General features: G+C 42.4%; 2 protein-coding genes across 4 annotated transcripts; one reads left to right on the top strand and one right to left on the bottom strand.

Moving 5' to 3' along the window:
* The first annotated feature begins 13,927 nt into the window (after positions 1 to 13,927).
* LOC139763131 (glucose dehydrogenase [FAD, quinone]-like) lies at positions 13,928 to 78,170 on the top strand. Of its 3 annotated transcripts, none has more exons than XM_071688826.1 (14): positions 13,928 to 14,060; positions 39,496 to 40,307; positions 44,528 to 44,736; positions 47,746 to 47,935; positions 49,641 to 49,775; positions 53,880 to 54,001; positions 57,343 to 57,399; positions 60,669 to 60,782; positions 61,852 to 62,002; positions 62,843 to 63,003; positions 69,513 to 69,690; positions 71,012 to 71,085; positions 73,124 to 73,275; positions 77,058 to 78,170. In XM_071688826.1, exons 2-14 carry the CDS (start codon positions 40,142 to 40,144, stop codon positions 77,224 to 77,226), a joined length of 1,878 nt encoding a protein of 625 aa, XP_071544927.1. In that variant the 5' UTR covers positions 13,928 to 14,060; positions 39,496 to 40,141; the 3' UTR covers positions 77,227 to 78,170. The 3 variants fall into 3 exon arrangements, with proteins under 3 accessions (XP_071544927.1, XP_071544925.1, XP_071544926.1); XM_071688824.1 differs by having other exon boundaries at positions 49,638 to 49,775; positions 77,058 to 78,167; XM_071688825.1 differs by lacking the exon at positions 13,928 to 14,060 and adding an exon at positions 33,316 to 33,795 and having other exon boundaries at positions 49,638 to 49,775; positions 77,058 to 78,167.
* Positions 78,171 to 88,336: 10,166 nt separating this feature from the next.
* Positions 88,337 to 137,546, bottom strand: LOC139763133 (uncharacterized). The gene is made up of 5 exons (XM_071688827.1): positions 137,519 to 137,546; positions 137,167 to 137,282; positions 108,274 to 108,357; positions 104,028 to 104,159; positions 88,337 to 91,909 (listed from the first exon to the last, which is right to left on the bottom strand). The coding sequence occupies exons 1-5, from the start codon at positions 137,529 to 137,531 to the stop codon at positions 91,874 to 91,876; spliced, it is 381 nt and encodes a 126-aa protein (XP_071544928.1). The 5' UTR covers positions 137,532 to 137,546; the 3' UTR covers positions 88,337 to 91,873.
* Between the last annotated feature and the right edge of the window lie 6,633 nt (positions 137,547 to 144,179).

The following is a 144,179-nucleotide window of genomic DNA, read 5'->3' on the forward strand; positions in this document are numbered from 1 at the left end:
TCCAGCTGTCATGCTGGCATGGGCTAAGCACAGACACCACAGCTCCCCATCCACACCCAGGTTCTACAGACCTTTCTATGGTTTACCCCAGACGTTTCACATGCCCTGGTTCACTTCACCGACAGCACATGGACCAATGTATACCACATCGTTCCAATTCACTCTATCCCGTGCACATCTTTCACCCTCCTACATGTTAAGGCCCCAGTTACTTAAAATCTATTTCATTCCTTTTTCATTTCCAATTTGGTCTCCTGCTTCTTGTTCCCTCCACCTCTGACACATATATTCTCTTTATCAACCTTTCCTCGTTCGTTCTTTCCATATGTCCAAACCATTTCAACACACCCTCTTCTGCTCTCTCAACCACACTCTTTTTTATTATCACACATCTCTCTTACCCTTTCATTACTTACTCGATCAAACCACCTCACACCACATACTGTCCTCAAGTATTTCATTTCCAACACATCCACACTCCGCAGTCTTATATATTGCCCATGTCTCGCATCCATGTAATATTGCTTGAAACTACTATACATTCACACATACCCATTTTCTGCCCTCCCAGATAAGGATCTCTCCACATCCTTCAGCGCTCCCAGAACATTTGACCACTTACCCACCCTATGATTCACTCTCGTTTCCATGGTTCTATTTGCTGCCATGTCCACTCCCAGATATTCAAAACACTCCACTCCCAGATATTCAAAACACTTCTTCACTTCACTCCCTAACCCAGCTAAGCTGTCGCTCAACCTTGGTAAACCTAATAACCTTGCATTTATACAATTTACTCTTAACTTCCTCCCTCCATACACTCTTCCAAGCTCATTCACCAACTTCTGGAGTAACTCACTCGAATCAGCCACCAGTGCTGTATAATCGGCGAACAATAACGGACTCACTTCCCAGGCCCTCTCATCCCCTACTTACTTCATATTCGCCCATCTCTTCAAGACTCTTGCATATACTTCCCTAACCACCATATCCATAAACAAATTAACAACCATGAGGACACCTCACCCCTGTTGCAGACCGACCTTCACTTGGAACCATTCACTCTCCTCTCTTCCTACTCGTACAAACCTATGCGTTCAACCGTAGGCGGCCCGTGAATGCGTCACGATCAGGAACGCTAAGTTACACCACAGGATGCGAGGCCCGCGTCTGGCTGCTGCTTCCCATGCTTTCCGTGAGGAGACAAACCACACGAGGACTGGCTGTAATGATACCTCCTTCATGCCTCGAGCAAGGAACCTGGCATGTCTTATCTGTGCCACATCAGTCCCCATGTAGGAAAAAAAATATATAACAACATCGACTTTGAGAAGTATAGCGGACTCATTGATTCATAATTTCGTATGCACGAAGATGGAAACACTTTAATCGACATTTACATATATTCATACCGTGATAAACTGAGGAATTTCATCATTTTGAGAACTATTCTCATATTCTGCGCGTCAACTCATAAATCTACGACCTAATCTGAAATTTCACGACGTCTCAATTACCAGCACTCCCCCCCCCCAACCCATCAGACCAGGGTGGGTCTAGCCCGCTCTATATTTAAGAGGCGCCATCACCTCGTCCGTCACCTGCAGAGGAAAATATGGAGAAACACTTGGCCGTTGTGTGGGGGCGGCACACGGGTGGGGTGTGGTCCGTGTGTGTGTGTGTGTGTCTATATATAGACAGGTATACAAGGGCAGCGAAGTCTGGCGGGAGTAGCCAGGAAGATGGACGACTACTGCTTCCCACAATCGTTCAGTACGACACTGTGTGTACGAGAGAGAGAGAGAGAGAGAGAGTACCTACTTACGAGTCCTCACGACCAGACCAGTGCAGACAGAGATCTACACTAATACCAACTGTTTACTGTAAAACAAATTTTCGACACATGGAATACGAGCAACTGACACATATGAATCCCTGACACTGAAGCATATAGTCACGGAACCGACTTCGTCGCTGGTCGAGCTCCATCATCATACGAAGGTATACAAAGAAACTGAAACACCCTCGAATAGACCACTTGGTCTGTTCGAGGCTGTTTGTGATCGTGGAAGAGACATGACCATCATAGACCACTGTGGTACGAGCAGAAATACGTTCATATTAGCGATAAAAAGCATTATAAACCTTTCATGTAGCTAAGGTGTAGCGGTTAGCGTTGCTGATTGTGATGTATTTACGGGCCGCCCATGGTCGAGGGAATAGGTTCGAATCCTGGTTGAGGCAGTCGGTCCATAGTCAACCCAGCTGTTCATCCAACCTTAGGGGCTAGTGTGTATATATATATATATATATATATATATATATATATATATATATATATATATAAGATGTTCTGGAAGGAGGTAAATAAAGTGCGTAAGACAAGGGAGCAAATGGGAACTTCAGTGAAGGGCGCAAATGGGGAGGTGATAACAAGTAGTGGTGATGTGAGAAGGAGATGGAGTGAGTATTTTGAAGGTTTGTTGAATGTGTTTGATGATAGAGTGGCAGATATAGGGTGTTTTGGTCGAGGTGGTGTGCAAAGTGAGAGGGTTAGGGAAAATGATTTGGTAAACAGAGAAGAGGTAGTGAAAGCTTTGCGGAAGATGAAAGCCGGCAAGGCAGCAGGTTTGGATGGTATTGCAGTGGAATTTATTAAAAAAGGGGGTGACTGTATTGTTGACTGGTTGGTAAGGTTATTTAATGTATGTATGACTCATGGTGAGGTGCCTGAGGATTGGCGGAATGCGTGCATAGTGCCATTGTACAAAGGCAAAGGGGATAAGAGTAACTGCTCAAATTACAGAGGTATAAGTTTGTTGAGTATTCCTGGTAAATTATATGGGAGGGTATTGATTGAGAGGGTGAAGGCATGTACAGAGCATCAGATTGGGGAAGAGCAGTGTGGTTTCAGAAGTGGTAGAGGATGTGTGGATCAGGTGTTTGCTTTGAAGAATGTATTTGAGAAATACTTAGAAAAGCAAATGGATTTGTATGTAGCATTTATGGATCTGGAGGAGGCATATGATAGAGTTAATAGAGATGCTCTGTGGAAGGTATTAAGAATATATGGTGTGGGAGGAAAGTTGTTAGAAGCAGTGAAAAGTTTTTATCGAGGATGTAAGGCATGTGTACGTGTAGGAAGAGAGGAAAGTGATTGGTTCTCAGTGAATGTAGGTTTGCGGCAGGGGTGTGTGATGTCTCCATGGTTGTTTAATTTGTTTATGGATGGGGTTGTTAGGGAGGTAAATGCAAGAGTTTTGGAAAGAGGGGCAAGTATGAAGTCTGTTGGGGATGAGAAAGCTTGGGAAGTGAGTCAGTTGTTGTTCGCTGATGATACAGCGCTGGTGGCTGATTCATGTGAGAAACTGCAGAAGCTGGTGACTGAGTTTGGAAAAGTGTGTGGAAGAAGAAAGTTAAGAGTAAATGTGAATAAGAGCAAGGTTATTAGGTACAGTAGGGTTGAGGGTCAAGTCAATTGGGAGGTGAGTTTGAATGGAGAAAAACTGGAGGAAGTGAAGTGTTTTAGATATCTGGGAGTGGATCTGGCAGCGGATGGAACCATGGAAGCGGAAGTGGATCATAGGGTGGGGGAGGGGGCGAAAATCCTGGGGGCCTTGAAGAATGTGTGGAAGTCGAGAACATTATCTCGGAAAGCAAAAATGGGTATGTTTGAAGGAATAGTGGTTCCAACAATGTTGTATGGTTGCGAGGCGTGGGCTATGGATAGAGTTGTGCGCAGGAGGATGGATGTGCTGGAAATGAGATGTTTGAGGACAATGTGTGGTGTGAGGTGGTTTGATCGAGTGAGTAACGTAAGGGTAAGAGAGATGTGTGGAAATAAAAAGAGCGTGGTTGAGAGAGCAGAAGAGGGTGTTTTGAAGTGGTTTGGGCACATGGAGAGGATGAGTGAGGAAAGATTGACCAAGAGGATATATGTGTCGGAGGTGGAGGGAACAAGGAGAAGAGGGAGACCAAATTAGAGGTGGAAAGATGGAGTGAAAAAGATTTTGTGTGATCGGGGCCTGAACATGCAGGAGGGTGAAAGGAGGGCAAGAAATAGAGTGAATTGGAGCGATGTGGTATACCGGGGTTGACGTGCTGTCAGTGGATTGAAGCAAGGCATGTGAAGCGTCTGGGGTAAACCATGGAAAGCTGTGTAGGTATGTATATTTGCGTGTGTGGACGTATGTATATACATGTGTATGGGGGGGGGGGTGGGCATTTCTTTCGTCTGTTTCCTTGCGCTACCTCGCAAACGCGGGAGACAGCGACAAAGTATAATAAAAAAAAAAAAATAAAAATATATATATATATATTATCCCTGGGGATAGGGGAGAAAGAATACTTCCCACATACTCCCTGCGTGTCGTAGGAGGCGACTAAAAGGGAAGGGGGCGGGGGGCTGGAAATCCTCCCCCTCCTTTTTTGTTTTCAATTTTCCAAGAGAAGGAACAGAGAAGGGGGCCAGGTGAGGATATTCCCTCAAAGGTCCAGTCCTCTGTTCTTAACGCTACCTTACTAACGCGGGAGATGGCGAATAGTATGAAAGAAAGAAAGAAAGGAATATATATATATATATATATATATTTTTTTTTTTTTTTTTTTTTTTTTTTCATACTATTCGCTATTTCCCGCGATAGCGAGGTAGCGTTAAGGACAGAGGACTGGGCCTTTGAGGGAATATCCTCACCTGGACCTCTCCTCTGTTCCTTCTTTTGGAGAAAAAAAAAAAAAAAAAAAAAAAAAAAATATGTATATATATTATATGTAGCATTTATGGATCTGGAGAAGGCATATGATAGAGTTGATAGAGATGCTCTGTGGAAGGTATTAAGAATATATGGTGTGGGAGGCAAGTTGTTAGAAGCAGTGAAAAGTTTTTATCGAGGATGTAAGGCATGTGTACGTGTAGGAAGAGAGGAAAGTGATTGGTTCTCAGTGAATGTAGGTTTGCGGCAAGGGTGTGTGATGTCTCCATGGTTGTTTAATTTGTTTATGGATGGGGTTGTTAGGGAGGTGAATGCAAGAGTTTTGGAAAGAGGGGCAAGTATGAAGTCTGTTGTGGATGAGAGAGCTTGAGAAGTGAGTCAGTTGTTGTTCGCTGATGATACAGCGCTGGTGGCTGGTTCATGTGAGAAACTGCAGAAGCTGGTGACTGAGTTTGGTAAAGTGTGTGAAAGAAGAAAGTTAAGAGTAAATGTGAATAAGAGCAAGGTTATTAGGTACAGTAGGGTTGAGGGTCAAGTCAATTGGGAGGTAAGTTTGAATGGAGAAAAACTGGAGGAAGTAAAGTGTTTTAGATATCTGGGAGTGGATCTAGCAGCGGATGGAACCATGGAAGCGGAAGTGGATCATAGGGTGGGGGAGGGGGCGAAAATCCTCGGAGCCTTGAAGAACGTGTGGAAGTTGAGAACATTATCTCGGAAAGCAAAAATGGGTATGTTTGAAGGAATAGTGGTTCTAACAATGTTGTATGGTTGCGAGGCGTGGGCTATGGATAGAGTTGTGCGCAGGAGGGTGGATGTGCTGGAAATGAGATGTTTGAGGACAATGTGTGGTGTGAGGTGGTTTGATCGAGTAAGTAACGTAAGGGTAAGAGAGACGTGTGGAAATAAAAAGAGCGTGGTTGAGAGAGCAGAAGAGGGTGTTTTGAAATGGTTTGGTCACATGGAGAGAATGAGTGAGGAAAGATTGACCAAGAGGATATATGTGTCGGAGGTGGAGGGAACGAGGAGAAGTGGGAGACCAAATTGGAGGTGGAAAGATGGAGTGAAAAAGATTTTGAGTGATCGGGGCCTGAACATGCAGGAGGGTGAAAGGAGGGCAAGGAATAGAGTGAATTGGATCGATGTGGTATACCGGGGTTGACGTGCTGTCAGTGGATTGAATCAGAGCATGTGAAGCGTCTGGGGTAAACCATGGAAAGCTGTGTAGGTATGTATATTTGCGTGTGTGGACGTGTATGTATATACATGTGTATGGGGGTGGGTTGGGCTAGATCTTTCGTCTGTTTCCTTGTGCTACCTCGCAAACGCGGGAGACAGCGGCAAATATATATATATATATATATATATATATATATATATATATATATATATATATATATATATATATATATATATATCGTTAATGAGATGGCTTTATTAGGGCCCCGTGCCGTCTCAGTAACAAAAAAAATATATATCAATCGTGGATCTGAAGAATAAACTCCCTCGTAACTCTAGCAAGAATAATGCATCAACATTGATGTTTTCGCTCCTTAGATTTGATATCTGTATGATACTCGATGTCTTAAAAACATTTTCTTCAGTATAAAAAAAAAAGACTGAATCCAGGAATGAGGTCGATAAACAGAAAAATAAATCAATCACGAAAATAACTTACACCCATCGGTACCGACTAGTTGGCAAAATAACTTACACCCATCGGTACCGACTAGTTGGCAAAATAACTTACACCCATCGGTACCGACTAGTCGGTAAAATAACTTACACCCATCGGTACCGACTAGTCGGCAAAATAACTTACACCCATCGGTACCGACTAGTCGGTAAAATAACTTACACATATCGGTACCGACTAGTCGGCAAAATAACTTACACCCACCGGTACCGACCAGTCGGCAAAATAACCAGTGTGTTCCCTTACCTCGTCCTAATACAGAGTGAGCTGAGCGCCTCCACCCCGGCCGTAACCGACCATCTTACCTGCACTACTGCAGGCAGTTCCTCTCCTTACCGACAGCGCTTGCCTGGAGCACCCTGGCCTCCAGGACCACTGGTGCTGCTGCTGCTCTGGAGGACCTAACTGTGCAGGACCTGAGGAGGAGGAGGAGGGAGGAGGAGAGGAGGATCAGTACTACAGGTGCCCCTGACAACCTCTTCTTCCTCCTCCTCCTCCTCCTCTTGGGTTTATGGTTACGGGATGAATCTACTTCATGAGGCCCTCCTCACCATACAGAAGCAACACACACACACACACACACACACACACACACACACACACACACACACACACACACACTACAGCTACACATTACAGCGTGCCTGTAACACCTGGAGTTTTGACTCCACCATTGGGAATGAAGCTATAAGCCATACTATCATATCCAAAGGGTCGTACCGTCGTGCTCAAGGGTCATAACGTCGTGGTCTGCGGTCGTATCGTCGTGTTCAGGGGTCGTACCGTCGTGGTCTGCGGTCGTATTGTCGTGTTCAAGGGTCGTACCGTCGTGGTGTGCGGTCGTATCGTCGTGTTCAAGGGTCGTACCGTCGTGGTCTGCGGTCGTGTCGTCGTGTTCAAGGGTCGTACCGTCGTGGTCTGCGGTCGTATCGTCGTGCTCAAGGGTCGTAACGTCGTGGTCTGCGGTTGTACCATCATCACAATCGCCTTGCACCAATTAAGAGCCAATAAGAACAGTCCTACACTTACCATTGTGGACGTCATAGACAATACATAAACAACTTCAGCATAGCTAAGCATGTAAATAACTCATGATCAACCTACGTACATGATGTATGAACCGTAGTATTTACTCTGTAAACATTCCTGTAAATCTGCCACCCTGACTATCCAGATGTACCTCACTCACGTTCATATCCAAAGCGAAGAAATATCCAACCTCACCTTGATCCTAAGCTCTTTTATGATAACATAGTCAGCTATGATACAAGCTCAGTTATAATTAGTTAACTAATCAACTATGAAAAAAAAATTCTCATGTTTTTGCTATGAGTGAAACCTAGATATGACTTCATTGTTATGTCCAAATCAATACAATTCCTCTTTACAAACTGTGTTTCAGTTCTTACTTTCTCTCCCCCACAGATCAAGAGTAAACACTTCAAAGTGGATCGACTCTACGGAGGAATGCGTTCCACTTTCAAGCTGAGGCCTGAAAATAACTCCCCCCCCCCCCCCCACACACACACACACACACACACACACACACACAATGCCGCTCCCTCGCAGACAAAGAAAACGAGGCGATAAAATCCCCACAGGCATATGCTCAAGAGTTCTGCGCAGGCAACGGCCCAGCACTAGCGCCACGGTGCTCCTCCATCCTCTGTAGTTGACCATACCTGTGGGTGGGTGTGTGTGTGTGTGTGTGTGTGTGTGTGTGTGTGTCACACGGACCTCTGCACGTTCCCTCTGACGTCTCCTGACCCAGAGAATGCATCCTCCCCTGATGTAGTCCAAGGTAGTGAGCGAAGCATCACTGTATCTGGTACTCGTTCACTAAAGCACTAGTTGCACAGGCTTGCTTCCCCATCGAGAGGTGACCACCGCAGGAGAACTCGACCTGGCCTTTGTGTGACCGGCGCTATTTGTCAGTCCCTGCTGTTCCACCGGAACAACTTTCTTGTGTATATGTTTTCGTGTGGCAAGAGGTTTTCCACCGCTGGTAGTGGGGCCTCGCCCTGCTACCATGGAGCGCCCTACACCATCTAGGTGATGGTGATCACCGACCTCCGCTCATCACAAGACTCGCTAACACCCAAAATGTGAGCCTACACGTTACAGGGTCAACACCTTTGGTATCCCTCAACCCATCCTTTATGATACGTAAAGTGATTGACAGAAGCTCTGGGGAGGCTGAGAATGTTAGAAAACTGGCGAGGGGTGACTTTCTTGTAAAGGTCGACGAACGTTGCTCTACAAGACCTTACATTCCAACTCCTCTGCGCTGTTTAAAGAGCCAGAGGTATGGACGTGGGGAGACAACCTGCCGTACTCCTCTTCCCAGGTGTGGTCAATGCGCGGGAAAGCGTTACAAGGCGGAGGAATGCACTCATCAAGGACCGTCAAGTGCGTTACATGTGAGGAATATCATCCTAGTTCTTCACGCAACTGCTCTCACAGGTTGAAGGCAAAGGAGAGCTGCACAGTTAAGGTAAACGAATATATTTCCTGTGCAGCAGCAAGGAAGGGATTTGGGCGTCCCACATGACACCACAACCCAACACATACTGTGGTGATGTACTGGATAAGAAAAACCCTCAGATGTGTGACCATGAATGCCACACCTACTTTGATCATGTAGCAGACACCACCGACACTCCTAATGATGATGATGATGATGATGATAATGATAATGATGATGATAATGATGATGATGATGATAATGATGATGATGATGATGATGATGATAATGATGATGATGGCGATGATGATAATAATGATGATGATGATGATGATGATGATGATGATGATGATGATGATGATGATGACGATGATGATGATGATGATGAAGACGACGATGATGAAGACGATGGTGATGATGATGATGATGATGATGATAATGATGATGATAATGATGATGATGATGATGAAAATGTCAGTGACGATTCCTAACCTGACCCTGAGCTATCAACATGACCTCTCACCACGTTACTGGGTAAAAAGGGGGAAAAGGAAGACAAATGGAAGTAAATTTGAAGAAAACAGGAACGAAAATAATGAACAAAATAACACCAAAGGCCGTAGTCAGTGGCATGGGGTGGTGCCTCCATCATATCATACACACAGAAGCAGTGAGATGGAATCTGAGCCATCCACAAATGGTGCCACAGCCACAGTCCGGAAAAGCGTCCCTGGACGTCCCGCTTCCCTTAACGGTCACAGCACACAGGCCACTCCAGCACCAGTAGCGCACCCACTGTAACACAATGGTACTGCAGACGTCTTGGGAATACACACGCTCAACCATCTGTGCTTCTCGCACAGTACAGGCCATCCGTTGTTTGTCTACGGAAGACGAACCATGCTAGACATATCCAGGAATGGGTGATACTAGAAGACTACCATGAGTATAGAAGAGATGAAGATCACTGTAGTTTAGCCCAAACAGAAGTGATGTGAATGATACACTAGAAGCGGTCGCATGTCGAGTAAAATTTGAGTAAAATTCAATAACACAAAACTGTCTATTTCCTCTGTCTACTGTCCTGTCGTCAGTGCACTAGATAGTGATGAGACTCACTTGTCGATCAATTACGACACAAAATGTTAATCTTAAGAGACTTTTACGTTCATGACCATCAGTAGCGCAGTCTACGGGTCGATGGTTGAGGATGCCACACGAATGATGGAAGTTCGACTCGGGTAGAGGATCAGACAGACAGACAGTGCGTCGGCGATAGATGTGTCTGTATGTTCTCCTCATATACCAAGTGACACCGACTGAGGTACATTTGACGACGTATTAGAAGACGACCATCTACCCATCTGTGACCACATTTCGAAACCTTCTCCTCCAAGATTTAATTTTACGAGAGGAGGTCGGGCGTTATCCGCAAGGAACGCCAACCTAGATATAACGGGAGAGGATACTGATTGCAAAAGTCAGAATATACAAAAGTCAGTTTTATAAGGCCGCCGACGCCCAATACCTTTCCAAACAGCGCAAGGCATAGAGTCCAGGGGTAGACACCAGACTGTCGCAAAGCGCTGAGTGAACACAACAGCAGGTGAAGGATTTTTGATAAGGAGACTCAAAACAACTTCGCTTCGTACATAGGATCGAGAGCTCAGGCAAGGGAGAGCTATAATCAAAGCTAAAAAGAGAATCTTGGTAAAGTGATGTATGTATCTACCATCAACCACTCCACGCCCAGTAGCCTAGGTTTGATCCACAATCAACAGAATTAGCAAAAAATATAAACCAAGACACATTCCAATCTGATCATAGATGATCATCACACCACATACAACCCAGGGAAGATGACTAATGCCATCGGCAAACAACTCTTATGTCACCAGTTCAGATATCTATGACCATCGCCTTTTACACCATGAGCAGTTGGCTGAAGACAACAACGCTAAATTTGCCACAGAAGAACCAGTGTAAAATATAATTGAAATATATCAGCATAGAAGAACTTCTGGCCCTAAACCTCTGTACAGGCGCGTCCTCCGGACCATCAAAGATAACCTCTTCCGTGATCCAATTCATTCAAGTTACCGCAAGTTACTAACAACATCTGGGCCAATCAAAATTTCCCGAAGGCATTTGGACCAATCAGAACTTCCCGAAGGCATCTGGACCAATCAAAACTTCCGGAGGGCATGGCGCTCCGCCCATGTCGTCCACATACCTTAGGGAGGAAGGACGCCTCACGACCCCAGAGTCGCATCGACCTATTGTGTTGACCAGCTGCTTAAGCTGAGTCATGGAGAGAATGGTAAACAAAAGGCTCGTTTTCCTCATTGAGTTACAAGAAATTTACTAAATGTTCAGCAATGTGGCTTCCATACATACCGAAGCACATTAGACCATTTAGTAGATTTAGAAGATAGTATCTTAAAGGCAATTTGGATAAACAAGGAAATTGTAATTCTAGTGTTTCTTGATACTGAAAAAGCTTATGGCATGTCTTGGCGAACTGACTAATGAAACTATTACTTTATGTTTAAGAAGTAATTTGCCAACACTTATCCAAAACGTACGAAATGACAGAAGTTTTGTTGTCAATTTTACTTCCCAAAACGTTGCATCCGGCACTTTTGTGCAGGAAAATGGAGTGCCACAAGGAAGTGTTCTGAGTCCAACTCTTTTTATGATCATGTTCAATGATATTCAGCCGCCAGCATCCGTCCCCAGATACCGTAAATACTCACCGTTGGCCGACGACTGTGGTGTGTGGCACTCGTCCACACACCACAGTGTTCACATGGCAGGATTCAAGACATCCTTGGACCCCTCCAACAACAGGCCTTACAGCGGGGTTTTATGTTTACATCTGCTGAGAATTTCTGTACACTTTTTACCAGAAATAAAAATCTCAAAATCGCAAATAGCTTAAAAAATATAGAAATTGAAAATTCAACAAATTTTCGGGGTTTGCACTTTGATAAAACACTTAACTGGGGAAACACTTACTGACCACTTAGTGATATACTGTTCAAGAAAACTAGATATCCCAAAATTACTAACATCAAGTGGGCTGCCGACAGAAAGTCTTTATCAATGGTGTATGTGAGTCCCTCAATAGGTCAAAATTATATCAGGCTCACGTATATTCTCCGGCAAGCGACTACACTTGTAGGAGGGTGGATGTAATTCAGAACAAATGCCTTAGAATGTGTCTCGGAGCTGCAGCATGCACGAAAATCGCTAGAATGGAAGTGGAAGCAACTGTACTTTCCCTCCGATTTTGCCGAGAGCAGCTAAGTTAGATGTACGGTGTTGTGACGGCCAGGAAAAAGACCATGACCCACCCTGCTTGGCGCTCAGCCTTCCAGTATGAGTCATTCCTTGGGAGAGGCGCAGGGCAGGATCATAATGCAGGCAGCGTCGCCCATAACCTCCGAGTTATCAGGGGCGCTGCACCCTTGGCCGTCAGACTTCTATGTGTACGGGTACGGGTAGGTAAGGCTGTAGATATAAGGTAAGTGGATCAGCTGATGATGACTAAGACAGCGTCTTGGGAGCCTCTGAACATTCATATCAACACAGGTTGGTTCCCCTCCAACACACGTAAAGCACCGCAGGTGGAGGTACACAGGTGATTTAAGGAATTAACTGAGAGACATTGTACTCATATCTACACCGACGGCTCCAAGATGGATGAATATGTGGCTGCAAGTGTGTGTGGATGACTGATCCTTCCCCCAGGTTCTGCCTGGTCGGTCATACATCTGTTTTCTGCACAGAATTGGTTGCTGTTGATGAAGCCATAGATCACTACTTTAACTCTAGATACGACAAATCTGCTATCTTATCAGACTCTCTATCAGCAGCTAAGTCTATATATTCAGGTTCATCAGATACACATGAGACATGGGCCGCATTATCAACAAATTGCCACACGGCCATTATCTTGCTCTGGGTGCCTGGTCAAGGCTATGAACAAGCGGACAAACTTGCTAAGTCGAATGCACGACTTTGAGGAGACACACGAAGCTCCTCGGGAGCTGCGGTCCTCTGTCTCTCTGGAGAAAACAATCACACTATCTTCTATGGCAAAGTCAGTGGACCATCCTGGGATTACCAAGTAATTCCAAACTAGAAATAAGCGACTGGTCGACCATCCTCCTGCCGTGCCAACAGCAGGGAGGAGGTGGTGCTAGCCCGCCTCCGTGTTAACACATCTGACTCACTTTCTGCCTTACGCCATCAAGTTTCTCTCTCTCTCTCTCTCTCTCTCTCTCTCTCTCTCTCTCTCTCTCTCTCTCTCTCTCTCTCTCTCTCTCTCTCTCTCTCCACAATGTACAGACTGCAACATAATCCTAACTATACAACACATATGAATTAGATGCCCCAAATAGAACATAGAACATAGGAAGAATCTATTGGAATTTTGTATCAACAAAGGAAAACAAATGACATAACAACTGTGTTAGATGATTCTAATCCAGACTTAGATGATAAGGTGATTACTTTCATCAAAGAGATGGAGCTGATCGGGATGATGTGATCTATATACACAAAATCCAGTTCATATATAATGTACCACCTGCAACAATGTGTTATTATCTTGTTAAGACAACTCTTTGCCTCTTCAGTTAAAATTCCCGACTCAACAGCTTTATCATAAATCATTTAGATTTAGGTCAATAACTTATTTCATGATTGGACAAGTGGGTATTGCAAACGGCAACATGGGCTGCCGCCCTAATGACCTTCCTCATTGGCAGCTGGCCGTCGAACCCAACAAACAAACAAACAACAACAACAACAACAACAACAACAACAACAACGGGCCAGGTCGGTCCCCAGACGCAGGCCTCACGGACGGTCACGGTCGGCGGCCGGACGTACGCGCAAGGGGTGAAAACTTCTCGCTTTACAATGACAACAATAGCAGTCCCGCACATCATAATCTTATAAACACAAACTGCAGGAGAGATATACTGGGGTGAGGGGTGAGGGAGGGTGAAGGCCAACACAGACCTGCCAAGGTGAGGGCTCCAGGAGAGTGAAAGGCGAGGTCGAGTGTGTGTACACTCAGTGAACAGTTGGGGTAAGTCGGATGGACGGAATGGTTGTGCGTTGTGTCTCCCAAGTGGCGCCCTCTTCTTAGCTGGACCGCGCGCCTGGCGGCGTGCTTCAGGTCTGTAGCCTGAGTCTCTTGTCTCTTGTACTGTGCTCTGGTCCCATGACGTGTGCTGACCACCCATGGCCCCTTCTTGACGAAGCTATGCCATAATAACATCCACACTGCATGGTCATATCTACTTACGTACGGTAACTCAAAATTAAGTGAAACCCATGTTGTAGTCCCAGTCAGATTAAACCCATGTTGTATTCCCAGTCAGATTAAACCCATGTTGTGGTACCAGTCAGATTAAACCCATGTTGTGGTCCCAGTCAGACTAAACCCATGTTGTAGTCCCAGTCAAATTAAACCCATGTTGTAGTCCCAGTCAGACTAAACCCATGTTGTAGTCCCAGTCAGACTAAACCCATGTTGTAGTCCCAGTCAGACTAAACCCATGTTGTAGTCCCAGTCAGATAAAACCCATGTTGTAGTCCCAGTCAGATTACACCCATGTTGTAGTCCCAGTCAATTCAGCTATTTTTCTAACAGTATACATTTCTTGCATGGTGGGAGTCGATTTATGTGTTCTGGAAAATACGAAATAGTATGTAATAAAAATACAGTAAACAATATGTTATACGCAAGTGGTTGAAGCAAATACAGTAGCATAACTATCATGAAAAAGGAAAATCGATTCTGCATCAAGTAAACACACATATATAAGTGTAGATTACCGGTAACAATATCAAGTAAACACACATATATAAGTGTAGATTACTGGTAACAATATCAAGTAAACACACATATATAAGTGTAGATTACTGGTAACAATATCAAGTAAACACACATATATAAGTGTAGATTACTGGTAACAATATCAAGTAAACACACATATATAAGTGTAGATTACCGGTAACAATATCAAGTAAACACACATATATAAGTGTAGATTACTGGTAACAATATCAAGTAAACACACATATATAAGTGTAGATTACTGGTAACAATATCAAGTAAACACACATATATAAGTGTAGATTACTGGTAACAATATCAAGTAAACACACATATATAAGTGTAGATTACTGGTAACAATATCAAGTAAACACACATATATAAGTGTAGATTACCGGTAACAATATCAAGTAAACACATATATAAGTGTAGATTACCGGTAACAATATCAAGTAAACACACATATATAAGTGTAGATTACCGGTAACAATATCAAGTAAACACACATATATAAGTGTAGATTACCGGTAACAATATCAAGTAAACACACATATATAAGTGTAGATTACTGGTAACAATATCAAGTAAACACACATATATAAGTGTAGATTACTGGTAACAATAAACTAAAAAAAAAAAATTCAACCAGAAGGAATATATCTACTCAGAAAATGAGTAAATTCTGTCTGAGCGGTACAACAACACTGTTATAACGCCTTCAGTAGATCCCAGGTTACTCGTTCAGGGAATATCATGAAATCGTGTTAAGATGCCTCCGTACTCTCGGCCACGGCTGATGAGCGACAAAAATATCATCCAGGTCAGTACACTTGTAAGAAAAATATTTTTTTTTTCTCCCAGGAGGGATAATGGTGGACATTATTCTGCGATGAATGCAATGCATCTGGTGTTTCCCGCGCGCAGACGATGACATTAAGCGGGAGTATCCGGTGCGTTTAGAATACGGACACCGCGTCGAAATGTACATTTATCTGACGTATTACACCTTAGGTTGGGTGTAAAGTGATGAGAAAATACCTCGCTCTCAAGCACACTTACCTAACCTGACGTAAATTAGATATACTGTGCACAGCATTAAGGTAGCGGGGAAGGTATGAATATTCATCTAGCCTAATATGGGTTGGATGCGAGCTGCTGTGCATGGACGGATAGCCTAGCCGCAGACTCGTCTACCTAACATAAATATGGTTCATTATTACGCGGTGAACGTATGAATGTTTGTATCAAACAGGAAATTCTGTCCTGAGGCCACTGTCTTCGTGCGCAGGAGATGCCTGCAAATTACAAGGGTTAATTTCTAGCTTTGTCCAGTTTTGAGATTTATTGCCTAGTTGACTGCACCACTGTATTGGCTGTTAAAACTGTGATTCAAGTTACATGCCAGTTACATTTACTCTATCGTAAATTTACATTTACTCTATCGTAAATCGACTTCAAATGCTCTCTCTGCTATGGAATGTGGCGCATACTGTAAATAATGATACGAAAACATCTTTGTACTTGAAAATTCCCTACTGGTATTTTTTTTAAAGATATCATTAATTCCTCAGACCATATTAACGCTTAAATGAAAACGCAGAGTTTGCATTACCATGCCAAGCAACACCCACAGAACTCAATATATGTGCATAGTTGGATTAATTACTATCAACAGCTGAGGGTCATTACTTGTTAGAATCATTACCGTACGTCATAAAATATAACTGATTACACTGGTGATTTAACGGGAAAATCATTCATTTAATAACTCTATAAAGCTCTATTGTATCATGTTTGGTGTTAAAGTTCCCAGCTATATCGGAAAACCTAGAGTATCTTGCTCAATATAGCTTTTTCTAAACACAATTATTTCACCTGCTTCAGCGAGGCAGCGTAAGGAATATACAAAAAAAAAAAAAAAAAAAATGGCGTCATTCGCACACGTCTCTAGCGGTCATAGTTTCATGCAATGAAGCCAGAGCCAATCATCCATTAGACTACACTGTGGTTTACTTTGTGCGTTTCATATGACCTACTTCAGCCAGCTTGACAGGACATCGCTCCCGAGACAGAACATTTCCTCTCGCTCTCCTGAATGTTCGGGGTCTCAGTAAACCAACGCCTTCCTCACTCTTGTCCTTTCATCTTCTCAGTCTCCACATCCAGCACACAGCCTCGTGGTCAAGTTTTCCTCGATCATCACCTCCATATGTCCGGACTTCTCCAGCACTTCCAAGTCAGCTCCTCTCTCTTGCACTCCTCCACTCTGACATTGTCTTTCTTGACACTATAAACTCGTCTCCCAACAAACGTCCACAAGCAATCATTTCCAGCTCCAACACACCCGCTCTCTTCCTTTCTCGTGCGTTCACAGCCCGCTAACTAAATCCACACAGCACTTTTGGAATGACTGTACCTTCAAACATATTCACTTTTCCCCTTTACAAACAATGTTGTCACCTTCCGCACGCTCCTTAATGTAGCCAAGACACCTCAGACCTCATGGTACCATCAGCAGCCACGTCCATTCCCACGTACCTGAAGCAATCCACTTCTTCCAAGTTCTCCATTTAAACTTATGCAATCCCGTCTCAGTTCCCTGCTGCATCTTACCGCCTAACATTTGTTCTCATTTAATTTCAGCTTACTCTCCTCACACACATTCCCAAACTCAGACGCCACTTCTGTCATCTGCAAACATTAATTGACTCGCATCCTATAACCACCTACCCTTTGTGTGCTGTAGGCCAGCCCCTCAATCCATATCTCTCGCATTTGCCTCCCTTACCAATAGGGCAGTGAACAGATCAAACAACTATAGTGACATCACACAGACCCTCCTTCACTGGGAACAACCCACCCTCCCTCCTCCTCGCACACGTGCTTATCCCGGTACAAAATCTTTACTGCTTGTGGCAACTTCCCACCGCCACATATTTACGCAGCACCTTCCTTACGGCATCTCTGTCAACCCTACCATCCGCTATCTCCTGATCAATGCCACATTGAGGTCATTCTCTTCACCCTAAGCGTTTCCTAAGTCCACTTCTGCTCCCCAGTCTGCTCCCCTGTGCTTGCCACCACCTTCTCAAGCCTCACTCTCCTGTACAGCTCACCACATACACTCAAAAGACTTAGACCTTTGTAATTCGAACATTCATTTTTGTCTTCTTCAGTGTATCATACTTGAATGAAACTCGTAGGCAGTGGAGAAAAAATGTATGGAAATATCCATCGAAGGATAAAACAATGAAAATGTATAATGATATAACAATATATATATATATATATATATATATATATATATATATATATATATATATATATATATATATATATATATATATATATATATAATTTTCCAGAAGAAGGAACAGAGAGGGGGGCCTAGTGAGGATATTCCCTCAAAGGATCAGTCCTCTGTTCTTAACGCTACCTCGCTAACGCGGGAAATGGCGAATAGTATGAAGAAGAAGAAGATATATATATATATATATATATATATATATATATATATATATATATATATATATATTAACCTCCAACAGCAAGGATCGATCACAATTGAGCGAGTGATTAAGTATATTCCTATGAGTCCACCTTGGAAATGAAATTCGATAAGTTCCCATGTGCCCTTTAGTGCAATAATCACATCATCAGGGGTGATACAAGAAATGAATATAACAGTCAATTGATAAACAACGAAGAGACGTAGCTAGGACCTTAGCAGACGTGACTAGGAAACCTAACCAACTAGTTACTCACACTAACAACTTGGGTTACAAGTTACTTCATCTCCGGGTAACTGGTTTCCAGTGTTGTACGTTTGGTGTATCGTGTCTCACCCTCGCACGACCACTGGGCCAGCATTAACAAAGACCTTGGGAAGATTGCTGGTCTATCACTGCTAACCCCACTGACACGACCACTGGTCCACTGTTATCAGCTACCTTGGCAAGACCACTGGTCCACTGTTATTAACCACCTTGAAACGACCACTGACCCATCAATATCAGACTTCTGGGAACGACCAGTGATCTAGCATTATAAACGTTACAATAACAACTTCTACATTTAACCAGACCCGTTAGCCCAACGCTTACCCACACAAATACACACACACACACAACTTAATCCTATCCAGTTTTTGCCCACTTCCACTACGTCGTCGTTGGATATTTATAGCGAACAAAGCTGGTGTATAAGGAAGTACAGCTGAACGCTGTTGGTGTTCTGTTATCATGTGATTAAAGTGAAAGGTATGAAATGCAGGCCAGTCTCATATTATCTAATATATGACAGAAATTGTATTTGACAATGGAAGACAGTTTCAAGGATTTTCTGCGGGATATATATATATATATATATATATATATATATATATATATATATATATATATATATATATATGAGTAGAGGATTTCCAGCCCCCCGCTAACTTCCCTTTTAGTCGCCTTCTACGACACGCAGGGAATACGTGGGAAGTATTCTTTCTCCCCTAGTCTTTTTTTTTTCAATTTTTAATTTTCCAAAAGAAGGAACAGAGAAGGGGCCAGGTGAGGATATTCCCTCAAAGACCCAGTCCTCTGTTCTTAACGCTACCTCGCTAACGCGGGAAATGACGAATAGTATGAAAAAAAAAAAAAAAAAAAAAAAAAAATATATATATATATATATATATATATATATATATATATATATATATATATATATATATATATATATATATATATATATATATAACTTGGTTTTGGGATGTAGATGATGTTCTTTGTGTTTGACCAACAAACGAAACTCTACGAGCATTTCTCCCTTTACTAAACAATTTAGTACCTTCTATCAACTTTAACGTAGACGTGGAAAATAAGTGTACGTTACCATTTTCAGATTGCATGATCCATAGGGATGGAAACATGTTTAAGTTTAACATATACAGAAAACCCACTAATGTGTGTTCATTTATTCGTAATTACTCAGCTCAACATGACAGAGTTAAATCATCATTCCAGTCCATGTATGCATACTGCACACGTATATGCAGTATGCAATCTATTGATGACGAGTTTGAGAAGATATATTCTATTGTTTCCAAGTTAAAGTATCGTATATCTTTCATTGATAAATCCCTTAAACTAGCAATCATTTTATAGAATTAAACGCAAGAATCTTTTAGTTCTCCCTTATAGCGATAATTCTACATCACTTCTCAGGTTGCTTAAATCCTTTAATGTTAATGTAGCCTTCAGTTATAACAATACTATAAAGAATATCTTATTCAAAAACTAACAAGAAAATTCTGCGGGCTGTGTTTCTACATCACCTTGTAAAAATCTTAATATGTTTTATGTTTGACTTAAGCAACATGAATATAGTATGAGAACAGAACAAGAATCAAATGCTTTGTTTAATCAAGTTAAAGACTATAACCATTGTATTGACTGAAGTAATGCCAATTCAATTATTAACTGTAACTCCTTTACCACAAGAAATATCGTTGAATCTTCAATAAAAAAAAGTACAGAAAGAATTGTAACATTACAATTAGTGAAGGTCTATACAAATCTGATAACTTTGTTGTAGCCAAAAATTGTAAACAGTAACCTTTCCTGTCCACACACACACACAAAAAAATGACAGGTATGATGCCAGACCCAAACACCACCATCCGGTAACGCTTGTTTACCGATGGGTCTATCTCATTCTTGTTAATCCCCTGACGATGTGATCATTACACGAAAAAGCACTTGGGAACATATCGTGTTTCATTTTTTGTGTATTTTTGCATGTATATATATATATATATATATATATATATATATATATATATATATATATATATATATATATATATATACATATTCCTTTTTTGTCGCTGTTTCCCGGCGTTAGCGAGGTAGCGCAAGGAAACAGACGAAAGAATGGCCCAACCCACCCACATACACATGTATATACATACACGTCCACACACGCACATTCACATACCTATACATTTCAACGTATACATATACATACATAAAAGACATATACACAAGTACATAATTCATACTTGCTGCCTTTATTCATTCCTGAAGCCATCCCGCCACACATGTAATGACAACCCCCTCCCCCCGCACGCGCACGAGGTAACGCTAGGAAAAGACAACAAAGGCCCCATTCGTTCACATTCAGTCTCTAGCTGTCATGTATAATGCACCGAAACCACAGCTCCCTTTCCACATCCAGGCCCCACAAAACTTTCCATGGTTTACCCCAGACGCTTCACATGCCCTGCTTCAATCCACTGACAGCAAGTCGACCACGGTATACGACATCGTTCCAATCCACTATTCCTTGCACGCTTTTCACCCTCCTGCATGTTCAGGCCCCTATCACTCAAAATCTTTTTCATTCCATTCTTCCACCTCCAATTTGGTCTCCCACTTCTCCTCGTTCCCTCCACCTCTGTCTGACACATATATCCTCTTTGTCAAGCTTTCCTCACTCATTCTCTCCATGTGACCAAACCATTTCAATACACCCTCTTCTACTTTCTCAACCACACTCTTTTTATTACCACACATCTCTCTTACCGTATTATTACTTACTCAATCAAACCACCTCACACCACATGTCCTCAAATACCTCATTTCCAACACATCCACCCTCCTCCGCACAACCCTATCCATAGCCCACGCCTCGCATCCATATAACATTGTTGGAACCACTATTCCTTCAAACATACCCATTTTTGCTTTCCGAGATAATGTTCTCGCCTTCCACACATTCTTCAACGCTCCCAGAACTTTCGCCCCCTCCCCACCCTGTGACTCAGTTCCGCTTCCATGGTTCCATCTACTGCTAAATCCACTCCCAGATATCTAAAATACTTCACATCCTCCGGTTTTTCTCCATTCAAACTTACCTCCCAAATGACTCGTCCCTCAACCCTACTGTACCTAATAACCTTGCTCTTATTCACATTTACTCTCAGCTTTCTTCTTTCACACACTTTACCAAACTCAGTCACCAGCTTCTACAGTTTCTCACCCTGCCTGCCTGCCTGCCGTGACCCGTCAAGCCTCCGACGTGCGTGATCATCAAACCAAGTAGCAATAGGCTTTATTTTGTATCTATCTATCGTTTGTGGACTAGGCTGTACGTTGTAATCACTGACGTTTGTCTGACTTTAAATGAAGGACCACTGCCAGCTTTCATAAGGACGCACATCTGATCCCAGTGGAACTTTGACATAAATAACACAGGCCATGAGAACTAGTGATAGCAGCACAGATGTGTGTATACCACGCGAGCGAAGGTTTGAACCCGAATATGGCAGAAGGAAAGTGAAGTAGTCTAGTTCTTGTACTCAACAGGAACTTGATATTCAGGAAGTTAATATTATGTGGTTAAGGACCGTTAACTGAATGAATTAATCTTGAATATTCTATGATTCACTAGAGTTGAAGGACTAATTCATGAAGTTAATGAACTGAAGGTCTACTGAATAAATGAACCTTGATGCCTTAGAGTTGAAGGACTAATTTATGAAGTTAATGAACTAAAGGTCTACTGAATAAATGAATAAATGAGCTTTGGTGCCTAAGAGTTGAAGGACTAATTCATGAAGTTAATGAACTGAAGGTCTACTGAATAAATGAACCTTGATGCCTTAGAGTTGAAGGACTAATTTATGAAGTTAATGAACTAAAGGTCTACTGAATAAATGAATAAATGAGCTTTGGTGCCTAAGAGTTGAAGGTCTAATTTATGAAGTTAATGAACTAAGGGTCTACTGAATAAATGAACCTTGATGCCTTATAGTTGAAGATCTAATTTAAATATCAATGCAAGACAGCAATTTCATGATCTACTTTTCCCGCAGGCAAGAATTACATTCATAAGTTCGTCACATTTCGACTTTAGTCTCATAAAATTATGGAAATGGAAATCCTCCCCTCTCGTTTTTTTTTTTTTTCTTTTCCAAAAGAAGGAACAGAGAAGGGGGCCAGGTGAGGATATTCCCTAAAAAGGTCCAGTCCTCTGTTCTTAACGCTACCTCGCTAACGCAGGAAATGGCGAATAGTATGAAAGAAAGAAATATATATATATATATATATATATATATATATATATATATATATATATATATATATATATATATATATATACGATGGTACTTAGGTCGACCTTGGGGTTGGCCACACAAAGGCCACACTGGGAGAGCCGGAACCGGTAAGTGAAAGTTTATCTCCAGCGACCTCTAGGATAAATACGTCCTCTTGACGTTATATTTAGATACTTATCTACTGATTGAACTTATAGGACTCATAGGACTATATATATATATATATATATATATATATATATATATATATATATATATATATATATATATATATATATATATTTTTTTTTTTTTTTTTTTTTTTTTTTTTTTTTTATACTTTGTCGCTGTCTCCCGCGTTTGCGAGGTAGCGCAAGGAAACAGACGAAAGAAATGGCCCAACCCCCCCCATACACATGTACATACACACGTCCACACACGCAAATATACATACCTACACAGCCTTCCATGGTTTACCCCAGACGCTTCACATGCCTTGATTCAATCCACTGACATCACGTCAACCCCTGTATACCACATCGCTCCAATTCACTCTATTCCTTGCCCTCCTTTCACCCTCCTGCATGTTCAGGCCCCGATCACACAAAATCCTTTTCACTCCATCTTTCCACCTCCAATTTGGTCTCCCTCTTCTCCTCGTTCCCTCCACCTCCGACACATATATCCTCTTGGTCAATCTTTCCTCACTCATTCTCTCCATGTGCCCAAACCATTTCAAAACACCCTCTTCTGCTCTCTCAACCACGCTCTTTTTATTTCCACACATCTCTCTTACCCTTACGTTACTTACTCGATCAAACCACCTCACACCACACATTGTCCTCAAACATCTCATTTCCAGCACATCCATCCTCCTGCGCACAACTCTATCCATAGCCCACGCCTCGCAACCATACAACATTGTTGGAACTACTATTCCTTCAAACATACCCATTTTTGCTTTCCGGGATAATGTTCTCGACTTCCACACATTTTTCAAGGCTCCCAAAATTTTCGCCCCCTCCCCCACCCTATGATCCACTTCCGCTTCCATGGTTCCATCCGCTGACAGATCCACTCCCAGATATCTAAAACACTTCACTTCCTCCAGCCTCTCACCATTCAAACTCACCTCCCAAATATATATATATATATATATATATATATATATATATATGTGTGTGTGTGTGTGTGTGTGTGTGCCATTCTTCTTATGTTTCCTGGCGCTACCTTGTTGATGAGTGAAACGGTGATCAAGTATAATACAAAAATGATAAATAATAAATTCTGTCTTGCGAATATATAAATAAATCAGTTAACTAATCATTTACAAGAACAGGTCTACGAGTGGACAGCTGTAGTAGAGAAAAACGTAACTTTTGAGGGCAGACTCTCGTATTTCTAAATGTTATTATTTTATCTAGCTATCCAGATCTTTGACGCTCATTCCCTGTGGAAACTCCCACCAAGGAGATGGTTACGACAAAATTGGCTCCACCTAACCTTGTCCTTACATGCCTCCCTCACTCGCACCATTCCACGCTTTCTTCCACCATTCCTCTCCCTCTAGCGCTCTTCCACTCTATTTCCCAATGTCACAAGGTCATCCCCTCACACCAATCCTTTTAATGGTACATTTTCCTTTTAAACTCCCCGTTTACATTTAAATTCCAATTAACAAAGTAAAATTGCACAAATGATGGACAGAAATAAATCATGATACAACAGGTTATTGATTCACCGATACAATCATACAATACGACATGAATTTGATGATATTATATAACAGGTTCGAACTCTGGTTGCGGCAGTTGGCCCATAGTCAACCCATCTGTTCATCCACCCCTAGAGGATGGTCGATATATATATATATATATATATATATATATATATATATATATATATATATATATATATATATATATTTTTTTTTTTTTCTTTTGCTTTGTCGCTGTCTCCCGCGTTTGCGAGGTAGCGCAAGGAAACAGACGAAAGAAATGGCCCAACCCACCCCCATACACATGTATATACATACGTCCACACACACAAATATACACACCTACACAGCTTTCCATGGTTTACCCCAGACGCTTCACATGCCCTGATTCAATTCACTGACAGCACGTCAACCCCGGTATACCACATCGATCCAATTCACTCTATTCCTTGCCCGCCTTTCACCCTCCTGCATGTCCAGGCCTCGATCACACAAAATCTTTTTCACTCCATCTTTCCACCTCCAATTTGGTCTCCCACTTCTCCTCGTTCCCTCCACCTCCGACACATATATCCTCTTGGTCAATCTTTCCTCACTCATTCTCTTCATGTGCCCAAACCATTTCAAAACACCCTCTTCTGCTCTCTCTCAACCACGCTCTTTTTATTTCCACACATCTCTCTTACCCTTACGTTACTTACTCGATCAAACCACCTCACACCACACATTGTCCTCAAACATCTCATTTCCAGCAAATCCATCCTCCTGCGCACAACTCTATCCATAGCCCACGCCTCGCAACCATACAACATTGTTGGAACCACTATTCCTTCAAACATACCCATTTTTGCTTTCCGAGATAATGTTCTCGACTTCCACACATTCTTCAAGGCTCCCAGGATTTTCGCCCCCTCCCCCACCCTATGATCCATTTCCGCTTCCATGGTTCCATCCGCTGCCAGATCCACTCCCAGATATCTAAAACACTTTACTTCCTCCAGTTTTTCTCCATATATATATATACTGGAAAGGATCCCAATTTTGCGCGATCAAGATATTCCTATGAGTCCACAGGGAAAATGAAACACGAAAAGTTCCCAAGTGCATCATCAGGGGAGACACAAGAGAGAAATATAACAGTCAGTTGATATACATCGAAGAGACGAAGCTAGGACGCCATTTGGTAAACATGTTTACCAAATGGCGTCCTAGATCCCAAATGACTTTACCCTCAACCCTACTGTACCTAATAACCTTGCTCTTATTCACATTTACTCTTAACTTTCTTCTTTCACACACTTTACCAAACTCAGTCACCAGCTTCTGCAGTTTCTCACATGAATCAGCCACCAGCGCTGTATCATCAGCGAACAACAACTGACTCACTTCCCAAGCTCTCTCATCCACAACAGACTGCATATTTGCCCCTCTTTCCAAAACTCTTGCATTCACCTCCCTAACAACCTCATCCATAAACAAATTAAACAACCATGGAGACATCACACACCACTGCCGCAAACATACATTCACTGAGAACCAATCACTTTCCTCTCTTCCTACACGTACACATGCCTTACATCCTCGATAAAAACTTTTCACTGCTTCTAACAACTTGCCTCCCACACCATATATTCTTAATACCTTCCACAGAGCATCTCTATCAACTCTATCATATGCCTTCTCCAGATCCATAAATGCTACATACAAATCCATTTGCTTTTCTAAGTATTTCTCACATACATTCTTCAAAGCAAACACCTGATCCAAACATCCTCCACCACTTCTGAAACCACTCTGCTCTTCCCCAATCTGATGCTCTGTACATGCCTTCACCCCCTCAATCAATACCTTCCAATATAATTTCCCAGGAATACTCAATAAACTTATACCTCTGTAATTTGAGCACTCACCTTTGTCCCCTTTGCATTTGTACAATGGCACTATGCAAGCATTCCGCCAATCCTAAGGCACCTCACCATGAATCATACATACATTAAATAACCTTACCAACCAGTCAACAATACAGTCACCCCCTTTTTTTTTTTTATAAATTCCACTGCAATACCATCCAAACCCGCTGCGTTGCCGGCTTTCATCTTCCGTAAAGCTTTTACTACCTCTTCTCTGTTTACCAAATCATTTTCCCTAACCCTCTCACTTTGCACACCACCTCGACCAAAACACCCTATATCTGCCACTCTATCATCAAACACATTCAACAAACCTCCAAAATACTCACTCCACCTCCTTCTCACATCACCACTACTTGTTATCACCTCCCCATTACTGCCCTTCACTGAAGTTCCCATTTGTTCCCTTGTCTTACGCACTTTATTTACCTCCTTCCAAAACATCTTTTTATTCTCCCTAAAATTTGATGATACTCTCACACCCCAACTCTCATTTGCCTTCTTTTTCACCTCTTGCACCTTTCTCTTGACTTCCTGTCTCTTTCTTTTATACATCTCCCACTCATTTGCATTATTTCCCTGCAAAAGTCGTCCAAATGCCTCTTTCTTCTCTTTCACTAATACTCTTACTTCTTCATCCCACCACTCACTACCCTTTCTAATCTGCCCACCTCCCACGCTTCTCATGCCACAAGCATCTTTTGCGCAAGCCATCACTGCTTCCCTAAATGCATCCCATTCCTCCCCCACTCCCCTTACCTCCTTTGTTCTCACCTTTTTCCATTCTGTACTCAGTCTCTCCCGGTACTTCCTCACACACATCTTCCCAAGCTCACTTACTCTCACCACTCTTTTCACCCCAACATTCTCTCTTCTTTTCTGAAAACCTCTACAAATCTTCACCTTCGCCTCCACAAGATAATGATCAGACATCCCTCCAGTTGCACCTCTCAGCACATTAACATCCAAAAGTCTCTCTTTTGCGCGCCTATCAATCAACACGTAATCCAATAACGCTCTCTGGCAATCTCTCCTACTTACATACGTATACTTATGTATATCTCGCTTTTTAAACCAGGTATTCCCAATCACCAGTCCTTTTTCAGCACATAAATCTACAAGCTCTTCATATATATATATATATATATATATATATATATATATATATATATATATATATATATATATATATATATATATATGATATATGATATTCAATCGCCGTCTCCCACGTCAGCGACGTAGCGCAAGGAAACATGAGGAATGGCCCAACCCACCCATATGCACACGTATATACATAAACGCCCATACACGCACATATACATACATATACATTTCAACGTATACATACATATACATACAGACATATACATATATACACATGTACATATTCATATTTGCTGCCTTCATCGATTCTCGCCACACACGAAAAAACCTTTCCCCCTCACATCTCTCTCTCTCTCTCTCTCTCTCTCTCTCTCTCTCTCTCTCTCTCTCTCTCTCTCTCTCTCTCTCTCTCTCTCTCTCTCACTATATGTATATATATAGAGAGAGAGAGAGAGAGAGAGAGAGAGAGAGAGAGAGAGAGAGAGAGAGAGAGAGAGAGAGAGAGAGAGAGAGAGAGAGAGCGTTAATGAGATGCCCTAGATTTGAGCCTCAGTTGCCCGTGTCGTGTTAGCTAACAAAAAAACAAAACAATGTTTATAGCTCCCATCTGCAAGATCTATGGAGAGAAGTTTGAGTCACTGAACAATTCTCGACCGCTGTACCGGTTTTCATGAGCTTCTTACATAGTGAGAGCTCACTATGTCTTGGAATGATCTATATATCCCGTGGTGTACCGGTTAGCGTTCAGGACCGTGATGCATTCGCGGGCCGCCCGAGATAGAGCGCATAGGTTCGAATCCTGGTCGCGGCAGTCGGTCCACAGTCGATCCAGCTGTTCATCCACCCCTACGGATTGGTCGATAAAATGGGTACCTGGCTCAGGATATATATATATATATATATATATAAGGAGGTAAAGGGGGTGGGGGAGGAATGGGATGTATTTAGGGAAGCAGTGATGGCTTGCGCAAAAGATGCTTGTGGCATGAGAAGAGTGGGAGGTGGGTTGATTAGAAAGGGTAGTGAGTGGTGGGATGAAGAAGTAAGATTATTAGTGAAAGAGAAGAGAGAGGCATTTGGACGATTTTTGCAGGGAAATAATGCAAATGAGTGGGAGATGTATAAAAGAAAGAGACAGGAGGTCAAGAGAAAGGTGCAAGAGGTGAAAAAGAGGGCAAATGAGAGTTGGGGTGAGAGAGTATCATAAAATTTTAGGGAGAATAAAAAGATGTTTTGGAAGGAGGTAAATAAAGTGCGTAAGACAAGGGTACAAATGGGAACTTCAGTGAAGGGGGCTAATGGGGAGGTGATAACAAGTAGTGGTGATGTGAGAAGGAGGTGGAGTGAGTATTTTGAAGGTTTGTTGAATGTGTTTGATGATAGAGTGGCAGATATTGGGTGTTTTGGTCGAGGTGGTGTGCAAAGTGAGAGGGTTAGGGAAAATGATTTGGTAAACAGAGAAGAGGTAGTAAAAGCTTTGTGGAAGATGAAAGCCGGCAAGGCAGCAGGTTTGGATGGTATTGCAGTGGAATTTATCAAAAAAAAGGGGGTGACTGTATTGTTGACTGGTTGGTAAGGTTATTTAATGTATGTATGATTCATGGTGAGGTGCCTGAGGATTGGCGGAATGCTTGCATAGTGCCATTGTACAAATGCAAAGGGGATAAGAGTGAGTGTTCAAATTACAGAGGTATAAGTTTGTTGAGTATTCCTGGTAAATTATATGAGAGGGTATTGACTGAGAGGGTGAAGGCATGTACAGAGCATCAGATTGGGGAAGAGCAGTGTGGTTTCAGAAGTGGTAGAGGATGTGTGGATCAGGTGTTTGCTTTGAAGAATGTATGAGAGAAATACTTAGAAAAGCAAATGGATTTGTATGTAGCATTTATGGATCTGGAGAAGGCATATGATAGAGATGATAGAGATGCTCTTTGGAAGGTACTAAGAGTATATGGTGTGGGAGGCAAGTTGTTAGAAGCAGTGAAAAGTTTTTATCGAGGATGTAAGGCATGTGTACGTGTAGGAAGAGAGGAACGTGATTGGTTCTCAGTGAATGTAGGTTTGCGGCAGGGGTGTGTGATGTCTCCATGGTTGTTTAATTTGGTTATGGATGGGGTTGTTAGGGAGGTGAATGCAAGAGTTTTGGAAAGAGGGGCAAGTATGCAGTCTGTTGGGGATGAGAGAGCTTGGGAAGTGAGTCAGTTGTTGTTCGCTGATGATACAGCGCTGGTGGCTGATTCATGTGAGAAACTGCAGAAGCTGGTGACTGAGTTTGGTAAAGTGTGTGAAAGAAGAAAGTTAAGAGTAAATGTGAATAAGAGCAAGGGTATTAGGTACAGTAGGGTTGAGGGTCAAGTCAACTGGGAGGTAAGTTTGGAGAAAAACTGGAGGAAGTAAAGTGTTTTAGATATCTGGGAGTAGATCTGGCAGCGGATGGAACCATGGAAGCGGAAGTAAATCATAGGGTGGGGGAGGGGGCGAAAATCCTGGGAGCCTTGAAGAATGTGTGGAAGTCGAGAACATTATCTCCGAAAGCAAAGAAGGCTATGTTAGAAGGAATAGTGGTTCCAACAATGTTGTATGGTTGTGAGGCGTGGGCTATGGATAGAGTTGTGCGCAGGAGGGTGGATGTGCTGGAAATGAGATGTTTGAGGACAATATGTGGTGTGAGGTGGTTTGATCGAGTAAAAATGTAAGGGTAAGAGAGATGTGTGGAAATAAAAAGAGCGTGGTTGAGAGAGCAGAAGGGGGTGTTTTGAAATAGTTTTGGCACATGGAGAGAATGAGAGAGGAAAGATTGACCAAGAGGATATATGTGTCGGAGGTGGAGGGAACGAGAAGTGGGAGACCAAATTGGAGGTGGAAAGATTGAGTGAAAAAGATTTTGAGTGATCGGGGCCTGAACATGCAGGAGGGTGAAAGGCGGGCAAGGAATAGAGTGAATTGGATCGATGTGGTATACCGGGGTTGACGTGCTGTCAATGGATTGAATCAGGGCATGTGAAGCGTCTGGGGTAAACCATGGAATGTTGTGTGAGGCCTGGATGTGGAAAGGGAGCTGTGGTTTCGGGCATTATTGCATGACAGTTGGAGACTGAGTGTGAGCGAATGGGGCCTTTGTTGTCTTTTCCTGGCGCTGCCTCGCGCACATGAGGGGGGAGGGGGATGTTATTCCGTGTGTGGCGGGGTGGCGATGGGGGTGAGTAGGGGCAGACAGTGTGAATTATGTGCATGTGTGTATATGTGTGTCTGTGTGTGTATATATGTGTGTACGTTGGGATGTGTGGGTGTGTATGTTTGGGCCATTTCTTTCGTCTGTTTCCTTGCGCTACCTCGCAGGCGCGGGAGACAGCGACAAAGCAAAAAAATAAAATAAATAAATATATGTATATATATATATATATATATATATATATATATATATATATATATATATATATATATATATATATATATATATATACGAAGAGAGTGCATATGAACGCGCACCTTCATAGAACATACAAACTTCCAACAGCCAGGATCGAACCCGGAACCCCTGTGCCACAGGCGGGAATGCTACCGCTAGGCGTTGTACAGTTAGGTTCGGTAAAAAGCTATCTGCTGGCTAGGTGCGCCTGATGGGAAATAACCGGTGTAGACCCCGTTGCTCACCAATGTGAGACGAAGGGTATTCGAGTACATAGTATTCGAATAGTTATTTCCTATTAGCCAGGCCCATAGCCTAGCGGTAGCATTCCCGCCTGTGGCACAGGGGTCCCGGGTTCGATCCTGGCTGTTGGAAGTTTGTATGTTATATATATATTTATATATATATATATATATATATATATATATATATATATATATATATATATATATATATATATGACGTGGAACGTCATCAATCATTCTAGTCGTTTTCTTTCGAACTTTCTGCACAACCCATTTTCTTCTTAACTTCTCGTTGTTGTTTTTTTTCGGAAAACAGATTTCTCATGTCTGTTAACATCTGACCACGAAGTGTGTGATTTAGCCTCTCTTCTATGTAAAGCTGGTATCACCTGTTACCTTCAGATGAACGCTTAACACGAGTGAATGTATCACACTGTTACATTTGGCACTAGCTGAGCCAGCTTACGTAACCTGGTTTGTTGATGAGTTCTCAAGACGTGACCTGATCCTGCTATATGGCTAACGGCGGAGACCATGATGTGGCTTGGCTTGTTGGAGTACTGAGGCCGCTCTGGGTTACGAGGTAACCAGGGTTCGTGAACTGAGAGAAAACTGGACCTAGGTGTGGAAACAGACACACAAGTGGCCCGATTTTTACCCGTCAGATTTACAAACAGAAAGGAAGACGTGTGTTATACATGATGGTGTGTGTGTGTGTGTGTGTGTGTGTGTGTGTGTGTGTGTGTGTGTGTGTGTGTGTGTGCGTATTTGTCTGTGCTTCTGTGCGTTTTGTTTATGAATGCTTTTGTTTGTCCGTGTGTGTGTGTGTGTGTGTGTGTGTGTGTGTGTGTGTGTGTGTGTGTGTGTGTGTGTGTGTGTGTGTGTGTGTGTCTAAAAGCTAAATGAGAGCCATCTTGGAAAACGAACATCTTGACTGAAAGTGATAATGATTTAAAGATGAGTAAATGACGCCACTCCAATAATGGTGGGATAGTGAGTCTGGGAGCGTATCCCGGGAGGCTCGGCCAGTGGGACATAGCCTAGAGGATGTGTCTATGTGTGCCTGATGGTTGCTGGATGTGTCCATGTGTGCATGATGGTTGCTGGATGTGTCCATGTGTGCATGATGGTTGCTGGATGTGTCCATGTGTGCCTGATGGTTGCTGGATGTGTCCATGTGTGCATGATGGTTGCTGGATGTGTCCATGTGTGCATGATGGTTGCTGGATGTGTTCATGTGTGCATGATGGTTGCTGGATGTGTTCATGTGTGCATGATGGTTGCTGGATGTGTCCATGTGTGCCTGATGGTTGCTGGATGTGTTCATGTGTGCATGATGGTTGCTGGATGTGTCCATGTGTGCCTGATGGTTGCTGGATGTGTTCATGTGTGCATGATGGTTGCTGGATGTGTTCATGTGTGCATGATGGTTGCTGGATGTGTCCATGTGAGCCTGATGGTTGCTGGATGTGTCCATGTGTGCCTGATGGTTGCTGGATGTGTTCATGTGAGCCTGATGGTTGCTGGATGTGTCCATGTGAGCCTGATGGTTGCTGGATGTGTCCATGTGTGCATGATGGTTGCTGGATGTGTCCATGTGTGCCTGATGGTTGCTGGATGTGTCCATGTGAGCCTGATGGTTGCTGGATGTGTCCATGTGTGCCTGATGGTTGCTGGATGTGTCCATGTGTGCCTGATGGTTGCTGGATGTGTCCATGTGTGCATGATGGTTGCTGGATGTGTCCATGTGTGCATGATGGTTGCTGGATGTGTCCATGTGTGCATGATGGTTGCTGGATGTGTCCATGTGAGCCTGATGGTTGCTGGATGTGTCCATGTGTGCATGATGGTTGCTGGATGTGTCCATGTGTGCATGATGGTTGCTGGATGTGTCCATGTGTGCATGATGGTTGCTGGATGTGTCCATGTGTGCCTGATGGTTGCTGGATGTGTCCATGTGTGCATGATGGTTGCTGGATGTGTCCATGTGTGCCTGATGGTTGCTGGATGTGTCCATGTGTGCATGATGGTTGCTGGATGTGTCCATGTGAGCATGATGGTTGCTGGATGTGTCCATGTGTGCATGATGGTTGCTGGATGACCTCCACCCTCTCACTCTTCCTGACACGACCTCCTGCCGATGCCGGACCCTGGAATTGCTCCTGGACGCACCGGGCGTCACCCACGGTGTCGTCAGCGACGCAGTCCGGGCCACGACGCGCACCAGCGGGAGTCGCTCCGCTCCGCCCACTGAGTCTGACCGTTACGCCTTGCCCGCTCACAGGCTACGGTGTCGCGTTCGATCCCCCTCTGACCACGAGTCGACTCTGTGCTCAGAACACGTGCAGAACATCTCAGCTACGCTCGTTACCAGAGGGTCTCCTCAGTATCAGGGATCAGTGATGTGCGGTCGTACCGAGAGAGAGCGGGGCGGCGGGCGGCTTGCCTTGGTCAACGCAGTGCGATAAGACCAGCGATAAGACCAGCTTGCACTGAGTTACACCCTCACACGTGCATCCTTTGATGAGCAACAGTGTCCACCCTAAACTGTCGTGTGACGGCCCTAAACTGCCGTGTGACGGCCCTAAACTGCCGTGTGACGTGAGTATACTTACTACCTTACGCATATATTGAATGTCTACGCAGATGGCGTCCTAGCTACGTCTCTTCGTTGTATATCAACTGACTGTTATATTTCTCTCTTGTGTCTCCCCTGATGATGTGATTATTACACAAAAGTGCACTTGGGGACTTAACGTGTTTCATTTCTTTGTGGTAAGAAAGGAATTTGGTTGATCCTAAGCTCAACTGTGATCTCTTCCAATATATATATATATATATATATATATATATATATATATATATATATATATATATATATATATATATATATATATATATATATATACGAACAAAGTGCATACGAACGCGCACCTTCATAGAACATATAAACTTCCAACAACCAGGATCGAGCAAGACGGTACGACCCCTGAGTACGATGGGACTGCCCTTGAACACGACGGAACGACCCTTAAACACGACGGTACGGCCCTTGAGCACCACGGTACGACCCTTGAGCACAATGGCTCCGAAGGGTCGTGCCAACAGCTAAAGAGTGGCATCGACTCGTTGAATGGTCGTACCATCGTGCTGAAGGGTCGAACCGTCGTGGTCAGGGGTCGTACCGTCGTGTTGAAGGGTCGTACCGTCGTGCTCAAGGGTCGTACCGTCGTGCTCAAGGGTAGTACCGACATCTTTTAGGGTGTCAAGAAGCACTATAGTACGGCTGCGGTAAGGGTGAGAAAGCATCAGTATGCAGACATGTGTCTTCCGTTTTTGCCGCGATCGGTGTATTAATTACATTCACACGCACGCATGCACGTACACACACACACACACACACACACACACACACACACACACACACACACACACACACACACCTCCACTTTCTCTTTCTTGTGTGTGTGTGTGTGTGTGTGTAATTACCTATTCATACTGGACGGGGAGGGAGTTCTACACCCGTGGGGCCCCTATCTCTTAAACATTCTCTACTGTCATACAGCTTCTTAAACCTCTGCATGTTATCCACATTTATCATGTTCTCATTCACTTCATACCATTCATCAACCACCCTTATACTATAAAGTATTTCTATCCATCTTGTTTTACAATATATTTTTCGCTTAAGTTCATGTTATGTTCTCCGGTTGTTCTAACCCTACATCTCTCGATGAACTGTTCACTGTCTACGTCATCTATCTGGTTTAAAATCTTAAAAGATTGTGATCAGGTCACCTCCCCACTCTTCTCTCTTCCATGGTGGGCCAATATAAGGCCTCTAAGCCTTTCCCCGTAAGACAGCTCTCAAACCCAGTACCATCTCTATTACCCTTCTATAACAGTTCTCAATTAGCTGTTTGTGCTTCGTAAGGGGCGTCGACCAAACCTCAAAAGCATATTCGAGTTTTGAAGTCATGAGGGAAATAACCAGAAGCCTAAGTTTAGCTTTATCCACACACTGAAATGTAGTTCTAAATATTTGCCAGCAGACAGTATGTCTCCTTAACTATTCCTCTAATGTGGGACGCAGGCGACAGTTAGGGACAATATCGTTTCCCAAGTCTTTCCCAGACACAAATTCCTGCAGCTTCTTTCCACTCTGATGGCATTAACATTGAGACCTTTCGTTATGTCCCATCTCCAATACTGTTACATTCACTCGGGTTGAGTTTGATCAGCCAATCATCAGACCAACACAAGATTCTGTTTAGGTTCCCTTGTAAATTAATGCAATCCTCCGAGCGATTCACTTCGCTTGTGATCTTTTTTGTCATCTGGAAACATTAAACATTTTCAGTTACGCGTCCATACCTTCAGGCAAGTAATTCAAATAAATCAAGAGAGGCAACTGCTTTAGAATCGAACCCTAGCGCACTCCACTGGTGACCTCTATCCATTCTGAGAAAGCTTCTCTGACGTATCCTTTGTTCCCTTCCACCAAGATAACCTTCTATCCATCAATGAAGTCTTGCACTTATTCTTCCTTGGTGATCCAGCTTCTTAATCAGCCTTCCGTGTGGAACGGTGTCAAACGCTTTGTAGCAGTCCTGATACAAGCAATTCACTCAGCCTTCCATTTGGTCCTAGACAGAGCTCAGTTTCTCAGAAAAAACTGATAAGTTTGTGGGACATGGTCTGCCCCTGAAACCGTGTTGTCATTACTCCGCTGTCTGAAGTCGTCCACTTACTTTCTGATGACTTTTTCGTACCATGTCGACCACATTGGCCAGTGAGACCGGTCTGTAGTTCAGCGCCTCTTCCCGTTGTCCTCTCATGTTGAGAGGTATGACGTCTGTCCTTTTCCCCTCCCATGGCACTCTGGCTTCCCCAGCCGCATCTTATAAACAGTACTTCAAGTGGTTTATCACGTGTAACTGCACATATCCTCAACACACTGGTGCATTTTCATCACGACATGAGCTTAAGTATTCAGTTAATACTTTTTTTTCCTATTGTGTCAATACTTTTTCTAGATATTTCAATGCTTTCAAAGATCTCATCCCAATTCCGTCCCGGTGATGATGGGGCTATGGTGTCTCCCACAGTCAGACTACTCTTTAAAAAGTGTGTCATTCGTCTTTACGCCATCTTGTACAACAACGCTTCCCTTTGAATCCTTGAGCCTGATGATGAGCTGCTCTTTCGCAGATGACTGACTCCTGATGACTTGATGGAAAAGTCTTGTATTATCTCCTGCCTGAAACACAATATTCCCCTCGGTGTTTCTCTGGTCATGCTTTCTCATCCTGCTACACTCGTTCCTTGCAGTCTTACACCTTACAAATGCTGATAAGCTGCAATCTATTCGCCACAGCACATCTCGAAGCTCCTTCGCTTTTTGACATCTTTTGTTGAATTACTCTTACCGCTTCTGTAAACATCCCTCCATATTAGAGGCCAGATGTATGTACCCACGTCCCTACTCCATCACTGTAAATCTCACGGAAACTCTTATCACACAGCCCTGGCTACTGAACTCCATTTTCCAGTCTATGTGATCGGAGAAATGTGTTAAGTTTCGCGAGATTTCTATGAGTATATTTCCTCTTTAAATCTATTTCGATTTTTGCTCTTGTAACATCTATCTTTACCACAGAGACAAACTGAAGCATCACATAATCACAAGTTCCAACTGGCGTATCGTATACGATATTCTCAATATCCACACGAATATGTGCGTATCCTATACGATATTCTCAATATCCACGCGATTATGTGTGAAGATAAGAAATACCAATGATGACGTATCAAATCCTTTCATCTTAAAGTGTTGATTTACATGTTGGTATATAAAAAAAAAAATCCAAGAGACATTCTAAGTTATGCCTCCTTGACTCTGTCTGAATATGAGAGTCTTAATTCCCTCAATCTATCTCTTTATAACTGAGATCCTCCGTGATCATCAGCACTTAACTTTCTATGAGTAGTGCGTGTTATACTGCATCATGAAGCAACCTGATGGCTCATTTGTATTCGCAATCGTCCTTTCTCCCTTCACTGGCGTCCCTCAGACGACGACCACCTGTGGTGTGGTGAAAGGGCGTCCCTCCTCCCGTCACCAGCGTCTCTCAGACGACGACCTCTTGTGGTGCGGTGAAAGGGCGTCCCTCCTCCCGTCATCAGCGTCCCTCAGACGACGACCACCAGTGGTGTGGTGAAAGGGCGTCCCTCCTCCCGTCACCAGCGTCCCTCAGACGACGACCACCAGTGGTGTGGTGAAAGGGCGTCCCTCCACCCGTCACCAGCGTCCCTCAGACGACGACCACCTGTGGTGTGGTGAAAGGGCGTCCCTCCACCCGTCACCAGCGTCCCTCAGACGACGACCACCAGTGGTGTGGTGAAAGGGCGTCCCTCCACCCGTCACCAGCGTCCCTCAGACGACGACCTCTTGTGGCGTGGTGAAAGGGCGTCTCTCCTCCCGTCATCAGCGTCCCTCAGACGACGACCACCAGTGGTGTGGTGAAAGGGCGTCCCTCCACCCGTCACCAGCGTCCCTCAGACGACGACCTCTTGTGGCGTGGTGAAAGGGCGTCTCTCCTCCCGTCATCAGCGTCCCTCAGACGACGACCACCAGTGGTGTGGTGGAAGGGCGTCCCTCCTCCCGTCACCAGCGGGCCTCCGTAGCCTACACAGGAGGCACCGTGATCTACCTCCCCTATGAGTACCCGAAGGTGTCCCAGATACGGCTGTCAACATCCCTCTCCGCCGACCGATGCTGAGGGTCAGCCACTTCATCTCACGAAAGACATGACGCATTCATCATGGGGATAGTCTGTGCCACTTCTGGGCTAACCAGACACGTATCCAGAATCCGTCTGAGGGGAAGTGTTTGCAGGGCTTAACGACCACTGACCCATGATGAGGTCACTAGGCCTGACCTGAGGAGGTGTGGGTGTAGGTAAAATTAAGAACTCGCCAACATAATGAAGAAAATCTCGAAACTGGAGAGGTAGATAATACCACATTGTGCCTCAGTAGAACTTAATCCTTTCTGTGTTATTTGAAAGTTAAATTATATCAGTCAAGGTCTCATGGAGTTGAATACAGCTGCTAGACGGAGGTAAGTCGATTTTAAAATCGGTGACCATTTCGGAACAGATGTGAAGTGATGACATTTGACGACACCACACACACACACACACACACACACACACACACACACACACACACACACAGGTGATAGCAATAATCAAGAGCGTATCGCTCGATGGCACTAAATATCCTTTCGAAGTCTGGGAAAATTACTTTATTGTAAACCTACGTCTGTGGCTCAGGAAGATTGGTTCTACTGACGCTGTCGTTCCCTCGGCCACGTAGGTAAATCTCTGACGCAATTGATTGGTGATTACTACACATTGATGTCTCCTTCAGAGGGACTGAATGGGTTAGAGTGACTACGAAAGAATATATAAATCGTCATAATTATTCAGCCATGAAAGGAGGAGGTAGTCGACCCTGACCCTCCCTTCCCCCGTGAGGCGCCCCATGCGTCTACCACCACAAGAACCTAATCCAATGCCTTAAAGTTCTTACAAGCAACATGGCTTTCACCTGGAGACAATCCTACATGTGATACCGAGGCAAGGGTCGAGGACTCACCATCTCCGACCTTGCCCTCAACCACCTGCCTCTGAAACAGACAATAGTGGCAGGGAACACTCGAGGGGTCGTCCACAGAATGGGTTCCCTACGTGGCCAAGATTGTGACGTCAGACGCATCCTAGTGATCAGACCCAACACACACACACACACACACACACACACACACACCCTCTCTCCACCCTTGACTGTAAATCCGTTAAGGTGATACAGAGATTACCACAAGTAATCCTCTCATTAACTTTTGGGGTGAAGATGGGCTTCACTGAGATAGTATTTCGCCAGACTAACACCTTAAGCTGTGATCAGGATCAAGCAAAAGGGAATAGCATTGTACTGACCCCAAACGTTGACATGATCATTATATGGCAATTCGTAACCTGATATTTTTTTTTTTTTTTGACGTATGGCTTACCAGCTGACCATGGCAACTTTGTCATTATCAATGAATGAGTTTTGTGTCCAAATGTAAAGTGTTGGTTGTAGATTATAATCTTAGATGTAATTATTTTTGTGGATTCATGTTGTATGTTGTAATTATCATCAGGTATGGTCAGGTGAAGCGGTTGTAATTCATGATATATAACACTGTTGTCTTCCTCATGTATAATAACCACAAGATGTATACCACACCTCCAGGTTACACCCGAGTCACCCAGCGGCTAGCACCAGCCCTCTCCAGCACCCAGCCCTCACCAACGTAGCACCAAGCCCCCACCAACCGCAGCATCCAGCCCCACCAACCGCAGCACCCAGCCCTCAGCACCCAGACCAAGGCCCCACCAACCGCAGCATCCAGCCCCACCAACCGCAGCACCCAGCCCTTAGCACCCAGACCAAGGCCCCACCAACCGCAGCATCCAGCCCCACCAACCGCAGCACCCAGCCCTCAGCACCCAGACCCTGCCCTCACCAACCGCAGCATCCAGCCCCCATCAACCGCAGCAACCAGCCCTTACCAACAGCAGCATTTAGACCCCACCAACCGCAACACCCAGCCCCTACTAACGGCAGCACCTAGCCCTCACCAACCCCAGCACCCAGCCCCAAACAATCCCAGCACCCAGCAATTACCGACTGCAACATTCATAACCTAACAACCACAGCACCCAGCCCTCAGCACCCAGATCCTGCCCTTACCCAGATCCTGCAGCACCCAGCCCCCACCAACCACAGCAACCAGTCCTCGCCAACTGCAGCACCCAGCCCCCACTAACCGCAACACCCAACCCCCACCAGCCCCCACCATCCCAGCGCCCAGACCCAGGCGGCCTGACAGGTGAGCATGATGGCCCACATGAGCCAGGTGGTGGAGGTGTTGGTGAGCCTGCTGAGTGTGGGTCTGGTCTTACCTGGGCTGCGGGTGCTGCTGGTGACCCTGGTGCCAGACACCGGCCGGACTCTCTACCACCCAACCCTCCACCCTCACCACCACTACGACTTCATCATAGGTAAGCAGCACCACCTGTGTATACCACGTTCCTCCCTCACTGTACCCCAGGGTGAGGTAACCACCTGTATCTCTTTCCCTACCCACTGTACCCCAGGATGAGGTGCCTACCTGTACCTCTCTCCCTACCCACTGTACCCCAGGATGAGGTGCCTACCTGTACCTCTCTCCCTACTCACTGTACCCCAGGGTGAGGTACCCACCTGTACCTCTCTCCCTACCCACTGTACCCCAGGGTAAGGTACCCCACCTGTATGTCTACCTACCCACTGTACCCCAGGGTGAGGTACCCACCTGTACCCCTCACCATTTTGTAACACAGTTACGACCACTTTGCATTTCAAACCGTCCGTCGTTTTCGTCCACATATCATACCTCTGCACCCAGACCACGTCGAATGATTTCAGAAGTAAATCATACGAGTCCTGACCGAGAATGGTGCCCCATTCACACGCGCCTGCTGGGGATGGTTCAGGAGAGGAAGTCCTAGAGCACTGTGCTGAGAGGTGGACGGGTTGTTTACAAGTGGATCGCTCACGACTCAGCCAACCTCCCGCAGCAGCCTCGCCCTTCCTTCCTCAGCGTCAGCAGGTGGCAAAGGAGGCAAGGGTCACTGACCTGCAGGACAGCAATATGCAGAACTCATTACCTCTGTCTTGTGGTAGTTAGCGTTACTGACCATAGGTCACCACGGGGTAGCCTGGGGTCAGACCCGCGTGGGTTCGAATCCTGGGCATGGCAGTTGGCCTACACCCAACCCAAATGTTCATCCTCCTCTCGGGGCTGTTCGATAAATGAGTAACTCACGCGGGAGTGTGTGTGTGTGTGTGTGTGTGTGTGTGTGTGTGTGTGTGTGTGTGTGTGTGTGTGTGTGTGTGTGTGTGTCCCAGTTTAAACCAGGTAGCCATTTCAGCGACCAGGCCGATAAATGAGGATAAACAGCTGGGTGAACTGTGGACTGACTGCCACGACCAGAATACTAACCAATGTGGCCTTGACCCCGGGCGTCCCAGGCATGCGTCATGGTCAGTGGCTCCTGAGCTTATGTCTCCAGCGTCACCAAACAACGTACAGAGAACCGGACGAGGCGCTGGCACGGGTTAATAGACAACAGAAGCAGGGATTACGACGGTGATCGCCTGACCGTTCCGACAGTTGTGACAGTTGTGATACACACACACAACACGTCGCCAGTCAGGGGCATCCCCCACAGCAGACATCAGCTGGTCACCATGTGGTCAGTACAACAGTTATTGCCGAGTCGAAGGTATTCCTTGCCATCAGTAAAACATAAGGCCTCCTAACACACTTCACGGCAGACACACTCATGAAGGTAAAGACATCAAGGGTTTCACTGGCGTTCACGGTGCTTCCCGGGGTCGAGCGAATACGCTCCAATCCTGGTGGCCGAGGAAGGTCCACAGTCAGCCTATCTGTTCATTCTCCTCTGAGGGTTGGTTGATAAAACGGGTACCTGGCTTAGGATTATCATATATATATATATATATATATATATATATATATATATATATATATATATATATATATATATATATATATATATATATATTAAAAGGAGGAACAGAGAAGGGGGCCAGGTGAGGATATTTCCTCAAAGGCCCAGTCCTCTGTACTTAACGCTACCTCGCTAACGCGGGAAATGGCGACTAGTATGAAAGAAAATGAAATATATATATATATATATATATATATATATATATATATATATATATATATATATATATATATATATATATATATATATATATATATATATATATATATATATATATATATTATCCCTGGGGATAGGGGATTAAGAATACTTCCCACGTATTCACTGCGTGTCGTAGAAGGCGACTAAAAGGGGAGGGAGCGGGGGGGGGGGGGGGGGGCTGGAAATCCTCCCCTCTCGTTTTTTTTTTCCAAAAGAAGGAACAGAGGGGGGCCAGGTGAGGATATTCCAAAAAAGGCCCAGTCCTCTGTTCCTAACGCTACCTCGCTAACGCGGGAAATGGCGATTAGTTTAAAAGAAAAAGAAATATATATATATATATATATATATATATATATATATATATATATATATATATATATATATATATATATATATATATATATATATATGTGTGTGTGTGTGTGTGTGTGTGTGTGTGTGTGTGTGTGAGAGAAATACTTAGAAAAGCAAATGGATTTGTATGTAGCATTTATGGATCTGGAGAAGGCATATGACAGAGTTGATAGAGATGCTCTGTGGAAGGTATTAAGAATATATGGTGTGGGAGGCAAGTTGTTAGAAGCAGTGAAAAGTTTTTATCGAGGATGTAAGGCATGTGTACGTGTAGGAAGAGAGGAAAGTGATTGGTTCTCAGTGAATGTAGGTTTGCGGCAGGGGTGTGTGATGTCTCCATGGTTGTTTAATTTGTTTATGGATGTGGTTGTTAGGGAGGTAAATGCAAGAGTTTTGGAAAGAGGGGCAAGTATGAAGTCTGTTGTGGATGAGAGAGCTTGGGAAGTGAGTCAGTTGTTGTTCGCTGATGATACAATGCTGGTGGCTGATTCATGTGAGAAACTGCAGAAGCTGGTGACTGAGTTTGGTAAAGTGTGTGAAAGAAGAAAGTTAAGAGTAAATGTGAATAAGAACACGGTTATTAGGTACAGTAGGGTTGAGGGTCAAGTCAATTGGGAGGTAAGTTTGAATGGAGAAAAACTGGAGGAAGTAAAGTGTTTTAGATATCTGGGAGTGGATCTGGCAGCGGATGGAACCATGGAAGCGGAAGTGAATCATAGGGTGGGGGAGGGGGCGAAAATCCTGGGAGCCTTGAAGAATGTGTGGAAGTCGAGAACATTATCTCGTAAAGCAAAAATGGGTATGTTTGAAGGAATAGTGGTTCCAACAATGTTGTATGGTTGCGAGGCGTGGGCTATGGATAGAGTTGTGCGCAGGAGGGTGGATGTGCTGGAAATGAGATGTCTGAGGACAATGTGTGGTGTGAGGTGGTTTGATCGAGTAAGTAATGTAAGGGTAAGAGAGATGTTTGGAAATAAAAAGAGCGTGGTTGAGAGAGCAGAAGAGGGTGTTTTGAAATGGTTTGGGCACATGGAGAGAATGAGTAAGGAAAGATTGACCAAGAGGATATATGTGTCGGAGGTGGAGGGAACGAGGAGAAGTGGGAGACCAAATTGGAGGTGGAAAGATGGAGTGAAAAAGATTTTGAGTGATCGGGGCCTGAACATGGAGGAGGGTGAAAGGCGGGCAAGGAATAGAGTGAATTGGATCGATGTGGTATACCGGGGTTGACGTGCTGTCAGTGGATTGAATTAGGGCATGTGAAGCGTCTGGGGTAAACCATGGAAAGCTGTGTGGGGCCTGGATGTGGAAAGCGAGCTGTGGTTTCGGGCATTATTGCATGACAGCCAGAGACTGAGTGTGAACGAATGGGGAATTTGTTGTCTTTTCCTAGTGCTACCTCGCACACATGAGGGGGGAGGGGGATGGTATTCCATGTGTGGCGAGGTGGCGATGTAAATGAATAAAGGCAGACAGTGTGAATTGTGTGCATGTGTATATATGTATGTGTCTGTGTGTGTGTATATATGTGTACATTGAGATGTACAGGTATGTATATTTGCGTGTGTGGACGTGTATGTATATACATTGTGTATGGGGGTGGGTTGGGCCATTTCTCTCGTCTGTTTCCTTGCGCTACCTCGCAAACGCGGGAGACAGCGACAAAGCAAAATAAATAAATATATATATATATATATATATATATATATATATATATATATATATATATATATATATATATTACAGACTAGTATACACACAACACTACATCGCTTCGGTGTTCAGGTCAATGAGGAACCAAATTGGGCAACCAGTTTCAGTTATATTTGTCATCATAGACTAATTTCTAGTTATCATTCCGTCATGACATACGTGATTTCTTTCTTATATTTTGTAACCTTAAGTGTGTGAATTTGACTTATGATCCATCATCTTGCATGTTCTGATTGGATAAAGATGTGAAAATACGCAATATCTTTCATTTTCAAGATAACTGTCATACGAATAATTAGAAAAAAAAAAGTTTATAGTTCTAGGAAAAACATTGGTTTCCAAAATTACGTAGCAAAGAAATAGAATCAATATTGTATAATGTATCGTAGATCACAAGAGCCAGAGCAAGTAGTAAGTGTACGTGGCTGTGTTTACAGTGGGCGCCGGGTCGGCTGGCAGCGTTGTGGCGGCCAGGCTGAGTGAGGTAGCTGGCTGGCGCGTCCTCCTGCTGGAGGCTGGAGGACCCCCGCCCCCGGAGTCCTACATCCCAGGCCTCTTACCCTTCGCCTTCCTGCCTGGCAACGACGCCGACTGGGGCTACAGGACTGTGCCGCAGCGACACGGTCTCGCCAACTTCGACAACAGAGTAAGGGGTGATCCGCCAACCACAGCTCGGCGGGTCGGGCCATGAACTTAACCTAAGAATCACAAGCGAATGTTTATAAATACTGGACTTCTTAATCTTGGTACCAGCATGGTACCTGGCAAGCAGGGTACCGGGATTAAGTATGGTACCTGATCCAGTATGGTACCTTGCCCAGCATGTTACCTAGCCCAGCAGGGGACCTAGACCAGTATGGTACCTTGCCCATTAGGTACCTATGTCAGCATGGTACCTGACCCAGTATGGTACCTAGACCAGCATGGTACCTGGCCTAGCAGGGTTTCTAGGCCAATATGGTACCTGGGGAAGCATGGCTCCTAGGCCAGTATAGTACCTGAGGCCGCATGGTACCTGGGGCAGCATGGTAGCTAGACCAGCATGGTACCTGGGGCAGCATGGTAAGTGGACCAGTATGGTACCTGGGGCAGCATGGTACCTGGGGCAGCATGGTAAGTGGACCAGCATGGTACCTGGGGCAGCATGGTAAGTGGACCAGCATGGTACCTGGGGCAGCATGGTAAGTGGACCAGCATGGTACCTGGGGCAGTATGGTAAGTGGACCAGCATGGTACCTGGGGCAGCATGGTAAGTGGACCAGAATGGTACCTGGGGCCGCATGGTAAGTGGACCAGCATGGTACCTGGGGCAGCATGATAAGTGAAACAGCATGGTACCTGGGGCAGCATGGTAAGTGGACCAGCATGGTACCTGGGGCAGCATGATAAGTGAAACAGCATGGTACCTGGGGCAGCATGGTAAGTGGACCAGCATGGTACCTGGGCAGCATGATAAGTGAAACAGCATGGTACCTGGGGCAGCATGGTAAGTGGACCAGCATGGTACCTGGGGAAGCATGATAAGTGAAACAGCATGGTACCTGGGGCAGCATGATAAGTGAAACAGCATGGTACCTGGGGCAGCATGGTAAGTGGACCAGCATGGTACCTGGGGCAGCATGATAAGTGAAACAGCATGGTACCTGGGGCAGCATGGTAAGTGGACCAGCATGGTACCAGGGGCAGCATGGTAAGTGGACCAGTATGGTACATGGGGCAGCATGGTAAGTGGACCAGCATGGTACCTGGGGCAGCATGGTAAGTGGACTAGCATGATACCTGGGGCAGCATAAGTGGACCAGCATGGTACCTGGGGCAGCATGGTAAGTGGACCAGTATGGTACATGGGGCTGCATGGTAAGTGGACCAGCATGGTACCTGGGGCAGCATGGTAAGTGGACCAGCATGATACCTGGGGCAGCATGATAAGTGTACCAGCATGGTACCTGGGGCAGCAAGGTAAGTGGACCAGCATGGTACCTGGGGCAGCATGGTAAGTGGACCAGCATGGTACCTGGGGCAGCATGGTAAGTGGGCCAGTATGGTACCTGGGGCAGCATGGTAAGTGGACCAGCATGGTACCTGGGGCAGCATGGTAAGTGGACCAGCATGGTACCTGGGGCAGCATGGTAAGTGGACCAGCATGGTACCTGGGGCAGCATGGTAAGTGGACCGGCATGGTACCTGGGGCCGCATGATAAGTGAAACAGCATGGTACCTGGGGCAGCATGGTAAGTGGACCAGCATGGTACCTGGAGCAGCATGATAAGTGAAACAGCATGGTACCTGGGGCAGCATGGTAAGTGGACCAGCATGGTACCTGGGGCAGCATGGTAAGTGGACCAGCATGGTACCTGGGGCCGCATGATAAGTGAAACAGCATGGTACCTGGGGCAGCATGGTAAGTGGACCAGCATGGTACCTGGAGCAGCATGATAAGTGAAACAGCATGGTACCTGGGGCAGCATGGTAAGTGGACCAGCATGGTACCTGGGGCAACATGATACGTGAAACAGCATGGTACCTGGGGCAGCATGGTAAGTGGACCAGCATGGTAAGTGGACCAGCATGGTATCTGGGGCAGCATGGTAAGTGGACCAGCATGGTACATGGGGCGGCATGGTAAGTAGACCAGCATGGTACCTGGGGCAGCATGGTAAGTAGACCAGCATGGTACCTGGGGCAGCATGGTAAGTGGACCAGCATGGTACCTGGGGCGGCATGGTAAGTGGACCAAGATGGTACCTGGGGCAGCATGGTAAGTGGACCAGCATGGTACCTGGGGCAGCATGGTAAGTGGACCAGCATGGTACCTGGGGCAGCATGGTAAGTGGACCAGCATGATACCTGGGGCAGCATGGTAAGTGGACCAGCATGGTACCTGGGGCAGCATGGTAAGTGGACCAGCATGGTACCTGGGGCAGCATGGTAAGTGGACCAGCATGGTACCTGGGGCAGCATGGTAAGTGGACCAGCATGGTACCTGGGGCAGCATGGTAAGTGGACCAGCATGGTACCTGGGGCAGCATGGTAAGTGGACCAGCATGGTACCTGGGGCAGCATGGTAAGTGGACCAGCATGGTACCTGGGGCAGCATGGTAAGTGGACCAGCATGGTACCTGGGGCAGCATGGTAAGTGGACCAGCATGGTACCTGGGGCAGCATGGTAAGTGGACCAGCATGGTACCTGGGGCAGCATGGTAAGTGGACCAGCATGGTACCTGGGGCAGCATGGTAAGTGGACCAGCATGATACCTGGGGCAGCATGGTAAGTGGACCAGCATGGTACCTGGGGCAGCATGGTAAGTGGACCAGCATGGTACCTGGGGCAGCATGGTAAGTGGACCAGCATGGTACCTGGGGCAGCATGGTAAGTGGACCAGCATGGTACCTGGGGCAGCATGGTAAGTGGACCAGCATGGTACCTGGGGCAGCATGGTAAGTGGACCAGCATGGTACCTGGGGCAGCATGGTAAGTGGACCAGCATGGTACCTGGGGCAGCATGGTAAGTGGACCAGCATGGTACCTGGGGCAGCATGGTAAGTGGACCAGCATGGTACCTGGGGCAGCATGGTACGGGACTATTGATAACTACCCCCACTACTCAGGTTCTTCAGCCACTTACTAACTCGAGGTTTGTGTGGCTGACTGCAGGAGGGTCGGCTGATCCAGGGGCGGGCCGTGGGAGGTTCCTCCGTCGTGAATGGCATGTTATACGTGCGGGGCAACGCCAGAGACTACGACAACTGGGCAGCTCTGGGCAACCCTGGCTGGGACTTCTCCAGCCTCCTCCCTTACTTCATCAGCTCCGAAGACTACCTCGGCCAGCGCTCCGGAAAGGCAGGTGGGTTCTGGTAAAGATCTGTTCCACACAGTACGAATAAAGAGGTGTCGGAATGTGTGTGGATGTAACCCAGATGAGAAGAGAGGAGAGAGGGGTAGTATGTTTGAGGAAAGAAACCTGGATGTTCTGGCTATGAGTGAAACGAAGCTCAAGGGTAAAGGGGAAGTATGGAAACGTCTTGGAAGTAAAGTCAGGGGTTGGTGAGGGGACAAGAGCTAAGGAAGCAATAGCATCGCTCCTGAAGCAGGAGCTGTGGGAGTGTGTGACAAAGAGTAAGGAAGTAAATTCTAAATCAATGTGGATAAAACTAAAAGTGGATGGTGAGAAATGGATGATCATATTGGTGCTTATGCACCTGGTCATGAGAAGAAAGATCATGGGAGCAGCTGAATGAGTGTGTCAGCAGTTTTCTTGCACGAGACCTAGGATTTGTGATGGGTGATTTAAATGCGACGGTAAGTAATGTGGCAGTTGAGGGTATAATTGGTGCACATGAGGTATTCAATGTTATTAATGGAAATAGTGAAGAGTTTGTGGAGTTGTGCTGAAAAAAGATTGGTGACTGGGAATACCTGGTTTAAAAAAGAGATATACACAAGTATCCGTATGTGAGTAGGAGAGATGGTCAACGGGCATTATTAGATTACATATTAATCCACAGGCTTGTAGCAGAGAAACTTTTGGATGCAAATGTGCTTTGAAGGGCAGCTGAAGGGATATCTGATCATTAACTTGTGGAGGAGAGGGTGAAGCTTTGTAGTGGCATTCGAAAAAGAGCAAACATTTCGGGGAGAAGAGAGTGGTGAGAGTAAGTGAGCTTGGAAAGGAGACTTGTGTGAAAAAACACCAGGAGAGACTGACTGTAAAATGGCAAATAGGTTGAATACAGCGAGGAGAGTGGGTGAGGAATGAGAGGTACTTAGGGAAGGAGTGATGGCATGTACAAAAGATGCATGTGGCATGCGTCCAGGATTGGCTGGACGTGTGGATCACAACACCGGAGCCAGGGTGAGCCTCCAGCAGGGGGTCAGGTAAAGAGGCGCCTGGTTCCCCGTACCAGCACAGCGCTAGGACAACGTGTCCCTCTGTGGTGTCCGGACACAGGGAACTACGATGGTGGCTGCAGACAGTGCTACTGGCTACATCAATAGGGTTGGATAATGGGGCAGGTGGTATAGACTGGAGGAAAGAAGTAATGGGTTGGGTAATATAAACAGGAGATCGGAGATAATGGGGCAGGTAAGATAAACGGAGGTCTGATATAATGGGGTAAGGAATATAGACAGGAGGCTAGAGATAATGGGGCTGATAATAAAAACAGAAGACCGGAGACTATGGGGTAGGTAATACAGACAGAAGGCCAGAGATAATGAGGCAGGTAATACAGGCAAATGGCCAGAGATAACGGGATGAGTAATATAAACAGGAGGCCAGAGATAATGGGTTAAAAAGTGTGGCCTGGAGGGCAGAGGTATGGGTTAGGTGGTCCAGGAAGGAGGGTCAGGGATAATGGAAGCAGGTAGCGTAAGCATGAGGCCAAGTGTCATGGAACCAGACACAGCAAACAAGAGACCATATAGTACACAGAGGTGGTGTAGGCAGGAGGCCACGAGAGAGTCAACCACATTTCTTTGCACATAACATTTGGATGTGTCCCTCAGCTATCTAGCTCCCTGAACTGACCGCTTCCTTCCCATGGTAGCAGAGGCCTCATACGGGCGTGGGGGACCGCTGGGGGTGACCCCAGGGGTGGCGGGACCTCTGACCAGGGCCTTCCTCCGAGGCGGCCAGCAGCTGGGCTACCCCATCATAGACATCAACAACCTTCGGCAGGATATAGGTAAGTCTACCCTCATATTCTTCTCCGTTCTCTGTGACAGTATAACCTCTCTATTTACCCTCATTACCTCCCATGCTCACTTCACGAGGTGGGTCAGGTACGTGCACCCTCACATATCACTGCACGTCATGAGTAAGTGAAAGGTCGTAATGAGAAGTGTCCTCCTACTTCCCTGTGAGCAACAGGCACCATTCATGTCACACGTTGTGAAATAGTCGGGTACGCCGTACCCACCTCACACCTCACCTTCCATTGTACATATCAGGCACCTATCGCACCCACAGCTGAGTACGTAGTGTACCTCCCTCGCTCACAAACTCTCCTTGTTCTTCACTTCCCTGTAACTGCGTCTTATATTACATGTTTAGTACCTCTGGATGTCCTCATTTTAACACCAATATGTCCATCTTAATGTCCAACCAATATGTCCAATTCTTCAAGAGCGTATATGTTCCAGGCACTTGTGGCTTTGGGAGGTCTGAACTTAATAAGCAACTCGACCAATATATTATTGAGATACAACATCCCAAACTTAATAAGCAACTCGACCAATATATTATTGAGATACTAAGTTAGCCATCCTGTTCAGAGCGCAGGGAAAGACATGGGGATGAAGACACACACAGCAGCGATGGTAAACACACAGTATTGGTCACGCATCTCTTGCTTGTCCTGGAAAGCGAGTAAGACGGACTGGACTGGGAACTGGAAATCCTCCCTTGTACCTTGACCCCGTCAACCATCGGCTATGTATTTATGTCAGTGTCTTTTGAGCACATTCGTGTGTGTGTGTGAGTATGTGTGTGTGTGAGTGTGTGTGTGTGTGTGTGTGTGTGTGTGTGTGTGTGTGTGTGTCATGATCATCCCCGACCCACCACTCATGAGCCGCATCTTTTCAAAATGAAAGCGACCAAACTGCGGCCGGGAGCTGGGCGCTGTGCTTGGCCTCACCCACCCCTTCAGCCAGACCTGGCGCGCGCACCATGCCTAACATTCCCTCGCTCTCTAGTGATGTAGGCCAGTCCACCGCTGGTGATACTGGCGACCCACCATCGCTGCCAGTGCTGTCTTAACCATCCACGATGGCGTATTGACCCCTGGGTATGACTGAGTCATCATCGACCCCCTGGGTCAGGTCGAGGGTCACGCCATCATACACATGGGTCGACCAGTTGCGTTCAAGGGTCGTAAGGTCATGTGTGATTATCTAATGCGTGTCAATAGTTCATCAACATCTCCGCTCAAGACGCTTTCATGTTCCTTTAAATCTGACGACTGCAATCGTTTCTTTAACTCTGGAATAAGCAAAGAAACCTTGGCTGTGCTTGCTATTACATCAGATTCATCAGCGTTCTCGAGGTACTGAATATAATGGATTTACGTCACCCTATTGTTGTTCCCTGCAGGGAACAGCTCTCGTCACCAAAGAGAACTTGTATACAACCGCGGGAAATTAAGATTCTCGTTGTGATAGGAGGCCATGGAGACACAAGGTTGCGAGTGTATACCGTAAGATCTTCTACACCAACATGTCAGCGAACACATTAAGATGAGAGGGACTGATACTCTTATCATTGCTAGATCTTATCTTCACACACATTCTAGCATGGCTATAGAGAATGTTAAATGTGACACACCAGTTGGAAGAAGTGCTCACGTAATGCTCAAGTATGACTACGTGGTAACTGAGGTTGTTGAACGAGCAGAGGCGAGACGAGACCAAAAGAGGAGACATAATCGTAGAAAGTATACAGACCTCAATAATTTCGTTGGGAACCCAAACTGGGAAATGGAGTTTAGTAGCCAGGAACCAGGGCATTGTGTGGAGAGGCTGTGTGAAACTTTTCATGGAGTAGGAACATAGGTACCTCTAGCCTCAAATATAAGGGTAATATTGAGTAAGCGGAGGAAGAGGTTTAGCAAAAATGTCAAAAAGCAATGCAGCTTAGGAAGCTGCAATGACGAAGGTACAGGCAGCTCTCTAGCCAACCAGGTTTTGCAAGGTGTAAGAGAACAAAGAACGAGTTCACTAAGATAAGGTATGAGAAAATCCAAATTTTTTACATCGTGAGTCAGTTGTCAGTTAAGGAACAGCTAATCAGGCTAATGGATTCAGAGAGGTGAGTTGGCGAGGATTATGTAAGGATGTGTGTGGAACTGAATAACATATTCAAAAGTGTTTTCAAGGTGGAAGACACTATAGCCCCAACACCTGTGATATGTAATGGGGAGGACCTAGCTCCGTTTCAGACTGAAGGCAAAAATGAGTGGATTATATGTATCTCGACTGCCAGAAAGCGTTTGACACTGATCCATCAGAGGCTGATTAAGAAGCCGGATCGCCAGAATGGAATAAGATTCCTTCATTGGATAAAGAATCTAATGAAAGGAAATGAAGGACGCTTCTTTCCCTACACATCACAGCTTTGGAACTCTCTCCCTTCTCATGTCTTTTCCAGTAACTATGAACTGGTACACTTTAAAAGACTGGGTTTTCGCTTCCTCCAAAACTCATAAATACTTTCCGTTATCTTTTCATTTTCCTTTTCATAATCCTCTCTATATTTCAATCAAAGCCCGGCCTTGATGTTATCTTTTGTCCGTGACTGGAGCCTTCACGATAAAAGAAAAAAACAATACATCACAGGAGCCTTCTCAAAGTCGGTCGAGATCACCAGCAGAATGCTCCAGGGTTCTGTTCTTCGACCATAACTCTGCTTGATTTCTGTATATGACTTGTCTGGAAGTACGGACCCTTACCCTCCTACCTGAGTATGTTTACAGATGATGCCAAGGTCATGAGAGAAGCGAGGAGGATTGCATCACCTTACAAGGGGACCTAAACAGACTCCAAAGTTGGTCTGATACATGATTGATGACAGTCATCCCGAGTAAATGCAATGAGGATGGGTCACAGAAAACGAAGACCTCGATATGATTATTATCTGGCGGGAAATTGGTGTCGCCAGAGACTTGTCTTAAGAGACGAGAAGGTACATATTCTTGACTAGTAAATACCAGAGCAGAATTCAAGAACATGGCTAAGATAACTCTTAACAAGTTGTTCTTATCCTACGTAAGGCCACAACTAACTTATGTTTCTCAGGTTTGGTCACCGCACCTAAAAAAGCACAAAGAGCTAACAGAGAAGGTCCAGAGGAGGGCAACAAAGGTGATACCAGAATTAAGACAGTAAGAGTTACAGGGAAAGGCTAGAAGCTCTCAATTTGCCCCCTTGGAAGAGAGAAGAGTGAGGGGTGACCTGATCACAGCCTCTAAGTTTATGATACAGATCCATGACAAAGTGAGCAGTTCTTTGAAAATGTAAGAATTGGTCTACAAAGGGACAAAACCTAAAATTACGTAAGGGAATTGCTAAGAGCGATGTGAATAAGTGTTTTTTGTAGTATCAAAGTGGTGGATAACGTAATGAAATCAATGAAGACATAGCTACTGCAGACAGTACACAGATATTTGATTGTATGGTTGTATAGAATAATAGAGATGGGGCCCTACGAATGTATCGCTCCCTCCCCGTACAGTAACACTAGGTAACCACAGTCATACAGCCTCCGTAGTGAAGTGGACAGCGTTGCGTCCCACCAATCTAACGAGCCTGGTTCGAGTCTCCGATAGAGTAACCAGCTCACAGCCAACGCACCCGTTCATCCTACCCTTTGGGGGTGGTCGATGAATGGGTACTTGGCGTAAGATGGGGCGTGTATATTCGTACATAAAGCTAGTGCTGCCGGGCTCCACCTGCACCAGAGGTCATGCCGCGAGTGAAAACCTCACCTTCCCGAGGCTGCAGCATCGTCAATGGCCGAAGAATGCAACCCCGTTGAAGACCTCATTCTAAAGCAGTGGATCATTTCCCTTCACCTAGTCGTAAGATAGCCTAAAAGCTGCAGATGCCCCATAAATAGGGTGTTGAGGTTTGTAAATCATAATGGTGCTAATACACAAGGTCAAGAGACGGGGTACAACGCCAGTGTAGAGCTCTCTCCTCGTCACACAACAAGCACGAATGACGAGAGATAGCAATCATAAGAACATATCTCCAGAGTATGAGTCAGCCCGAGCTGACGTGAGCGTGTGTTCCAGGGTTCTCTGAGTCGACTTTCACCATCCGTGACGGCGTCAGGAGTTCAACAAGTGAGGCCTACCTGGGTCGTGCAGCCACTAGATCTAACCTCCACGTTCTACACAACGCCTTCGTCTTACAGGTGAGTGACATACCTTCACCCCACCTCCCAGGGTTGCTGTGAGGACACAACTTCTTCACCAACTTTCTGGCCATGAAATTATCTCCCATTTTTCGCAGTTGTTGTTGACCCTGAATATCTTTGGAATTAATGATGAAAGAGGCGGTACATTTCTTGATTCTTACGTAACGCTTGTTGGTTTGTGTGCATCCTAATCAATTTTTTTAAATAAAGTGCCATAATCTTTTTAAATTCAACCATGTTCGAGTCCAGCTAACTTATGGCACCTAGTCCCTGGCATCATGGGGTGCTAAGAATCTCCGGGTTTCTGCCTGACTCTACTGCCAATGAGAGGGAGGGATCTGGCTGTAGTAGTACTGGCCCCTCCCGCGACCCTTCCCTCCCTGACACACCTGCCTCTTTTCCTATTCACAATACCAACATTCGTTGTCTCCTCAGTTGAATACCAACTGTCCGGTACCTCTCCTAATATCTAACTTCTCTCCGAGACCCAACTGTCTGATGACATTCTCACTGACCCCTTCCTCGCACTCAGCCATAATGTTCACAAGCGATTCCGTATCACAGGTGGTGTCTGTGCTCACGCCATTACGTCTTCCAGACTTTCTGGCTCAAAGTCTGTCTTCCAACCAAGACTGCTAACCTGTTTCGCCCATTGCTCTCTACAAATTCTAAGACTTTCTTCGACTATCTAAACTCCTACCATGCGGTCGTGACGTCCTCTTACTTGCTAGCCGAGACCTTCTACCAAGATTTCAGACTCCATAGGGAATGGTTGAACTCCTGCCATAGAGATATTGGAGCGGATTAAAGCCCTCACGTTCTCCATTCTCAATGACTGAGTGTAAATCATTCCCCGCTCCATCCTTATCCCTGACCGTTGTGATCACTCGCCTAATATTCTGGATTTGTTTTTCACTTCTAATCCCTCGCGCTGTTGATACACAATCTCAATCTCGCCCCCTAGTCGGTTCATCTGATCACACTCTATTCTGACGACACCTTCCCCTCCAGCAGCCCCTTCTAAACATAATAAATACTGGCACCTCAATACGTAAAGCTGATCGGAATAACTTGGGTAGATTATAGTCTCTTAGGTAGTGATGCTTCTGTCTGCGCCAAACGCACAGCAGAGGTTGTTATTACGGGAATGGAAGCATTTATCTCCCTCTTCCACTAAAACAAACTCTTCATCCAATTCATTGTTCAACCGTTCCTGTTCGGAGGCCAGTCAGGCAAGGGATAAGGCATATCGGGATGGAAAAACTTTCCTTCCTATGGTTCCCATTCAGCTTTTATCACTGTCCGTAATCGCTGCAAACACGTTGTCCGTCAGGCAAAGCGTTCCTCTATTCAAAGGAAGTGTGCGACAACCTCTCCTCGTGATCCACCGATAGGTCTTTCTTATTCTAAAGGCATCCCTTACAGCTTCTGTCGCTCTGTCTTCCCTTCACTCATGCGTTCTAACAGGAGTACAGTTGTTTCGCCCGATGATAAAACAACTCTCTTTGGTTTTAGTTTCCTCTCTAACTCCACTTTGGATGACTCTTAACATTCCTTCATCCCCTGATGCTCCTCTTACTAATCCTATGCCTCTTCCCGTAATCTCTTTTCGGACTGTCCGAAAAGCGCTTCTCTCTCTGGAGACAAGCAAGGCTAATGGTCCTGATGACATCCAACTCCGTGTACTGAGTGTGCCTCTGAACTTACACCTGTGCTTGCCCATCTATTCCGGTTCTCCTTTAAAGAAAAAAACCTCGCTTTGACTTCTACTGTTTCCAAAGTTACTGAATCCTCTCAACTCCCATATCCTCAGACATCTTGAATCTCACACTCTTGACCACCAGCACGGCTTCCATAAGGCGAGATATTCCTATCTTACAAATGTCTGGTCATCATCCCCGAAAGATTTTGGTGAATCTTATGTAGTCACCCCCTTACATATATCCAAAGCTTTTGACACGGTAAGCCCCTCTGTTTTGACTTCCCTCCCTCACTCTGCTTCCTCACATATAATTTTCTCTCTGGCCGATCTATCTTCGTGGTTGTTGATGGCTCAACCTCTCCCTTCCTCTTTCAACAACGGTGTTCCACAAGGTTCTGTCCTGTCCCCTACACTCTGCCTCCTTTTTATCAACCATTTTTTTTTTCTTATACAGACAACCAAAGGCATTCATATGCTGACGACCCAACACTACATTCCTCCACATCCTTCATATCTGCTCTTCCTTCTCTCTCTCTCTCTCACTTGATCTGCATCTCATCTCGACACAACTTTCTGTGTAAACTTAGACAGGATAATTCAATAAAAAAGACAAAACCTGGATAAGTTTAATGCCTAAAAATCCACATTCTGCCCATTTATATATCTAACATTACTCACAACTTTTCTCTCTCTTTTAATGGATCTGTATTTACACCAACTGACACACTGAGCATACTTGGCACCACTGTAAAATCTAATCTATCAAGGAAACTTTACCTTAAGCAAAATTCTAAGTTTACCTCTGTGAAACCTGGAGTCCTATCTAGATGTCAAAATTTACTTTCTTCCGAACAGCTGCTTCCTTTAAACAAGGGATTGATCCATCCTTATACTGAGATCTGCTTTCACATCTGGGATGGTTTCTTACCAAACAGAATTCAATCTGAAGTGGTCCGACTAACCTCACAATTTGACCCACTTGTTTCCGTCGCAATGATGGTTAATTTTCCCTCTATTTGCATCACTTCAATTTTTGTGACTAGTGTGCCCCCAGAATTAACCAAATTAAGTAATACTCGGCAAGTTAATGCGTCACATGATTACTGTGTGGCCGTTAGCAACGTAAGGGTGGGCCGTTTTGACAACTGTTTCTTTCCTTGCACCTCGAAGCTTTGGAACTCTCTATCCTCTCCTGACTTTCTAAACAACTAAGACGGCACTTTTTAAAAGACAGGTTTTCCACTTCCTCCAAAATTCTTAAAATATTTACTCTGATCTCTTCTTCCCCCCTCTTACTCTGTATTTCCACTATGCCCCGGCCTTGATGTGGACTTCTGTCTAAGACTTGAGCCTTTAACATTATAAAAAGAAAAAAATCTGTTCATTCTTCCCTTTGGCTTGGACGATACATGGGTAAGTTGGATAAGATACGGGGCAGCACAGGTATAAAACTCTCCTTCCGTAACACATGCAGAACAACATACTGCTACCACTACTACTACTACTACTGCAACTACTACTACTGTGTTAAGAATTCATCCCTATGAATATGTATGTCCCTTGATTATGTTGATGTATACCACAATACCTATGCTGTTCGTGTACTGCAACTCAAACGTTTTCCAAATCATTTCAGATACTATTCAACAACGAGAAGAGAGCTACCGGGGTAGAATTTGAATACAGGGGAAAGGTAGGTACGCCCCCATGTTGCTGCTCTCTCTCTCTCTCTCTCTATTCTACAGGTATCATGTGTCCCCACCGGCAAGGTCAGAATCAGTGGCTCGCATTTCGTTGCTGCTTCCCACAGTTTGTGTGTGGAGACCGACCACTCGAGGATTGGCCGTTATGAAGCCTCCTCCCTTTGAACACCTAAGCTGTGTAATTCTCTTCCTCCTTTCGTCTTTCCCTCGTCTTTTCCTCTTCATACAACCTTTCCTCTTTAAGAGTCGGGTCTAACAACCTTTGCGGAGCCCTGATTAATCTCTATTGGCTTTTAATTTTTCTCTCATCCATGAGATGGCCTTAATTGGGAATATCATTTTCCCGTGCTATGTCCGTCACTACAAAAAAGTACCAGGAATATATGGGAAATGTAGGTAAGGTACAGGAAATCCAAGGGAGAGGTAAGTAAGCTACCAGGAACATAAGGGAGAGATAAGTAAGGTTTTTTTTTTTTTTTTTTTTTTTGCCGCTGTCTCCCGCGTTTGCGAGGTAGCGCAAGGAAACAGACGAAAGAAATGGCCCAACCCACCCCCATACACATGTATATACATACGTCCACACACGCAAATATACATACCTACACAGCTTTCCATGGTTTACCCCAGACGCTTCACATGCCTTGATTCAATCCACTGACAGCACGTCAACCCCGGTATACCACATCGCTCCAATTTACTCTATTCCTTGCCCTCCTTTCACCCTCCTGCATGTTCAGGCCCGATCACACAAAATCTTTTTCACTCCATCTTTCCACCTCCAATTTGGTCTCCCTCTTCTCCTCGTTCCCTCCACCTCCGACACATATATTCTCTTGGTCAATCTTTCCTCACTCATTCTCTCCATGTGCCCGAACCATTTCAAAACACCCTCTTCTGCTCTCTCAACCACGCTCTTTTTATTTCCACACATCTCTCTTACCCTTACGTTACTTACTCGATCAAACCACCTCACACCACATATTGTCCTCAAACATCTCATTTCCAGCACATCCATCCTCCTGCGCACAACTCTATCCATAGCCCACGTCTCGCAACCATACAACATTGTTGGAACCACTATTCCTTCAAACATACCCATTTTTGCTTTCCGAGATAATATTCTCGACTTCCACACATTCTTCAAGGCTCCCAGAATTTTCGCCCCCTCCCCCACCCTATGATCCACTTCCGCTTCCATGGTTCCATCCGCTGCCAGATCCACTCCCAGATATCTAAAACACTTCACTTCCTCCAGTTTTTCTCCATTCAAACTCACCTCCCAATTGACTTGACCCTCAACCCTACTGTACCTAATAACCTTGCTCTTATTCACATTTACTCTTAACTTTCTTCTTTCACACACTTTACCAAACTCAGTCACCAGCTTCTGCAGTTTCTCACATGAATCAGCCACCAGCGCTGTATCATCAGCGAACAACAACTGACTCACTTCCCAAGCTCTCTCATCCCCAACAGACTTCATACTTGCCCCTCTTTCCAAAACTCTTGCATTCACCTCCCTAACAACCCCATCCATAAACAAATTAAACAACCATGGAGACCGGGAATATAAGGGAGAGATAAGTAAGGCACTGGGAATATAAGATAACGGGAATATAAGGGAGATATAAGTAAGGTACCGGGAACATAATGGAGAGATAAGTAAGGTACCGGGAATATAAGGAAGATATAAGTAAGGTACCGGGAATATAAGGGAGAGATAAGTAAGGTACCAGGAATAAAAGGGGGAGGTAGGTAAGGTAACGAGAACATGAGGGAGAGATAAGTAAGGTACCGGGAATACATAGGAGAGTCAAGTCCAGTACTGCGAATGCAAGGGAGAGATAAGCATGGTACTGGAAATACAAGGGAGGCGCAGGTAAGGTACTGGTTACAGTAACATATCAAACCCACATCTCATTAAACCTGTGAAGTACTTATGATAAGGTTTTTCTGACGCCTTCCCGGATGCGGGACATTAAGCTGTTATATTACTATGCATCAAAACTACTGTAAATACCAATGACAAAAACTTTTTGCTCTTTAACCCCCGAGCATGACCCTCTACGGTCAGGTGAAAGCCCAAACCATCAGTGCCCAAGGGTCGCACATCCGTCGTTCAGTGGTTACCTTATAACGTCCTACGGCCATCTCTCACTCTCAAAACCCAAGTTCAATTAGTTCTTAGCATATCTCATAAAGGAGTGGAATGTATATATTACGACTAGCGTTCGTTCAACAACAGAGGAGCATTTCTTTGCTGTTGTCATGTGTGATCTTACGTGATGACTAAACTGGTTTTGGAAGCTAATACACATCCCTTCTCCTGTTGGTGTGTTAGTTATGTAATGACTTAACCGACTTCTATGATAATATTCGATTTAGGATATACTATAAGTATCTTCGCCATCATCATGTATGCAATTATCATATGTCGTGTTTAAGTGAAATATTACGTAGAATATTATATCTATAATATTTGAAGTGTGAGTATACCTTGCTAAGTAAAACCAGCAAGTGTGACTGTTTACTTTTCTATTATCATTATTTTAAGAAAATGAATGTCGATGGTGGGGAGGGTTATGAAGATGAGAAATATGGGGTTAATGTTAATAATAGGGAGAACACTTACGTAAAACCTCATCTAACTTCGCTTAGGAGCTAAGATTTACCTTAATGATATTTAGTGTGAAAACGACTTATATTAATATTGTCTTATATTGAAGTCCTGCTTCATTTTAAAGTACGTTCGCAGGAATGCAATGGTGCTGGTGTGCCAGGTTATGTATAAACGCAAAACAAATGCCAACAAAACTGGTTGTAAACCAAAAAAAAAAAAAAAAAAAAGTGAAAATTAAGCACTTTGCAAATAACACTGAATTTTCTTGCTTACTAAATTTGGACTAGGTTATCATAGCCACATTTTTTTGGTGATTCGTCTCTTATAATGGTAAAAGGTTGCACGAAAAACTGAAAGCAAGAGCTAAGAATTTATTCTTTAGTTTCAGCACTGCCGTCTTCAGGAGACTTCATCTGAACTAGTTGAAGAATATATTCCAAAGTCTTTCTTTCAATTTCTATGCTGCCTTTTTACCCGTTCCAACATTGTGTATTCTTTGCCCTACGTTTTCCATGCGCTTCATAACCCTCCCGACTATCGACTTATAAATTGTCATGCGAATAGAAAACACTACTACTACTAAATTAATCATCAGCTTACGATCAATATGTAGTCATCTGCCATGTCGTTGCTGTGCAGGTGTGGAGGACTGCCGCTCGGAGGGAGGTGGTGCTGTCCGCTGGGGCCATAGCCTCGCCCAAGATACTCATGCTATCCGGGGTCGGCCCAAAAAGCCATCTGTACCAACACCAGGTGAGACCCAACTACAGTCCAGATGAGGCAGGAGGTTGGTGAGTCCCAGTGTGTGTGTGTGTGTGTGAGTGGGATGAGTGTGAGGAACAGAAATCACCGATGCACTTCAGAGGAGTCGCACTGTGGGAGGAGGAAGGTTTACAGATCAAAACTCTCGCCTGGCAAGTCTCACTGTGTTCATAAGAATTGTTTGAACCAACAACTCATAACTACGTTGGTTAAGAAACAAACACTGACATGATAGTGTTCTACTCACCAACATTAAACACCTGGTAGGTATTTAGGCACTTAGTTAAGTCACATTGGACTGCGAATGTTCCATGTATCTCCAGCAACAACAGATGATGTTTACCGACACTGCCACCTGACCAGGACAGATGTAGGTGGGAAATTGAATTTTCTGTCAAATTAACAATTCAGTTGTATTAACATTATTCCCTTTGGTTCACCTGCACTTAACTCTGCCACACGCTCTGTTGAAATAATACTAATGACACATTTTCCTTACTTAATTTGATTATCATCTTTGACTCTAAATTTTGCTTTTCATCAGTTTTTCTCGTCATGGTGATCCTTATTGTTGTCACAAATGTTTGTTATTCCTGTGAGCCGTCTGGCAAGACCTCCTTTGAACAGTGTGACTACTTAGTACTTGGGGAAATATTGTTAAATCACCGTGGATGTGCTAGTCCCAAGAGGACAGAGGAGCGTTTTATGATAATTGTAAAAGTCAGTTCAGTATCTGATAATGCCTACGTATATCATTATATATCGCCTGTATGGACAGTTCTAACATTTCAGAAACATAGTTTAACTGCTCTGCTCTAACCAATCAACGACCATTTTCATGTTTGTGATAATTATCGAAGCTTCGTAGAGTATATTTAAAAAATCGTTCTGACTATTGTTTGTGGTTCTGTGACAAATGGTGTGTAGATGATTATGGAATCTTGGAAAGATTCTATGCGCATTGCAATGCTTGAATACAGCACAATATAGATGAACAGACAGTAGATGGAGCTTTCAGTAGCTGTCAAGGTGCTAAAGTTTTACCCTGAAAATGTTGCAGATAAGGTTGATAGCTGACGTGCCTGGGGTCGGCCATAATTTACATGACCACGTTGGCGTTAATGGTTTGACCTGGACCATGCGGGAAGGCCCAGCAACAAGTATATTACAGACTCTCAGCTCCCTGAGCATGTATAAAGACAACAGACAAGGTCAGTACACAGTGTCATTTGATGACATCCTTCTCATACTTTACACATATATAATCAGTAATGTTGATAACTCTCAAGCTCTTTTCCTCTGATGGAAATCTGCTCTTAAGCTTATTCAACTTTTTAGGTAATGCTATTGTTTGAAATAACACTGCCCTTCGTATGACTAGGAATGCCGGTTATTTCTAAACATGATTTTAATGAATAACGTCCAGTTCTTGACTCACTTTAGAAATTGGAACGTAGCCACTGTTGTGAGTAGGTAATTACGAAAGCTATAAATATGACGTATATTTATAAGTATTTAACTTTCTCAACAACTTCTGAAGTGGACAGTTCTATTTCGATGCACAAGGTGTGGATCTGGGGATGAGTCCCCCTGTGGTGGCAAGTAAAGCAGAGCACCTACGTCGTGGGGTGGAAGGGGAATGATAAATAGCATTTAATATACCCAAAACCACTCCTGTCCACTATCTAATAGGTTTACAAAATAATGCTATGCAAAGTTATCGTTCATTGAGTAAAGTAACGAGCAGCCTTTGGCACCGACTCACGAGATTTGAGAAAAATAGATGATTCCCCGGCACACCCATGTATATTTCTTATTTTGAAAAGTAGATACATTAGGAGGAAAAAGCCTGTTAAGTGTCCAGCCACCTTGAGATGAGAAGGCTGAGTATGTATGTATCCAGACTTCGTCTTTAACTATGTTCCATTGACTCGGCTCGGAACAGATGCCTACTTGGGCCTTACTGGGAAGAAATGAGTCTTGCAGGACTGGGGTCCTCAGTCCCAGCTGCAGGCTAACCATTTTCCTCCACTGCTTCCCGTCTACCACAGGTCCTCTGGCAACAGTGAACGCCGAGTTGATTAATGCTTGGGTACGGGTGTCGCAAGATGGAGACGCACACTGGCCAGATATACAACTTTTCTTCAGCAACGTCTCTGCCACGGCTGATATGGGTGTCTTCTATCCCTCAATTTGGGGTCTTGACAGGCAAGTAAGTACACCCTCAACATACCCTCCACTCCACACGCCAGGTCTCTGACTTGTCACATCTGTACAGTACCCTCCTCCCGGGTTCTATATTCTGTACCAAGATCTGTCTTGTAAACTACTCCAGATTTCACGAGTTGTAAGGAAAAGCATGTTTCACCCATACATGAATGATCACAAAAGTTAAAGTATCATAACACGGATGTTATTAAAAATAATTTGACTCCTAGTGACAAATCCTTTGTTTTGAAAATATAAGCGATGACCACTTAACCGTAACTTTCCAGTATTATATAAACATCTTAAAGGATTGCTCTTAATTAGTTGACGATAGCAGTATTAATCATACTTTTCAGGTACAGATATGAAATATAACTCCGCAGAACATGGCATGTACACTAAATACGTCTATTTTTTTTTTCTTTTATTGAGAAGCCAAATCAATGAGAACCTTGACCAGCAGTTGTTTTCCGGGCAGAATTACTATTCTAAGTAAAGAAAATGTATCGGCTACCATCCAGAGCCTAATAGATTTAAACTTTGTAAGTTGATTATTATGGACCCTTCTCCTGCATTAACTATTTGTCGACAAGATGGACACGTAAGCTGACCACCCGTGTAGTACCTCGAGAATGTTGCTGTTATCTCGTTAGATGTCTAAAAAAAAAAAATGTAAACTGACAGAAGTCACTTCATATGCCGGGAGGAGCGGCTAAAGCACGTCTCTCTATCATTACAGGATGCAAGTAAACAATACAAATAATGCCTTTGCGCCAAGGGTCGAGCGCACAGGTTCGTGTTCTTGATGTGGCAGTCAGGCTACAATAAACCCAGCTGTTCATCCTCTCATAGGGCTCAGTCGATAGATTGGATACCTGGCATACTGGAGGTATGCATGTTCTATGAGGGTGCGCGTTCCTATGCACTTTGTTCGTATATATATATATATATATATATATATATATATATATATATATATATATATATATATATATATATATATATATATTATCCCTGAGGATAGGGGCGAAAGAATACTTCCCACGCAGTCCTCACGTGGCGTAGAAGGCGACTAGAGCGGACGGGAGCGGGGGGCCAGAAATCCTCCCCTCCTTGTATCTTAACTTTCTAAAATGGGAAACAGAAGAAGGAGTCACGCGGGGAGTGCTCATCCTCCTCGAAGGCTCAGATTGGGGTGTCTAAATGTGTGTGGATGTAACCAAGATGTGAAAAAAGGAGAGATAGGTAGTATGTTTGAGGAAAGGAACCTGGATGTTTTGGCTCTGAGTGAAGCGAAGCTCAAGGGTAAAGGGGAAGAGTGGTTTGGGAATGTCTTGGGAGTAAAGTCAGGGGTTAGTGAGAGGACAAGAGCAAGGGAAGGAGTAGCACTACTCCTGAAACAGGAGTTGTGGGAGTATGTGATAGAATGTAAGAAAGTAAATTCTAGATCAATATGGGCAAAACTGAAAGTTGGAGAGAGATGGGTGATTATTGGTGCATATGCACCTGGGCATGAGAAGAAAGATCATGAAAGGCAAGTGTTTTGGGAGCAGCTGAATGAGTATGTTAGTGGTTTTGATGCACAAGACCGAGTTATAGTGATGGGTGATTTGAATGCAAAGGTGAGTAATGTGGCAGTTGAGGGAATAATTGGTATACATGGGGTGTTCAGTGTTGTAAATGGAATGGTGAAGAGCTTGTAGATTTATGTGCTGAAAAAGGACTGGTGATTGGGAATACCTGGTCTAAAAAGAGAAGAGAGATATACATAAGTATACGTATGTAAGTAGGAGAGATGGCCAGAGAGCGTTATTGGATTACGTGTTAATTGACAGGCGCGCGAAAGAGAGACTTTTGGATGTTAATGTGCTGAGAGGTGCAACTGGAGTGATGTCTGATCATTATCTTGTGGAGGCGAAGGTGAAGATTTGTATGGGTTTTCAGAAAAGAAGAGAGAATGTTGGGGTGAAGAGGGTGGTGAGAGTAAGTGAGCTTGGGAAGGAGACTTGTATGAGGAAGTACCAGAAGAGACTGAGTACAGAATGGAAAAAGGTGAGAACAAAGGAGGTAAGGGGAGTGGGGGAGGAATGGGATGTATTTAGGGAAGCAGTGATGGCTTGCGCAAAAGATGCTTGTGGCATGAGAAGCGTGGGAGGTGGGCTGATTAGAAAGGGTGGTGAGTGGTGGGATGAAGAAGTAAGATTATTAGTGAAAGAGAAGAGAGGGGCATTTGGACTATTTTTGCAGGGAAAAAATGAAAATGAGTGGGAGATGTATAAAAGAAAGAGGCAGGAGGTCAAGAGAAAGGTGCAAGAGGTGAAAAAGAGGGCAAATGAGAGTTGGGGTGAGAGAGTATCATTAAATTTTAGGGAGAATAAAAAGATGTTCTGGAAGGAGGTAAATAAAGTGCGTAAGACAAGGGAGCAAATGGGAACTTCAGTGAAGGGGCCTAATGGGGAGGTGATAACAAGTAGTGGTGATGTGAGAAGGAGATGGAGTGAGTATTTTGAAGGTTTGTTGAATGTGTTTGATGATAGAGTGGCAGATATAGGGTGTTTGGGTCGGGGTGGTGTACAAAGTGAGAAGGTTAGGGAAAATGATTTGGTAAGCAGAGAAGAGGCAGTAAAAGCTTTGCGGAAGATGAAAGCCGGCAAGGCAGCAGGTTTGGATGGTATTGCAGTGGAATTCATTAAGAAAGGGGGGTGACTGGTTGGTAAGGTTATTTAATGTATGTATGATTCATGGTGAGGTGCCTGAGGATTGGCAGAATGCTTGCATAGTGCCACTGTACAAAGGCAAACGGGATAAGAGTGAGTGCTCAAATTATAGAGGTATAAGTTTGTTGAGTATTCCTGGGAAATTATATGGGAGGGTATTGATTGAGAGGGTGAAGGCATGTACAGAGAGTCAGATTGGGGAAGAGCAGTGTGGTTTCAGAAGTGGTGGAGGATGTGTGGATCAGGTGTTTGCTTTGAAGGATGTATGTGAGAAATACCTAGAGAAGCAAATGGATTTGTGTGTAGCATTTATGGATCTGGAGAAGGCATATGATAGAGATGATAGAGATGCTCTGTGGAAGATACGAAGAATATATGGTGTGGGAGGCAAGTTGTTAGAAGCAGTGAAAAGTTTTTATCAAGGATGTAAGGCATGTGTACGTGTAGGAAGAGAGGAAAGTGATTGGTTCTCAGTGAATGTAGGTTTGCGGCAGGGGTGTGTGATGTCTCCATGGTTGTTTAATTTGTTTATGGATGGGGTTGTTAGGGAGGTGAATGCAAGAGTTTTGGAAAGAGGGGCAAGTATGAAGTCTGTTGGGATGAGAGAGCTTGGGAAGTGAGTCAGTTGTTGTTCGCTGATGATACAGCGCTGGTGGCTGATGCATGTGAGAAACTGCAGAAGCTGGTGACTGAGTTTGGTGAAGTGTGTGAAAGAAGAAAGTTAAAAGTAAATGTGAATAAGAGCAGGGTTATTAGGTACAGTAGGGTTGAGGGTCAAGTCAATTGGGAGGTAAGTTTGAATGGAGAAAAACTGGAGGAAGTAAAGTGTTTTAGATATCTGGGAGTGGATCTGGCAGCGGATGGAACCATGGAAGTGGAAGTGAATCATAGGGTGGGGGAGGGGGCGAAAATCCTGGGAGCCTTGAAGAATGTGTGGAAGTTGAGAACATTATCTCGGAAAGCAAAAATGGGTATGTTTGAAGGAATAGTGGTTCCAACAATGTTGTATGGTTGCGAAGCGTGGGCTATGGATAGAGTTGTGCGCAGGAGGGTGGATGTGCTGGAAATGAGATGTTTGAGGACAATATGTGGTGTGAGGTGGTTTGATCGAGTAAGTAATGTAAGGGTAAGAGAGATGTGTGGAAATAAAAAGAGCGTGGTTGAGAGAGCAGAAGAGGGTGTTTTGAAATGGTTTGGGCACATGGAGAGAATGAGTGAGGAAAGATTGACCAAGAGGATATATGTGTCGGAGGTGGAGGGAACGAGGAGAAGTGGGAGACCAAATTGGAGGTGGGAAGATGGAGTGAAAAAGATTTTGAATGATCGGGGCCTGAACATGCAGGAGGGTGAAAGGAGGGCAAGGAATAGAGTGAATTGGATCGATGTGGTATACCGGGGTCGACGTGCTGTCAATGGATTGAATCAGGGCATGTAAAGCGCCTGGGGTAAACCATGGAAAGTTCTGTGGGGCCTGGATATGGAAAGGGAGCTGTGGTTTCGGGCATTATTACATGACAGCTAGAGACTGAGTGTGAACGAATGGGGCATTTGTTGTCTTTTCCTAGCGCTACCTCGCACACATGAGGGGGGAGGGGGATGTTGTTCTATATGTGGCGAGGTGACGATGGGAATAAATAAAGGCAGATAGTATGAATTATGTACATGCGTATATATGTATATGTCTGTGTGTGTATATATATGTGTACATTGAGATGTTTAGGAATATATTTTTGAGTGTGTGAACGTGTATGTATATATATGTGTATGGGGGTGGGTTCGGCCATTTCTTTCGTCTGTTTCCTTGCGCTACCTCGCAAACGCGGGAGACAGCGGCAAAAAAAAAAATAAATATATATATATATATATATATATATATATATATATATATATATATATATATATACATATATATATACATATATATATATATATATATATATATATATATATATATATATATATATATATATATATATATATATATATTCTTTTCTTTCAAACTATTTGCCATTTCCCGCGTTAGCGAGGTAGCATTAAGAACAGAGGACTGGGCCTTTGAGGGAATATCCTCACCTGGCCCCCTTCTCTGTTCCTTCTTTTGGAAAAAAAAAAAAAGAGAGGGGAGGATTTCCAGCCTCACGCTCCCTCCCCTTTTAGTCGCCTTCTACGACACGCAGAGAATACGTGGGAAGTATTCTTTCTCCCCTATCCCCAGGGATAGAAAAAAATATATATATACATATATACATATATATACATACATACATATATATATATATATATATATATATATATATATATATATATATATATATATATATATATATATATATATATATATTTCTTTTCAAACTATTCGCCATTTCCCGCATTAGCGAGGTAGCGTTAAGAACAGAGAACTGGTCCTTTGAGGAAAATCCTCACTTGGCCCCCTTCTCTGTTCCTTCTTTTGGAAAAAAAAAAAAAAGGAAACAGACGAAAGAAATGGCCCAACCCACCCCCATACACAATGTATATACATACACGTCCACACACGCAAATATACATACCTATACATCTCAATGTACACATATATATACACACACAGACACATACATATATACCCATGCACACAATTCACACTGTCTGCCTTTATTCATTCCCATTGCCACCCCGCCACACATGGAATACCATCCCCCTCCCCTCTCATGTGTGCGAGGTAGCACTAGGAAAAGACAACAAAGGCCCCATTCGTTCACACTGTCTCTAGCTGTCGTGCAATAATGCCCGAAACCACAGCTCTATTTCCACATCCAGAACCCACACAACTTTCCATGGTTTACCCCAGACGCTTCACATGCCCTGATTCAATCCACTGACAGCACGTCAACCCCGGTATACCACATCGATCCAATTCACTCTATTTCTTGCCCTCCTTTCACCCTCCTGCATGTTCAGGCCCCGATCACACAAAATCTTTTTCACTCCATCTTTCCACCTCCAATTTGGTCTCCCACTTCTCATTCCCTCCACCTCCGAGACATATATCCTCTTGGTCAATCTTTCCTCACTCATTCTCTCCATGTGCCCAAACCATGGGCCATTCTTCTGTTTCCCGGCACTTCCCTGCTGACGTGGGAGACGGCAACCAAGTACAATAAAAAAAAATAATATCTGTTTTCACTACACTCCGTCGCCCTCTCCCGCGTCAGCAAGGTAACACAAGGAAACAGATGAAAGAATGGCCCAACCCACGCACATACGCTCTTATACATACCTATACATTTCAACGGTATACATACATTTACATACAAAGACATATATACATATACACAACACATGAACATATTCATACTTGCTGCCTACATCCATTCCTGTCGCCACCCCGCCACACATGAAATGGCACCCCCTTCCCCGTGCACGTGTGTGAGGTAGCGCTAGGAAAACACAACAAAGGCCACAATTGTTCACACTCAGTCTCCAGCTGTCGTGTGTAATGCACCAAAACCAACTGGGTAACACCTGCCTTCTGCTAGCGTGTATGATTAAGGCTGAGGACCCTATTCCTGTAAAATACAATCCCACAGAAGGTGAATGCCTGTATTCTCATAATCCATCTCATGGACATGGGTACAGAGCTTATATATATATATATATATATATATATATATATATATATATATATATATATATATATATATATATATATATATAGTTACTGAAATGGCCTTGATTGCGGCATTCATTTGCGTGTCGTCTCGGCTAACATAAAAAAATAAATAACGCACGATTGTCTCCCTCACTGTTTCCATTGCAGAGGTTTAAGGAATACTTTCAAAGCATATACGGAAGACGGAGCTTCAGCTTGAGACCCGTCCTCGTACAACCCAAGAGTCGAGGGTTCATTACCCTCAAGTCCAAAGATCCTAAACAACATCCAAATATTGACCCAAACTACCTCAGTCATCTGGATGATGTAAGAACCCTTGTTAATGGTAAGTTGTAAGTCCAGGCTGATTTTCACAAGTGCAGTGGTATTAAGAACATTTACCTATAAGATGTTACTCGTAGTCATTTGTAGTTTCTTGCCATTATGATGATATATTAATTGATGATCAAACCTGACTACATTCCCTGATCAACATTGGATTATTCTTCAAGTCAGATATGGTAAATAAACGTTATCTGGAATTCCTCTTCACTCTTTCCGAAAATTCAGCTGCACATCCCCTCAACTCCGCCATTATGTAAATAATAACAATATAGCAATGGAATATCTAAGTCATACTCCGCAGACCTAGGATCCTGTGATTTTGCTTGGATTGCTCTTCAACAAAGCAACTCTGTGCACAATGTTAATCCAATCCCTGTACAGAGTACCTACACACGTAGAGAGGATAAATTGGTCTCGCTTTCAGCCTTCTTAAATTCAACGTATAAGCAGGTTACCATGTCAACTCCTGTCTCTGAGTTCCTTTCTCCTTACTACAGTATTACTTCAGTAAGTCTGTTGTATATACTGTTGTGAAGTGTGCTCATGGGAGGTGGACGCTTGTGTTCTTCTCTTATTAGGTTATACAGCAACCAGCAGACCACCAAGCGATGCATCACATTGTTGGCTTCGGTTATTCCGCAACCAAACTGAAGAACTTTTGACCCAATGTTTTTTTGTTTTTTTTGCTTGTACTTTTAAAAAGCGTGTCTATCATTAACTTGAAGAACAAGTAAGACATTTACAAGCCAATATACCCAACTTTGAACTGGGTAGCAGTAGCTGTGATTGAAACCTTTTGAAAAGAAATTGTACAAATTATGTTTCTAAGTCTATAGGTAGGATGATGCTGCTGTTTCCACTAAAGCAGCAGGTTTTTCTTTCAATCTTCATGGCATATCTCATAGCCTTCTGTAACGGCTGTCTTCTTACAACCGTAATCCCTCACTCTTATCTTCTCTCTACTTTGTCCCGTTGCTTTTCCTCACTCTCTTATCTTCTCTATTTTGTCCCGTTGCTTTTCCTCCACTTATTGATATCAACTCGTTCAGACAGTCTTTCATATTACTATTCTTAACAACCCCTTAGGACAGAACATAATGTGCCACTGACATCTTTCTTGGTTCTATACGTACTATAACTTTCTTCGTTCCTTATCCGCTTCATTCTTGCGAACAAATCCCTTTCAAGAATCAAACCTTAGTTTTTTTGTGTTGTATTAAGTCCTTTAGAATATCTTCTACCCTACATAAATCACTGTCAAGTTGTTCATGAATATACTTGGCACTTGTCGCTTTAGAAGCAAATTCTTTCTTTCCCTGCAGGAATAAAGTTTACGATGGCGCTTGGCAACACCTCCGCCTTTACTGACGACCTGAAAGCCAAATTCCATGATAAGGTAACACACATACCTCACCAGGTGCTGGTAACTGACACATAATTAATACTTTTTTGTATTTTAACTAAACAGTGATTTATCGTTTGGGGCCTCGAAGAGGATCACTTACCACTTCAGTCTTTAGGTCTGCAGAGCATCGATCTAAATTACTAATGTATTAGGTAAAAATAATAACGTAGAAGGTTAAGAGCTGAATCAGTGATGATAAGTTTAAGGCTCTTAACACTTGAGGTCAAACATGTCTTGACCTAATAAACTGAATTTCTCTTACCATCTTCTGTTTGAGGACGGTGACAGCATTTCCTGTTGCATTACAACCTTACTAACATACCTTTTCAGTGTGTATTTCATTTGACTCTGGGTTTCTTATATTCTCCCAGCTTACAATGCAATCTTGTAATCTCTCTGTATTCATTTCCTCTTCATATCTATATTACCTAAAATTATTCATTACTTTATGAAACACACTCTTAAGGTCCCTTCCGTATTTTCTGGTGATACTTTTTCCTGGGAATTTCTGCATTTATCTGAGGTTTTGATCCTTCTGCTGCTGAGTCACGTCACATACAAACAAGAAAATGGGTAATACCATCCACACCATTAGTCTTTCTTCTATAAACATACTACTTCCCATCTTTCTCTGTAATACAATGATCAATGTTGTCATGTCCGGGAATAAATCATCCCACGATGATCATCTAGTGCCAGTGTAAAAGGGGTACTAAGAATGTCAACACTCTAACAAAAATAATAAATCAGTTATGTTGTATAAATGAAATACGAATAAAACTAAATTACTGCATTACACTAAGTAGATACAGTTCTATCTTAAACCTGAATCCTCAAATACCTCAAATATAAAGAAACTAAAGAGTCTGCTGATAGGATATAAATTGACACCGCTTCAGCTAGGCTATGGTTCAGACCGACTGCGTCTACAATGACCCACCTGCGCCAGACTATCACTAAGGTGTGAGATAAATTACGACGCCATACGGCCTTCCAACACAACAAGGACAGCCCTGGGTTCTGCATGGAACTCCCAGACAATCACTGGAGTCTTTACGCTGTATTTTACGATGCTAGTAGTTAGCACAGTCCACGAGAGACTCCGCTCTGCTTCCACCTCAGCTGACGTCCTCGAGGTGAACCACTAAGTTACTGATGACAGGTATACACCACATCACAACAGCGATTCTCCAAGAGAACAAAGTATCTGCAGTTCAGCGGCTGCAACAAAGTATCATACAAACACACGTTGTTGTACTACAGTCTTCCTCTGCTGTGTCACTTTACGTTAAATACTCACAAATTAGGAATCTTTTGGTGTCCATACGAACAGTTCACTTATAATCTAATACAATTTGAGATTCCTCACACAACAGCTACGAACAAATGCAACCACACAAATGACAATCTGCTTACAACTGACACTTGTCATGAGCAATACAACACTTAGCATTCATAACTCATCACTAAGACAAAACTTTGATATCAGACCTTTGTTGCAGACATAAGGAGACTTGCAATTCATGAAGGTAAGTTTGTCTAGCAATTTAGGAATCTCATAAAGACCACAGACTGGTGTTGCAATTGTTCAACCTCGTTTACATCCATTGTATTATTATTATCATTATTATTATTATTATTACTATTATTATTATTATTATTATTATTATTATTATTATTATTATTATTATTATCATTATTATTATTATTATTTCTATTATTATTATTATTATTATTATTATTATTATCATTATTATTATTATTACATGCTCCACATGTAAGGTGATAAGGTCTTCGATGATGATACAGATTAGTACCTCCTCCCTCGCGCTGCAATCATACGCAGGCGGAGTCCGATAACACCTGTATTATCAACAGACGACCACTAACCATGCCCCCCACATGTGGAATACATGTGAAAGGTTAAGCAAGGTCAATTAGAAACATTTCACACACAAAAAAAAATCGGTCTAAATGTTTGTATCTTTGTGTCCCTGTTAACTTATACCATCTCTCTTTTTGCTACAAGCCACTTCCTGGGTGTGAGGACAAGGCATATGGTAGTGACGCCTACTGGGTATGTTACGTACGTCACATGGCCACCACCACCTACCATTTTGCTGGTTCCTGCAAGATGGCTCCAGCCTCAGACCCTTTCGGTGTAGTAGACCACACGCTGAGGTAAGTTTCTTGCACGGCTGGTATGACTAGCCATGCAGGGAGGACTAATCATAGCTGGTATGACTAGTCAGGGCAGGGATGACTTGATCCCAGCCATAGTAGGGATGACTGATTCTAGCCATCGCAAGATTGCCTAAGCACAGTAGACATGCAAAGTATAATAGCCCACTTCGTACAATAGGGTCATTAAGTACAATATCCCACTAAGTACAAGAGCTTATTAAGTACAATAGCCCAAGTAAAAAAAATGAGTACAATAGCTCAGTAAATACAACCACTAAAGACAATAGAACCCCTAAGCACAATAGGACCACTAAGTTCAATAGGATCAGTAAGTACAATCGCCATCTAAATACAATAGGACTACTAAGTACAACAGTTCAGTAAATGCAATAGCCAACTAAGTACAATAGGACCACTAAGTACAACAGCCCATCAAATACAATAGCCAACTAAGTACAGAAGAACCCTTAAGCGCAATAGCGCACTAAGTACAATAGGACCAAGTACGTACAAGAGCCAAATAAGTAAATAGGACTACTAAGTACAATATCCCACTAGGTACAGTAGGAACACCAAGTACAATAGCTCACTAAGTACAATAGGACCACCAAGTATGGTAGCCCACTAAGTACGATGGGACCACTAAGTCTCTCACGACCATTAAATCTCTCAGGTCTGACAAGGGGTCTCTCAGCCCACACTGAACATGGTTAGGGGTCTCACAGCCCACACTGAACACTGTTAAGGGGTCTCTCACAGCCCACACTGAACACAAGGGGTCTCTCATAGCCAAGAACCTGAGACCATGTTCTCCCTGCTGCAGAGGAATAACTTATCCCTAAAAAATCCAGGGAATCATAGCTCCGAATTTTCACTCAAAAAGTGTTACTTGTTGACACAAAAGACATGGAGGATGGTAGGTTGTCACTGAAACTGAAAAGCACGTTAAGTACGACGAAAGAAAGCTATATTAATATCTTGGTCCCAAAATTGTATCAAATTTCCTACAGCCAGCAGAAACTCATGGGACGGTATAGTGAAGACATTATTTCAAAGGTTTCCACAATCCTCGTGTAGAGCGGTTGATGAGTTCCTGAAAGAGCTGTTCGAAAGAGCGGCAAGAGAGGATATAATTCCCAAAGGAATACACTCCTAACCCGAAATGTACTGGATATAAAAACTTTTATAACGTGTCGAAGGTAGAAATTACATGTTAAAACAATATGAATGTATAAAACATTAAATAAACCTGAAAATAAGAACTTATGTAAATCACACAGAATAATATATTTGAATTAACACTTGCCAATGAGACGGTAGAGTCTTACACGGAGGAGACGGTGGGTGTTGGTAGCTAGATGAAGGATGGAGGAGCGTGTGTATAAACACCTCATGACTGACATCACCAGATGTTTACACGACAACAGTAGCTTCTGCAGCAGTTGGTGAGGAACAGATGTGTTCGTTGGCGCTTAAGGTTTATGCTGAACTTTACTCATTCTTAAAAACTTGTTCAGTGAAGTCTTGTTTCTCTAAATCATTCGATAGCATTCAGTTGAATAATCACAGTTCCTGCAAACACTTGAGCGGCGCCAACTTACAATGGCTTCTGTTATGAACGATCGACCGCACTTCATCAGTTCAGCTGAACATTTCTTCATTGATCACTGGACTGTGATCAGATCTTCAGTGGCTTTTTACCTCATGATCGTCACCATCCAGCCTGAGCAAGTCTTCATTGGAGAAAGATGTATCACTCTGGGAAAACAACAGCTGAACCTCATCACCTTCCTCGACCTCACAGACCCAGTGTGACTTGGTCATCGCATCACCAGCAGGAGAAGCATCCTGGCCGGGTGTTCCTCCAACACTCTCCCATGTAGAGAGTTTGATCTCATCCCACGACCATCCAGTCTTCTTCATGACGTTTATGATAGCAGTGATTCTCCTGAATTCTTGTGTGACTGACTTGTCTCGTCTTTGTGCCCCATGAATAAGCTGAGCAAATATCATGTGGTTATACACCTTGGTCCACGAGCTGAGTTAAAGCCGTGATGTTTTGTGTCAGCTGTTCAGTCCTCACGTGATCACACAAGATGCCTTGTGGGTAATGTTACAATGGTCGGGGTATCTTGTGTACAGCAGATATAAACCAACCAAGATCGAGCCCCTTCCACTTACCCATGCTCTCTTACTGGATTGCAACACTTCAGGAATGGAATCCTTTATATCCCTCAGATTTTCGCCATGATACATGAGCAAAGGCTTCAACCCATTCATTAAGGGGGTATCACCCCATTCATTGAGAGGGTACCATCTCATTCATTAAGAGGGTACCATCCCATTCATTAAGGTAGTACCACTCCATTCATTAAAAAACTGTCCAAAGAATGCGATTAACCCAAGCACCAGTTTCAGGTGTGGGAGATAATTCTAAAGCCAGACCTCACTCCCACACTGTACGCACGGCTCAGGCTCTTTATGGAGATGGTATAGGGGAAGTGCAGAAAGAAACATATCTCGAGATGTTATCACTAAATATGTAATATTGACCGGAGGAACTGCATGATAAGGAAAATGAATGGGTGAAATAGAATTGAGATGGTGAACTAAAATCTGTGGCGCTACATGGGGCAGTGTCCGGACGCGTGTTGTCTGGTTTAACCTGCAGATGGCGTTAGGTTCAAGCTGCCAGTACTGGTTACCCGGAGCGGTGATGGCGGAGTGATACCTGGTTCCTGGTGTGACTGGTCTCCGACCTTGGTGGGGTCTGACCAGAGGATCAGCTGAGGTGGAGCCAAGCTCAGGCGCCTGTGTCAGGGTAGGAGGGACACGTGTAGTATTCACATGCGATGCTGAGAGAATTCTGGGTGTTTCCTGAGGACGTTATATTCTAATTAGCTAATTTGACTCTTTATCTTGTTAAAGATCTGAATAGTTCAGTCAGGGATGGAAATCTGTAATGTAAATCATTTTTGTTTTTCAAAAATGTCTAAATGATCACGCAAGTGGAATTTGGATGTATACAATAACGAGGTTTGTGCAGGTTTACGGAAGTTCAGATTTTGCATTATAATTCAGGCGAGAAAACTTTAAAACAATGGTCATAAGATCAGTTTGGCCTGATAGCAATACCCGTCAGATAATATTCATTAATCTTATCTTCCATGTGAGGCAACTTTTGAAACTGTTACTGGTATTACGAAGTTAATATTGTGACTAAAACTGCAGTTCTTATCAAATGATAATTATACTGATGTTCTGCGTGTCAGTTAACACCTGTACAAATCGGCCAAACACATGGGCTCAATGTGGCTGAAGGTCTGTAAAAGTGAAATTTAGTGTTCAGAAAGATGTCTGAATATTCTATAGAATGAAAAAATATGTAAGATCAATTATCAGTTATAAGTTTACTTAATCATTGTATTTATATTTAATTTTAGCAAAATATTTTGTTCCATAAACTTGGATTTTCTCGTACATTTTTCCCATAAATGTTAAGTAGACAGACCAACATTCCCATGCGCTACATACATAGAGTGTATATGGTCTTAGAATTATGTCTAACACCTGAAGGTGTGAAAAATTCTACAGAAGTTGGATGTAATTCATGACGGCCTTAATGACCCTGGTAGTTTGATTAGGCCAAAACAAACAACCAACCAGCATCTTGCGTTAATAACTGGTTCTGGTGAGCATTTCGGTCTAGACGCCTCTAGTCGTCCATCACCAGCCCCGTTAGTACAGCAGTTATTAAAAAGTCACATTTTTTGTTGCAGGGTTCGTCACGTGTCCGGACTGCGTGTGGTGGATGCCTCTATCATGCCTGTCGTCACCACTGGCAATACCTACAGCCCAACCATCATGATCGCTGAGAGAGCTAGTCACCTCATAAAGCAATACTGGACAGGAGGAGTGACACTTGCAGAGTCAGGACGAAATGTCTGAACCCAGCCGATGTGACGGTCGTGAAATACACTGCTCAGTGATGGCCTCTCTGGTCTCGGCCTTCAACCAGTTAATACCTGTGACTCTGTGACCCCTGGCTTTGGACCAGACACCACAGGCGACTTTGTGATTTTGACCACTTGAAAGCTAAACGCTCAGATTTCGCTTCAGGAGATATCTCTAGCCAATTAAGTTTGCCAAGCGGACTTGCAGCAATAATGGAGATGCGTAGGGCCAGGAGAATACAGCAAGACAACCGATGGACATAAGTAATGTCTTCTGAATAGGAAGACATAAAACAAGTTACTGGGGCAGTGTAAGCCATCTCCATAGGACCCTAATAGACTGGAGTTGTACAGTGAGGTAATGGAACACTCACCAAAAGTAGATTATAAAGGAGATATAGATATTCTCATGATAACACATAGCCAAAGATGTAGACAGCTATTTAGAATATGTAAACTTTAAGACACCAACCGTTCTTAAAACCTCACTTATACCTGACTGCAACAGGCAGGCATGACGAGCAATATTTCGTCGTACAGTATTTGTGTAACTAAAGACATTATTATACACAATGAAAGGTTTCTTAAATTGGAGATAAATCTACGTCATGTGTGCTCAAGACGTGAGCAAACCTGACGCCCTAGCAATACAATCATAACATCCCTGATGATCATAGTCTGGTTGGATCCAGACGACTCAGCTAAGTACCTTGATCGGCTTCAATATCCATGAATACAAACCACCCAGAAATTGTCAGTTTTATTATGAATAAATGGTAGGTTCTAACTGTCTTGTACCAAACAAAAGAAAATGAAATTTCTTTTGCATTATTAGTCCTGATTGGATCAAGGTACACTTTGTATGATTCATACAAATTGTCATATAAACTAATTAAAAGTTTGTCAAATTCCTTACTTCAGATACATGAAATCATAAAACACACACACACACACACACACACACACATATATATATATATATATATATATATATATATATATATATATATATATATATATATATATATATATATATATATATATATATATATTTTTTTTTTTTTTTTTTTTTTTTGCTTTGTCGCTGTCTCCCGCGTTTGCGAGGTAGCGCAAGGAAACAGACGAAAGAAATGGCCCAACCCACCCCCATACACATGTATATACATACGTCCACACGCGCAAATATACATACCTACACAGCTTTCCATGGTTTACTCCAGACGCTTCACATGCCCTGATTCAATCCACTGACAGCACGTCAACCCCGGTATACCACATCGATCCAATTCACTCTATTCCTTGCCCTCCTTTCACCCTCCTGCATTTTCAGGACCCGATCACACAAAATCTTTTTCACTCCATCTTTCCACCTCCAATTTGGTCTCCCACTTCTCCTCGTTCCCTCTACCTCCGACACATATATCCTCTTGGTCAATCATTCCTCACTCATTCTTTCCATGTGCCCAAACCACTTCAAAACACCCTCTTCTGCTCTCTCAACCACGCTCTTTTTATTTCCACACATCTCTCTTACCCTTACGTTACTTACTCGATCAAACCACCTCACACCACACATTGTCCTCAAACATCTCATTTCCAGCACATCCATCCTCCTGCGCACAACTCTATCCATAGCCCACGCCTCGCAACCATACAACATTGTTGGAACCACTATTCCTTCAAATATACCCATTTTTGCTTTCCGAGATAATGTTCTCGACTTCCACACATTCTTCAAGGCTCCCAGGATTTTCGCCCCCTCCCCCACCCTATGATCCACTTCCGCTTCCATGGTTCCATCCGCTGCTAGATCCACTCCCAGATATCTAAAACACTTTACTTCCTCCAGTTTTTCTCCATTCAAACTTACCTCCCAATTGACTTGACCCTCAACCCTACTGTACCTAATTACCTTGCTCTAATTCACATTTACTCTTAACTTTCTTCTCTCACACACTTTACCAAACTCAGTCACCAGCTTCTGCAGTTTCTCACATGAATCAGCCACCAGCGCTGTATCATCAGCGAACAACAACTGACTCACTTCCCAAGCTCTCTCATCCCCAACAGACTTCATACTTGCCCCTCTTTCCAAAACTCTTGCATTCACCTCCCTAACAACCCCATCCATAAACAAATTAAAACAACCATGGAGACATCACACACCCCTGCCGCAAACCTACATTCATTGAGAACCAATCACTTTCCTCTCTTCCTACACGTACACATGCCTTATATATATATATATATATATATATATATATATATATATATATATATATATATATATATATATATATATATATATATATATATATATATATATATTTTCAAACTATTCGCCATTTCCCGCATCAGCAAGGTAGCGTTAAGAACAGAGGACTGGGCCTCTGAGGGACCATCCTCACCTGGCCCCCTTCTCTGTTCCTTCTTTTGGATAATTAAAAAAAAAAAGAAAAGAGGAGAGGATTTCCAGCCCCCCGCTCCCTCCCCTTTTAGTCGCCTTCTACGACACGCAGGGAATACGTGGGAAGTATTCTTTCTCCCCTATCCCCAGGGATATATATATATATATATATAAGAATACTTCCCACGTATTCCCTGCGTGTCGTAGAAGGCGACTAAAAGGGGAGGGAGCGGGGGGCTGGAAATCCTCCCCTCTCGTTTTTTTTTTTTTAATTTTCCAAAAGAAGGAACAGAGGGGGCCAGGTGAGGATATTCCAAAAAAGGCCCAGTCCTCTGTTCTTAACGCTACTTCGCTAACGCGGGAAATGGCGAATAGTTTAAAAGAAAAGAATATATATATATATATATATATATATATATATATATATATATATATATATATATATATATACATTTTTATTATTCATATTCGCCATTTCCCGCGTTAGCGAGTTAGCGTTAAGAACAGACGACTGAGCCTAAAAGGGAAAATCATCACTTGGCCCCCTTCTCTATTCCTTCTTTTGGAAAAGTAAAAACGGGAGGGGAGGATTTCCAGCCCCCGCTCCCTCTCCTTTTAGTCGCCTTTTACATCACGCAGGAAATACGGGAAAAGTATATATATATATATATATATATATATATATATATATATATATATATATATATATATATATATATTATCATACTTTGTCGCTGTCTCCCGCGTTAGCGAGGTAGCGCAAGGGAACAGACAAAAGAATGGCCCAACCCACCCTCATACACGTGTATATACATACACATCCACACACGCACATATACATACCTATACATCTCAATGCATACATATATATATACACACAGACATATTTACACATGTACATAATTCATACTGTCTGCCCTTATTCATTCCCATCGCCACCCCGCCACACATGAAATGACAGCCCCCTCCCCCTGCATGTGCGCGAGGTAGCGCTCGGAAAAGATAACAAAGGCCACATTTGTTCACACTCAGTCTCTAGCTGTCATGTATATTGCACCGAAACCACAGCTCCCTTTCCACATCCAGGCCCCACAAAACTTTCCATGGTTTACCCCAGACGCTTCACATGCCCTGGCTCAATCCATTGACAGCATGTCGACCCCGGTATATCACATCGTTCCAATTCACTCTATTCCTTGCACGCCTTTCACCCTCCTGCATGTTCAAGCCCCAATTGCTCAAAGTCTTTTCCACTCCATCTTTCCACCTCAAATTTGGTCTCCCACTTCTCCTCGTTCCCTCCACCTCTGACACATATATCCTCTTTGTCAATCTTTCCTCACTCATTCTCTCCATGTAACCAAACCATTTCAAAACACCCTTTTCTGCTCTCTCAACCACACTCTTTTAATTACCACACATCTCTCTTACCCTTTCATTACTTACTCGATCAAACCACCTCACACCACATATCGTCCTCAAACATCTCATTTCCAGCACATCCACCCTCCTCCGCACAACTCTATCTATAGCCCACGCCTCGCAACCATATAACATTGTTGGAACCACTATACCTTCAAATATATCCATTTTTGCTTTCCGAGATAATGTTCTCGACTTCCAAACATTCTTCAAGGCTCCAAGAATTTTCGCCCCCTCCCCCACCCTATGATTCACTTCCGCTTCCATGGTTCCATCCGCTGCTAGATCCACTCCCAGATATCTAAAACACTTTACTTCCTCCAGTTTTTCTCCATTCAAACTTACCTCCCAATTGACTTGACCCTCAACCCTACTGTACCTAATAACCTTGCTCTTATTCACATTTACTCTTAACTTTCTTCTTTTACACACTTTACCAAACTCAGTCACCAGCTTCTGCAGTTTCTTACATGAATCAGCCACCAGCGCTGTATCATCAGCGAACAACAACTGACTCACTTCCCAAGCACTCTCATCCACAACAGACTTCATACTTGCCCCTCTTTCCAAAACTCTTGCATTCACCTCCCTAACAAACCCATCCATAGACAAATTAAACAACCATGGAGACATCACACACCCCTGCCGCAAACCTACATTCACTGAGAACCAATCACTTTCCTCTCTTCCTACACGTACACATGCCTTACATCCTCGATAAAAACTTTTCACTGCTTCTAACAACTTGCCTCCCACACCATATATTCTTAATACCTTCCACAGAGCATCTCTATCAACTCGTATCATATGCCTTCTCCAGATCCATAAATGCTACATACAAATCCATTTGTTTTTCTAAGTATTTCTAGCATACATTCTTCAAAGCAATCACCTGATCCACACATCCTCTACCACTTCTGAAACCACACTGCTCTTCCCCAATCTGATGCTCTGTACATACCTTCACCCTCTCAATCAATACCCTCCCATATATATATATATATATATATATATATATATATATATATATATATATATATATATATATATATATATATATATATATCTTTTTTATTATTATTTATATTTTGTCGGTCTCCCGCATTAGCGAGGTAGCTCAAGAAAACAGACGAAAGAATGGTCCAACCCACCCAAATGTATATACATACACGCCCACACATGCACATATACATACCTATACATTTCAACGGATACATACATATACATAAACAGACATATACATATATACACATGTACATATTCATACTTGCTGCCTTCATCCATTGCAGTCACCACCCCATTTCCTGCATTAGCGAGGTAGCGTTAAGAACAGAGGAGTGAGTCTAAGAGGGAAAATCCTCACTTGGCCCCCTTCTCTGTTCTTTCTTATGGAAAAGTAAAAACTGGAGGGGAGGATTTCCAGCTCCCCGCTCCCTCCCCTTTTGGTCGCCTTGTACGACACGCAGGGAATACGTGGGAAGTATTCTTTCTCCCCTATCCCCAGGGATAATATGTTTGAGTGAATGTATTTCAATTTCTAAAACAGAATACAACAGTCAAGCGGGGAGTGCTCATCCTTCTCAAAGGCTCAGATTGGGGTGTCTGAATGTGTGTGGGTGTAACCAAGATGAGAAGCGAGAGACAGGTAGTATGTTTGAGGATAGAAACCTGGATGTTCTGGCTCTGAGTGAAACGCTCAAGGGTAAAGAGGAAGAATGGTTTGGGAACGTCTTAGTGTAAAGCCAGGGTTTGGTGAGAGGACAAGAGCTAAAAAAGGAGTAGCACTACTCCTGAAGTAGGAGTTGTGGGAGCATGTGTTCGAGTGTAAGGAAGTAAATTCTAGAATGATATGGGTAAAACTGGAAGTAGATGAAAAGATTTTGATTATACACTTGTCATGAGAAGAAAGATCATGAGAGGCATGTGTTTTGGGAGCAGCTGAGCGAGTGTCAGTAGCTTTGGTGAAAAGGACCGAGTTTTAGTGATGGGTGATTTAAATGCGAAGGTGAGTAATGTGGCAGTTGGAGGTATAATTGGTGTACATGGGGTGTTCAGTGTTGTGAATGGAAATGGTGAAGAGCTTGTGGATTAGTGCTGAAAAAAGACTGGTGATTGGGAATACCTGGTTTAAAAGATATACAAAAGTATACGCATGTGAGTAGGAGAGAAGGTCAACAGGCATTATGAGATTTATGTATTAACTGAAACACGTGTAAATGAGACTTGGATGTAAGCCTGCTGAGAAGGGCAGCTAGTGGGATGTCTGATCACTATCTTGTGGAGGCGAGGGTGGAGCTTTGTAGAGGTTTTCAAAAAAAGAGGAATAATGAATGTCGGGGAGGAGAGAGTGCTGGGAGTAAGTGAGTTTGGATAGGGGACTTGTGTGAAAAAATACCAGGAGAGAGTGAGTCTAGAATGGCAAATGACGTGGAGGGAGTGGGTGAAGAATGGGAGATATTTAGGGAAGCAGTGATGGCATGTGCAAGAGATGCATGTGGCATGAGAAAGGTGGGAGGTGAGCAGATCAGAAGGGGTAGTGAGTGGTGGGATGAAGATGTAAAGTTCATAATGAAAGAGAAAAGAGAGGCATTTGGATGGTACTTACAAGGGAGTGCAAATGACTGCGATATGTATAAGAGAAAGCAGCAGGAGGTCAGAGGTTGAAAAAGAGAAGACAATCTGCCAGGCGTTGCTGAATCATATCAGGGTTGGTAGAAAGACTAGAGCAGTGAAGAGAAGGCAGAAAGCCTCATTACCAGATGTAAGGGCTTGGGAAGGACCAATATGAACGAGTCATTACTCTCACAGGCCGTAGGATCACACAGGATTCACAGTCTTTGGGGTTCATATGTAAACTTTCCTAATCCATACTCAGGTATTCAGAGAGTAGCTGAATGACAGAAGGTGGAGGCAAGAGAAAAGAAATGAATGAAAAAGATGAGGAAAGAGGTGAATGGTGTGTGTCAAGAAAAGATATGTGTAGCCTGGTAGTTCTGTTCTAAAAAGAAGTCAAGACCAGCAGGTATGACGTGGAGAGTGTAAGATGGTTCCCGCCACCACTACTCTGACAGGACAACAGCATGTGCATCAATGGACGTTCATACTCTACACTCTGTTGACTGTGCCTTTACTCTAGAAAGCAGACTGGAAAACCATGTTAAGATTATGATTCCAGGGTAAGATGTGCATGAGACAGTGAATTGGAGTGATTTGTTACACAGGGGGCAACATGCTGCCAACTGACTGAATCAGGGTACATACAGTGGCCAAGGAAAACCACAGAAAGGTCAATGGTGCTTGGTAGTAAACTGGGAAGTGTCATTTTAGCGCATTACACACGAAAACTAGGGAATAAATGCGAGTGAATGAAGCCATATCTTCATCTGTTCCTAGTGCTACCTCACCAATGTGGAAAATGGTAAAAAAAAAAAAAAAAAAAAAAAAAAAAAAAAAATCGTATTTTGTAAATTTGTTGAAATAAATGGCATTACTGTCGTTATCTTGCATGTTGATTTACCTTACATAAAGCAGTAACAACAACACAGTTGTTAATTTTTCCCCTACAGATGGAAAAGTGCATGTGCCTACATACCTAGGATAATATACTTATCTATTTATTTATTTATTTTGCTTTGTCGCTGTCTCCCGCGTTTGCAAGGTAGCGCAAGGAAACAGACGAAAGAAATGGCCCAACCCACCCCCATACACATGTATATACATACACGTTCACACACGCAATTATACATACCTATACATCTCAATGTACACATATATATACACACACAGACACATACATATATACACATGCACACAATTCATACTGTCTGCCTTTATTCATTCCCATCGCCACCTTGCTACACATGGAATACCATCCCCCTCCCACTCATGTGTGCAAGGTAGCGCTAGGAAAAGACAACAAAGGCCCCATTCGTTCACACTCAGTCTCTAGCTGTCATGCAATAATGCCCAAAACCACAGCTCCCTTTCCACATCCAAGCCCCACACAACTTTCCATGGTTTACCCCAGACGCTTCACATGCCCTGATTCAATCCACTGACAGCCTGTCGACCCCGGTATACCACATCGATCCAATTCACTCTATTCCTTGCCCGCCTTTCACCCTCCTGCATGTTCAGGCCCCAATCACTAAAAATCTTTTTCACTCCATCTTTCCACATCCAATTTGGTCTCCCACTTCTCCTCGTTCCCTCCACCTCCGACACATATATCCTCTTGGTCAATCTTTCCTCACTCATTCTCTCCATGTGCCCAAACCATTTCAAAACACCCTCTTCTGCTCTCTCAACCACTCTTTTTTATTTCCACACATCTCTCTTACCCTTACATAACTTACTCGATCAAACCACCTCACACCACACATTGTTCTTAAACATCTCCTTTCTAGCACATCCACCCTCCTCCGCACAACTCTATCCATAGCCCACGCCTCGCAACCATACAACATTGTTGGAACCACTATTCCTTCAAACATACCCATTTTTGCTTTCCGAGATAACGTTCTCGACTTCCACACATTCTTCAAGGCTCCCAGGATTTTCGCCCCCTCCCCCACCCTATGATTCACTTCCACTTCCATGGTTCCATCCACTGCCAGATCCACTCCCAGATATCTAAAACACTTTACTTCCTCCAGTTTTTCTCCATTCAAACTTACCTCCCAATTGACTTGACCCTCAACCCTACTGTACCTAATAACCTTGCTCTTATTCACATTTACTCTTAACTTTCTTCTTTCACACACTTTACCAAACTCAGTCACCAGCTTCTGCAGTTTCTCACATGAATCAGCCACCAGCGCTGTATCATCAGCGAACAACAACTGACTCACTGTATTCAAAACGCATGGGTAATGTTTCTGAATATCTCTTGGCTGTATCAGAATTAAGTGGGCTAGTTAATATATAATGCACTGCATGATTTTCAATGATTTTTTAATAAAAAAGATATTTTCCTATTCATAAAAACATTGGTTTCATCTGATTTCAGTACCAGACAAGAAACTTTTGTACCATTTCACACAGAAAAAGTAATGAAAAATGTCATATGACAATTTCATTCATTAATGCTGAAACATTTTTTGGGAACTGGCCTGGAACAAAACACGTCTAAAGAATTACTACAGCACAAAGAACTGAGAGTCTAGAGGGGGGGAAAATAAGGGGTACCTGATTTAAGGATTCCAATACAGTGAAAGGCTAAAGGCTTTAAATCTGCCCACCATGAAAGAGAAGAATGAGGGGTGACCTGATCACTATCTATCTACATGTGATGCCTGTTCCCAACGGAAACTCCTTCAAGGGGATGGCCATGGCAATAGAGTCTCCATACCTAGTGGACTTCAGTGCCACTTTTTACCCTTTAGTGCCTCTTCCCTCAACAGACCACTGACAGAGGGCCAGTCTAGCACAGTGTTTGCAGAAGCTCCTACCTAATGTTCCTACTGACTACTATCTAATGTTCCTACAAACTACTTCTACCTAAATGTTCCTACCTACTACTTCCAGCTATTGCTCCTACCATTTTGCCAAAAAGCAGAGCTAGTGCATAGCACTCACAACAGGAAATCTTGAGTTACAAAGAATGAGCTGTGTAAGTTAAGAGTTGTCAAGTGTTGTGGGTGACAGGGGGAGAAATTTTGTATAATTGTGGACAGAATGCCAGCAGTCCACGTGTAGGTGAGGCAGAAAAAAGACAGTTAACTGGAGCAGAGGAGTATAACTTGACAACCAATGAAGTAGTACTGGTACTATACCTCCCAAGTCATTGGCTGCCTACCAACTACAACCTACAAAACTTGATCACCTTTCTTAAAACAGCTTGGTGATGCAGGCAGCAAACAATTCTTCAAAAGATGCAGGAATAGAATGACCACAAGCCATTATATGAGATTAAGCAAGATACTTGCTATAAAATAAGTAAAGAAGTACTTTTATGGCATAAGAGCCAGTTAGAAATGTATCAAACTTAGCTAATAAATAGTGAATGTGTACAGCATACAGATGTTTAAAATATTGCATGACAAAGTGTAATGAGGGTGATTGTAAGACAGAAAGCAAGATGGGGCCCCATTAGCATAACTTTCCCTCCCTATGTAATACAAATGAGTAATTGTAATGCTCCACATACTCTACACATATAAAGAAACAGCCCATCATTCTATCTACCTCTTTGTCTGATTTAACTGACAACATGCCAACTGTGATAATGCTCACAGAGTTTTCCAATAGTGAAGTATTAAACCTCAATCCTTATTTCTCCCTAATGTGAGGTACTGCCTCACCCATTAAAATATTAAAGAATCATGGTTACATCACACAACCAAAATGCACTCCCACTTTTATTTCAAACCACTCTTCATACAACCAGTCACTCTCACACATGCACTACTTCCTATACAGAAGCTCTAAAGAGCACTCAAAAAGGGGTTTCATTGCATATGACAGAGTAAGAACTTCTCAAAGTTACACATAGGTACAGGTTACACAGATCACGTGGTCCAAGTGACATGGTCTGACCTTAACATAAATGATAAAGATGTAGTCCCCTTAAAAGTAGTAAAATAAAAGGACTACAAAAAAGAACAAAGGCTTCCTCACTCCATTCAACAACATGATGAACAGGAAACAGGCAACCAAGTACCATGATCTGAAATGTCTTGACTGAAATTTTGATAGAAAACTTAGAAATTAGAGTAAACGTGAATGTCACACAAATCTTAATCAAAAATATGCATCTCTTCACCTTTTATTTCTAAGGGATATATAAAACGCAATAATAAATTTTGTCCTCATGCCTCAAGACTACCACAACTAGATTGCTCCTGGTGTGAAAGGATTATACAATATTTCTTTCTTGTTTCCTTATAGTAAGCCACAAGGATTAATCAATGTTGACTAGCTACTGCAAAGTAGGGTCAGATGCATTTCTAAATCCATAAAAGCTGCATACATCCTAAATTTTCTCTCTGTACATCATCTTTCCATCCAGACCTTTGTTCTTTATTAATCTGGGATTCACTAATCCTATTAACACGATCAAGCACCATTCCCATACATTTTGTCAACTATTCTAATGAGATTCCTCTGTAATCATTTCTGTCACTTTTCCTCCTCTTTCCTTTATGTGGTCTATAGACATATGATCACTTTACCTTCTACCATATATACTTTCCAAACCATCCTACTGAAATTTCACCAGGATTTGAGGGTGAAATATTCTTAAGAACATAAAAAGGGTTAAATGGCAAAAAATTCATAGTTGAACTATTTATTTGAGAAATGTGATTGTGATCCAGTATGGGTTTACAAAATGGCATGTTGATTTTGTACCTTAGGAGGCTGACTGGGCACATGCACCATATATTTTTGTGAACCAAATAGAGCAACTTAGCTTACCAATGCAGAAAGGGCCAGGGGCAGGAGTTCAATCAATCATTATGAGTTATCCTGGACAAAAGTCTTGCACCTCAAGCCTATTCATTTTTTGTACAAATCTACAATGCTATCTTCAAAAATTCTGAGGTAAGCATCACATACACCTATTACCTTCCAACACCTCAAATACTTCCAGTAATAATCCTCCTCCAATCAGACTAGCAATCAATAAAATTCAGTAAACTAGATCCATTCATTCATAAACCTAATTCAAATAATTTCATAAATACAGTTGCCTATCCCTAACCCATTCAATGCTACAAAAAAAAGTTATTGGATTATGGCATGAAAATATCTTATGTACCAGATTACATTCTTTAGATTCATCAAATCAAATGGAATTAATGCATTTTACATAGCACACTTGCATTTCTCATGTTCACTACATTTGTCAAAACAAATCACAACTCATTAAAACATCAAAAGTACATCTACAATGAAGAATACAGTTTATGGTTATATAGTGAAGCAGGTTCTAAAACATTATACAGGTAGAATATAAAAAATCTGTGATCTCTGGGACCAACCAATTAGCAAATTATGAATTTTAAGATTTTAGAAATAGAGTGATTGTGGTCTAAACATATTGCAGCTTTAATGTTGTGTATACCTAATGGAAATTCTATATGTTGTTTGCATGTAATGTATCTGATTATATACAAAAAACAATATTAGACATATAATGAAAATATCATTCAGAACCAAACCAAATCCTTCCTTGTTTCCACTTCCAAAAAGTACAGAGGTAGTCAGTTACATACAAGTTGAAGTGCTGAGGGTGGCATCAGGCACATCTGAGGTTAAGACAAAACGAGAAGTAGGAGGCAAGTCTGGCATTTCATCCACTGTTAGGGCTGGTGTTGACGTGCATGGACAATCACCAAAGATAAGCTGTGGCTTGGTAGTATTGAGTTCAGGCAATGGGTCTGATGAAGAGGACAAAGTCACTCTTTGGATATGAACAATGCTTTGATGACTGGTTAAATAATTCTTGAAGTTTCATTTGCTTTAAAAACTTTAGTTATTCCTTGATGAATTTCTCCTGAATATGACATACATTCATTACTTCCTGCTGGATGATAAGACTTCAATGCTTCTAAAACATTAAGTACTCTTCCCCTAATGCCATCCCACAGTCTATGGTGATCTGTGGTTCTTCACTGTCACTAACACTGTACTCATGTCTGTCTTCTGTGGAGCGCAAGACTGTCCTGATATATCTTCATATATCATCTGGGAAACTATGGTTGCTTTACTGTTGCAATGCAACCATTCCATGTCTTCACACATGATCTTGGTAACTTCACAGTTCATACCTTAGTATTTTGTAACAAATCTGCTTATTGTCTCTTCTCAACTGATTTACCGAAACCTTCAAAGCTGTTGTCTTCCTCAAGGTCAATGAACATTAAATAAGGCCATAACTCATGTCAAGCATGAATCAGTGCTGACTGTTACTGACTGCCATGCCCTTGCAAGTGAATAAATGCAATATTTGATGTTGAGTTTTCTCTTGAACGTGTCAAGCTTAACAGAAGATGAATCAAAATTTACCAAACTACCCATGAATTCACTCCTGTAATTAAACTTAACATTGTGAATAATTCCTTGATCCATTGGCTGGATCTGTAAAGTACAGCTGGGAAGATAAAATGTTGCAAAAACATTTCTAAACACTAACACATCAGCACTAGGTTGTGCACGACAACAATCCAGAACAACAACCTCGCAATCCTCCAGTAAAGCCATTTTATGAGTGTTGCCGAGCCTCTACGATAAAATGATTTTCAAACCATTCAGTGGTCAGCTGCTTAGTGATACAGACCCATTTATTACTTCTGTAAATCACAAGAAACAACTTTATTACTTTTAGGGCATGAGGATGAACATTTTTTCCTACCAAAAAAACAAGTTACACTTGTGTGTGCCTGCTCCATTTGCAAAACAAGTTAATCTCTCCTTTTTTCCATTAATGTGAAACAGAATTTTCATCTGCTGCAGCTAGCATATTTCTTGGAAAGCAAGCTCACAAGAGGCTGGTTTCATATGTATTATACCTTGCCAGCATACTTTTTAGCAGCCTGTTTATTTGACGAGAGTTTCTCTACACATTTTCGGGCAGTGAAGGCTATGAACTTAAATGGAGGCAACCATCCAGTTGTAACGTTACAAGATTACTATTTCTTAATGCCTGATGTAACTGTTTAGCCTTTTCACGAAAAAAATGACCCAGAATTAGCTTTGCATTCACTTCACTGCTGTTCAAACCACTCATACACATGTCCATCAAAGTCAGCCTTTCTAGCTTCATGCAGTTTATGATTAGAAATAATCTTCATAAATTCACTTTAGAGGTAGAAATTTAACAGCTTAATATGCTGCCTCTTGATATCATATATAGATGACTCCCTCAAATGATGCAATGTCACATCCTTATATAATTTTTGTTAAGATTTCCATTTTCTGACAATGGTAAGTGTAATGTGCTTCCTCTTCTCAGCACTACACCCAGCACTATCGCTTGGACACTTTATAGATGTCATTATTACAGCAGAAATTATGAGAACATAACAAGGAACAATGAGGCAACAAGCTTTAACCCAACAAATTCTGGCAGCAAAAACAAAAAATGATTAAGTGTTGACATGGGCCACGGCAGCCAGCACACAATAAACTAAGCAGCAAACTCTGGAAACTCAAAAGTTCGAGTTGGTGATAAATGCTGGTTGTGCTGGACCACAGAATTTGTGTTTACAATTTTCATAAACAGATTTTTTTCATATTCTACCTGTACTGTACATAAAATCATATAATCCACAACATTTACAGGATATATTAAAAAAAAAAAAAATTATTCAACCTAAATCTATAATAGCCATGTGTAATATGTGAAAGTGCTAATGAAAATAATCTATCTAAAGATTAGCTGTACAAAAAAATTAATGGTAATAATTGGTTTTTCAGACCAGTAATTTGATTAGTTGGTATAAACCTGACACTGTGATATAACTAAACTATGAAACACTAACAACATTAAACAATTATGCAGCTCTGATAATCTTTAATGGTAAAATAATGACAGTGAATACAGAGATCAAGAGTGAAAAACTTGTTTCTTCACAAGACCCGTTTAGAACACCTCTGGTTTGTCTTTCGAAATGTCCAATACTGTATTCATTGCACTGTCTAGTTTCCACTGAGCGCCATCCTACTCACCAGAAATATATAATATTCATCGATTTGTAAATATCCCTCAAGCTGTTCTTCAACACCATTCTGTAAATGTTCTGCCAGCTGTTTTTTGCCACTACATCTTAAATTTAGAGCAGGTACTTGTGAAAAGAAGAGAGTGCTCTAATCACTGGTGACTTTCCAGGATGTGACGGAAGTGACCCTGAAAAAATAAAATAAAATTAAATTAATTTTTCATACTACATAGCCATTTCCCGAGTTACTAAAAAGGTGCCAAGAACAGACAAATAAAGGCCATTTCTGCTCACATCCATTCTCTAGCTGTCATTTGTAATGCACTGAAATAACCACTCTCTATCCTCAACTAAGCCCTACAGACTTTTCAAAGATTTATGCCAAATGCTTCACATCTCCCAGTTCAATCCACTAACAGGATATTGATCACAGTATACCACATCATTCCAATTCACTCTATCCCATGCACACCTTCCATCCTCCTGCATGTTCAGGCCTCAGTCACTCAAAATCATTTTCACTCCATCCTTCCCACTCCAATTTGGTCACTCCATTCTCCCTCTTCCCTCTACTTCTTGCACATGTCTCCTCTGTCAATCTTTTCTCACTCATTTTCTCCATCTGTCCAAACCATTTCAGCAAATCCTCCTTAGGTCTCTCAACCACACACTTTTTATAACCATATCTCTCTCTCTCTCTCTCATAACCTTTCATTAACTACTCAATCACACCACATACTGTCTTCAAACATTTTGTTTCCAAAAGATCCACCCTCCTCCACACAGCTCTATCTACACACAATGCCTTGCATCCACATTGTTGGGACTACTGTACCTTCAAACAAACCCATTTTTGCCCACCCAGATAATGTCCACTCTTTTCACATTCTTTGGCACTCCCAAAACCTTCACCCCCTCATCCATCCTATGACTTACATCCACTTCCATAGTTCCATTCGCTACCATGTCCACTCCTAGGAATCTAAAACACTTCACTTCCTCCTAGCTTTCTTCATTCAAGCTCACAATTCCAACTAACCTGTCCTTTAACCTTGCTAAACCCTATAACCTTGCTTTTTTGACATTTACTCTCAACTTCCTCCTTTCCCACACTCTTCCAAATTCAGTCACCAACCTCTGCATCATCATCAAACGACTAACTTCCAAGGCCCTTTCATCCACCATAGACTGTATACACATCCCTCTCTCCAAAAATCTAGCATTTACCTCCCTCATCAACCTATCCATTACCAAACTGAACTATGCCAATGTCATGCAATATTTCAAATACAGTATTGGATAACTTTCTTTAAAATACTGTGCCAATTGTCAATTATACCAGATAAGGAACACTTAAAACAGTTCACTTTGGCATATAACATTACTGTGAATTAATAATAAACTGATATTCTCAATGCCTGAGTAAATAAATTTACAAAATTCATTCCTGAACTACCTTACAAAATAAAAAAAAACTCAGCTACATATCAAACTCAGATTTTTACACAAAAAGAATTTCACTTCAAAAGCAAATCATGAAGTACCTTATGTTTGGGAATATAACTTGACAGCAGTTCTACTGACAGTCAGTTTGTTGAGTATACCTAGTAAGATGCATGGGAGGGTATTGACTGATAAGGTGAAGGCAAGTAAAGAGCATCAGATTGGTGAGGAGCAGTGTGGTGTCAGAAGAGGTTGAGGATGTGTGGATCAAGTCTTTCCTTTAAAGAATGTGTGAGAAATATTTCGAAAAACAGATTGAGAAGGCATGTGATAGGGTTGATCAAGATCAAAGCTGCCAACCTTGTCAAACAAAGAAAAGGAACGCAGATGGCAAAAATACGGAATTTTGAGTAAAAAAAAAAGAAAAAAGAAAAAAAGGGAATTTTGCAGAACGAAACTTACAACCACATGCAATACAAGCTGCACTTTCAGCACAGGAAGTTGTGATGCCTAGTGCTCAAGCTATTATCTCCATTCATTTATCTACATGTAGATAGTCCATAATTGTTTACTTTAAAACCAACAAAGTACCTAGTCAGTTATATATATTTTTTTTTTTTATTATACTTTGTCGCTGTCTCCCACGTTTGCGAGGTAGCGCAAGGAAAGACGAAAGAAATGGCCCAACCCCCCCATACACATGTATATACATACGTCCACACACGCAAATATACGTTTCATTTTTGATCCTCAAACTATGTCAACAGAGGTTCTAATGTTTGTTTATCCACAAATATTCAGTCCTGGCTAGAGAGCTTTTTGTTATATGCAGTGATTGCCTGTTTGCACTTCTCCAGAAGTCTTTCTCTAAACTTCATTTGATGGCAACTGTATTTATAGAACAGCTATACACTTTCTATGTGAGGAAATCTGTCAATGTTTGTATGCCAAGACTAGGGTGAAATTCAGTGGAGTTTTTCCTTATCAGACTGACAATTCTCTCATCTGTAGAATTTCTGTGAGCAACTGACAGGATAGCAAACATGATGTCTCTTAGTTGTGAAATGGCCACCTATAACTCAGCTCTTTGATCAGGAAATACACCTTCAAGCTGTTCTAGCTGGTAGTGAGCAAATTCAAGTTCAAGCTAATCTAACTGCTCTTCCATGAAGCGGAATTTCTTCACAAAGTAGAGCACTGATGCAAACTTTGAATCTATTCTCTTCCTTGGGTCAGCAACATTTGCTTTCTGAATTAACTCAATCTTCATGGAGAACTTCTTGAGCACATAATCACAAACAAAGTACTTCCTGACTAATGTAAAGAAATCTTCCTTCTGTTTTGATGAGAATGCTTTTGTTGAAAAAATTCAAAACATCATTCCCCAAGGTGAAATCTTCATCTGGTCATTGACTGCATTTTTCTCTATAACTGCACTGTTCAGGTGATGGAGAACTTGCAATAAATGATGGCTTCACAAAGTGGAGCAGTATCTCTTGTATGAACACCTGTAACTTCTCAGGTAAAACATAGATCTCTGGTGCTTATTCTTGCAGCTCAAGATTAAGCTTGTTGAATAAAGGCATGGTTTAAGGAAAAACATACAATACAGCTTGTTGTAATCATTAGGTCTTGCTTTGTCCATAGAAACACTTGCCAAACAGTCTGCACTGGAAGACAAATCAGCCTTTTTCCTGCTTCCAATCAATGTAGCTTCAGAGGAAGCTCTTTCTGTTGTCTATACTGCTTGAAGCTGCTTTGTTACAAGTATCAGATGTATCCCTTTCAGTGAGTGCAATGACACTTGTCTTTTTTTTTTTTTTTTTTTTTTTTGCTTTGTCGCTGTCTCCCGCGTTTGCGAGGTAGCGCAAGGAACAGCGAAAAAAATGGCCCAACCCACCCCCATACACATGTATATACATACACGTCCACACACGCAAAATATACATACCTACACAGCTTTCCATGATTTACCCCAGACGCTTCACATACCCTGATTCAATCCACTGACAGCACGTCAACCCCGGTATACCGCATCGATCCAATTCACTCTATTCCTTGCCCTCCTTTCACCCTCCTGCATGTTCAGGCCCCGATCACTCAAAATCTTCTTCACTCCATCTTTCCACCTCCAATTTAGTCTCCCACTTCTCCTCGTTCCCTCCACCTCCGACACATATATCCTCTTGGTCAATCTTTCCTCACTCATTCTCTCCATGTGCCCAAACCATTTTAAAACACCCTCTTCTGCTCTCTCAACCATGCTCTTTTTATTTCCACACATCTCTCTTACCCTTACGTAATTACTCGATCAAACCACCTCACACCACACATTGTCCTCAAACATCTCATTTCCAGCACATCCATCCTCCTGCGCACAACTCTATCCATAGCCCACGCCTCGCAACCATACAACATTGTTGGAACCACTATTCCTTCAAACATACCCATTTTTGCTTTCTGAGATAATGTTCTCGACTTCCAAACATACTTCAAGGCTCCCAGGATTTTCGCCCCCTCCCCCACCCTATGATCCACTTCCGCTTCCATGGTTCCATCCGCTGCCAGATCCACTCCCAGACATCTAAAACACTTTACTTCCTCCAGTTTTTCTCCATTCAAACTTACCTCCCAACTGACTTGACCCTCAACCCTACTGTACCTAATAACCTTGCTCTTATTCACATTTACTCTTAACTTTCTTCTTTCACACACTTTACCAAACTCAGTCACCAGCTTCTGCAGTTTCTCACATGAATCAGCCACCAGCGCTGTATCATCAGCGAACAACAACTGACTCACTTCCCAAGCTCTCTCAACCCCAACAGACTTCATACTTGCCCCTCTTTCCAAAACTCTTGCATTCACCTCCCTAACAAACCCATCCATAAACAAATTAAACAACAATGGAGACATCATACACCCCTGCCGCAAACCTACATTCACTGAGAACCAATCACTTTCCTCTCTTCCTACACATACACATGCCTTACATCCTCGATAAAAACTTTTCACTGCTTCTAACAACTTGCCTCCCACACCATATATTCTTAATACCTTCCACAGAGCATCTCTATCAACTCTATCATATGCCTTCTCCAGATCCATAAATGCTACATACAAATCCATTTGCTTTTCTAAGTATTTCTCACATACATTCTTCAAAGCAAACACCTGATCCACACATCCTCTACTACTTCTGAAACCACACTGCTCTTCCCCAATCTGATGTCTTTGTCTTTGTTCCAGCAAATAATACCCCAACAGAAGCAGCCACTGTGTTAACACTGCCCAGTCTTTTTTATGGATGAAGGAAGAGATGTCTTCTTATAGGATGCCTGTCCTGCATTGCTGGTCATGAGAAGCCTGTCCTGCACTACTGGCTGTATGTGAAGATGAAAGTACAGATGTCTTCTCAGAAGCCACTCCTAAACTAATAGCCGTGTGAGATGAAGGCAAATATGTCTTCTTAGAGGAAGCCTGTCCTGCACTGCAGGCTGTTTGAGAGGATGAAGGCAGACATTTAGCATAATGAGGTCTCAACAGCACTGCTCTTTCCCAGGAAAGAGGGAGTTACCTTACTAGTTTTGGCTTGAAGTCTGGTACAACTACCACTTGTAGAGACCTTCTGTTTCTTCAACTCCTTTAAGTGTCATTGTCAAAATTCCTTTTCTTACCTGTGGACTCTGCTTCTTTGGACAAGTACTGTTTCAAAGGCTTCCATTGTTCAGTGCCCTTTCCAAAGAGAGCCAGCAAGTACACACGTTTCAAGACCGCATGCTGTTCAACATTACACAGGGTTTGAACCTCCCTGAACCCATTGTGGCACACTTGCTAGATTTCTCCAAGTAATAATAAACAGGAACAAGTAAGTCCACCAATGAAAATGGCAGCTGGCTAGCTCCTTTCACAGCAGAAAGATGAAGAAGATTACACAGACACCCCATGATGAAAGTATCTGGATTTTTTTCTTTACAAGTGCACCTACCCCATTCTCCTCTCCCATCATGACAGCTGAATTATCTGCTGCAAAACAAATGGCATTTTTCCATGGCATCTTATTTTCTGTTATGACATAGTCAAGAAGCTGAAAGATGTTTCTCCCAGTAGATTGTTTTTTGGAAGCAATTTCCAGCAGGACACGTGTTAACATTAATGAAAAATAAAAAAAAATCATAATCCAGAAATGTACGTTGCCATGCAACACAAATGTATAACCCAGGCTATCGGGCATTAACTGAGAAGAAAATTGTGAGACTGCTGCTGACCATGAACAGGATGAATCAATGGCGGCAACCAATCCATCAATGTGCCTCCCCCAACAAGGTATGGGTTGGCAAGTATGGCATGCCATTTTTTCCCTATCCCTTGTAGCTATGACCAATGTTCCTATACTTCCTTTCTTACCAAATGTTACTTCTTTTATATCATCTAACCACCTTATCCTTTGTCTGCTGTAGTTTTCCATATAAATCTATAGAAACCTTCACTGGAGTTTTAGATTCACATATGACCATAGTATGTTGGCTTCAAAACATTAACTTTAAAGCCATAACCTTCTTTCTTAACTAGCTTATCGATGATTTCTTGCAAACAATTTACGATGGGGACAACATACCAGAATTGATAGAAGTGTTGATTGAAACATATCAGAACTCCAAGCAAAATCTGGAAAATATGGAACTAAGGTAGTTGATATGCTTTTTATTGTTTATACTGATTCATATTCAAATCTGATCCCAGGGATAGGAAAGAAAGGATACTTCCCACATATTCCTTGCATGTCGTAGAAGGCAACTGCGAGGGGGGTAGAAATCCTCCCCTCCCATTTTTTAATTTTCCAAAAGAAGGAACCAAGAAGGGGGGCCAAGTGAGGATATTCCCTCTAAGGTTCAGGCCTCTGTTCTTAATGCTACCTCGCTAACGAGGAAAATGGTGAATATGTATGAAAAAAATTCAAATCTAGACTAGACTTAGATTTGTTATGAAAACATCAAATGGAGAAATGGAAGTAAACATACCTTTGGACTCTTGGCCATGAGTCCTCGCTATGAATATTGTTTTGGTTCTTTGGGAGGCAAACTTCAAAGCAACAGAGCTGTTTGGAAACATGACTCTGAAAAGGTCATTCTTGTGATCTGAAGCAATGAATGCAATATCATGTTCAATTTAAAAGTTAGTCATTAAAGTTTCTGCTCTGATGATTGAGTAATCGGTCTGCTAATGAAAGTGCTGTCCAATGTCACAATTGCTCCCTGAACTTTCTGCCATGCTGATTTTTCGTGCTCAGGTCCTCCATGTGCAATGCTAAAATCCTAAGCACAAACTTGACATAGTGCGATAAATTCATCCTTTCTTGTTTACACAATGCAGAGCCACTTCCTGGTGTGTTCTGACTAAAAAGTCTCCTTCTTCCTGCTTGATTTTGTACCCAAAATCTTTGCCAATATGGTGACTTCACTCTTCTCCAGCTCACTGTTGCCGTGCTCAAAGATGCAATATCAACAACAGCAAGCCAAAACATCAAAACATGAGAACCAAGTTTTCCCACATGAGTGATGGTTGTAACATTTTGACCTCTTCATAACCTTCCATTATGAAATGACCACTGTCTAATTGATTTTCCTTATCACTTTATAAATGTTTTATTTATTTATTTATTTATTTTGCTTTGTCGCTGTCTCCCACGTTTGCGAGGTAGCGCAAGGAAACAGACGAAAGAAATGGCCCAACCCACCTCCATACACAATGTATACACACACACACGTCCACACACGCAAATATACATACCTATACATCTCAATGTACACATATATATACATACACACACAGACACATACATATATACCCATGCACACAATTCACACTGTCTGCCCCCATTCACTCCCATCGCCACCTCGCCACACATGGAATACCATCCCCCTCCCCCTTCATGTGTGCGAGGTAGCACTAGGAAAAGACAACAAAAGCCCCATTCGTTCACACTCAGTCTCTAGCTGCCACGCAATAATGCCAGAAACCACAGCTCCCTTTCCACATCCAGGCCCCACACAACTTTCCATGGTTTACTCCAGACGCTTCACATGCCCTGATTTAATCCACTGACAGCACGTCAACCCTGGTATACCACATCGATCCAATTCACTCTATTCCTTGCCCTCCTTTCACCCTCCTGCATGTTCAGGCCCCGATCACACAAAATCTTCTTCACTCCATCTTTCCACCTCCAATTTGGTCTCCCACTTCTCCTCGTTCCCTCCACCTCCGACACATATATCCTCTTGGTCAATCTTTCCTCACTCATTCTCTCCATGTGCCCAAACCATTTCAAAACACCCTTTTCTGCTCTCTCAACCACGCTCTTTTTATTTCCACACATCTCTCTTACCCTTACATTACTTACTTGATCAAACCACCTTACACCACACATTGTCCTCAAACATCTCATTTCCAGCACATCCACCCTTCTGCGCACAACTCTATCCATAGCCCATGCCTCGCAACCATACAACATTGTTGGAACCACTATTCCTTCAAACATACCCATTTTTGCTTTCCGAGATAATGTTCTTGACTTCCACACATTCTTCAAGGCTCCCAGGATTTTCGCCCCCTCCCCCACCCTATGATTCACTTCCACTTCCATGGTTCCATCCGCTGCCAGATCCACTCCCAGACATCTAAAACACTTTACTTCCTCCAGTTTTTCTCCATTCAAACTTACCTCCCAAATGACTTGACCCTCAACCCTACTGTACCTAATTACCTTGCTCTTATTCACACTTACTCTTAACTTTCTTCTTTCACACACTTTACCAAACTCAGTCACCAGCTTCTGCAGTTTCTCACATGAATCAGCCACCAACGCTGTAACATCAGCGAACAACAACTGACTCTTTTCCCAAGCTCTCTCATCCACAACAGACTTCATACTTGCCCCTCTTTCCAAAACTCTTGCATTCACCTCCCTAACAACCCCATCCATAAACAAATTAAACAACCATGGAGACATCACACACCCCTGCTGCAAACCTACATTCACTGAGAACCAATCACTTTCCTCTCTTCCTACATGTTTACATGCCTTACATCCTCGATAAAAACTTTTCGCTGCTTCTAACAACTTGCCTCCCACACCATATATTCTTAATACCTTCCACAGAGCATCTCTATCAACTCTATCATATGCCTTCTCCAGATCCATAAATGCTACATACAAATCAATTTGTATGTTTTTACATTGACATAATTTGGCATTTGTAATAGTAATACGAACATTTTCACTGGTTTGTTAGATTAGCCACACTAAATTTTGCAGGAAAGGATTGGGTTTATCCATAGTAGTTCAATTCATCCCCAAAATTAATGGTCAATGTTTAAGTGTTGAGGATCTGATTTTTCTAGCAAAATTTTTGTTGTCTCTCTTCATCTGTCATTGCTAGAAAATCTTAGTAAATTAAATTTTACTACTTTGAAGAACAGCCTAGGAGTAGGACCAGCCTGGTTACACAAGCTAAAGATACGATCAGATAGTAAAACCAACTGTGCAACAATGTGCAAGGTCATTTCCGCGAAATGGTCGGACATTGACCGATGTTCAACTGCTACTTTATACACAGCATTAGTACTTGCATGTGTGATGAGAACATACACTATATACTGAACAAAGCACACCTATTAGCATTCCATACATAATAAATGTACAATACATGAACATACAAGAATTTCAAAAAATCGTCTTCTACTAAAATCATACTGCCGTATTCATCTAAAAAAAAAACTTAATAATTCCCACAAAAACATAATGGTTGTGGAAACTCAAGAATAAACGGTGTGGAGGGAAAGCTGCTAGAAGCAGTGAGAAATTTTCTTCAAGGATGTAAGGCTTGTTCAGAGTAGGAAGAGAGGTAAGTGAATGGTTTCGTCTGAAGGTTGGTCTACAGCAGCGGTAAGTGATGTCACCACAGTTGTTCAATCTTTTAATGGATAGGGTGGTAAGGGAGGTAAATATGAGTTTTGGAAAAAGGGGCAAGTATGCAGTCTGTGGGGGATGAGAGGGCCTGGTAGGTAAGTCAGTTGTTTGCTGGTGATAGAGCACTGGTGGCAGATTTGAGTAAGAAACTGCACAAGTGGGTGACTGAGTTTGGAAGAGTAAGTGAAAGGAGAAAGTTGAGAGTTAATGTGAATAAATGTAAGGTTATTAGATTCAACAGAGTTGTGGGACAAGTCAGTCTGGGCGGGAGTTTGAATTGAGAAAAAATGGTGGAAGCGAGTCACAGAGTGAGGGAAGGAGGCAAAGGTTCTGAGAGAACTGAAGAAAGTTTACAAAGAGAACATTATCTGGAAGGGCAAAAACGGGTGTTTGAAAGAATAGCAGTCCCAACAATATTACATAGACGAGTCATGGGCTATATATAAGGCTGTGCCAAAAAGGGTGGATGAGTTAGAAATAAAATGCTTGACGACAATTTGTGGTGTGATGTGGTTTGATCGAATAAGTAATGTAAAGGTAAGGGAGATGTGTGGTAATAAAAAGTGTGTGGTTGAGAGACCTGAAGAGGGTGTGCTGAAATGGTTTAGACATATGAAGAGAATGTGTGAGGAAAGGCTGATGAAGACATCCAGTCCTGGCAGAAAAAATTGGCATAATAGGGTCTGCACCAGTATTTTTCACCCGTTTGTACCATACTCCCAGAACATGACTCTGAAATGTCGAAAAATACTGGGGCAACTCATGGACGTTTGTGGGGAAGGGGGGACCCCTAGGGATACAACAGGTGGCAGTCAGTCTGCCCAGATCTGTTGTGGTGGGTGTATGTCATCCCCTTGACATCTGCTTTTTACCCAACCCATGTGTGCTTTGTGGTGGGTTTGTGCTGTAATGCCTGGCCCTAAGACCTTGTTTACAGAGGACATTGCTGCTATTATAACCCGGTATAAGGCAGGGAAGTGTAATAAAGCAATAGCTGAAACTACAAAGTGTGCAAAGATGGGCAAAGTGCTTCATTGACAGTGGTGGTATTGGCATTCCTATCCAGAAGAAATGACCTGGATGACCTTGTATTACTTCCCAATGCACTCTGAAGATTGTCCAATGTCAAGTTGACAAGAATCCATATATTTCAGTAAGACAATTAAAGGAAGGCAACCTTAGGCTACCTGGTCATGTGCCTGTATGTACAATTTGTTGCTGGCTTGATGGGGACTTGAAATTCAAGAGCACACACACACGCACGCAACTGTAAAATTTCCAGACTTACTAATGGTTTGGGTGGCTTCCAATCATAATGGGGTTGGAAGTCTCATGTTTTTACCTCAAAATGTGACTGTGAATTAGAATCGATGCCTACAGCTGTTGCATTTGCACGCACGCGCGTGCACACAAACACACACATGGAAGGACTTCTGACAGACCAACAGCACAAGAATAGACTTGCATTTGCCAAGAAATATTTCCAGTGGGATGACAAAAAGTGGAAAAAAGTGTTGTGTTCTGGTGAGGCTACATTTGATGTTACTGGCAGCTGTAGAAGCAAAGCATACTTTGAGGGCTAAGTAGTAACTCGTACAACCCTAAGTACATTCAATCAACTGTAACATTTCCAGACTTACTAATGGTTTGGGTGGCTTCCAGTCATAATGGGATTGGAAGTCTCATGTTTTTACTTAAAATGTGACTATGAATCATAATCGAAGCCTACAGCTGTTGTGTAATGAACTTCCTGACTGTTTTGAGAACACTGTTTGCGATATCATTATGTAAGATGGTGAACCGTACCACACTACTTAATCAATAAATGACTAGTTTGTACTTTGTGGTGTGACATACATTCAAGACTGCCCAGGTAACTCACCTGACTTCAACCCAATTGAGAACTTGCGGTCATTTATTAAGTCACAGTTGTGAGGGTGGGATACATCCAGCATTCCTACACTCCTGGCAGCCATCCAGGTTATTTGGGACAACCTTAACCCTAAATATCTTAAACATCTTTCAGCATCTGTTCCCAAGCACCTTCAGGATTGTATTAAAGCCAAGAGATGTCATACAGAGTACTGGGGGAGGAATACCTGTTTTATCTTGTTTTTTGATATTCTAATATGATGCATCACACTGTAAGACAAGCCAGTTTTTTCCCACCGTGACTGTATGTTTCAGAAGTGGAGGAACAAGGAATATGGGGAGACTAAATATGAGATGGAAGCATGGAGTGAAAAAGATTTCTAGCAACTGGGGCCTGAACATGTTACAGTAGGTTAAAGGTGTGCATAAGAGAGAGTGAACTGGAAAGATGTGGTATACTGAGGTCAACGTGCTGTCAAAAGACTGAACCAGGCCATGTGAAGCACCTGCCATGGAGAAGTCTGTGGGGCCAGGATGTGAATAGGGAGCTGTTGTTTCGGTGCATTACACATGATGCCAGAAAATGGATGTGGCCTTTCTTTGTTGGTTCTTGGCCCTATCTCACAAACACAGGAAATAGCAATCAAGTATGAAAGAAAGATTTCTATTATTCATATCTGATGCACAATCTTCAGCTATACAACGGATAAAAATCTTTTTCTCCAAACAAGTTCTTTCACAAGTCTGCATGACCTATGATATTGAGATCCCATTTTCGCACTTACTTCATTTGTACTACAAATAATCCTAAAAGCTCAAATGCCTTCGACTAAATTCTAATATACACTATATCACCAATATTTATAAAACCTTATCTCAGCATATCAAAACCAAACATCCTGCCTCATGAGAGAATCAATGAAAATAAGGACAATCATGTTTAAGCCCACAATCATTCATTCATTTTGTACTTTATGAAAATGTAGAGTAGGAAAAGGGATTTATGTAAGACAACTCACTGGTTCTCCTTGTAGACAACGAGCACAAGTGGTCCTGTTGACCTGCATGGCATGGAGATTAGGTGACACTCCATCAATGGGATCACAATTCACAGGGTACTTAACAGCATGATTTCCCCTTCGACTTAACACCTGCAAAGGATAAAAATGTGTTATGTACATAAATGAATATAACTAAAGAGCCACATGCTCCCAATTAATCTTAGGATATATTGTAGCTAGTAATGTCAGCTGGAGTGAGTTTGAATGGAAAGAACCTGAAGGAAGTGGAGTATTTTAGATACATGGTAGTGGACATGGAAGCAGATGAAGCTATGGGAGCAAAAGAAAACCAAAGTGGGGGAAAGGGCAAAGGTTCCAAGTGCTTTAAGGAGTGTTTTGTTTCTAAAGACAAAGACACATGTCCGATGTTTTTGAAATTCCATCAGTGCTGTGGATCTGTGCGAGTCCTGGGCCCTAAATACATAAGATCAGGAAAAGGTGGACGTGTTGGCAAGAATATCCTGGTGGGAGTTCTCTTAAACTTTCTCTTCTTAATACCATTCAATTCTCTTTCTCTAGCATTTCTCAATGAACTCTCTTCACACCACATACTATCCTCAGACATTTAATTTTCAACAAATTCAACTTCCCATATACAGTAACCTCTCTTTTTTGCAAAATTCTCAATGCTCCCAGACCATTCACTTCCTCTTTAATCCCATGACTCAATTCAACTTCATTCACTGCCATGTCCGCTTCCAGATATCTAAGGCACTTAAATTCTTACAAGTTTCTGCAGTTCAAACTCACACCATAAATATCTTGTCTCTCTTTAATGCTAAAACTTACAATATTACTTTTTATTCCCATTTACTCTCAACTTTCTCTTTTCACACGCTTTAGCAGGTTCTCGCTTGAATCTACTAAAGTGCCATGTCATCAGCAAACAACTAATTCAACTCCCAGGCCACTTCCCCACCCCAACAGCATGCATATCTGCTCCTCTCCAAGATCCTTGAAATCACCTTCCTCACCACCCTATCTATAAACATAGGAAACATATATAGGTAACAATGGTCATGGCAAAAGTCTTCACTTATCACTGTCCCTATAAGCCTCCCTCGCATACATCATTCCACACATTCTTCTACCATTTCTCTCTCCCAAGAACTCTTCCACTCTTTTTATCCATGTCACAGGTGGTCTTCTCCTCAAAGCAGCCCCTTTAATCTTACTATCATACCCTATCCTTGTTAACTCGCCCACTTGCATTATTTCTACAAACCCAAACCTCTTTTGTTACATTTCACCCAGTCTACCACTCCATAATTCATTTCCTTTGCACTCCCTGCTCTACCAAATTTCTCATCAACCCCATTTATTTCTTCAATCCATCTAGCCATACCACATGCTTCTCTCAAATAGCTCACTTCCACCACCTGGATTCCTGATCTCTGTGACTCATACCATGTCCATGATTTGGCTACATAGGTCTGGGTTGGGAGGACTATGCTGTCCCTTAATACTTTCTTCATTTCCAACCTTATCAAGGAACCCAATAACTCTTCCACCCTCTACTGCTCTCTCCCCAATATTTTCTTCCATAACATCAAACTTACTCAATGTAGCTCCCAATTTCTTAAATTGTCACCTCCTCCAGTATTTCTTTCCCCATATCTATAATACAGTTTAGTACATGTTCTCCTATCACTTTACAGGGCTTTGTAAAACCTATACTTGCATCTATCTATCTATATCTCTGATGCCCATTCCCTTCAGGAACTCCCATCAAGGGGTGGCAACAGCAGAAGAGTCTCCACATATTCCTGTCCTTACATGCCTCCCTTGCATGCAACATTCCACCCATTCTTCCTCTGTTTCTCTCCCTCCAGTATTCCTCAACCCTATTTGCCCATGTCACAGGTGGTCTTCCACTCAAACCAACCCCTTTAACTGCACTATCAGGTCTTCCAATTAAACCAACCTCTTTAATTGCACTATCATACACTCTCCTTGAAAACTCCCAGTCTTGCATTCTTTCCACACACCCACACCACCTAAAAGTATTACATTTAACCCATTCTACCACTCCACAATTCACTCTCTGCATTCCTCGCCATACCACATGCTCTTCTCAAATAGCTCATTTCCACAACTGTGATTCTTGACCTCTGTGCATCATTCCATGTTCCAACGGCATTGGTCAGGGTTGGGAGGACTATGCTTTCCATTAACCCTCTCTTCACTTATATACTTACACCTATACCCTTCATCATTCTATCAAGGAAACAAATGACTCCTCTACCCTGTACTGCACTCTCTTATCCCTCCCTCCACATCACCACACTTACCCAAAACAGCTCCCAGATACCTAAATTTCCTCATTTCTTCCAGTCTTTTTTCCCCCCATATCCACAGCACAATCTATTAATCTATTACACTTTCTTCTTTCACTCTATATGGGTTTACAAAATCTATACTTTCACTCTGTTTCCTTTCAAACACCATTACTTTACTTTTACTTGCATTTACTTTCAATCTCCACTTACACACAACATAAAGCACACTTACAATCTTCTGCAACTCCTCTTTACCCCCTGCAAACAACAAAGTATCATCCGCAAACAGGCTTGCCACCAGATACTTACCTCAACGCCACATTCGATCTCTGCACCCCTTTTCCCTAGTTTTGCTTTCACTGCTCTTATCACTCTATCCACATATCAAAAACCCATAAGAGCATCACACAGCCCTGCGTCACATCTACATGTATCCCAAAACTTTTACTCAGCTCTCCATCCACTTTACAAATGCATTTGCTCCTCTATAGAAGGCTTTTACACCATTCAACAGTTGTCCCCCTATATCATATATCCTTAACACATCCAAAAAAGCATTCCACTTGACTGTCACAAGCTTTCTCTAAATCCATAAGAAGCTGAATACTTCTTATCTTTCCCTAAATACTTTTCCATGGTCATCTTTAAAACAAAAATCTGAGCTACACATCCCCTAACTTTTCTTTAACCCCGATATACTTAAGACTTACTCCCCTATAATTGCTCCATATGTCCTTAGCACCTTTTCCTTTGAATAAAGGAATAATATGAGCTTTCACCCAAACCTTAGGCAAGACCTGTTTCCAAGATAAATTACACATAAGATACATTCACTCTATCACAATTTCACCTCTATATTTCAGCCACAATCCCATCCACTCTAGGTGCCTTTCTTATCTTCAGCCTCATTATTGCCCTTATTACCTCTCTTTTTACTACAGACCCCAGCCATTGTATCCTCTTCCTTCCCTCCCCATACCCATAGGTGCCTTTCTTATCTTCAGCCTCATTATTGCCCTTATTACCTCCCTTTTTGCTACAAACCCTTGCAATAATATCCTCTTCCTTCCCTCCTCCATACCCATGCATGTAACAAATGCTGCCTCCCCTTCTCATTCTTCAAAATACTCTCTCCATCTTCCTCCTTTCGATTCAACAATTCTTCCTTACTTCTCACATCAACATTTCCACTTATATCCACCTCTTTCCTTTTTCGCCTCCTTCCAGCATATTTCTTGTCATCACAAAACTTTCCACTTTACTTTCTTCCAAAATCTTCATCTACTCTTTCTTTGCTTTCCTCTATTAGCTTCTTAAGATTCAGCTCACATAGTTTGTATTCATCCCTCCTCCTTTGCTGAACTTCCACAGGTACATTCCTACTGACCAATCCACCATATGTCTTTTCCCTCCACAGAATTTCTAATCTCTTCTGTCCACCATGCATTACCCATTTTATTCGTGTATCTCAATACCTTGTATCCACGTACTGATTCTACATTTACTAATGAAGCATGTATTTAGAGAGACCTGTTAACATGATGTCCAATACAAGTGTTTATAATCCATTCCCTTTATGTGCACTTGAGACAACTAGGAAGACATGACTGTGAACCCTGCTGCCTCCACCATTCATCAAATCTATATATCAGTCTGTCTCTGTCTGTCCATTCAACATCCTATGGCTAAAATCAGAGCTGGTATCAGGAAGGGGCAATATAACTATAAAGTCAGACTACAGCTCAGTAAGAACTATGATAAAACAAATGCTAAACATAGGTTGGGTATGTCTACCACATAAATCTTCTAAAGATCAAAATACCTCTTCTAAAGACCAAAATACCAGCACATAAGTTATCTAAAGCATTTGTGACAAAAAATAAGTAATAGTAAAAGAAATATATGCTAAAGGCAATATCACCTACCTGAGAACCAATGCGACCCTGCTGAACTCGAGCTTGAAGAACATCAACATCTATAACTATCCTTGGCTGCACCAGTGGCCGTTTCTGCAAACGAATAATCATTATCATCAAGGTGCTTATTTGAAAACATTATCAAACAACTATGAGAGACAGAAACCCGGAAGCTTAGGTACTGGTGGTGCTGTTAGCTTTGGTGGATGTCTCACCATGAATCCTAATCACATAGAGGGTAAGGAAAAAATAGTTTAAAGCCAACTGATACTTTCAAATGAAATTCTATTGGATAAGCTCATTCTTCCAATCTATACAAAAATAAAGAAAACTTAAAACACATATAAATTGGTAAAAACTTTCAAAACCATTATTTTGCCTTACTTTTTTTGATAAAGCAATGCAGCAAATATCAAAGATTTGATTACCAATGTGAAACTATACATTTTCAACATTACATTACTTAAATTTTCCTAGTCGACAAAAACGGCATGCTCAGACTACACTACTCCTCTTCCTAAGAAAAAAAAGTGAATGAAATAAAAAATAGATATCAAATCATTAGCCTTTTAAACTTCTATAAATTTATATTTTTGATGTTATGTATTACAGAGGTATAAGTTTGTTGAGTATTCCTGGTAAATTATATGGGAGGGTATTGATTGAGAGGGTGAAGGCATGTACAGAGCATCAGATTGGGGAAGAGCAGTGTGGTTTCAGAAGTGGTAGAGGATGTATGGATCAGGTGTTTGCTTTGAAGAATGTATGTGAGAAATACTTAGAAAAGCAAATGGATTTGTATGTAGCATTTATGGATCTGGAGAAGGCATATGATAGAGTTGATTGAGATGCTCTGTGGAAGGTATTAAGAATATATGGTGTGGGTGGCAAGTTGTTTGAAGCAGTGAAAAGTTTTTATCGTGGATGTAAGGCATGTGTACGTGTAGGAAGAGAGGAAAGTGATTGGTTCTCAGTGAATGTAGGTTTGCGGCAGGGGTGTGTGATGTCTCCATGGTTGTTTAATTTGTTTATGGATGGGGTTGTTAGGGAGGTGAATGCAAGAGTTTTGGAAAGAGGGGCAAGTATGAAGTCTGTTGTGGATGAGAGAGCTTGGGAAAAGAGTCAGTTGTTCGCTGATGATACAGCGCTGGTGGCTGATTCATGTGAGAAACTGCAGAAGCTGGTGACTGAGTTTGGTAAAGTGTGTGAAAGAAGAAAGTTAAGAGTAAATGTGAATAAGTGCAAGGTTATTAGGTACAGTAGGGTTGATGGTCAAGTCAATTGGGAGGTAAGTTTGAATGGAGAAAAACTGGAGGAAGTAAAGTGTTTTAGATATCTGGGAGTGGATCTGGCAGCGGATGGAACCATGGAAGCGGAAGTGAATCATAGGGTGGGGGAGGGGGCGAAAATCCTGGGAGCCTTGAAGAATGTGTGGAAGTCGAGAACATTATCTCGGAAAGCAAAAATGGGTATGTTTGAAGGAATAGTAGTTCCAACAATGTTGTATGGTTGCGAGGCGTGGGCTATGGATAGAGTTGTGCGCAGGAGGGTGGATGTGCTGGAAATGAGATGTTTGAGGACAATGTGTGGTGTGAGGTGGTTTGATCGAGTAAGTAATGTAAGGGTAAGAGAGATGTGTGGAAATAAAAAGAGCGTGGTTGAGAGAGCAGAAGAGGGTGTTTTGAAATGGTTTGGGCACATGAAGAGAATGAGTGAGGAAAGATTGACCAAGAGGATATATGTGTCGGAGGTGGAGGGAACGAGGAGAAGTGGGAGACCAAATTGGAGGTGGAAAGATGGAGTGAAAAAGATTTTGAGTGATCGGGGCCTGAACATGCAGGAGGGTGAAAGGCGGGCAAGGAATAGAGTGAATTGGATCGATGTGGTATACCGGGGTTGACGTGCTGTCAGTGGATTGAATCAGGGCATGTGAAGCGTCTGGGGTAAACCATGGAAAGTTGTGTGGGGCCTGGATGTGTAAAGGGAGCTGTGGTTTCGGGCATTATTGCATGACAGCTAGAGACTGAGTGTGAACGAATGAGGCCTTTGTTGTCTTTTCCTAGCAATACCCCGCACACATGAGGGGGGAGGGGGATGGTATTCCATGTGTGGCGAGGTAGCGATGGGAATGAATAAAGGCAGACAGTGTGAATTGTGTGCATGGGTATATATGTATGTGTCTGTGTGTGTATATATATGTGTACATTGAGATGTATAGGTATGTATATTTGCATGTGTGGACGTGTGTGTATATACATGTGTATGGGGGTGGGTTGGGCCATTTCTTTTGTCTGTTTCCTTGCGCTACCTCGCAAACGCGGGAGACAGTGACAAAGCAAAATAAATAAATAAATATTTATTACAATGCTCTTGATTTTACTATGAACAATAAATGTTTCCTTTAAATTTAACAAACATAAACATGTTGGTTTTGAAAGCTTAAAAATTTTATTATCTTTTGCTGATGTCCTGCAAACTTGAGACATTCTACATTATCAGAAATCTTGAGAATAGTCAGGGTTAGGACTTCCGGCCTTATTGAATTTCTATCACGGAGGCAATGGCCTTCCTGAACTTTCAATAGCCACTCGCTTGTTTCAAACTAATCATCACCTTAGACCACCAGTGAGATGATGTCATTGACCCAGTCGCTTCAAGACACTTACAGATAAGATGATGTGATTAACCCAATCGCTTCAAGCCACTCACACCTAAGAATTCACAGATCACAGGCATTAATTCAATGGTAGTCACAGCTGGTAGAGAGAAAGGGTTTTCTTCAAGAAAAGAAAAGGGAAGCAAGGGCAGGATGAGAAAAACAAAAAAATGCTCACAGGGAACCACCTTAGGAACTTTTTCAACTTTCAAGACCTACTTTTCCCTCCTGTGCAGTCTGACCTGCATGCATGAGAGCACAACCACATAAAGAATTTTCAAAATTTCTTTCAGATATGTTGAAACAAAAAAGCAAAATAAATGCTTTCAACAATGAATCGGAGGCCATCACTCTTAAAGGAGGGATCTCCAGAGCTACAAAAAGGTGGATCCACATCTAAACCATATACCAGCAGACAACAGGGGTAGAAGAGTACCTTAAAAGACCCCTTTTCTTGATTTCCTCCTATGAAAAGTTTCTGAGGAAAGCTAAGGAAGAAGCCACCTTTCTCACACCATATACTCAAGCAAAAAGCTCAGGTAAGCCAAAAAGGATTCGTTTCCTGAATGCACAAATAAATGTTCCCTTTCAAGATCACTAGTTAAGTCCTAAAGGGTTGCTAAGAGATTATTTATGCATAATTAGGGAAAATGAAGTATTCCAAGAGTGGACGACAGAGGCTATTTCTCATATAATACTTTTATTCTCAGCCAAATTACCTGGGCTTTGGTTTTATCTTAACCCATCAAAGACGATTTTCAAAGAAAAGGTTCTTGTGTCTTGATGTAAAGGGTAGCTAACAATCTTCTCCCATCCAAGGATAAACAAAATTCATTAAGAGGATGTTGAGGAGCTAAACTGTCAAAACACTTAAAACTGGAGGATTCAGGACTTTAAAAAGCTCACACATGGGCTGTGGTGCAGCAATAACAGTCTTCCTTAGCAACAAACCACCTCACACCACATATTGTCCTCAAACATCTCATTTCCAACACCTCCACACAACCCTACCTATAGCCCCCGCCTCGCAAACAGTAAGTAATGAAAGGGTAAGAGAGATGTGCGGTAATAAAAAGTGTGGTTGAGAGAGCAGAAGAGGGTCACATGGAGAGAATGAGTGAGGAAAGATTGACAAAGAGGATACATGTGTCAGAGGTGGAGGGAACAAGGAGAAGTGGAAGACCAAACTGGAGGTGGAAGGATGGGGTGAAAAAGATTTTGAGCAATCGGGGCCTGAACATGCAGGAGGATGAAAGGCAAGCAAGGAATAGAGTGAATTGGAACAATGTAGTATACCGGGGTCGATGTGCGGTCAATGGTTTGAAACAGGGTATGTGAAGCATCTGGGGTAAACCATGGAAAGTTTTGTGGGGCCTGGATGTGGAAAGGGAGCTCCATCAACTCTAATCATATGCCTTCTCCAGATCCATAAATGCTACATACAAATCCATTTGCTTTTTCAAGTATTTCTCACATACATTCTTCAAAGAAAACACCTGATCCACACATCCTCCGCCACTTCTGAAACCACACTGCTCTTCCCCAATCTGATGCTCTGTACATGCCTTCACCCTCTCAATCAATACCCTCCCATATAATTTACCAGGAATACTCAACAAACTTATACCTCTGTAATTTGAGCACTCACTCTTATCCCCTTTGCCTTTGTACAATGGCACTATGCAAGCATTCTGCCAATCCTCATGCAAATCACCATGAGTCATACATACATTAAATAACCTGACCAACCAGTCAACAATACAGTCACACCCTTTTTTTTAATAAATTCCACTGCAATACCATCCAAACCCACTGCCTTACCAGCTTTCATCTTCCGCAAAGCTTTTACTACCTCTTCTCTATTTACCAAATCATTCTCCTTAACCCTCTCATTAACCCAAAATTCTCTCTTCTTTTCTGAAAACCTCTCCAATTCTTCACTTTCGCCTCCACAAGATAATGATCAGATATCCCTCCAGTTGCATCTCTCAGCATATTAACATCCAAAGGTCTCTCTTTCGCGCACCTATCAATTATCACGTAATCCAATAATGCTCTCTGGCCTTCTCTCCTACTTACATACGTATACTTATGTATATTTCTCTTCTTAAACCAGGTATTCCCAATCACCAGTCCTTTTTAAGTACATAAATCTACAAGCTCTTCACCATTTCCATTTACAACAATGAACACTCCATATACACCAATTATTCCCTCAAATGCCACATTACTCACCTTTGCATCACTATAGCCCAGTCTCGTGCATCAAAACTACTAACACACTCACTCAGCTGCTCCCAAAACACTTTCCTCTCATGATCTCTCTTCTCATGCCCAGGTGCATATGCACCAATAATCACCCATCTCTCTCCATCAACTTTCAGTTTTACCCATATCAATCTAGAGTTTACTTTTTTACACTCTATCAAATACTCCCACCACTCTTGTTTCAGGAGTAGTGCTACTCCTTCCTTTGCTCTCATCCTCTCCCTAACCCCTGACTTTACTCCCAAGATATTCCCAAACCACTCTTCCCTTTTACCCTTGAGTTTCATTTCACTCAGAGCCAAAACATCCAGGTTCCTTTCCTCAAACATACCACCTATCTCTCCTTTTTCTCATCTTGGTTACATCCACACACATTTAGACATCCCAATCTGAGCCTTCGAGGAGGATGAACACTCCCCGCATGACTCCTTCTTCTGTTCCCACTTTTAGAAAGTTAAAATACAAGGAGGGGAGGGTTTCTAGCCCCCTGCTCCCATCCCCTTTAGTCGCCTTCTACGACACGTCAGGAATGCATGAGAAGTATTCTTTCTCCCCTATATATGTATATATTTCTTTTTCTTTCAAACTTTTTGCCATTTCCCGCATTAGCAAGGTAGTGTTAAGAACAGAGGACTGGGCCTCTGAGGGAATATCCTCACCTGGCCCCCTTCTCTGTTCCTTCTTTTGGAAAAACAAGAGGGGAGGATTTCCAGCCCCCCGCTCCCTCCCCTTTTAGTCGCCTTCTACGACATGCAGGGAATACGTGGGAAGTATTCTTTCTCCCCTATCCCTAAGGATAATTTTTTTTTCTTTGTCGCTGTCTCCCGCGTTTGCGAGGTAGCGCAAGGAAACAGACGAAAGAAATGGCCCAACCCACCCCCATACACATGTATATACATACGTCCACACACGCAAATATACATACCTACACAACTTTCCATGGTTTACCCCAGACGCTTCACATGCCCTGATTCAATCCACTGACAGCACGTCAACCCCGGTATATCACATCGATCCAATTCACTCTATTCCTTGCCCTCCTTTCAACCTCCTGCATGTTCAGGCCCCGATCACACAAAATCTTCTTCACTCCATCTTTCCACCTCCAATTTGGTCTCCCACTTCTCCTCGTTCCCTCCACCTCCGACACATATATCCTCTTGGTCAATCTTTCCTCACTCATTCTCTCTATGTGCCCAAACAATTTCAAAACACCCTCTTCTGCTCTCTCAACCATGCTCTTTTTATTTCCACACATCTCTCTTACCCTTACGTTACTTACGCGATCAAACCACCTCACACCACACATTGTCCTCAAACATCTCATTTCCTGCACATCCATCCTCCTGCGCACAACTCTATCCATAGCCCACGCCTCGCAACCATACAACATTGTTGGAACCACTATTCCTTCAAACATACCCATTTTTGCTTTCTGAGATAATGTTCTCGACTTCCACACATTCTTCAAGGCTCCAAGGATTTTCGCCCCCCTCCCCCACCCTATGATCCACTTCCACTTCCATGGTTCCATCCGCTGCCAGATCCACTCCCAGATATCTAAAACACTTTACTTCCTCCAGTTTTTCTCCATTCAAACTTACCTCCCAATTGACTTGACCCTCAACCCTACTGTACCTAATTACCTTGCTCTTATTCACATTTACTCTTAACTTTCTTCTTTCACACACTTTACCAAACTCAGTAACCAGCTACTGCAGTTTCTCACATGAATCAGCCACCAGCGCTGTATCATCAGCGAACAACAACTGACTCACTTCCCAAGCTCTCTCATCCCCAACAGACTTCATACTTGCCCCTCTTTCCAAAACTCTTGCATTCACCTCCCTAACAACCCCATCCATAAACAAATTAAACAACCATGGAGACATCACACACCCCTGCCGCAAACCTACATTCACTGAGAACCAACCACTTTCCTCTCTTCCTACACGTACACATGCCTTACATCCTCGATAAAAACTTTTCACTGCTTCTAACAACTTGCCTCCCACACCATATATTAATACCTTTCACAGAGCATCTCTATCATATGCCTTCTCCAGATCCATAAATGCTACATACAAATCCATTTGCTTTTCTAAGTATTTCTCACATACATTCTTCAAAGCAAACACCTGATACACACATCCTCTACCACTTCTGAAACCACACTGCTCTTCCCCAATCTGATGCTCTGTACATGCCTTCACCCTCTCAATCAATACCCTCCCATATAATTTACCAGGAATACTCAACAAACTTATATCTCTGTAATTTGAGCACTCACTCTTATCCCCTTTGCCTTTGTACAATGGCACTATGCACGCATTCTGCCAATCCTCAGGCACCTCACCATGAGTCCTACATACATTAAATAACCTTACCAACCAGTCAATAATACAGTTACCCCCTTTTTTAATAAATTCCACTGCAATACCATCCAAACCTGCTACCTTGCCGGCTTTCATCCTCCGCAAAGCTTTTACTACCTCTTCTCTGTTTACCAAATCATTTTCCCTAACCCTCTCACTTTGCACACCACCTCGACCAAAACACCCTATATCTGCCACTCTATCATCAAACACATTCAACAAACCTTCAAAATACGCAGGGAATACGTGGGAAGTATTCTTTCTCTCCTATCCCCAGGGATGATACAGCGCTGGTGGCTGATTCATGTGAGAAACAGCAGAAGCTGGTGACTGAGTTTGGTAAAGTGTGTGAAAGAAGAAAGTTAAGAGTAAATGTGAATAAGAGCAAGGTTATTAGGTACAGTAGGGTTGAGGGTCAAGTCAATTGGGAGGTGAGTTTGAATGGAGAAAAACTGGAGGAAGTGAAGTGTTTTAGATATCTGGGAGTGGATCTGGCAGCGGATGGAACCATGGAAGCGGAAGTGGATCATAGGGTGGGGGAGGGGGCGAAAATTTTGGGAGCCTTGAAAAATGTGTGGAAGTCGAGAACATTATCTCGGAAAGCAAAAATGGGTATGTTTGAAGGAATAGTAGTTCCAACAATGTTGTATGGTTGTGAGGCGTGGGCTATGGATAGAGTTGTGCGCAGGAGGATGGATGTGCTGGAAATGAGATGTTTGAGGACAATGTGTGGTGTGAGGTGGTTTGATCGAGTAAGTAATGTAAGGGTAAGAGAGATGTGTGGAAATAAAAAGAGCGTGGTTGAGAGAGCAGAAGAGGGTGTTTTGAAATGGTTTGGGCACATGGAGAGAATGAGTGAGGAAAGATTGACCAAGAGGATATATGTGTCGGAGGTGGAGGGAACGAGGAGAAGAGGGAGACCAAATTGGAGGTGGAAAGATGGAGTGAAAAGGATTTTGTGTGATCGGGGCCTGAACATGCAGGAGGGTGAAAGGAGGGCAAGGAATAGAGTGAATTGGAGCGATGTGGTATACAGAGGTTGACGTGCTGTCAGTGGATTGAATCAAGGCATGTGAAGCGTCCGGGGTAAACCAAGGAAAGCTGTGTAGGTATGTATATTTGCGTGTGTGGACGTGTGTATGTACATGTGTATGGGGGGGGGGTTGGGCCATTTCTTTCGTCTGTTTCCTTGCGCTACCTCGCAAACGCGGGAGACAGCGACAAAGTATAAAAAAAAAAAAAAAAAAAAAATATATATATATATATATATATATATATATATATATATATATATATATATTTTCATACTATTCACCATTTCCCGCGATAGCGAGGTATATATATATATATATATATATATATATATATATATATATATATATATATATATATATATATATATATATATGGAAGTAAGGGGAGTGCGGGAGGAATGGGATGTATTTAGGGAATCAGTGATGGATTGCGCAAAAGATGCTTGTGGCATGAGAAGAGTGGGAGGTGGGTTGATTAGAAAGGGTAGTGAGTGGTGGGATGAAGAAGTAAGATTATTAGTGAAAGAGAAGAGAGAGGCATTTGGACGATTTTTGCAGGGAAAAAATGAAATTGAGTGGGAGATGTATAAAAGAAAGAGACAGGAGGTCAAGAGAAAGGTGCAAGAGGTGAAAAAGAGGGCAAATGAGAGTTGGGGTGAGAGAGTATCATTAAATTTTAGGGAGAATAAAAAGATGTTCTGGAAGGAGGTAAATAAAGTGCGTAAGACAAGGGAGCAAATGGGAACTTCAGTGAAGGGTGCAAATGGGGAGGTGATAACAAGTAGTGGTGATGTGAGAAGGAGATGGAGTGAGTATTTTGAAGGTTTGTTGAATGTGTTTGATGATAGAGTGGCAGATATAGGGTGTTTTGGTCAAGGTGGTGTGCAAAGTGAGAGGGTTAGGGAAAATGATTTGGTAAATAGAGAAGAGGTAGTAAAAGCTTTGCGGAAGATGAAAGCCGGCAAGGCAGCAGGTTTGGATGGTATTGCAGTGGAATTTATTAAAAAATGGGGTGACTGTATTATTGACTGGTTGGTAAGGTTATTTAATGTATGTATGACTCATGGTGAGGTGCCTGAGGATTGGTGGAATGCGTGCATAGTGCCATTATACAAAGGCAAAGGGGATAAGAGTGAGTGCTCAAATTACGGAGGTATAAGTTTGTTGAGTATTCCTGGTAAATTATATGGGAGGGTATTGATTGAGAGGGTGAAGGCATGTACAGAGCATCAGATTGGGGAAGAGCAGTGTGGTTTCAGAAGTGGTGGAGGATGTGTGGATCAGGTGTTTGCTTTGAAGAATGTATGTGAGAAATACTTAGAAAAGCAAATGGATTTGTATGTAGCATTTATGGATCTGGAGAAGGCATATGATAGAGTTGATAGAGATGCTCTGTGGAAGGTTTTAAGAATATATGGTGTGGGAGGCAAGTTGTTAGAAGCAATGAAAAGTTTTTATCGAGGATGTAAGGCATGTGTACTTGTAGGAAGAGAGGAAAGTGATTGGTTCTCATTGAATGTAGGTTTGCGGCAGGGGTGTGTGATGTCTCCATGGTTGTTTAATTTGTTTATGGATGGGGTTTGTTGGGAAGGTGAATGCAAGAGTTTTGGAAAGAGGGGCAAGTATGAAGTCTGTTGGGGATGAGAGAGCTTGGGAAGTGAGTCAGTTGTTGTTCGCTGATGATACAGCGCTGGTGGCTGATTCATGTGAGAAACTGCAGAAGCTGGTGCCTGAGTTTGGTTAAGTGTGTGAAAGAAGAAAGTTAAGAGTAAATGTGAATAAGAGCAAGGTTATTAGGTACAGTAGGGTTGAGGGTCAAGTCAATTGGGAGGTAAGTTTGAATGGAGAAAAACTGGAGAAAGTAAAGTGTTTTAGATATCTGGGAGTGGATCTGGCAGCGGATGGAACCATGGAAGCGGAAGTGGATCATAGGGTGGGTGAGGGGGCGAAAATTCTGGGAGCCTTGAAGAATGTGTGGAAGTCGAGAACATTATATCGGAAAGCAAAAATGGGTATGTTTGAAGGAATATTGGTTCCAACAATGTTGTATGGTTGCGAGGCGTGGGCTATGGATAGAGTTGTGCGCAGGAGGATGGATGTGCTGGAAATGAGATGTTTGAGGACAATGTGTGGTGTGAGGTGGTTTGATAGAGTAAGTAACGTAAGGGTAAGAGAGATGTGTGGAAATAAAAAGAGCGTGGTTGAGAGAGCAGAAGAGGGCGTTTTGAAATGGTTTGGGCACATGGAGAGAATGAGTGAGGAAAGGTTGACCAAGAGGATATATGTGTCGGAGGTGGAGGGAACGAGGAGAAGTGGGAGACCAAATTGGAGGTGGAAAGATGGAGTGAAAAAGATTTTGTGTGATCGGGGCCTGAACATGCAGGAGGGTGAAAGGAGGGCAAAGAATAGAGTGAATTGGATCGATGTGGTATACCAGGGTTGACGTGCTGTCAGTGGACTGAATCAGGGCATGTGAAGCGTCTGGAGTAAACCATGGAAAGCTGTGTAGGTATGTATATTTTGCGTGTGTGGACGTATGTATATACATGTGTATGAGGGTGGGTTGGGCCATTTCTTCGTCTGTTTCCTTGCGCTACCTCGCAAACGCGGGAGACAGCGACAAAGCAAAAAATATATATATATATATATATATATATATATATATATATATATATATATATATATAGATTGCCATTTCCCGCATCAGCAAGGTAGTGTCAGGAAACATGAAGAAAGACCCATCCACTCATGCACATACACATATCAACATATACATATACATATTCATGCTTGCCTTCATACATTCCTTGTGCCACCCTGACCCACAGGAAACAGCACTGCCACCCCCTGCATCAGCGAGGCAGCTCCAGAAAATGACAAAAAAAGGCCACATTTATTCACGCTCAGTCTCTAGTTGTCATGTGTAATGCACTGAGACCACAACTCCCTATCCATGCCCCATAGACCTTTCCATGGTTTACCCCAGATGTTTCACATGCCCTGGTTCAGTCCAGTGACAGCACATCGACCACGGTAAACCACATTCAGTATAAAAAATTATATTCATACATTCGTCATTTCCTGCATTAACGAGGTAGCATTAAGAACAGAGGACTGAGCCTTATAGGGAATATCCTCCCTTGGCCCCTTCTCTGTATCTTTTGGAAAATTAAAAACTGGTGGGGAGGATTTCCAACCCCCCACAAGCATTATTCTTTATTTCACCACATTACTGCACAAGAAAATCTACAAGCAATAGCACGCCTATTCTACATTTGTTTTCTATAGCCTGTTTATTACAAAGGACATAATGGAGCCTAAACTGTCATGAAATCTAGGTTCTATAACTGTAGTACAATAACACATGAAGCATTATAAAGAATTCTAATTATTTCAATACCTGGAAGAGCAATGGAAAAGCAGTTAGGTTTCTAAGTCTTAGCTGATATTTATGAAAGTTCAACTCTTATTTACATAGTCTTTGTGCTTAGAGTTTGGTTAACAAAAACAGTAAATTACTCATGAGGAAGGCAAAGTAACATCTATGCTAATAATGGCTTCCATAAATAAAAATTGTCCAAACAGTAATCAGCGAATAAACCTGTTAATATTCATTATTCCGGTCAGATTGTATCTCTGAAGAAGTAGCAATTTAAACATTAGCAGTGCATTATGCATTATCATGTACACATTTTTGTACATGTAAAGATACACTGTAGTACAAAAAGAATATACATTCTATTTGTAAATATCTTCTTTTCTTTTTCTTTCAAACTATTCGCCATTTCCCGCATTAGCGAGGTAGCGTTAAGAACAGAGGACTGGGCCTTGAGGGAATACCCTCACCTGGCCCAATTCTCTGTTCCTTCTTTTGGAAAAAAAAAAAAAAACATTCTATTTGTAAATATCTACTTCCATTAATTAAAGGAAGATGTACTAAATCACTACACTATAATAACCTGAAATCTACTTCAGTTACTACACAAAAATAGCTCATGGTTTTTTAGCAAAATTCCAAAGAGTGATACATAAACTCAGAAGTTTAAAAAGACTGATAATACAACTTTCTAAGTTAGAGATGTACCATAATTTTTTAAAATATATATAAAATTTTTGCAGGCTCATAAACAACTGGATGGTATTTCATAACAGTAAAATTTGTGGCTAACTTTTGTAACATTATATTTACAAGAATTAAAATCTGGCAGGTGTAGAACTTTTATGTAAATGCATTTAAGTCATTATAAAACCTTAAAGCTTCAATTTTAACATTTGTTTACCATCTTATGAATGCTTACCATATCAGTACTCTGGTACTCTTTCACTTGTAACAAACACTCAGATTTATAGTCTACAGTCTCAAGGATTCAAAGATGACATAATATTTCTAAACCTTCCTTGATATTTTAATACTAGAAATATTTCAAACTTTACAACATTCAACAAAAACACTCATAGATAACAGGAACTGTATATATATATATATTTGAATGCAAAAGTGAGTAATGTGGCAGTTGAGGGAATAATTGGTATACATGGGGTGTTCAAGTGTTGTAAATGAAATGGTGAAGAGCTTGTAGATTTATGTGCTGAAAAAGGACTGGTGATTGGGAATACCTGGTTTAAAAAGTGAGATATACATAAGTATACGTATGTAAGTAGGAGAGACGGCCAGAGAGCATTATTGCACTACGTGTTAATTGACAGGCGCGCGAAAGAGAGACCTTTGGATGTTAATGTGCTAAGAGGTGCAACTGGAGGGATGTCTGATCATTATCTTGTGGAGGCTAAGGTGAAGATTTGTATGGGTTTTCAGAAAAGAAGAGTGAATGTTGGAGTGAAGAGGGTGGTGCGAGTAAGTGAGCTTGGGAAGGAGACTTGTGTTAGGAAGTACCAGGAGAGACTGAGTACAGAATGGAAAAAGGTGAGAACAATGGAAGTAAGGGGAGTGGGGGAGGAATGGGATGTATCTAGGAAATCAGTGATGGAGTGCGCAAAAGATGCTTGTGGCATGAGAAGAGTGGGAGGTGGGTTGATTAGAAAGGGTAGTGAGTGGTGGGATGAAGAAGTAAGATTATTAATGAAAGAGAAGAGAGTGGCATTTGGACGATTTTTGCAGGGAAAAAATGAAATTGAGTGGAAGATGTATAAAAGAAAGAGACAGGAGGTCAAGAGAAAGGTGCAAGAGGTGAAAAAGAGGGCAAATGAGAGTTGGGGTGAGAGAGTATCATTAAATCTTAGGGAGAATAAAAAGGAAGGAGATAAATAAAGTGCGTAAGACAAGGGAGCAAATGGGAACTTCAGTGAAGGGCGCTAATGGGGAGGTGATAACAAGTAGTGGTGATGTGAGAAGGAGATGGAGTGAGTATTTTGAAGGTTTGTTGAATGTGTTTGATGATAGTGGCAGATATAGGGTGTTTTGGTCGAGGTGGTGTGTAAAGTGAGAGGGTTAGGGAAAATGATTTGGTAAACAGAGAAGAGGTAGTAAAAGCTTTGTGGAAGATGAAAGCCGGCAAGGCAGCAGGTTTGGATGGTATTGCAGTGGAATCTATTAAAAAAGGGGGTGACTGTATTGATGACTGGTTGGTAAGGTTATTTAATGTATGTATGACTCATGGTGAGGTGCCTGAGGATTGGCGGAATGCGTGCATAGTGCCATTGTACAAAGGCAAAGGGGATAAGAGTGAGTGCTCAAAATACAGAGGTATAAGTTTGTTGAGTATTCCTGGTAAATTATATGGGAGGGTATTGATTGAGAGGGTGAAGGCATGTACAGAGCATCAGATTGGGGAAGAGCAGTGTGGTTTCAGAAAAGGTAGAGGATGTGTAGATCAGGTGTTTGCTTTGAAGAATGTATGTGAGAAATACTTAGTAAAGCAAATGGATTTATATGTAGCATTTAAGGATCTGGAGAAGGCATATGATAGAGTTGATACAGATGCTCTGTGGAAGGCATTAAGAATATATGGTGTGGGAGGCAAGTTGTCAGAAGCAGTGAAAAGTTTTATCGAGGATGTAAGGCATGTGTACGTGTAGGAAGAGAGGAAAGTGATTGGTTCTCAGTGAATGTAGGTTTGCGGCAGGAGTGTGTGATGTCTCCATGGTTGTTTAATTTGTTTATGGATGGGGTTGTTAGGGAGGTGAATGCAAGAGTTTTGGAAAGAAGGGCAAGTATGAAGTCTGTTGTGGAAGAGAGAGCTTGGGAAGTGAGTCAGTTGTTGTTCGCTGATGATACAGCGATGGTGGCTGATTCATGTGAGAAACTGCAGAAGCTGGTGACTGAGTTTGGTATAGTGTGTGAAAGAAGAAAGTTAAGAGTAAATGTGAATAAGAGCAAGGTTATTAGGTACAGTTGGGTTGAGGGTCAAGTCAATTGGGAGGTAAGTTTGAATGGAGAAAAACTGGAGGAAGTAAAGTGTTTTTGATATCTGGGAGTGGATCTGGCAGCGGATGGAGCCATGGAAGCGGAAGTGAATCATAGGGTGGGGGAGGGGGCGAAAATCCTGGGAGCCTTGAAGAATATTTGGAAGTCGAGAACATTTTCTCGGAAAGCAAAAATGGGTATGTTTGAAGGAATAGTGGTTCCAACAATGTTGTATGGTTGCGAGGTGTGGGCTATGGATAGAGTTGTGCGCAGGAGGGTGGATGTGCTGGAAATGAGATGTTTGAGGACAATGTGTGGTGTGAGGTGGCTTGATCGAGTAAGTAACGTAAGGGTAAGAGAGATGTGTGGAAATAAAAAGAGCATGGTTGAGAGAGCAGAAGAGGGTGTTTTGAAATGGTTTGGGCACATGGAGAGAATGAGTGAGGAAAGATTGACTAAGAGGATATATGTGTCGGAGGTGGAGGGAACGAGGAGAAGTGGGAGACCAAATTGGATGTGGAAAGATGGAGTGAAAAAGATTTTGAGTGATCGGGGCCTGAACATGCATGAGGGTGAAAGGCGGGCAAGGAATAGAGTGAATTGGATTGATGTGGTATACCGGGGTTGACGTGCTGTCAGTGGGTTGAATCAGGGCATGTGAAGCGTCTGGGGTAAACCATGGAAAGCTGTGTAGGTATGTATATTTGTGTGTGTGGACGTATGTATATACATGTGTATGGGGGTGGGTTGGGCCATTTCTTTCGTCTGTTTCCTTGCGCTACCTCGCAAACGCGGAAGACAGCGACAAAGCAAAAAAAAAAAAAAAAAAAAAAAAAAAAAAATGTCATCATCATCACCATACTACTTGCCATTTCCTATGTCAGCGAGGTAGCGTTAAGACTGAGCCTTTGAGGGAATATCCTCACTTGGCCCCCTTCTCTGTTCCTTCTTTTGGAAAATTAAAAAAGAGAGGGGACTATTTCCAGCCCCCCGCTCCCTTCCCCTTTAGTCACCTTCTACGACACGCAAGGAATACGTAGGAAGAATTCTTTCTCCCCTATCCCCAGGGATATTCCTATTCATCAAAACAAAAATATTGACATGCAAATCCTCCCATACACCACCTTCATCAGCTTGTAAAAGGAGACATTTGTACTGGCATATCTACGCTTCACATTTATAGAAAAAATGAAGCACTATTAAAGGCAGAATTAATCTTGGCACATATGAAACACCTTAGCCATTGAGCGACTAAGGGGCACTTTTTGAGCCTTATCTATTTATACATACATACATATATATATATATGTGATGGAGTTGATAGGGATGCTCTGTGGAAGGTGTTAGGAGTGTGTGGTGTGGGAGGAGGGTTGTTGGGGGCAGTGAAGAGTTTTTATCGAGGATGTAAGGCATGTGTATGTGTAGGAAGAGAGGAAAGTTATTGGTTCTCAGTGAATGTAGGTTTGCGGCAGGGGTGTGTGATGTCTCCATGGTTGTTTAATTTGTTTATGGATGAGGTTGTTAGGGAGGTGAATGCAAGAGTTTTGGAAAGAGGGGCAAGTATGAAGTCAGTTGGGGATGAGAGAGCTTGGGAAGTGAGTCAGTTGTTGTTCGCTGATGATACAGCGCTGGTGGCTGATTCATGTGAGAAACTGCAGAAGCTGGTGACTGAGTTTGGTAAAGTGTGTGGAAGAAGAAAGTTAAGAGTAAATGTGAATAAGAGCAAGGTTATTAGGTACAGTAGGGTTGAGGGTCAAGTCAATTGGGAGGTGAGTTTGAATGGAGAAAAACTGGAGGAAGTGAAGTGTTTTAGATATCTGGGAGTGGATCTGGCAGCGGATGGAACCATGGAAGCGGAAGTGGATCATAGGGTGGGGGAGGGGGCGAAAATTCTGGGGGCCTTGAAGAATGTGTGGAAGTTGAGAACATTATCTCGGAAAGCAAAAATGGGTATGTTTGAAGGAATAGTGGTTCCAACAATGTTGTATGGTTGCGAGGCGTGGGCTATGGATAGAGTTGTGCGCAGGAGGATGGATGTGCTGGAAATGAGATGTTTGAGGACAATGTGTGGTGTGAGGTGGTTTGATCGAGTGAGTAACGTAAGGGTAAGAGAGATGTGTGGAAATAAAAAGAGCGTGGTTGAGAGAGCAGAAGAGGGTGTTTTGAAGTGGTTTGGGCACATGGAGAGAATGTGAGGAAAGATTGACCAAGAGGATATATGTGTCGGAGGTGGAGGGAACGAGGAGAAGAGGGAGACCAAATTGGAGGTGGAAAGATGGAGTGAAAAAGATTTTGTGTGATCGGGGCCTGAACATGCAGGAGGGTGAAAGGAGGGCAAGGAATAGAGTGAATTGGAGCGATGTGGTATACTGGGGTTGACGTGCTGTCAGTGGATTGAATCAAGGCATGTGAAGCGTCTGGGGTAAACCATGGAAAGCTGTGTAGGTATGTATATTTGCGTGTGTGGACGTATGTATATACATGTGTATGGGGGGGTTGGGCCATTTCTTTCGTCTGTTTCCTTGCGCTACCTCGCAAACGCGGGAGACAGCGACAGAGTATAATAAAAAAAATAATATAATATGTATATATATATATATATATATATATATATATATATATATATATATATATATATATATTCTACCTAGTGAAATGTTGACAGCAGTCCCAAGTTGTTTTTCATGTGTGGCAGAGTGATGACAGGAATGGATGAAGGCAGCAAGCATGAATATGTGCATGTGTATATATGTTTATGTCTTCGTATGTATATGTATGTATATGTTGAAATGTTTATGTATGTATATGTGCATGTGTGGGAGTTCGTGTATATACATGTGTACGTGGGTGGGTAGGGCCATTCTTTCATGTTTCCTTGCGCTACCTCACTAACGCGGGAGACAGCGACTAAGTATAATAAAAAAAAACATAGGAATAATATTATTGAGTGATGAATGTTAATGTTTCTGATGAGTTATTCAACCTGGTCAATTCAAACTAGACACAGACACACACACACAAAAAAAAAGAAATGTAACTATCTCATGGAATGTTGATCTTGGCCCCATGTGGATCTCTGTCCTCCCTCACAGAATATCTTCTCTGGTTCTGACCTTTTAGAACCTATCAGCCTTCTTCCGCCATGTGGCATCTGTTAGTATTTATATTCTTGAGCGTTTCAGATCTTACCAGATGTACCTCTTTAACACTGAAATACAAACTATTTCTTTCCCATGAACAAAAAGAACTTCATTTACAAATAATAAGACTTTGCATCAACTTACCCATAGAGAAACGCACTTTTCATATCTTACCAATCTGCTTCTACCACAGGATTTTTATTTTTCCCTGGGTAAGCTGAGAACTAACACTTATTTACTGGTTGTCTTATTGCTCTGGCTAAATTTTCTTTCATGAGCTTATTCACTTTTGTAATTCAGTAATCAAAATGTCATTTGGTGGTTGGGAGACCTTTATCAATTCAGTAATTAAAATGCTTTTTGTGGACAGGATACCTTTACAAATTCAGTAATTACAATGTATTTTGGTATATGGAAAATCCAGATGGTGAGAGCACTAAGGCAATATAATTATTCTTTTTCTTTGCCTAGCTATGAGTGTCTTTTTTATCTATGTCAAATAATAAGACTGCAGGAGGGTGAAAGGCATGCAAAGAATAGAGTGAACTGGAACGATGTGGTATACCGGGGTCGACGTGCTGTCAATTGATTGAACCAGGGCATGTGAAGCATCTGGGGTAAAACATGGAAAGTTCTGTGGGGCCTGGATGTGGAAAGGGAGCTGTGGTTTCGGTGCATTATACATGACAGCTAGAGACTGAGTGTGAACAAAAGTGGCCTTTGTTGTCTTTTCCTAGCGCTACCTCGCGCACATGAAGGGGGAGGGGGTTGTTATTTCATGTGTGGCGGGGTGGCGATGGGAATGAATAAAGGCAGACAGTATGAATTATGTACATGTATATATATATGTACACGTTGAGATGTATAGATATATATATTTGCGTGTGTGAACGTGTATGTATATACATGCATATATGGGTGGGTTGGGCCATTCTTTCATATGTTTCCTTGCGCTACCTCACTAATGCAGGAGACAGTGACAAAGCAAAATAAATAAATGTAATTAATATATATATTTCATTTATTTTGTTTTGTTGCTGTCTCCCGCATTAGTGAGGTAGCGCAAGGAAACAGACGAAAGAATGGCCCAACCCATCCACATACACATGTACAAACACACACACACATATATTATATATATCTATTATACAGCGCTGGTGGCTGATTCATGTGAGAAACTGCAGAAGCTGGTGACTGAGTTCGGTAAAGTGTGTGAAAGAAGAAAGTTAAGAGTAAATGTGAATAAGAGCAGTAGGGTTGAGGGTCAAGTCAATTGGGAGGTAAGTTTGAATGGAGTAAAACTGGAGGAAGTAAAGTGTTTTAGATATCTGGGAGTGGATCTGGCAGCGGATGGAACCATGGAAGCGGAAGTGGATCATAGGGTGGGGGAGGGGGCGAAAATCCTGGGAGCCTTGAAGAATGTGTGGAAGTCGAGAACATTATCTCGGAAAGCAAAAATGGGTATGTTTGAAGGAATAGTGGTTCCAACAATGTTGTATGGTTGCGAGGCATGGGCTATGGATAGAGTTGTGCGCAGGAGGATGGATGTGCTGGAAATGAGATGCTTGAGGACAATGTGTGGTGTGAGGTGGTTTGATCGAGTAAGTAACGTAAGGGTAAGAGAGATGTGTGGAAATAAAAAGAGCGGGGTTGAGAGAGCAGAAGAGGGTGTTTTGAAATGGTTTGGGCACATGGAGAGAATGAGTGAGGAAAGATTGACCAAGAGGATATATGTGTCGGAGGTGGAGGGAACGGGGAGAAGTGGGAGACCAAATTGGAGGTGGAAAGATGGGGTGAAAAAGATTTTGTGTGATCGGGGCCTGAACATGCAGGAGGGTGAAAGGCGGGCAAGGAATAGAGTGAATTGGATCGATGTGGTATACCAGGGTTGACGTGCTGTCAGTGGATTGAATCAGGGCATGTGAAGCGTCTGGGGTAAACCATGGAAAGCTGTGTAGGTATGTATATTTGCGTGTGTGGACGTATATATATACATGTGTATGGGGGTGGGTTGGTCCATTTCTTTCGTCTGTTTCCTTGCGCTACCTCGCAAACGCGGGAGACAGCGACAGAGCAAAAAAAGAAAAAAAAAATATTTATATTTATTTTGCTCTGTCGCTGTCTCCCGCGTTTGCGAGGTAGTGCAAGGAAACAATTTTGCTTTTCGCTGTCTCCCGCGTTTGCGAGGTAGTGCAAGGAAACAGACGAAAGAAATGGCCCAACCCACCCCCATACACAATGTACACACACACACGCCCACACACGCAAATATACATACCTATACATCTCAATGTACACATACATATACACACACAGACACATACATATATACCCATGCACACAATTCACACTGTCTGCCCCTATTCATTCCCATCGCCACCTTGCCACACATGGAATACCATCCCCCTCCCCCCTCATGTGTGCGAGGTAGCACTAGGAAAAGACAACAAAGGCCCCATTCGTTCACACTCAGTCTCCAGCTGTCACACAATAATGCCCGAAACCACAGCTCCCTTTCCACTTCCAGGCCCCAGACAACTTTCCATGGTTTACCCCAGACGCTTCACATGCCCTGATTCAATCCACTGACAGCACGTCAACCCCAGTATACCACATCGATCCAATTCACTCTATTCCTTGCCCGCCTTTCACCCTCCTGCATGTTCAGGCCCCGATCACAGAAAATCTTTTTCACTCCATCTTTCCACCTCCAATTTGGTCTCCCACTTCTCGTTCCCTCCACCTCCGAGATATATATCCGCTTGGTCAATCTTTCCTCTCTCTCTCTCTCTCTCTCTCTCTCTCTCTCTCTATAACAAGTAGTGGTGATGTGAGAAGGAGATGGAGTGAGTATTTTGAAGGTTTGTTGAATGTGTTTGATGATAGAGTGGCAGATATAGGGTGTTTTGGTCGAGGTGGTGTGCAAAGTGCGAGGGTTAGGGAAAATGAGTTGGTAAACAGAGAAGAGGTAGTAAAAGCTTTGTGGAAGATGAAAGCCGGCAAGGCAGCAGGTTTGGATGGTATTGCAGTGGAATTTATTAAAAAAGGGGGTGACTGTATTGTTGACTGGTTGGTAAGGTTATTTAATGTATGACTCATGGTGAGGTGCCTGAGGATTGGCGGAATGCGTGCATAGTGCCATTGTACAAAGGCAAAGGGGATAAGAGTGAGTGCTCAAATTACAGAGGTATAAGTTTGTTGAGTATTCCTGGTAAATTATATGGGAGGGTATTGATTGAGAGGGTGAAGGCATGTACAGAGCATCAGATTGGGGAAGAGCAGTGTGGTTTCAGAAGTGGTAGAGGATGTGTGGATCAGGTGTTTGCTTTGAAGAATGTATGTGAGAAATACTTGGAAAAGCAAATGGATTTGTATGTAGCATTTATGGATCTGGAGAAGGCATATGATAGAGTGGATAGAGATGCTCTGTGGAAGGTATTAAGAATATATGGTGTGGGAGGTAAGTTGTTAGAAGCAGTGAAAAGTTTTTATCGAGGATGTAAGGCATGTGTACGTGTAGGAAGAGAGGAAAGTGATTGGTTCTCAGTGAATGTAGGTTTGCGGCAGGGGTGTGTGATGTCTCCATGGTTGTTTAATTTGTTTATGGATGGGATTGTTAGGGAGGTGAATGCAAGAGTTTTGGAAAGAGGGGCAAGTATGAAGTCTGTTGGGGATGAGAGAGCTTGGGAAGTGAGTCAGTTGTTGTTCGCTGATGATACAGCGCTGGTGGCTGATTCATGTTAGAAACTGCAGAAGCTGGTGACTGAGTTTGGTAAAGTGTGTGAAAGAAGAAAGTTAAGAGTAAATGTGAATAAGAGCAAGGTTATTAGGTACAGTAGGGTTGAGGGTCAATTCAATTGGGAGGTGAGTTTGAATGGAGAAAAACTGGAGGAAGTGAAGTGTTTTAGATATCTGGGAGTGGATCTGGCAGCGGATGGAACCATGGAAGCGGAAGTGGATCATAGGGTGGGGGAGGGGGCGAAAATTCTGGGAGCCTTGAAGAATGTGTGGAAGTCGAGAACATTATCTCGGAAAGCAAAAATGGGTATGTTTGAAGGAATAGTGGTTCCAACAATGTTGTATGGTTGCGAGGCGTGGACTATGGATAGAGTTGTGCGCAGGAGGATGGATGTGCTGGAAATGAGATGTTTGAGGACAATGTGTGGTGTGAGGTGGTTTGATCGAGTAAGTAACGTAAGGGTGAGAGAGATGTGTGGAAATAAAAAGAGCGTGGTTGAGAGAGCAGAAGAGGGTGTTTTGAAATGGTTTGGTCACATGGAGAGAATGAGTGAGGAAAGATTGACAAAGAGGATATATGTGTCGGAGGTGGAGGGAACGAGAAGAGAGAGACCAAATTGGAGGTGGAAAGATGGAGTGAAAAAGATTTTGTGTGATCAGGGCCTGAACATGCAGGAGGGTGAAAGGAGGGCAAAGAATAGAGTGAATTGAAGCGATGTGGTATACCGGGGTTGACGTGCTGTCAGTGGATTGAATCAAGGCATGTGTATGGGGGTGGGTTGGGCCATTTCTTTCGTCTGTTTCCTTGCGCTACCTCGCAAACGCGGGAGACAGCGACAAAGCAAAAAAAAAAAAAAAAAATATATATATATATATATATATATATATATATATATATATATATATATATATACACATATATTTTGCCGCAGTCTCCCGCGTTTGCGAGGTACCGCAAGGAAACAGACGAAAGAAATGGCCCAACCCACCCCCATACACATGTATATACATACGTCCACACACAAATATACATACCTACACAGCTTTCCATGGTTTACCCCAGACGCTTCACATGCCCTGATTCAATCCATGATAGCACGTAAACCCCGGTATACCACATCAATCCAATTCACTCTATTCCTTGCCCTCCTTTCACCCTCCTCCATGTTTAGGCCCCGATCACAAAATCTTTTTCACTCCATCTTTCCACCTCCAATTTGGTCTCCCTCTTCTCCTTGCTCCCTCCACCTCCGACACATATATCCTCTTGGTCAATCTTTCCTCACTCATCCTCTCCATGTGCCCAAACCACTTCAAAACACCCTCTTCTGCTCTCTCAACCACGCTCTTTTTATTTCCACACATCTCTCTTACCCTTACGTTACTCACTTGATCAAACCACCTCACACCACACATTGTCCTCAAACATCTCATTTCCAGCACATCCATCCTCCTGCGCACAACTCTATCCATAGCCCACGCCTCGCAACCATACAACATTGTTGGAACCACTATTCCTTCAAACATACCCATTTTTGCTTTCCGAGATAATGTTCTCGACTTCCACACATTCTTCAAGGCTCCCAGAATTTTCGCCCCCTCCCCCACCTTATGATCCACTTCCGCTTCCATGGTTCCATCCGCTGCCAGATCCACTCCCAGATATCTAAAACACTTCACTTCCTCCAGTTTTTCTCCATTCAAACTTACCTCCCAATTGACTTGACCCTCAACCCTACTGTACCTAATAACCTTGCTCTTATTCACATTTACTCTTAACTTTCTTCTTTCACACACTTTACCAAACTCAGTCACCAGCTTCTGCAGTTTCTCACATGAATCAGCCACCAGCACTGTATCATCAGCGAACAACAACTGACTCACTTCCCAAGCTCTCTCATCCCCAACAGACTTCATACTTGCCCCTCTTTCCAAAACTCTTGCATTCACCTCCCTAACAACCCCATCCATAAACAAATTAAACAACCATGGAGACATCACACATCCCTGCCGCAAACCTACATTCACTGAGAACCAATCACTTTCCTCTCTTCCTACACGTACACATGCCTTACATCCTCGATAAAAACTTTTCACTGCTTCTAACAACTTTCCTCCCACACCATATATTCTTAATACCTTCCACAGAGCATCTCTATCAACTCTATCATATGCCTTCTCCAGATCCATAAATGCTACATACAAATCCATTTGCTTTTCTAAGTATTTCTCACATACATTCTTCAAAGCAAACACCTGATCCCCACATCCTCTACCACTTCTGAAACCACACTGCTCTTCCCCAATCTGATGCTCTGTACATGCCTTCACCCTCTCAATCAATATCCTCCCATATAATTTACCAGGAATACTCAACAAACTTATACCTCTGTAATTTGAGCACTCACTCTCATTCCCTTTACCTTTGTACAATGGCACTATGCACGCATTCCGCCAATCCTCAGGCACCTCACCATGAGTCATACATTAAATAACCTTACCAACCAGTCAACAATACAGTCACCCCCTTTTTTAATAAATTCCACTGCAATACCTTCCAAACCTGCTGCCTTGCCGGCTTTCATCTTCCGCAAAGCTTTTACTACCTCTTCTCTGTTTACCAAATCATTTTCCCTAACCCTCTCACTTTGCACACCACCTCGACCAAAACACCCTATATCTGCCACTCTATCATCAAACACATTCAACAAACCTTCAAAATACTCACTCCATCTCCTTCTCACATCACCACTACTTGTTATCACCTCCCCATTTGCGCCCTTCACTGAAGTTCCCATTTGCTCCCTTGTCTTATGCACTTTATTTACCTCCTTCCAGAACATCTTTTTATTCTCCCTAATATTTAATGATACTCTCTCACCCCAACTCTCATTTGCCCTTTTTTTCACCTCTTGCACCTTTCTCTTGACCTCCTGTCTCTTTCTTTTATACATCTCCCACTCAATTTCATTTTTTCCCTGCAAAAATCGTCCAAATGCCTCTCACTTCTCTTTCACTAATACTCTTACTTCTTCATCCCACCACTCACTACCCTTTCTAATCAACCCACCTCCCACTCTTCTCATGCCACAAGCATCTTTTGCGTAATCCATCACTGAATCCCTAAATACATCCCATTCCTCCCCCACTCCCCTTACTTACACTCAGTCTCTAGCTGTCACGTGTAATGCAACGATACCACACTGACAGCATGTCAACCCCAGTATACCACATCACTCCACTCTATTCCCTGCAGGCCTCTCACCATCCTGTACGTTCTGGACCTGATCACTCAAAACCTTTTCCACTTCATCCTTCCACCTCCAATTCGGTCTCCCGCTTCTCCTTGTTCCATTCTTTTTATTTTTTTGTTAGCTGAGATGGCATGAGCTGCTGAGGCCCTAATCAAGGCCATCCCATTAATGCTATATATATACACCATGGTCAACATGCTGTCAATGGACTGAATCAGCGCATGTGAAACATTTAGGGTAAACCATGGAAAGTCTGTGTGGCCTGGATTTGGATAAGGAGTTGTGGTTTTGATGCATTACACATGACAGCTAGAGACAGTGTGAATGAATGTGGCCATTTTTGTCTGTTTTCCTGGCGCTTTCTCACTGACACGGGGGGTGGCAATGCTGTTTCCTGTGGGGTGGGGTGGCACCAAGAATGGATAAAGGCAAGTATGAACATGTGTATATATGTATATAGCTGTGCATGTATATGTTGATATGTATATATGCACGTACGAGTGTGGTGGATGAACAGCTGGACTGACTGTGGCCGGACTGCTGTAACCAGGATTCAGTCCAACGCACTCAATCCTGGGCCACCCATGAATGTGTTACGGTCAGGAACATTAACCACTACACCACTGGTTTCAAGAATGTAACTAATATCTAAATCAAGAGGTCCCTGTACATAAATAATTTGTCAGTAGGACTATTTCATACCTAAACATGTATGTGAAATCCAAAACCACGAGAGAAATACAGAATGAAAGTTACTGCATCAGCTTAAGGAAGTACACGGACAAACTACAAAGTTGGTCTGACGTATGGATGATGAGATTCAATCCAAATAACCATGTGGTAATGAAACTGGGTTACTACAAAAGTGAGCCCCAGTTTAAATACTACTTACACGGAAATAAGCTTCTGGAATGATGTATGAGATTGAGGAGTTGACGCTGTATCTGTCAGCAGAGTCTTACATCATAAAAACTGTAAAAACTAAACTGCCGGCAAAAAAAACATTAAGGAAATGTTTTGTAACCTATTCACAAATACACTAAAATTAAACTAGATTATCGTGATCACCAAACCTAAAGAAACGCGAAGGCATGTTTGAGATAGCCAAGATCAACCGAATTGGAAATGGATTGATGAGGGCTTACCTACGATGAAAGGCTGAAGGCTACACAGTTGTCCATCTTGTAGAGAAGGAACATGGGTGACATGATGAGAACACTTAAGTTCCTAAAACAACTGAATGATGCAGAGTCAAATGTTTTTAACAACACGCAGTACAAGAAAAAGAGAATGATTAAGAATGATGTCAAGAAATACTGGTTTAGACTAACGTTACTGGATGGAAGGTATGGTCTATGCAAGGGGACTCGAAACACCAGCAACTTAAAAATATTTGTCTTCTTGATGGTACAGTAAGTATATATAAGCATGACCACATGAGTGTAATGCTAATAATAATAATAATAATGGACCATGATCAGTAACAATGATAAACTAATACTTTTTTCTTCATACTTGAATGACGTGTCCTGTGTCAGCAAGGTAGTGCTAGGAAGACAGAGATGGGCCAGATTCACTCACTCATTCTCAAATTATGTGTAATGTATCGAAACCTCAGCTCCAAAACCAATGAATACACATAACAATACCCCATTACATGTCCTAAACGATGCTACTAAGACGTGCAACAATGGTGTTTATATACGTAATAGGCATCAGCAGCAAGTGGTGTCTGTTAAAAAAAAAAAAAAAGCCAACTGGTAATACATGACCATTTTCTTTTTCTCCCATGCTGAGTCAAGGCCAAAGCATGTATTTCTTGGGTTGTTTTATTTTCATCATAAGGTGTCCTTCCATGAGAAAAATGCCTTTTCACCCTATTTTCAGATCACATCAGCAAAGCACTCTCAAAGCAATAAACTTACAAACAAATCTAATTTGTTGACTGGGTCTCCTACAGTATCACAAGTGTTGTTTATCCATCCTATTGCAATCCTATTGGCTTCAATGTTGTTTTATAAGTTTATGGATAGTAGTAACAGTCTTTTGCATTCCTGTAAATGAGCTCTATTTCAGTGTTATCAGATACCATTCATAAACAAAAATACAGCTCGAGTACAAGAATATAATGATCTGCTTGTGGAATGCATAAAAAATTGGGGAAATACACTTGTAATAGTATAGTGTACACAGAATAATACCTGAAATAAATTTCACCATGGTAGTATTTTGCTTTTCTGACTGTATTTCTAGAATTTCGTTGTCAATCATGGCAAATGCTTGTCACACTGCTATGTTGGATAGTTCAGCAGCAATCACCACAACATATAAAAACCTTACATAATCTCATTCAGTAGCCAATATGACTGCAAAAATATAGTTATCAACATTAAATCTCTTTGCTGGACTCTGCTGTATGACATCGCAAAGAATAGAATATGGCACTGCATCATAGGGCATTCCAATACTTGACTTGGTGTCCTACAGAATTACAAATGTATTTTGCTAACCTTACAGCAATCCTTTTGCTTACAGCAACCCTTCTGTCTCTGTATATGAGCATATTTGAGTTTGGGGACTCCATATTGTCAGATAAATACAAACTGCATGGGATAATTGGCTGATGCTTCACTTACTTTTGCACTGTATAATTCCCACATTTTCCATGATCTTCATAACTCATTATTCTTGGCTCACTTTTTCTCTAAAACAGATAAGCACTCTGAATCACGTTCCGACACTACTTTCCTATTTAATAAATACTCTACAAACCCCATGAAGTGAAATCACTTAATATCCAAAGCAAATAAGGTTTCATTGTTGCACACATAAATCAACTCAACACTGTAAAGGGGATATGACAAATCCCTAAAATAAGAATATACCAAAATAACGCAATGCATGCCACCCATATTGTCTAAATTGTGTTCACATGAACTAGCAGAACAAGGTCTGATGCAGAAAAAGACTGAACTATCAAAACACTAATTTTGCCTCGATGCTCCCATCTCATCAGGTTCCCTACAGACTGACCTAATTCATACACTGGCGGCATTGTAAACTGAAAACTTTTTCTAGTAAAATGATATGAGAATATTACAACAAAGAAATAAGAGATATATATACCTTGACTTACCCATGGAGAAATAACAAAAGTTTTTTTTTTAAAGAGAAACAAGTGCTATACTGCTTTCCGTAAACATACCTCCCAAGATAATGTCACCACCTCATTTATACAGTTTTCATCATCACAGATGTTCTGGAGGTGGTAATCATCCTGAGTCTTAGGCTCATTATCCTAAATCTTAGGTTCATGCATCTACTTATCAAACTTTTTTTCTGGCAGCTCATTCAAACACAACTGAAGACTGTTTGTACGATATAATCTACGTTATTCTGGTATATTTCGGCCCACTGTCATACCTCTAAAGGATGGTATTGAGCACGAACTCAGTGGACTTGAAACCGTTCATCTTCGTGCATTTCAGAGTACATATATGAATCTAGATATTTGAAAATACTTTTTCTCAATTAACTGGCACAAGAGGATAGCAAACAATGCTACCATAATATCGTCTGCCCCAGCAGTGGCAATACAAAATAACCATAACTTTATCTATGTAACCATAATTAGATCCATCTGTTATTTTTAAGTGCACAAAAGCCTTCACTTCATTATGTTTCACACGAAGTCTTTGTAAGTCATATTTCTGTAAATACCATCTTCAAGTGGATAATGTTCTGACATTTTCATTTATTACTTGTAAGGACGCAGTCACTAGCCTCAGCCGAAAGGTTGTTAGATATTATCCTAAAGACAAGTTATTTACTTCTACATTCCTTCTCCAAGAGCGTTCCTATTCTTTGAAAAGTAATGTCAAGTCATAAAAAAAACTCTTAAAGTCCATCACTTCACATGTGTTCTTTGTGTTGGGAGCCACGCGGTCCCGCCAAGGTACGACTCATTATGGCTGACCCCGACCCAGCCGGAGTTTGTACTAAAAATATGAGAGAAAACCTTCAATATCCTCCACAATCACAAGACCACATTACACCAGGCGATCACTTCTTACCCCTCTCCTATCCTCGGCATCAAATTCACACTTTCTCTTGTGGGAACCTGATGTAGAGAAGCACGCGGCGTCATCCAGCTTCATGTTGATGCCGGGTTCAAAACAAACACTTGGTCCTATAATATTTTTCGCGATGTTATTATTTTTAGATAATACTTTACTATCTAAATGATAATCTTTCATATGTCAAACCTACTTCCATTTTATTCATAGACGGTAATATCTTAAAATAACACATTGTTTATTATTTGAAAGACTAAATGCATGTTTTTGATGACTTAAATTTACTTCACTGAAATTGAACTCACGCCGATGGTTTCAGGAAGTAAAAATACATAGAAATATATCTTACTTAGAAACCTCATACGTAGCAAAAAATAAAGGTTACATCAATGCTTATGATCTAATACCATCTTCTGAATATCAGAGTAAACTCTACTTAATAAATAAAGAAAACAGGACTGGACTCCTCCTGAACAAGAGCCGCTAGAATCACAATGCTACTTTAATAACCCCCGTTCTCTACGAGTCTACAGCAAGCATATGGCCAACACCATACAATATATAATGCATGAATAACATCTCTCTGGGCCACTTGCGGAAATTCCCTATGATCTAGACCTCCCAAAGAAAATGCACGTTTAATTCCCCAAAATGATTTTTTTTTTTTTATACAGGTACACTGGGGAAGCAGGTTAACAGGTTACCTATTGGTGTATAACCAAGTCTGGGTCGTAAGGCTGTAATATAATGCCCTCGAGTTGGGACACTGTTTCTTCATTTCATCATAGATCATCATTATTTGTCATAAAAGTGCGTAAGTACTATCAAATCAGGTTGAATATCAGTGTTTCATCCCAGGAAGGAAGAAACCATTGTTTGAACTGTCTACTTAATTTGTTTTTTCCTTTGTAAATTTGGATAAATTTGTGTTTCCGTTCGTTTCAACATCTTATGAATTACGTACAATATATAGTACATTACAAGCATTCACTCTTATTCGCCTGTGGCCACTTGTAGCCTTAATCCGGGCCTGCCCAGTAGAGGCTGCTTGCTAGAGGAATTGAACTTTCATTTCCTTCTGGTTAATGTTACCCTAAGCAATAAATAAGATTGTCGTTAATTTTTGAATTCATGATATTTTTTTCTTTTTCATATTTGACCACAGCGGTCAGCTTACTCTATTTTCAGTGACTACCTGTGTAAAAGTATTTCCCTATATCTCTACATGTCATATTATCTGAATAATTATTGGCTGAGGATTGGCGGAAAGCGTGCATAGTGCCATTGTACAAAGGCAAAGGGGATAAGAGTGAGTGCTCAAATTACAGAGGTATAAGTTTGTTGAGTATTCCTGGTAAATTATATGGGAGGGTATTGATTGAGAGGGTGAAGGCATGTACAGAGCATCAGATTGGGGAAGAGCAGTGTGGTTTCAGAAGTGGTAGAGGATGTGTGGATCAGGTGTTTGCTTTGAAGAATGTATGTGAGAAATACTTAGAAAAGCAAATGGATTTGTATGTAGCATTTATGGATCTGGAGAAGGCATATGATAGAGTTGATAGAGATGCTCTGTGGAAGGTATTAAGAATATATGGTGTGGGAGGCAAGTTGTTAGAAGCAGTGAAAAGTTTTTATCGAGGATGTAAGGCATGTGTACGTGTAGGAAGAGAGGAAAGTGATTGGTTCTCAGTGAATGTAGGTTTGCGGCAGGGGTGTGTGATGTCTCCATGGTTGTTTAATTTGTTTATGGATGGGGTTGTTAGGGAGGTGAATGCAAGAGTTATGGAAAGAGGGGCAAGTATGAAGTCTGTTGGGGATGAGAGAGCTTGGGAAGTGAGTCAGTTGTTGTTCGCTGATGATACAGCGCTGGTGGCTGATTCATGTGAGAAACTGCAGAAGCTGGTGACTGAGTTTGGTAAAGTGTGTGAAAGAAGAAAGTTAAGAGTAAATGTGAATAAGAGCAAGGTTATTAGGTACAGTAGGGTTGAGGGTCAAGTCAATTGGGAGGTGAGTTTGAATGGAGAAAAACTGGAGGAAGTGAAGTGTTTTAGATATCTGGGAGTGGATCTGGCAGCGGATGGAACCATGGAAGCGGAAGTGGATCATAGGGTGGGGGAGGGGGCGAAAATTCTGGGAGCCTTGAAGAATGTGTGGAAGTCGAGAACATTATCTCGGAAAGCAAAAATGGGTATGTTTGAAGGAATAGTGGTTCCAACAATGTTGTATGGTTGCGAGGCGTGGGCTATGGATAGAGTTGTGCGCAGGAGGATGGATGTGCTGGAAATGAGATGTTTGAGGACAATGTGTGGTGTGAGGTGGTTTGATCGAGTGAGTAACGTAAGGGTAAGAGAGATGTGTGGAAATAAAAAGAGCGTGGTTGAGAGAGCAGAAGAGGGTGTTTTGAAATGGTTTGGGCACATGGAGAGAATGAGTGAGGAAAGATTGACCAAGAGGATATATGTGTCGGAGGTGGAGGGAACGAGGAGAAGAGGGAGACCAAATTGGAGGTGGAAAGATGGAGTGAAAAAGATTTTGTGTGATCGGGGCCTGAACATGCAGGAGGGTGAAAGGAGGGCAAGGAATAGAGTGAATTGGAGGGATGTGGTATACCGGGGTTGACGTGCTGTCAGTGGATTGAATCAAGGCATGTGAAGCGTCTGGGGTAAACCATGGAAAGCTGTGTAGGTATGTATATTTGCGTGTGTGGACGTATGTATATACATGTGTGTGGGGGTGGGTTGGGCCATTTCTTTCGTCTGTTTCCTTGCGCTACCTCGCAAACGCGGGAGACAGCGACAAAGCAAAAAAAAAAAAAAAAAATTTATTGGCTGTTTCTGAAAGTATGCTTTATCATGATTCAGGTCGGCCCAAGACGAATCGCTGAAGATGAATTAGTGCATCATAAAACAGCTGTAATTATCTGGGATCAGAGTTCCTATTCTATACTTCATAAACAAATACTCATAACCTAGTGGAACAACAAGAACAGATAACACTGATTATCTCTTTCAACTGTGGTGGTACACTAATTCCCGGTTAGCACAATCCCATTTTGAGATAGCGCAGGTACAACTATGCTACCAATATATGTATGAATATTACAGTCACCACTGAACTAGTACATACTGCTCAATACTACCACTTCACTATCACTGTTGTTTCATCATTACAACTATTACATTACTGTCACAATCATTACATCACGACCGCTTCACCATCACAATCATTACATCACGACCACTTCACTATCACAACCACTTCACCTCCACAACAGTACATCACCACTACCATGCCACTACTGTATCAACACCACTCACAGCCGCTTCATGACAGCAGCTACAATGTCATAACTTTCAGTACAGCAAACTGTTGGACCATCACCTTAGCTCTAACACAGCGAGAGTTTAATTGGTGGTGCGAGTCAATTGTCATTAATACCTGGTAAGCTATGATTGTATTTGGATTACATCAACACATCTAACCTACGTCCCCACAAGAGCAAACACCTGATCCACCCATCCTTCACCACTCAGGGAGCCACATTGTTCCTAACCCAGTCCAAAGCCGTGTGAATCCACCAACGCATCACTAGCCTCCTATACAACTTACCAAGTACAATCAACAAACTTATACCTTTGTGATTTGAACATTTACTTGCCTTTATGCAGGGGCACTATACAGACATTCTGCCAATTCTCATGCACCTCAGCATGAGGAATGCATACATTGCAAATCCTAATTAACCAGTCAACAACACAGTCACCCCCTTTCTTAAAGAGATTCACCCGTAGTCCCATCCACTCCATCAACTTTGAACTGCATTTCATCTTAAGCAAGGGTTTCACCTCCGCTTCTTCATTTACCAAATCACTGGGCAGGTTTAATCTCAAACAACAAACAACCCATACCTCCCAAACCCACATGTACCACCCTAGCATAAAACATATTCAGTTACCCTTCACAATTCTCCCTTCATCTCCTCTTTACCTCATCTGCCTGTTGCCACTTCACCACTTGACCTCTTCTCTTGTGTTCCCATTAATTCTCTTGTTTATTCATACTATTAACCTCCCTGCAAGATATTTTTTCTTTCTTCTTCGTAAAATTTGGAGATACGAGCTCAACCCAACATTCATTTGTCCTCTTTTTCAGCCCATAAACATTTCTCTCGACCTCCTGTCACTTTCTCTTGAATATTTCCAAATCATTCGCACTCTTTCTCTGAAAGTAATGCTCATACTCCACTCACTACCTTTTCTTACACTTTCCGCATGCCACCACTTCCGTCGCACATGTCAGATATGCTTCCCTAAATACCTCCCATTCCTCACCCACTCCCCTACCCTCATTTACTCCCATATTCTGCCACTCCACACTCAACCTCTCATGGTATCTATTCACACAAGCCTCTCTTCCAAGCCCACCCACTTGCACCACCCTCTTTCCATCCGAACAATTTCTTCTTTCTCGAGTATGTCTAAAGTCTTCAATCTGGTTTCTTCCTTTTTTAACCTCTCTGCACACTCACATCCAAGTGTCTATTTCTTTCATGCTCACCAATTAGGGTCCGCAGGCGTCTGTAGACGTTCTTGCGGGTAGAAAGATTATAGGAAGAGGTAAAGATGAAAGGAGGAGGAGACCACCTTAACTTAGCAGTTAGAGGAAAGAAGTAGGTATGACAATGGTCAGTCCTCGAGTGACCAGCCTCTACACAGATGATGGGAGGATCAGCAACCAGACACTTCTTGTCTCGGGTTCTAGATTAGTGTTGGGAACAATTTCAAGACGTCGCACGAGAGCAGTGGCCAAAACATTACTTGTAGAACAGGAGGGCAACAACATCATGACACATAGACAGGGACGGTAGGAGAGAAATGATGAGACAAGAGGATTTTGTATCCACTCTCACAAGTAGAAGAATGGACGAAGAGCCAGACCAGATATCTGAGCAGCACTCCACACTAGCACAAATTAAATCCTTGTAGATACGTCATACCTGCTCATATGACGAGTAATTAAGGTACCTACACAACATCCCAACGCTTGGGAGGCAGATTTCTGGTACTGATTAAATGGGGTTTCAAGGATAGAATGGAGGAGAGCAGAAGGAGAATATGGGATGGGACATAATCCTGAGGGACGCCATGGGATATGATACCCTCCATCAACAACTACTGAAATGGAACTTCAGGAAAGGAGGCTATACATTAGGCAACAAAGAGCAGAAAAACCAAAGGAAGTTAAATTAGGAAGCAAAGACTCATGCCCTTGTAAAATTCTTTGGAAATGTCGAAGGTCACAACAGGTGTCACCATAATCCCTGAGAGAGGAGAACCAGAGGTGAGTGACATGGGAGAGATCACCACCAGATTTTGCCTTGCGAGAACAGTAACGGTTGATCAGACAGAAGGAAATGGGATTCTAAGTGTCTGAGACGTTAACCGTGTGAATTGTAAAGTTTGTGGTCAAATATCTAGACACAAACCAGAACATTCTGTCTTAGAATGTGAAAAAATAAGGGATAAGTCTAAACAAACTCTGCAAGAAATGTCACAACACGTTATCGTTAATAACAAGATACATGAAGTTATAAGTTTGTATCCACTTTTTGCATCTAGTCGTCCTGTATGAAGCTATGTAATGCATGTATAGAAATATGAATTGTAGCATCTTATGGAATATTAATCCACTGGGGTCTGACTAAGACCCTTTGTGACCCATGTAATCCTTTTGCGCTACCGCTCACAGGATGAGCATTGGGTAATAATAAATTTGCCGGGGACACCAGCACAAATCAATGAGAGAAAAAGTTAAGAAGAATTTCAAACACTTTGGCGGTAGCAGGAGTGGGAACAATGGAGGGCCGAGGGCGGTCTCCTCTCATAGGAATAGGCTGCACCAAGACGGGTTTCCAAGAGAAGGAAAAAGTCTGGATTTTTAGACGAAGTTTAAAAAAAAAGGGGGCGGGGGGCAAGCAAGGATTGGGGCCAGCTCAGGGGATCCTGCCTCAGACCTTAAGGAAGTATGTCACCTGGGGGGTCATACACCTCGTCCACCTGGAGACTGGAAAGCATTCGGAAAACATCATGCAAGAAAATAAAAGAGATCGCATAGGTTCACAGGGAGAAGATGAGGGTGGGAGACTAGATGCAGAACCATCCAAATTTGAATAGGGGGAAAAGAGGCATCAAAATGAGTGGTTTTGTCAGCGTTAGAGTTAGCTGTAAGTTGATTAGGTCGGAAGAAAGGAGGAGAGGCTAAATTACAAAAGTTATCGGTGATGATTTTGGTCAGGATACGAAACGTTTGTCGGGAGAAGTCGCATCACCACAACTTATCTTCATGGTGTACTTAACTATGAAGAAGAGCTACGCAGTGATTCCTAGCAGAAATGAAAGGTAATTATTTACATATGTTCCCCGCTGAACGAAATGTACGCAGGAATTTGTCTATGTGGTTATATGTACATTTTTGTCATAGTTCATATACTGGTGACGTATGCTGTCTTGCTCACGCTTGGTCATACCGAGTTTCGTGATTCATTATTTTGGCACGGGCGAAATACAGGAATTATCAGAATAATCACGATTACCACCTATTACTAGAAACATGGACAACCGTTCCGTGAAACGAGAATAGTTGTATATTTTTCATATGTAAAATGAACCTTCTTTTTATTTACGATGAAATTCAATTAATGTCTCGTGTGCACTTTTGGCCCCATTACTGTATTCAAATGTTATATTCAGGGCTGGCCCTTCTTGCACACACTTTACGCTCAGGAAATGCAATCCTAAAGACCCTTAAGTTTTAAAATGTGCCGGAGACTAGCCACTTCGTTCCTCTAGAGATTGAAAAGGAGAAAGACGCTCAAAAGAGACTCGGCTCAGGGCCCCCGAGGGCTCGGCCGGCCCTGGTTACGCTGATCACAAAGTAATATTAATAATTTATCTAATTTCTTTAAGTTATGTCTTAAATAGGTTTTCTTTTATTGACAAATTTAGAAAACG

Source organism: Panulirus ornatus, chromosome 46 (assembly GCF_036320965.1).
Source record: "Panulirus ornatus isolate Po-2019 chromosome 46, ASM3632096v1, whole genome shotgun sequence".
Lineage (NCBI taxonomy): Eukaryota > Metazoa > Arthropoda > Malacostraca > Decapoda > Palinuridae > Panulirus > Panulirus ornatus.

Excerpts from the sequence above, each read along its gene's own strand:
- LOC139763131 (XM_071688824.1), top strand. The coding sequence starts at position 40,142 with ATGATGGCCCACATGAGCCAGGTGGTGGAGGTGTTGGTGAGCCTGCTG. Across the intron at positions 62,003-62,842 it reads GTATAAAGACAACAGACAAG|GTCCTCTGGCAACAGTGAAC; the intron begins GTCAGTACACAG and ends CGTCTACCACAG. Across the intron at positions 71,086-73,123 it reads AAGCCAAATTCCATGATAAG|CCACTTCCTGGGTGTGAGGA; the intron begins GTAACACACATA and ends TTTTGCTACAAG.
- LOC139763133 (XM_071688827.1), bottom strand. Across the intron at positions 108,358-137,166 it reads ATGCCGAGGATAGGAGAGGG|AAACGGCCACTGGTGCAGCC; the intron begins GTAAGAAGTGAT and ends ATTCGTTTGCAG. Across the intron at positions 104,160-108,273 it reads AGGGTCGCATTGGTTCTCAG|GTGTTAAGTCGAAGGGGAAA; the intron begins GTAGGTGATATT and ends TATCCTTTGCAG.